The sequence below is a fragment of the Lonchura striata genome, chromosome 7 (assembly GCF_046129695.1).
Source record: "Lonchura striata isolate bLonStr1 chromosome 7, bLonStr1.mat, whole genome shotgun sequence".
Taxonomy (NCBI): domain Eukaryota; kingdom Metazoa; phylum Chordata; class Aves; order Passeriformes; family Estrildidae; genus Lonchura; species Lonchura striata.
The window spans coordinates 7691805-7818027 of record NC_134609.1 but is presented as its reverse complement, the minus strand read 5'-3'; the positions used below and the strand labels follow the sequence as shown (position 1 = coordinate 7818027).

Genomic DNA, 126223 nt, shown 5'->3' with positions numbered 1-126223 from the left:
TGTAAATCTTCACTGCATCATTAAAATCCCCAGTTAGCATTATTTCACTTGCAGCTGTAAGACTGACAGTATAAGATTTATTTTCTCATGGATTGGTTTGTAGCTCCCTTGCTGCATTTCATTCCATTTAGATGAGGTTTTAATATATCTGTTTAATTCTTATTTTTCTATACATATCTCATTTTTTAAATTTTCATTTTATTTGTAGTTAACACAGTGCCTTGCAGAAATAGCAATCTTGAATGAGTACAGAGAAGACGATGAGCATGCAAAGCCTGCCCACGTTCCAAAATATGCTGCAGTCTGATTTACTGATGCTAGAGCTCTATTGAAAAGGAAGGTCTGGAAAAACATGCTCTCATTTTTGTTTTATGTGGTGCTTTGTAATGGAATAGCAGCTTTAGGGAAACAATCATTCTGATCCAGCTGCAGATTGTGCTGCTGAGAAACTCATTTCAGCCCTTAGAGGGAGCCACAGACTTGACTATGGAAATGGAGTAAAACCAGACAGGTTTTGTTGTGCCCATCTGTGATAGAGGAGGTGGGGAAGGGATGGTTTTCAATTGGTTTTGGTTTTTTTTATAGCTTTTAATTAATAGCAATTTCAAATCAGACATAAGGCTAGTTCATGGGGAATGCCAAAGCACATTTGCTTTTGTAGTGACAGATTTGTAGGGTTTTGGAGACCTCAACCAAATGTTAATTTTATCTTTCCCTTTACATGGTCAGCTCCCTTCTGCACCATTCGGTTCCAGGTTCTACTGTTCTTCTTTTGATGCTGACACAGCAGGACTTGAAAAATTAAGATACTGCATGCTCCTTCCTCTTAAAACATGAAAAATATAAAGACAAAAACCACAAGAAATTAAGACCATGGAGTTCAGAGTCTGAAAAACATGATTGCCACTTTTTTCTTTACTGTGTTTTTTTCTTAATCATATTAAGAAAATATTTTAAATTAATATTTTCTTAATCATATTAATATTTCTTTAAGGAGAGAGATGCATTACAACCCTCTCTTCCCCTGTACTGTGTAGGTTATAGCACAATATTTTTATGTAAATTACACGACTAGAGTATATTATATGGCTGTGTCACAAAATGCAAAGCTGTTCTCCTGGCTCAGAAATAATCAGCATTGCCAGTGAGCTGTTCAGTTCAGGGAGTGGAAGATGCAAATGCTCAGAGGAAAATGGATGATGAGATTTGCAGCTCTTGGCCAATAAAGGACTTCCCCTTTTGTTAAAAAATGAAATGAAAATGGTTTTCTGTACCTTTTCCTCTCCCTCCTTCCCCTTCCCCCAGCAGATTCTAGTGGCAGTGTTGAGGAGTGCTTAGGCAGAAAGATGCTACACCAGAGGTGGGGCAGAATGTGTCTAGTCCCAGAAGATACTGTTTAAGATTAAAGAAAACTCCAAGCTTAAGCAGCTCTGGGCTCCTTGCAGAGACTGCTACTAATTAGAGCACCAAGTTGTGTGGCAATTATTGTGAGGCAGCGACTGCCAACAAAGAACTCCATTAATAGTCACTTTTATTTTGTGCATAGGCTGTTGAGTTGTAATGTTTCTGTAATGATTTTAGCTTAGCTTGGCCTGTTGAAGTAGGGGTAACCAAAGTGGTAAAGCAATGGAAAGTTCATTGTCCTCCTAAACTATTCAAAATACTTCTAAGGAAGGTTGGAAAGATGATGGATGGCCATAATCAGGAAGCAGGAATCCTTAGTATAAATTTCTCTACTCTTCTCAGTCATTACTTTATCTATATAATAATTGGTCCTGGGAAAGGAAGTGAAGAGAGAGAATAATTATTTTGCAATAAAAGTTTTATATTTTGTTTTGCCCGAGTTATTTCCTATCCCCAAGTTTTCTGACTCTACATTGTTTGGAGTTGCAAAGATTTTCACTTTACAAAATATGAGCTAATCCTAGAAATAGCAAGAGTTGTTATAGTAGGTTTGGTGTTTCTTCAAGGTTATTTTGGATCTCATAAATTTGCCTAATTTTCTGAACAATCAAGAGAGATCATGATAATTTCTTTGGTGATAATTCCATCTACGTATTTGGAACATGTGTGGAAACATGAACTGCAATGAGAATCAATGTCTAATAGGTTAAAAAATAATGGCAAAATTTATGGAGTTTGTTTCTACTTCTGTTGGATGTTGGCTTACACCAGCAGGTGAGATGTTTCTTTATCTTCCTTACTTCTCTCCAGTTTTTTATTTTGGGGTTACTGCTACCCAAAGAGAATCTACAACAAGGAAATTGATCAGATTTGCTGCTGTGATTAGATGATAAGATTTTCACATGTGACTTTTTATTTTATTAAAGAAAAAATAATTCCCACACAGATTAATTCCACTTGATCATTTGGTTACCATCCTCAAATATTTTTGGTGAATAATCTTCAGGCAATGGGTTGTTTTGTGAAATGTCATTTCATCTCTTTGCTCTTGCTGTTTTTCTTGTGTGGTTGCTCATTGAACATTACAAGCAGTTGCCTGAATATTTGTTTACATTCTGTTTTGTGTCTTGTATGTCCATCCTGATCTACTTCTGCAGCTGAATGCTGTTCAGAGATGGTGCTACTTATCATGCTCAAATACACATAATCCATGATGAAGAGTTTGTTCTCTGCACTGTGATAGCTTCTGATCAGGATTTAATTTCTGGTCTGTGAAGTCAAGCAAAATAAAATAAGAATGATGACAAATGAGTAAAACAGTGAAACTGCTTGCCCCGAAGCCTTTGCAAAGGCAAGTCTTTTTCAATTAGTGCCAAAATGTGGAGGCACAGCTCTAATATAATTGAATAGAGGCAGAGAAACAAAAGCCAACCCCCTCAGGGTCTCCCCTTTCTATACCTAAGTAAAATAGAGAAACATAACAAAATCTTTCTTACTCTAGGTTTTTTCTTGCCAAGCTGTATTTCCTTAAAAATAATAGTAATAAAAAAAGCATTTTGTTTTAGGAGACAAAATCTGTACATAAGACCAGTCCTGAATTGCAGAGTAGCATGTGGACTACACTAATTGCAGCCCATACATGATGGGTTCTGAAATCCTGTTTCAGCTGAAGGCTTCATCCCAGCATCTTTGGCATCTTGTTTCCAGGTGAATCTTGGTTTATATCAGCTTGATTTTCCACCTAAATTAGGGCAATAGTATTTTTACATTTCTCAAAAGGACATAGAGGTCCATTAGCAGGATGTTTTTGAATATGAGGTCATGGAATTCATGTAGGGCTTTGATACTCCTTATCTTTAAAGCAGGTTTCTCCTGAGGAGACATAGGCATGCTCTTTCTCTTCCTTCTTGTGTAAAAAGCAAGCAGTGGGATGTGGCTCAGCCAGCTGATGTGATCTGTGTTTAGTTGTGCCTCTGGGTGGCCACACTTTGGTTTGTCTCCCAAAGCAGCCCCCTCCCACACTGTGCCCTCCCTCCCCAGAGGAGCTGAGCCCCTGCCCAGTGAAAACAGGCTCCCAGATCCAGAAGGTTTACTTTTCAGTGTGTTGGGCTTTAGTTTGGTTTGGGCTTTTTACATAATTAAGTGGCTGTTGGCCCTAGTGCTGAAATAATATTTTTGCAGATTTTGATAAGATTGTAAAGAGTTATAATCTCCTGGAAGAGCAGCATTGTAACTTTCTCCAGTCACCAAGTGGAAAATGAATTAACATCAGGGCTTGCATAGCTTGCGTGAATTGCTGAGAACTTAGTCTTGTTTAATTCATACTGATTTATTTATAAAGTGATAACAAGATTCTTGTGGCTTTTGTAACGTCTGCTTTTAATTTTAGAAGCATTTTAGTAAATTTACTGCATGACAGTATTTGTCAACACCAGGTAACAATGACCTCTAACATGCCTACTCTGTTGAGACTGGTTAACAGGATAGACTGAGAAATAATATGCAAACTCCTCTCTTATCAGGAGAGATCAGTTCCCAAAGTGACATGGATATTGTTGGTGTAGGTGATACCTTTAACCATGACATCACTTTAAACCCCTGGGCAACGCTCACACCCTTGGGAGTGTATTGCTGCTGAAGGGAACTGCTTGACCTGAAACTCTGAGACTCTCTATGTTGGATTTTCTTCTGCTCAAGGGAGCAAAGCTGCAGGGTTCAATCAAGAATCCCTTATTTTTACTGGCTTGCAGTCAGGAGCACTCAACTGACTTTTACCTTTTTCTCCCAGCTTTTTCATTTTATGTTGTTTTTTTTTTTTTTTCCCCCTAGCCTTTTCTGTTCATTTTTCTTACATTTACTTGACACCTGTCCCTACATTTGGAGGATGAGATAAAAAAAGAACTCTGTCCCTGTCAAGACAACAAGCAGAATATGCCTGCACAAAAAGGGCCAGAGCAGGAATCAAACCTCTCCTGGGCAGGCAGGTGTGGGAGAGCTCCTTTGATGCAGTTTGCTTTCTGGAGTGCCATCAGTGGGCTTTTGTCACTGTAGTGGGTATAACTGGAAGTAGGTTTCTCTCTCTCTTTTTTTTTTTTTCCTTATCTTTTTTATTTTTATTTTTTGGAGTCATCATGCTGCAGCAAATTTTGCGTGACATGTATATTGACCCTGAGCTCCTGGCAGAGCTGAATGAAGAGCAAAAGCAGATCTTATTCTACAAGATGAGAGAAGAGCAGCTGAGGCGCTGGAGGGAAAGGGAAGAAAAAGCCCGAATGGAGGAGGCTGTGCTGAGAAAGACAGCAAGGCGCAACCAGAGTAAGATTTCTGACCTCCTTCTATACTTCAGAGCTGGGGATGGTGGGCTTGCCACCAGCTGTTGTGCAGCAGGCATCTGGAAGAGATTGCAAGGCTGAGTGCCAGCTGTCCTTATGGGCAAAATGACAGTCTGGGACTGCAAAAGCAACATGTTCCTGCTCCTTGTATCTCCAGTCTCGTCCTTTGTTCTGGGAGTATGGTAATGATGGAGTAAGGGCAATTGTTTTGAAGTGACTGGTTCTGCCAGTGGTAACTGATGTATCATGACCAAGTTTCTCCTCTACTCCTAACAATTTTTTTTTAATCACTTGAAATCCTCACTCCTCACTCTAGGTCAGACAAAAGCCTGTGCTGTTTCTTGACTTGGCATTAAATATTTCCATCTGGCTGTAGTAGGAAATAATTTTATGAATTTGAGCTTGTTATAAAGGGCTCTTTGTGAATAAATGTAATACCAAAAGAGCCATACTGTATGAGACTAAATTTCTAACTGTATGCCCACTGCATAATCTCCAAGAGATTATGTTTAGAAAATAGGATAATAGTGTGGCAAGCCAACAACAAAAACCAAAGAGAAGAAACCAGAAATGTTTCCATACAATATGTATTTAAAATATGGAGCTCCTCCCCAAGGCTGCTAATGAATGCTGAATATGGTGACTTGAAAATGAATAGGACAGTGATGGAAGAAGCATCAGAAAATAACTTCTCCAAATGTCTTTTTCAACTGGCTGGCCTTGGGTCCAAGTGGTTTTAAATAAACAGAAATACTTAATTCCTTGCTCTTTTCTCTAAGTGCCTTTCCAGCTCTTTCTCCCATTCATAGGATGAAGCTGTTAGGCTGGTGTAAGATAGAAAACCTTTTCATCTTGGAAATGTAACTACAGTGATTCCTTACTCAACAAGGAGATGTCACAGAGATACATAAATCACTCATTTCCCTGCCAAAGATCTTATCATATCTTTAAATCTATTAAATCTTGAATATTCAAAGTTTCTAATAACTTCTGCTAGCTGATTTTGAGAAAGCTCTGTAATAGGATTGCAGTCAGCATTTCAAATGTTGCTTATTTGAACACACCCACGGTAGAATGACCCAATACAGAGACAATGTTGGATTCAGTTGTCAGACTTGAAATATCTAGAGCTTCTGAGCCTTACAAAGTGCCTCTTAGACAGTTATCAATTCAAAGACTATGAAAAGTGCTTCAAAGCAAAACTATTTTCCAAGACTCACTTGAAGGACAGACTTGCATGGAATGACTGGACCAAACTACAACAGTAGCCTAAAAACAAGGGGAGAATGTCCAGAACACCCTAGTCAGCCATAGCAGGAATTGAAAATGACCCCTCAGAGATGGCAAGGTGGATGTTTAATTTTTAGTTTCTTTCATGTTGGTGCTGTCACTGTGAACGACCCTCTTGAAAGGGATAGCATCAGAACAGCTTCTCTCATACAGCACAAAAGCCTTGTTAATTTTGATTGATTTGTAGCTCAGAAAAACTTAAAAATGCAGTTCAGCTTCACATACCAAAACAACATCATATCATTGAGATAATCCATATCATGCTCATTCTTTGAGGCAGACAGATACAGAAAACTCTAACTGTAATAATATTTATCCGATGAATTGTCATAGTGTTGACACCTACATTTCCATGTATAAATGATATATTAAACCTGTTCAGCGTCCTACTACGGGAGACCATTTTCTGGGTAAGTAATTTTCTGATTAATAAGTAATTGGAGAAGGAAGAGCAGCTGAGTACCCTATAGATTATATTTGCTCTGACAAAGGTAGTCATTGAGTTAAATTTTGCAAAAACACATTTCCATTTTACCTTCTTAAATTGCCAATTAAAGGTATTGCTTAGGTTTGACTTTTGCCCACTGTTGGGAAATTTCTGCTTTCTTCAGAACTGTAGTGAAGAACTGTTGGAATCAGATTTGCAAGTCAGGTATCTGCTTCTGCTGGAAATATTGTTTTACTTTCATGAACTGGTGTTCACCAGAGTTAGAAAATATAACTTCTTTCAGATGTGCTGATCTTTAACTGTACAGGTATTTGTAATTGATTTCTATTGTGTAGTTCCACAATGTGATGCTAAATGGTCTCTCAGTGAAGATGGCTTCTTGTTTAAAACAGAAAAGATAAAAAAGCCAAGTGCAAATTATGGATATAAAATAGTAATTACTGTGCAATAGTCTTGCCTATAGACTCAAGGAGTCAGAGTAGATGCCAAGAAGACAATAGAAATAATAATTTTTTGGACCTTGAAACTGCTTCATTTTAAGTTTCCCTTAATATAGAAGTGAATTTCCAGACCATCTTCCCCTGCTACACAGTATAGAATGTAGAGTGGTTTTATTCCTGTTTTAAATTAGTGGTTACCAAGAAATGCAAAGCTACCCAAATTACATGGTCTTTATTCCCTTGAAACTGAAGGATCTGAGATTTTTCATCTGTGGGTTTTTTTTTTTTTTTGACTCTGCTGCAAGACATGTTTTATGTTTGTGCTACTTTTTTTAGGCCAAGAGTTGTTCTGAGTTTGTAGATATCATTGTAACCTGAAAGGGTGGAATAGATGTGCGGTTTCAATATCTCTAATGTGCTGAATTTCTGAAAACATGGGTGTTGTTTGTGAATACATCATAGCATTTGTATAAAATAATTTTACGCTAATTTAACTGTAATTATCTTTATAGCATTGCCTTTCAAATCCTTCTGTTTTCTTCAAAGTTTGAATAGCCATATATGAAAACTTTTCTTCCCATCTCTTTGAGATGGGATACAGTTAGATTGAACAAAAGCTGTTAATGACAATGGAGACTTTTCTAGATAAAAGTACTCTGAAAATTGCCTTCTACTTGATCTAGAGTTCTACATCCCAGCTGTTCCAATTCCCCATAGATTCAGGAGTTTAGCTACAGTGGGATGTGTGCACCCAGCAGCACAGCAAAAGCCTTGGATTTTTTCAAAACAAAGCAGTGATTGTGTGTTCAGTTTTGATTTCCTACAGTGACTAAAGGATGAAATGTTCTTGTGTTTTAAGTGTGCTGTCCTATGGAAACCACAAGTCAGAGCTGGGGGCAAAAAGATTGGCATATGCAGGTCAGAAAGGCCTTCTGCTAGAGATAAAATCATCAACAGACTTAGGGAATGCTCATTAACATGATCATTTTTTAGTTGTTTGGAAACTGACTGGCAAAGGCACCAAATCTTCATTGTTTTTTAAAGCAGTGCCTCTGCATGCAGGTTGTCCATAATGTCCTATTCAGTACTATGAAATTTGCGGTCTAGAAAACAAACAAGTCCAAACCATGAAATAAGATGTAAGCTACTGAGAGTGTTTAGCGAGCTAAATAGTGTACTCAACTGTGTAGTCTTATTCTTAATTTCTAAAGAAAATAATATTAGTCACCTGCAGTAAATGCTAAACAGTGCCAGCTTCTGTATTTAAATTGCTTGGTTCCATGTGTCTTGAGGAAAGGTTAAAACTGAAATTAGTATCAGAATGAGTCAATGTTGAAGGAATTATTTCACTTTGGGGGTGAATGAAATGTGTTCCAATTATTCAATGGTCTTAATTTCTTTGCCAGTTAAAAAACACAGATTGGTGTCTAAAGGGATGCAATGTATAAACATCACTTCAGAATTAAGTATTTCCTTTAGAAGACATTGAATAAATTGTTCCAAAATTTTTTGCTATTTGTACCTTGCCTAAAACTATTAGTAGAATTTGGGCATCATGTGGGTCTTCCAAAAATGACAGCAATGTAAAGGAAATATTTTATAGCTTTAATTGAATAACGACTGCTGGCTGGTGCTGGAATAGCATCACAGGTGAGCTGAATTCTTGGAGGTCCATCTTCAATTCACCTACAAATTGCTCCTGGGCAGATGTTTCAGGAACATGTCTTCATTGTAATAAAACAGTTTGCGTGTTCCTACTGTACTAAAGTCACTGAGAGAAATCTCTTCAAAATTTCAAGATCCCTTGGGATTTTCTGAGAATTGACTAACACGCAGCTTTGTAATTTGCACAGAATCATATTTATGTGATTAGGCAGGAGCCCTTTAGCCACTACAGCTGAGCTGGGAGGAAGTGGAGGACCCTGCCAATTTCAGTTTTGACACTGATGCAGTATCCAGTGCTGCCAGCATTCCCAAAATGAGATCTCAAAAACTACTGAGCATTAGGTAGCTGAAGGACAGTCATGTGGGAGGAGAAACAATGCTGATCTGCTGCTGTTATTTCTGCCATTTATTCATTGTGAACTGCAGCTCATAGTGCTTAGATGGGAGCTATTTGTAAACACTCTTATTTACCTGTCCTTAACAAGAGAAGCTGGGAGAAAATAGGGTAGGCTTATCACAGCATGGCTACAAAATAATTTATCCATCTAAATGGTGTTTGTGTTAGAAAGATCATTAGAGAATAGATGATGCTATTTGGAAGCAAGCATCTCAAATATACCAAGTGGATGGCTGGAGAATACATCAGTGTCAGAGGAAGGCCATTGAGTGAGCATGTGTTTCAGTGGATGGACATGCAGTGACATTTTTTCTGACTTTGAACTTGGAAATGTATTCTTTATTTATGCTCAGGCCTCTACAGACCCCGCTAATACTTAGCTAAGATTTTATCTCCTGTGGAGACAAGCTCCTGCCAGTGTTCAGTGTCTCTGTATCACTGGTTATGGATCTAACCAGGGACATCAGACCTCAATATTTCTGACATTTCTGGCATTATTTGATCTTGAATTCTGTACAGTGCTGTCTTTTGTTTCCAATTCAGATACGGATGAAAAAGTAACAAGAGAACAAGAGCAAGAACATTAAAACAGTTTTGGTTAGGGTACTGAGCCACCTAATTTGAAGTCATTGGATAAGCTTTAATGTAACACTCAAGATGTAGAGCAGCTTGAGATATGCTGCAGCTTTTTTATGTTCTGTACCTTGGGCCAGAACTGAGCTGCTCAGGGCCCGTGCTCTGGTGTGGCTGAGTGCTGAGGCAGGGTAAGGCAGCAGCTTCTGGACTCACTTCTCTGAACCTGGGGCTCTCAAGAGACCTCCAGCTGCTGGATGACCTAGGTGCGCCAGATGGAACAAATCCAGAGGGACTTCTCTCACCTCCTATGATCAGCAATAAGTCTGTGCTTTTTTATTTTGTACAGTCCTGCAGCTGATTTCTGTTTTGCAGAAAAGTGACAGGAGGGTATTGCTGCCTACCTGGAGCCTTCTCCTGCAGACATGCAATCCTCAGTGCTCCTGTTCCTGAGACATCTGGCATCAGCCACTCTCTGAGAGAGGCTGCTGGGTTAGAGGAGCCTCTGGCACAGAGGGCATCGCTGTCCCTCTGCAGTGTCGTGTTCCTCTGCCTGTCTGGACACAGCAGTGCTGGACTTTCTCCCACATACTGTGCCTCAGTAATGATATGAGGTTGTGCCTGTCTGCAAACTCATGAATACTTGATAGGGAAAGAGGGCAGAACTGTGGCCAAGGGGAGAATGGGATTTGCCCAAGCTAATTCAATATTTGCTTGCTGATTTTGCCATTTTTTTACATAAATGACTAAAACATTCAAGGACAAAGGAACTGGGTTTTGAGAACAGGATTTGGAGGGTAAAGGAAAACTCAGTGTGTTCAAGTCAGTGGTGGATTTAGCCAGACACTGCTAGCAGTTCAATAACCTTTGAGTCCCCTTGTTTGCTGTGGTGCTAAAAAGCCTCACTGGAGGGTATAGTTCTCCCTGCTTCTGTGGTCCTGTGTGCCTGACAAGAGGAGTCAGTGCAAACCTGGCACGCTGCATTAATCAGGAGAGCCTGGTGCAGAAAATGATCCATAGCTCCCTGTTCATTCTGTGACACAGAACCCTTATCCTCCTGCTTTGAGTTTCCAGCAGACCCTGAAGCAGACATGGCTTTATTTTATTCTCAAGGGGAAAACCTGAAAGCTTTGTGATAGGTCTGTGAGAGAAACCAAGCCCTCTGTATAGCTTTTACACTTTACAAGATTCAGTTTGGATGAAGAATCAGAAAATATGGTGCTATGTTCTTGAAATTTTTTAATGAAGAAGAAAAATCTCAAATGAGCAATATTGATGGGAATGATTTTAAAACCCTCACTTTTTCTCTGATACTTGCCTATATTTTTATGCTGTTTATAGTGAGAGGGTCAGCCATTAAAATGGACAGACAAGAGGCTGCCTCTAGGTTGTACAGGGAGTTAGAAGAATGACTTTAAGAAAGAGCTTTGAATATTATCTCCTGGTTGAAATTGGGCCAATTACAAAATTGTTACATGTAACAGTGTGCCTTAGCCAGGGAGCCACAAAATTGTTTGCCACATACGGGGTAAATGCAGTTTAAATGGTATTTTATTTATGTATTTATTTTTTCTTCTTCTTTTTGGTTTCTAACATGCAAACCCCTGTGTGCATATATACATACCATGTCCTAATGTAAACCCACTTACCTTTGAGTATTGTGTACAGTTATCCCTGCTACATTTGTTAATTACCAGAGTCCTACGTGAGTAACAGTTTCCTCCCTTAATATTTGCTCTCCTCAGTCAATCTTCCTTTATTTGATCCTGCAGGGGTTTATTGCAGCATAATTATTTCCATGGTAACAGGCTGTAATTCCATAAACAGAAGATTGAGTTTGTTATATGATCAGGAAGCAGCTGGAGAGCCATAAAAGGCTGATTTTTCAGCAATGCTGAAATCCTGCAACCCTTATTGATATATTAATGTAATCAGCTGAATTTCTTTCCGCCTTTGCAAATCCTCCGCTCAATAGAAAGGCACATAACACAGTATTGAAATTCAAAGGTGTGTAAATTTAAATGTTAGGAGCAGAATTTTCCCCTATTCTTCTAAGAATTGAAATGAAGGGGATTTTTGAATGTATTTTGGAAAAAGAGGGATTCTATGCTCCCATGACTATTAGCAGGGAGACAGAGCAAAAATTAATTGTAGATCTTCAGTTTATTGTGGGATGATATTTTCATTACTTTCCTCAGTATTATCTAGTTATTCTCTGTATATTTTAATGGATTTGCAGCAGTTATTATTTTGAGAAGTGCATTCTGTCCTTTGAATAGTCTCTCAAAAACATTCACAGTAATTTCCTAGGTTTTCTCCTTAGAAAGAAGTGAAATTGTTTGTGTGTTTGTAAAAAAAAAAAAAAAAAGATAATTCAATACTTATGTTGGCAAAGCTCAAGAAATTGAGAACAGCCTAAAGCTCACATCTTCATTTTCATCCTAATCAATGAGCTTCTAACACATGTCCTCTAGCTAAATGAAACTGAATGGAACCTCATCTACCCTGCAGACTAATAAAATTCAAGCCTCTACTTTAAAGAAGCCATAAAAATAATTTTCTTGGAAAGCCAAGAAATATCAAGTAAAGAACATTGTGCTTGACCAGAGTATACCAGATATTTGAATTGCAGAAGAATAAAAAACCCACAACCCTACAAGCACAGCAAACTCCATGAGCTATGGTTTAGCTCTCCATGGCAAAAGTAGATCAGGCTGATCAGATTTTAATGCACATGCAGCCTATTTCAAATGCATAATAAATTTATGAGTTTTTTTTCTAGCCCAGAGAGAGAAAATAATAGAGATGTTTCCTGTAGAGAGTCAAAAGATACTTGTGTGACTGCAAAGCTTCCCAGCGGGTGAGGAAGGACAGTCAATTGCTGCTGCAGAGATTTGTAGCTTCCAAGCAGGAGAATTATGGTGGGAAGCCCAGAGAAGCAAGGCAGTTCATGGAAATAGCAGATTGTTTAGTACAACATTTAGCAGAATTTGAATGCTGCCCTGTGGTTCTGAGATTATAAATCAGTGATCACATAATCTGAATCTGTGCTCACAATTTCTAAATTTACACCTTGTCATATTCACTCCCACAGAAAGGCAGGAGGGTGCTTGGTGCTCTCTGCTTTTGCTGGACTAAGCAGGCAGACTGGGTGATGGCACAGCTGGGAATCCTGCCACCAAATCAGGCTTCTAGCTCCTTGGAATAGCTCCTGTGTAGACACTGGGGATGGATCGCAAATGGGGCTGCTGGGGAGTCTCTAACTGTTAAAGCAATGGTGACCAAGCTTGGAGAAAGGAAGCTGACTCCAGCAGTATTCTATTTGCTCTAATTACCATTATTTCCAAAGCACTTTTATTTGGAGATGTAAAAAAAATAGGCCGAGAACGCATAAGTGATTCACCTCCTTTGCTCCAGCTGGCAGAGGCAGTGTGGGGCTCTGGTCTCCTCGGTGTTCAAAAGTTTGTCTTCTTCTGGTGCTACAAAGTTGTTTTAGGTGAAAAATGATGTCAGAGTAGGGATGGCGAAGACCTAGCAAATTATTCAGTAAGTCTTCCTGATAAAGCAGTGCTTGTTTCTAAAATACTTCCATTTCTACTTTCCAAAACAGACTAACTTTGATGTCCACTGCTTCCTTATGGTTATTATTTTCAGCATTCCACAGTCTCTCCAAAATGAAAAAAAGTACTTTTGTGGTCAAGACGCAAGACTGGGGCTCAAGAGATTTAATTTTTGTTTCTTGACTCTGCCTTAGGCTCTGTGACTGGGCTCAGAAGCCTGCTGCTGAGCAGGAAACATTAGGCTCTCTTGCCTCCTTCTCATCTACATTTCAAATTTGTTTAGTCAGGACCTGTCTCTTCCTTCTATATTTAGTTGAATTTTTATTTTTTGTGTATTTCTCTTTGATTTGGAAATAACGTGTAATAGCAAAACATCTTCTTTTGCAGAAAAAATTTAATACTTGAGAGGCATTTTAAAGCAGGAATTATTTTGTTATAATCAGCCATAAATAGTGGTAATTCTCTGCTTGCAAAGCAGACAACACTAGTTTCCTACAAGTATTAGGGAAAATAATTTTCTGGGCTTTCTTGATCTTGCCATATGCTCTGCAGTTTAAAATATCATTAGCCTAGAAGAGCTGACCCTCTCACTGTGAATATGGTTCTGAAAGCTGCAGAGACTTTTTGTATGGCAGAAATTCTGCTTTCACTGTGCCAGATTTTCTCCCTGAGGTGCTCTTTTTTTTCTGCACGCTCATTTTTAATGTTATTTTGTGCTAAGAAACTACAGAGTTTTATGATCAGATTGTACAGTAAAGCCCAGCTGCAACTTTATGGGAACAGAGGTTTAAGGGAAGGTTTGCATGGGAGTAATTTCTTGAAGTAAATTCAGTGGCTGGATGTGAAAAAACCTTCTTTTCTTCTAGAGAAAAATGTGAATTAAGGCATCTGTGCTCAAGCTGAATTATTTTAAAATTATAAAAATATGGGTGTCTATCTGTTTAATGCTGAAGGTTAAAATTGCCAGATTGTTTAATACACAAATCTTTCAGCTTTGACTATATTTGAATATGACTATAGTTGAACTTGACGTATATACAGTAGAGTTCTGTACTGTGTATAGTGCTGAACCAACAATACTGATGATTTCAAAGGAGTTTATACATCCACTGGCTGGAACTTTATAAAAACGATACATTGGTTTAAAAGAAGAAAGAACAATTTCTCAAGACATGTCTACAAATCAGCTATTTGTTTTATTGGGCTGGCTTGCAATGGTAAGTTGTGCCTCTGAGAAACACATTAATAAACCTTTGGCACAGAAAACCTTGAGAGAAGCAAAGATAAAATTTGTCTGTTTACCTGAAAAATTATATATTTTTTTCTTCCTTGTTCCTTCTGATAAGCTCATAAATGAACAAAAATAGTGAAATTGTCTCAGAACTGGAGTAGTATTTTGTATCTACCAGTTATGTTACAGATCAATTAATACAAAGTATGTTGTTTGCAATCTTTTCTTTAAAGTGCTAAATAAAAGAGAGAACTAGGATATTCAGATTCCTCACAAGAAAGAAGACATGCTGTGCTTTTAAAACAAAAACTGCTTTTGGTTTTATGGAATTAGTACTTGTGGGAATACTCATTCCATACTGCTCAAGATACTTTATCAGGAAATGCAGTAGAAGAAAACCTTGCAGGCAAGTAGTGATATGGCCAGTCAGGTCTCAGCAGATGGTATTCTAATGCTGCATCCAAAAAATACAAGTTCAAAATAAATGTTGTGTTGACAGGAACACAATGTACAGAATAAGAACCACAATGAAATACATTCACATTTATAACCTGAGATATAATCTGATAGACTGTGAAAGAGCAAATGCTTTTGAGAGTTATTGAAGGAAAACACTATTAGCTTAAATTTCCACTCCTCTTTGAAGTTAGTACCGTTAGGCCAACACCAGGGATTCGTATAAATTACATTTTCAAATTTGATATCGAATATCAGCTTTCATGACGAGATGTGATCCGTTCATTGCCTTCAGTCTGGATTGTCAACACTTGTGAGTGTGGGCTGGTGCTGACACTGCTGCTGTCAACAGCCCCACTCCACTGCCTCCTGCAGTTTTCTGCCTTCAGCCCGGGATGTCAGAAACACTTTATTGATTGTGCATTGGGAAACTTAATCCAGTTAAATGGATATGTCCTCACACAGAACAAGTGGTAGCTTTAGGTGAGAGTAGCTAAGCTGATGCTGGTAGAGAGAGATGGAGGAAAAGTGGAAGTAAATACTGCCTGTTCAAATAGGACAGGTTTCTTTTAACTCTTATGGGAACACTGGAGAAAAACTACTTAGGAAAATGGTGCTCTGTCCATTTCTTTATTTTCAAATGAGACAAGATTCCTTTTAGAAGATATGTTGTGGTGCACAATTTTCTCATATCAATGTTAGGGTGAGAGGATGAAATCTAGGGGACTATAATATACAGGGAATGATGCAAACTGCTGACCATTTATGGCCTTGTAGTCTGAATTCTTCTAAATAAATCCACTGTTAATTTGGCAATGTTCTTTGTGGCAGAATCTCCTTTTGTGGAGGACAGTTTCAAGAAACTTGCGAGAAATGAAACATAAAAATTGACGCATAAGAGGTGTTTCTACAAATTCCTTATTGTGGATCTCTAAAATGTGTATAATATTTGACAGTTGTATTTATAAAAGCAGAAGGAAAAGACCAGACCACACTAAATCAGGTAATGTAAATAACTATTAAAATGTGTTCAGGTAGGATCTAATCTAGTGGTCTTTGTAATCCTACAGTTGGTTCTTGTACTTGATGACTCACAAAATGCAGTTGGTTCTGTAAAGAGCTCTCAGGCCTTTTGTGGTGTTCTTAAAATCACTCTGTCAACACAGTAACCAAAGATTTTTGTGTAGTTTGTGTCATGAAAACTGAACCAGAAATTTAATCCCTTTCAATTGCCTATGTGAGCAGAATAGGCTTTGCAGCAGGGAGTGGTGTATTCTGGGTATGCAGACTCCCTGAAACTCCTGCTTCACACAGTGGAGGCAGGAAATTTCTGGATTCTTTGAAGGTGTTCCCATTAAGTTTCTCTACCTGTTCAACACTGGACATTCTTTGTGCACAAAGCATTTTTAGTCATATAATATCACTGGTCATTGATTTTGCCCCATCTCTTTTTCTACGCTCTTCATTCATCCCTCGTTGAGTGAAGTGAGCAAATATAGCAATTAAAAAGGGATTATAATACTGGAATTGTGGGAAATGCATGCTTGAATTAATTATTTTATTTTTGTGGTACAGTGAGTCTTTAAAGATTGGGTAGTCTGCAGCATGAAAACATTTTAGTTTCCCCCCCCCCCCCCAGTGTTTGACCTGATTTGGTCAAATCTGAAGATTTCTTTTGACCTCTGAGCAATGTTTTCTTCCAAATTGTAAACTGCAAGCTTAATATTTCCTAAATTGCAGATTTCCCATCCTTTCATGTCTGTTTTTGCAGGATTTGAGGCAGTGTTCACTCTTTGGTGTGCTCTCGGTGGCTGTTGCAGGTGACGGCAAGCGCGTGCAGTGGCTGCGGGGCAAGGACGGCGAGGTCTGGGTCTGGGTGATGGGAGAAGCCCCGGGGGACAAACCCTACGAGCAGATCTCCGAGGAGCTCATAGCAGAGCGGGCCAGGCAGCAGGCACAGAAGGAGGCAGAAGAGCTATGGTGAGGATTTAAGAATCTGAGTTCAGGGTCCATTTGGCATAATGGGAGCTATGACCTTGTAGAAAGGTGGAAGGTAATGGTGGGTAAAACTGGTAAGTATTTTTTGTGAACATTCGCTTTCATTTGTTTTGTCAGGTTTTTAGCGTGATAAAAATGTCATTTTGTTTTTATTGAATACTGAAAGCCAAAAACCCTATTTGCAAAAAAAGTGGTGCCAACTTTTTTCTCTCAGGAATTTAGCAAAACCGTTGGCCAGCCTGCAAATAAAGAAAAATGAAGCAGTCTGGTTTTGAGATTATTAAATTAGATATGTTTGTTATATCACAGTTCTGAGCCCACAATGGGGGTTTAGTACATAAAATCCTTTTTGAAATTGGTTTTATTTGCAATTTGCTTGCATTAATTTTTATTCTAGCAGTTCAAAAACTCATTATACAAAGTCCCATGCGGACTTTTCTAGCAGGGCCTTTTCCATGTTTGGGGGAGATTCAAAAGTGTATTGATGCTTGATATTAGGAATTAGGCCACCTGCCTCACACACTTCCCTATGTAGTGCAGCACTGAAAAGTGACTCTTTAATATTAGGTTGTTCTATGTCATCCTTTTTCATATGAGATTATTCTTGCTTTGAGTGCTTGCATATTTAAGCAGGGACTGAAACCTTCAACCTGTGCTCTGAATTTATTTTACATTGTCAGTACTAATAAATAATCTAGCAGAAGAATTTGGGAGACATTTGTACTACTATTTGAAAGACAATAAATTCCAACTATGTTTTGCTAGACTAATAGAAAAATATAAGGTATGACTTAAAGACATCCAAGAAGTACTTGTCTAACTTAGAAGTGCTATTTTAATTAGTAATTTATCAAAAATTGTAAATTTTCTGCTCTCTGGATGGTTTCTTCAAATATGATGGTTTGTGTTAGGTCTCTTGTTAAATAGATTTTAATTCTTTGCTTGCATCTTTCCATGAAGTCTTACACTAATTATTTATTGCAACCAGTGAGTAAGTATTGATCCTCAATTTAAGAAAATTAGTGCATAAAATATTTATTTTCACATCCTTTTCTGAAGGAGACAAAAGGAAGCTGAAATAACAAAGAAATTCCGTGATGCTATGGCCCAAGAAAAAGCCAGAATAGTGGCAGAAAAATGGAAAATAGAAATGGAGGATCGGAAAGCAGCCAAACTGGAGGAAGAAAAAATTCAGGAGGAACTGAAGGTTTGCATAGAGAAATTTAGGGTTTTTTTAATAGTGTTTTCATATAGATTCGCAGTTCTTGTCACCTTCAGTGCATGCTTATTAATAAGCTTTAAAATTCAGAGTTGTAATTTTTCATTCTGGAATATACAGATAGCTACATGGTGTTCAGCAGAACAGCTGGGTGAGTGATGAGAAAAAATTACAGGTCTCATTCAGAAGTGCCAGAACAATCAAACTGGATATTCAGCTTACACATTAAACAGAATTGTTCAGTCAGCTGTGCTGGATGAATCATCCTTGGGGAAAAAATGTACAATTGGGAAAGATCTCATTTTAAGTTAGTTTGCTTGAATGTATTCTATGTATTTTGGATGAGTTTGTTCACATAATGAACTTTAAAACTGTGTCACTACTTCCTTCAAAATAATAAGGGGTGGATCCTTCCCCTACTCAACATATGGGAAAAGTCCAGTTGGCTTTGCTGGAAGAAGTTAATTTGCTTGATTTTTTTATTGACTTCACAGTGAACTTTTTATGAGCTCAGTTGAAATATTTTAATGTTTGTTGGAAATAATATTTTTTTCACATCTTCTAGTTTAAAATAGCAATTTCAAAACAAAATAGGAAATGCCTCTGTCCACCCTTTTCATATTACTTGATAAAGATAAAAAGTGATTTAAAAATGAGAAAGCGAAATATAATGGGTTCAGTGTGCAGAGAAGTCATGATAGTCCTCTGAGGCTGGGATGTGCATGCTGGGACTGCACACGATTGGTGAGGCTGAGTTTCCATGGAGAAAGCCTGTGGAAAATCTGATTCTGAGGATCCAGTAACTTCCATCCACACTCCTCTCCCCTGCTGACAGCTCGCTGTGTCTCTTCCCTTCCTGGTGCAGTGATTTAAGGAATGGAAAGCAGGGATACACTTTTCCTATTGTCCCTTTGTGATGGGAGGAATGCTGAAAACTTAGTGTTAAGTTTATATGGTTTGATTGCAAATAGCACATTTCTTGTCACTCTGCAGACTGTGGGCCTGGGATTTGAGGTGGTTGTGGAGCCAAAGCCAGGGCAGCTCCTGCAGAGGAGGCTGCATAGAGTTGCTGATTTACCTTTACACAATTAATTTGAATTCACAGGAGAGAATGGGGCCTTTGTAATTTGATGTCAATGAGAAATGAAACTATACCTTTCTGCTTTATTAAGGTATGAATAATGAGCAGAGCAACTAATTAAATACTCTTTTCTCTGCTCTCTGGAAAGTAAAGGCCTCATGAACAAAGGCTGACAGTGTTCACTTCTGTCTATGTGGCTGACTCACAGGACACTTGTTGGGGAAAATGTCCACAAGCTCACTGTTACTGTTCTGTTTCAAAGAGACTTTTTCAAAGAGCAGAGTAAGCAATTTCTGAGACTTTCAGTGGCCAGTATTCATAACTCTATTAAGGAAAACTAGTTGTTCAGTTGTTGATACAATTAAAAGGAATGGCCCCAAATTCTGCTTATGTTCATATTGATGGAAAGGTAATGTCACAGTCATCTGAAGGTGTCCTCCATCCAGCTGGGTGACTGTTAGGAACACTGCTGGAAATGGGATGGGATTATGGTTCAGTTTCTACTTTGAATTTCAAATACCTTGGCCAGGATTTCATGTCTCTTCCTAAAGTTGCCAGTATATTTGTTCTTTCAAGGAAGTAGAAACCCTTTCTTTCCCACAAGCATTTGAAAACAGAATTTGCAAAAATTTAAATAAATGAACAAAAGTTTTCAAAACAAGATCCAGTAGAAAGGAACTCCTGACTTAAAGAATTAGTTTGGAAACTAGATATGATGCAGTGATTGTTTCTTTAAATGCCCTTTATCAAGTGTTCCCCATAATTTCCTGTATTAATCCAACAACAGAGTCTAATTCCACTTTCAGCATAGGCTCTTCAATTAAGTCTATAATCTGACATCTGCTGGGAGAGACTTGGTCTGACATAGAGTTCCAGCAGCAGAGATCCAAATGCAGGATTGATTCCTGGTACTTTGACACCACTCCTTTGCTACTCAGAGAAGCACTTTATCTGTTACTTGCTCTTGAAAGATCAGATCTTGTACATTGTGTGTGGTATCTCGACAGAGAAAGAAAGTTGTGTTTCTGACATCCACATCCAACTAGAAGGAAGGAATACAACTAAGGTACAGGAAAAAAGATGAAATAATGAATCTACTGGTGTATGATAGAAGTAATTAATAGAATGAAGAAAAGGGTATGGAATTTGATGTAGATATGCAAGCAAGCTCGCTTCAACAGATTTAAAATACGTTGTGCACTGGTAGTCATCCTTCTGTGATGATGACCAGACCACGTTTAAAGAGGTCTCCAGACTGAAGTATGGAAAATCCAGTCTCTGCTAATGCTTTGTCCTCTTGAAGCAGTTTGACTTAGGAAATTGAAACTGTCTCCTCTCTGCTGGCATGTTTAATTTCTAACCATATTGTGTCACAAAGCTCCTTTTTAAGATGCTTTTATTCCTCTTGACCTATCATGGGAGGTTAGGGCTGTCTGCACTAGATAAATGATATCTTACATATCAAAGTGAATGATGATCCCTATTTCCTTTTCCAATACTATTCCAAAAGTATTGCTTTCCTTGGTGTTTCTAAGCAGAATTTCTTTTAATTTATGACTCTAAAATATAAATGTTGACTACTCTATTTTTGCAGTTTAAGGATAGCTATTCTTTTATGCACCTATTGCAAAGGACAAATAAGAGAGACAATTACTATGATTAATCTTTTTGCTAATTCACAAAGGCTATGATCTCATAGGTATAATTTTCTATGGTTATCAGTACCTGCCATTAAGAGTCTGAACAATGTGCAGAGCTAAGGCAAATGGAAGATGTGAGTGTCATCCAGCCAGGGATGGATACCCTTCAGCTACATTTAGAAATAAAAGAGATCTCTCAGTTCAGTCTTCATGTGGTCTACATAAAGCAAGACAATATTAATAGTAAAGTACTGTCCTTATGACAACATCAGATACCTGCCAAATTTAATAATCCAAGTACAGTTGACAGCAGAGCTAGATTGCTTCTTAAAAATTCCCTGGGAGATAAAACGTCTCATCAGAGAAGATAGGTTCAGAGAACAGAACAATTAGTGCTTCTGTTCAGGAAGTATCTAATTAACCTTATGCTCAGTAGAAAGAATACACTTTCTATTGAGCTTGGATGAGCTTTCAACACATGCCTGAATGCTTTACTGTGCCCCAAAGTGCTGTGGACCTGATTCTTCAGAAGATTGCTGCCAGATGTAGAGTTTAGGAATACAGTGAACTGTCACCATTGCCATTTGGAGTACTGTGGGCTTCTTAGGATAGAGCAGCAAGCATTCTGTCTTGATCTGAAAAAAACTCTTGTCTCCAAGTAAACGTCAAGCACTAGAGTGGGACTGTTCTCTCCAAGTGCAAATAAGCTGTAAGTTCAGCTCCGTGCTTTGCTGTGCCAAGAAAACATTGAACTCTTTCCCAAAGACAGCATATTTAGAATCTAGGAATATGACAACAGCTTCTTGCTGAGGTTCAGCATCCAATTCATTCTGAAAGTGCCTTAGTTGGGTTATTTCAATGGCAATTGCAAGAATTAATTTTGTTTCCTTTTGGGTGACCACAATTCAGTAATTCTTTTTTTTCCTATGCCATTGTCTCTTGAACAATGTTGTAAATCAGGAAGCTGTTCGTTATGGTTGGAAACTGGGTCTTCAGATTTTCTCTATCCTACTTGTAACTGATATTAATTTTAAAGGAAAATATCTTCCTCGGTGCCATCAGTAATGATTGCACTTCTGAAGCCACTGTCTTCAGTCTGGATTGCTGGTAAAAACTAGCAAAACTCAGGTGTTTTCCATGGGTAAATGGGAAAATTTAGGCCACTAATAAGGGTAGCTTACATGTTGTGAATTCAAGCTGTGAAGAGTCTCTAAGGTCCAGAGAGAAGCTTTAGGTAGATAGTTACTGGAACTATGGCAAATTACTCGAGCAGAGCCTGTTCCAGCATGTGCAGTAAATGTCAGATTTCTCCCAACCAGAAACAGTCCTTTGCTTTCCAGATTATTGAACACAGGGTCCTTGTGATAGAGTAAATTGCTACCTCTTTGTATGAGATGTATGAATAACATGTCCTGGACACACCCATGTCAGAAATCTCATAGCTTCTGCATAATGCATTTCATACATTTGTCTCTGTGCAAATACATGCACAGTGAAGCAATGCAAAGCCTGTGTTCCTTTTGAGACACTGGTAGTAGAGAAAAAAAATAATGCCTCTGCAAACACTTTCTTTTCTGATGCAAGTGAGAGATTTTTCCCAGAAAAAGGCTGGGAAGGAGTTGGACATATTTCTGCCTTTACTCGGAGCTCTGTTGGTACCTGTCAGGTGAGTGGAGAGAGATCTGATCTCAGAACTCAGCTGGCTGTGTCGACCCTGCTGAGAGCAGCCTGTGCTGCAGCTGGGGACCCTGGGGTTTTCAGATTTCCTTCCTCAGAGCAGGGAGTCCCTAAGGGCTCTCAGCTGTGGTTTAGGTGGCCTGAATGTCTCCCCTGGCCCAGGTGGTTGCTGAGTGGGCTCAGGAGGTTCTCTGCAGCTGTAGTGCAGCCAGCTGGCTGCAGCTTTCAGGGCTGCCAAAGACACTTCCTGCCAGCCTGAAGCACTGAGAGAATCCCAGGCAGTATTTGCTTCAGAGAGGGCTGTTGTAACACATAATCCTTGTGGGTTTTGCCCTGAGCAGGAGGACGGTGGTCATTCAGCTGCCCTGCAACCTGTAAGACTCCCCAGAAAGACCCCAAGAGCTGTGGCAGCCAGAAGCCCAGTTTTCCTCTGTAAAAAATCCCACTGCTTTATTTTGCCTTTTCTTCAGTATATTTTAAAAATCTTTCTGCAGCAAAAACTAAATGATGACCTCCTTTCATCTGCCTTGGACTGAAACATTAAAACTTAACCGTGGCTAATATTAAATATTATTTAGAGCTACTCATAGTAAAGCTGTCAAACATCGTAAGATACACATAAACAAGTCTGTGGTAAATTCTCAACTGCCAGAGAATAGATAAGATCATTTAGCATGTTCAAATTCTCCATTGGAGTAAAGACTGGAGAGGATTACTGCTGCCTGTTGAATTGCCAGAGTGATTTGTTTCGGCAGCTTGGTGTTCCTCAACAATTTGCAACTCTCTACTGGATTGTCACTTCCTAATTATTTTGGCAGAGCTGAAAGGGTCAGGCACAGAGTACAATCTCTCTCAGCTGTCAGGCAGAAGATGGTGTTTGTAGGTATTACAGCTCTTCACTCCCAGCTCTGATGTGCAAGGTTGGAATCCTGGGGAGAAGCAGACAAACTGCTTGCTGTATTCTTCCAGTGGAGTAAATGTGAAAAGTTCAATTCTTGTTCATTTTAAATACAAAGACACACTGTTTAGTTGTACTTGACAAAAGGTTGACTGTTCCTGTGTCATACCAGCAAGGATTGTTTCTTGTCACACACAACTTGAGGGAGTAGGGCAATATACCTGCACATCTATGCATTAATTTAATAAATATAAGTTAAATCTCCTCTTTCTCCAAAAAGGAAAATTTTGTGAAAAGTTTTTGGTGAATTCAGAATCAAGTGCCTGTGTTAAGCTTTTGTTATCTCTTTGACTTACATCTCCTTTTCCATTGAAAAGGTAGGATTTTCTTAGTTGGCATTGTTGCCTTTCATTAAGAACACAAGCTGTACTTGAATTCTAGTTTTTGGTGTGTGTGGGGGTGCTTTTTGTTTGTTTTTCTTAGACCCTTTCATCTTTTTACTAGAAATGTTTCAACAACAGATACATTTAAAAACAAGCCCAAACTTACAACAAAATTTTTGTGTGATTCAGGGAAACTGCAGTGAGATTGACTTTTTTTCCCCCTTCTCTATTATAAGTTTACCTTGTGGTTTAAGATGTTGAATAGAAAATATTCTGATAACCCAGGATTGTTTCTGTGTCTATCCATCTTCCTGAAGGATAGACTGAATGTATTGAATTTTTTAGGTAGTGAAGCTAAGCGAATAAATATTCTCCTCATAAGAATAAAGAACAGTTGATCTCATATTTTTTTCAAGAAGAGAATAGAACTATTTACTTGCAGCTGAAATGTGCAATCCCTAATTCTACAGAGATATTAAAAAAGATAATTATTTTTTCAGAGGAAGCTGCTTAGCTTTGAAATGAGTGTTGTCTAGAAGTATTGACTTTCAAAAATAATGAACTGTCCAGTCAGCTCATGTTTTTAGGAGCCAGGAAATAACAATGGAAAGATGATGCTAGAAATAATCCAAGATAGTAGCATTAAAATTGACTGAAGAACAATACTAGACTTTTATTTCTTAGAAATAGTAAGAGCAGTTTAATGTATTGTTCATAGAACAATACTAAGGGCTGGACCCTTGGCTTTTGCCCTAGAAATTTCATAGAATTAACATTTTGCAATAATCTACTTGGGTTTCCTGTACTTATAATTTAGGTTGGGTAGCTAGATAGTAATTCAGGTTGATTTTACTCGGGGATTTATAAAGAAATGTTTACCTGTAAGTTTGTTACCCATAAGGGTATAGTGCTGGTTCCATTCTAAAATTAAATAAAAACTGGTTTTATTTGTAATTCAAGTTATTTCAATAACATGAATAACACTTAATGAAGTTCAGTTTTGAGTTTTTTTGTGGGCTTCAATTAAACTATATTATTTAAATCTGTTTCTTCACTACCTAAGAGATTTGGGAAAACTCATTTGAAAACAGATACAGATTCCTAATTCTGCATTAATTTGGCTCCTATGTTATTGATAATATGAGGGAGGCCAACTGCAGAAGCAATCTTTCCCAGATTTCCATCTCTTTTAAGGCTTTTTTGGAAGGGAACTTTTTTGGCATGTTACTCTTAGCTACATTTTACAAAGTGACTGTAGTGTGCTGAAGGATCTGCTTTTTCCTCCAGAATGTAGTGATCTTAATTTTTGGAAAATATTATTCCCTGTGTTGGTTATGGTGACACAGTGGACAGTTGCTAAACCAAGAACAGAAATAAAGCAGTTCCTGAATTCTAAGGTTCTGAGGATGATGTGTGTAGTGCTTGAAGGCAGCAATATCTTCAGTGGGGGTACACATGGACCTAAACCGAGCTTTGCTTACAGGCTGGAGAATAGCACAGGCTTTGGTGCTATGTGATAAAATGTTTTCTGTATAGTTTTCAGATCTTAGATGCTTACATGTTCCTCATTCCTTTGATACTGTGGTCTCAAAATGTACCCTCCTTGGGAATTCCTAAGAGGTGGAAAACTCAGGTGATGCCTGTTGTGAGTCGTAAGAAGCCCCAGGTTAGAAGAGATAGTGATTTGTCCAAGGTAATGCAGCTTCTCTGTGATAGGAAGCAACTGAAGCAGTGTCTCAACTTTTGGCACATTTTCCCTCTTTAGTCACTTCTGGCTTACTCCATTTTCTCCAGAAAAGAGAAGAAGAGGAAAGACAGAAAGGTGAGGAGCTAATCAGGCAGCAGGAAGAAATCCGGGCAAAGGAGCTGTACCTGAGCCTCAAGCAAGCTCAGCAGCACAGTCAGCACAGCGACGATGACCAGGAGTGGGAAGAACAGTGTGAGTAAAGCTGCCTTCACAGCATTCCTGTATTTCTGAAAGCAGATAGAAGGACACTTGCAGAATAGAGAAGGTGTGGCTCCTCTACCTAGAGCAATACAAAATGCCGTTATTATTTTGGTGGAAATTGCAAAAAAAAAAAAATTACAAACAGAAGTTTTGGATTTCTTTCTGAATCTGTGTCAGTGCCTTATAGAAAAGTTTTTGTGTACAATGACTGAGATAATTAAATTCTGTCTAATGTACTTAATTAAAAGTTTTGGCTTATTAATAATAACTAAGGGCACAGTTATTTTGACAGCTTGTCTTCAGCTATCTTTGAAGAGATAAAAATCTGTCTTCATCAGTATTTTAATTGCTTCCATATGGTAGTGGGGTGAAGCTATAAAATCAATGCTGAAATGTACTTAATTACAAAAGATTACAGTAAATCATACTTAGATTGTTGCTCTAATAAAATCACCTGATGATGATCTCATTCTATGGAAGTACAGTTGCTTTTTAGATAGCCTGAAATTCTTTATCAATATAATAATTGTGATTTATTTCAGGTTTTTTTGGGTGATTTTTAAAGGTATATAAGGAACAGAACAACTATATTATTATATAGATCTATACATTAATACTGTAGGTAAGTGAAGGTCCACATTATGAATAAATTTCAAAATATACAATTTGTTTATTTTATGGCTTTAGTCATCACTTCATTAATTCCTGAGGACTAATTATTGAAGAGCTATTACCTGGAAATGATCTGATAGTGAATCATTCTGTACAAGATGAATTAAGTCTTTATGATACACTGATGCCATTTTCCAAGCTCATAATAGGGTATGTTAATTTTGATCAATAAAACCTCTGCATATTACACTGTCAATAAAGATAAGGCAATTATTTTCTGGAGAATGATCTAAATCCAGGTGTACATGTTTATATGGAAAGAAAAACTAACTTTCTGTATTTTGGGTATATGAGAGTAAAATGAGGTGAGGAAAAAGTATCCATTTAGTTCTGCAGAAAATCAGCATCAGCTGGCAACCCAACATAGAAAATGGTATTATTGTACTTTAGGATTATTTTGATACTATATAAGGAAAAAAAATACATTTCAATCATAATGCTAAAATAAAAAAATAATCCAGGTTACCTTTACATTGAAATAAAACAAAATACTACAAACACTACTAAAAACAGGTATCATTTTCTTAATATTGCATTAATGAGGTAACTGATGTTTTAAATGGTTGCCTCTGTTTTCTTGAGGAATACTGTTTGTGCAGGGATAGACATCAAAAATGCAGAATAATAGAATAATTATGCGAGAAGGGAGGGAGAAAAATGAATAAGCTATGAGTTCTGTAATGGCATTTTAGGTCTGTTAAAACACTTGTGAATGCATCACTTGCTGGTGTCGATAGTCTGCCATCAATACTTTTTCTTGTGAAAGCTCTGGGGTGTTCTGAATGTTCTGGAGGAATTCTATCACCTCTGTCTGTGCCTCAGTACCTGCAGGCCTGTCCCCTCAGCCAGAGGGTGACTGAGAGGAGCTCGGGTGGCTCGGAGCTGCTGAGCCTGGTCACCAGCAGCTGGGCTGCCAAAGCAGAGCAAAAGCTCAGCACCTTCTCTGCTGCTGCTGGGTTTGCAGCCTGCTGTAAATTCTGTGCTGCCAGAGTTATGCTGTTAGCAGTAATTGATTTAGCATTAAACTAACTGCAGACTAATGACTAGAGTGCACCATATCCTTGTTTATCCTCTTATGCTTATCTCAGTGTCTCAATTTGTCCCGGTTGGTTTGAGGGCTCAGAACCGTGCTCCATTAGCAAATGGGTGTAACAACTGAAGATAGGAAGATGCAGTGTTTAGTGCCTTATCTGAGATCAGCTGTTGGCTGGTTTGGACTGTGCTATCAAACTTTGCACTGAGTTTCCTCAGGTATATTAACATCTTCAATTACCTTAACTTTACTGCAGGAGCCAAAATGTGCAGCAGATAGTAAGAAATATTTGGAAGTGGGAAATTTTGAAATTGCTATGAAATGAATTAATACTTCAGGTTCACCAGATTTTTCATTTTTTATTTCAGTTCCAGATTTTTTTCTTTTTATGGCAATCCTTCCATTTTTTCTGCAAGTATTCCTGTGGGGCACTGAGAGGAAATTTAATAAAGTTAGGCAAAGCTGTCTACGAGTCAGATTTTCTAAATAGTAAGTAAACACATGAATACATAAAGAGAATTACAAGCAGATGTAATATTTATATTTTTTGCCACTACAAATTTGCAGTAGAGACCATATTGTCTATTAGGAACAAGGCCAGGCTCCTTTGGGTCTAACCTTCTTGAAGTGAACCCTGCCCTGTTTCACAGAGCCAGGGCTCAGTGCTGCAGGGGAGCAGTAGTGCTAGAACAGGTATTGGGGAGAGGAATGTAGCAATGATGTTGATGACACTACTACTTAGCTTAGTAGATGGAATTCAAAATGTGATGGGGATTCATCTCTGCTCATCACATTATCCCTCAGCTCTTTACTGCCAAGGCAATAAGCAAAGAGGTGCTAATATTAGTTTCTGTTGTTCAGTTCAGTTTGCTTCTGCTGTTTGCCACGGAACAATAATAGCCCATAGAACTACTGTGTTAACTGAAATACTTGATTTTTAGGGCTTTTAATGTACTAAATAACAAATGTAGAATAACTTGGGAAATTGGTGCTAAAAGGGAAAAGTGATGTTGTAAAAGCAATTACATGCTGATTTAATATAAAAGATATGTATTGGGGTATTTTAGAGGGCAGTTGTAAGTTAGTAAATCGAGCAGGGATATTTGTTGGCAAGTGAAAAGATGAATAGTGGAAGACTTATTCAGAGAGTTTACTGTTCAAAATGCTGATTTTTGAAACTGAAAAACAAAACTAAACTTGGATAGCAGAGGGTATATATTCTCATTAGTTTTGGACATTTCTGTGTGCTGCCCCATTTTTAGGTTTCTAGTTTATTTATGATGTCTCTTTGAGAAAGCAAAAAAAGAATCTGTGAAATATGATAGAAAAAGCTGTAGCAAAAATATTCATCTGATTGAATATTTTAAAAGGCATTCTGTTAATACACTTACAAAGCTCTGAAAATTGCATCAGGCAGGGAAATGCTCAGATAGCATCTGACCAGCTTTATTCATCTCCAGAAAAAAATTTTTCCAGTAAAAACGAAGACAAAGAGGAGTGAGTTGATCTATTATTTTGCCTTTCCCCAAGCACGTACTTTTGGTCTCTCTTGGAAGATACCAGGCTGACTCATAGCTTCTTTTATATTTTTGTATTTTTATATTCTTCTACCAATTTGTCTATGAATTTACTTTTGCCTAACTTCATTGCGTATTTATGTTCCCCAACAATTCAAGTGTGCTTACTGGCGGGAGAATTGATAAAATGCTGAATTTTAAAGTGATGGTCCCCAGTTTAGCTATGCATTAACTAAGCAAGTGCTCAACCTTACATCTATGTGCCCTCTGAACTCCAACAGGTCTCACAGTGCATTGTTGAATAGAAATGAGATTATTCATGTGCTTCCAGATAAGACTTCTGAACTGAAGCTCTATTGCAGAGTATTTGTGGGAAGTTATATTTTCCATTTAGAAAAGGGAAAAAACACTAAGTGATTTGTATGTGCACTTCAGAAAATCTGAAGGTTGAATTTTATGTATTAGTTAGTAATTTTGAATAGCTCATAAACAAGCTTCCAAGAATTTTTAACAAGGGGAAATCTTAAAGAAAAAAAAAAAAATTATGATGGATATTCATAGCATATGTTTGGGTTTTTTTAGCTTTCACATATCTGACTGTAAATAAAAAATAAATTGATTTAGAAAATAGAGTATAGAAAATTGAGAGGTCTTACTCTTTCACAAATTATTTTATCAAGTACAGCTGCAGCACAGCAGGAATGAATCCTCATCTATATCAAAAGCTTTGATAGGACTGCTAATAGGGATTTCTCAATCCTACGAAAATATAGAAGTAAAAAGCACCTTAGGTTAGCATAGAGAAGGAATAGATTCTCCTAAACTGTTCATGAAAACAAGGTGAACCCAAGCCAACCCTTTGAGGACCCAAAGAGCCCCTGCATACCCAGATTTGTGCTTTGCTCTTTGTTGTTAAAAGGAGGTTCATGCTGCACGTCACTAAGAAATGTTTGGACTATTCATTTCTAGTAATGACAACCAGATAATGATGGCAGTATGAACCAGTCTTGGATGCATTTGCCAATTTTTCCAGGAGGGCTTGGTCACCCAGCTTTGGCTCGCTGTGCTGAGGATGCAACCACAATGGTACACACCTCTCTGAGCAGCCCAGGCATTTCTACACAAGCTCCAGTTCCAGGAGGACAGAAATGTCTTCATTTTATGAACACTGGAGGATGTACCTGTTGTTGGTACCACCAACACAAGAAGAAAAAACCAGTCTTGGAGCTGGTCTTAGAGGACCTGGCTCAACTGTAGATCTCCCATGGGCTTGGCAAATTCCTAATTTCCCCACCTTGTCAGTCCTTATATTATTCCATGATATAAAAGAAAGATCTAAAAGTATGTAAATTATTATTTGTAGTAATTCTTTATGCTAGACATGTGGATCTGTTACGGTGATTCAGAGCTTTTAGGGTTTTTTCTAGATATCTAATCTCCCCACTGAGAATACTGACTGACTACACTACTAGTGTTTTTCATAGGGGTCATGCCAGAAGTAAATTACTGTAAAAGGACAGCCAGCTAAGAAAATGTGTCTGTCTCTACTTAAGTCAGTACTAGAAGTCCTGACTACTTTTGCTTTTTTGTTATCAGAAAGGTTTTGAGATGTCTTAAAATATTTTGGCTTCTTCTATCTTAAAATATTTGTGCTAGACTTGATGCAGACATAAAGTTTTCCCTGCAAGTGAGATGGTTCAAAGCCATAAAGAAAAATATGAATAGTAATGAAATTCGATTGTAAGAAAAACCTACAAAAATTCATCCAGATTTATCTTCATATTCTAAGTGACTTTCTCAAGATAGATAAATTTGTGGGAAGTGTCAGTATGGGAAGATGGTTCATGTGGTGTATATCATTTTGTCTGGGGTGTCGTGAAAAACTGTTCTGTAGATTCCTGACTTTGATGGCTTTATCTCCAATACTATTTCTAGTCACCAAACATGGCTATTGATGCCAGTAACTTTGATTATTTGCTCCAAAAGCCCCTTGACCAATCAGAGATTAAAAGAAACTTAGTATAACTTAGGAGCACAGGTCCACAGTTGAAGCTGTACTAGACAACTTCTAAAGGTAGAGGAAAGAGGATGATGTTTTTGGGAGTAACTACAAGGATGGGGGATAGGGAGAAAATCAGGAGTCCAGTAACGAGAAAAAATTTATTAAGAGATCCTATGCATCCTTATGGTTAGTTAATTCAGTATCTCCACTGGGAAATTTTAATAAAAATTCTTCACAACGTGAAAGAGATGATTCTGTCTATAAAATCTCAATATCTGTATGCAGCCTTTCCCATCCTTATGTGTACACAGACACATACACCCATGTATGGGTATGTATATACAAATTTAAACACACATACATACATGTATACGTCTGCATAGAGAGGGCTACAGGTCATACTTTCAAAAGGTTTTCTGAATATTGATATTTAACAGTTGCAAACTATGCTACCTCAACTCATACATTTGTGATAAGAAGCACTAAAGTTTGACATAAGTTTGTGGTAAGAAGTACTAAAGTTTGGGAAAATGTAGTCTGGGTCATTGACTTCTGGTGGTACAGATTTGTTGGCTAGAAAAAATACAATAGGAATGACTGTTGAAAAGAGTGCCTATTATTGAGGAAAGAGGGGCATGAAGGGACTTGCCTATCTCATTGCCAGGCAGCCTGTACATCAGTAGAAGAGTCCCAGAAAGCTCCAGGCAGTCTGCCCTCAATCTGAATATTGTGATGGTGGCAAACAGGGGTTTCTAGATGTCTTGCAAAGTTGCATCACATTAATTGTCCTTTCAGTCTCTCCTTGTGCTGCAAATACAAAGTTCATCTTTAAAGTGACCATTACTGAGTGGCTTTATAGGGGATAAATCACAGAAATACTGGAGCCATTGAAGTGCTATATCTAAATGACATTATCTACCCTTAAAAATAATGATCTCTAAGATAAATATTGAAGTCTGTTACTTGTATTTCTTGTGCTGTGCATTTGTTCATTACTGTGTTTAGCCAAAACTGCAGGGTATGTAGTTAAGTGAAACTGAAATCCTGCCAGTTGTATACATGTGAAGCATCTATGACTCGTTTATTATGCTATTTTGATGAGCTTTTAGTCCTGCATATCTTTCTGCTTATGATAATATTATATAATTCCACGCTTAAAGGTCTTTTCCCTTTACCTCATTTGCCCACAAAGTTTTATTTCATTTCATTTGGCTTTGAGTGCTTTTATTTCTTGATTCCATTAAACCATCTTAGAATTTGGGAGTTAAATCCAGTTATATTTCTGCTTGCTTTAAATTGGGAGTGTAAACCAGAGGGATGCAAGCAGACTAATGAAATGCAGCTGTCTGGTATTTTATCATGCATTCCTAGTCACAGGTACAGTCACGGGGGAGTAGGAAATGGAGTGTTCACTTTATGAACTGCGTATGATCTAAGCCAGGATAGTCATGGTAGGATTGGTAATTGCTACTGGAGGCCATAGCTGGCTTCTTTAATATTTGCTTCACTGTGTGTTAAAGGTTTGTTTTGCACTGGAATAATTTGCCTGCCTGCAGTTATTTGTGACTCAGAAACATCATCCAAATGGGGCTTGAGGCACCAGAAAAGAGCTGATAGATGACAAATATTTACAGTTGAATTCTTGGTGCATTTAAGTTGTACCATGTCAAAGACAGAATTGTTGGAATATTAACTTTAAAATGAAGATGCTTTAGTGAAAGATGCCTGAGCCACAGTGGCTAGAGCAGCAGTCTCATTTCAGGTTACAGAAATGGGTAACTACCTGGTCAGTCAGTGCCATGGTTACCTGTGTATTAAATCTTCCAGTACAAGTTCTGGTTCTCCATATACAATTTCAGAGACTGAAGTGTGAGGCAGCCCCATCCATAGCATCAACTGTTAATTTATCCATTGTTACTGAAACCATTTTTAGACTGCAAATTTCAAGTTGGAAATGTCTGTGACTATAAGTACCATGACAAAGATAGCATATGCCTTTCAGAAAGCAAACAGCACTGACAAAGTGCAACCTGCATGTCAGTTTTTGTAATGGTAAATTTTAAGATTGACCCTTCAATTCTAGTTATGTTTATAGTGGCCAAGAACACTGTTAGACACAGACTTAATTTAAAGCAGTAATTAACATCCTTTCTTGAAACATAGAACTTGGTGCACTTCCAGGGGAAAAGATGTCCCCAAGCAGAATTTCTGTTATTACAGCCAAAAGAAGTGTCTGATTTAATCACAATATGTAGAGGCTGAGTTATTGCCAGTAGTGGTCAGATATTGATAACTTGAGTCTTCTTCTAGAAGGGGTCTGTGTGTGAAGCATCAGGGAAGACACAATGTAATGTGTCACAATTTATACATTCTTAAAATCAGCTCATGTAGGAATAAGGGCACTAAGCTGCTCTGTAAGCAGAGGGTGAAATGGCTGTTTGAATTTCTAAATCTCTCCTCCTGTTCATTCGGCCCAGTGCGCCGCTCCAAGGCTGCCGACGAGGAGAGGAGCCACAAAGCGCGCAGGGCGCGGGACGAATACCGCCGGCAGTCCCTGCGCGCCATCCAGAAGGGAAGAGTGGCTGGCCTGAGTCACCTGTTCCAGGGGACAAACCTGAGCAATGATCAGGACATCAAACCAATCAACAACAGTGCGAGTCCATTGCTGTCTCCTGCAGCGTCCAGGTTGGTTTGTGCTGGAGTGGTTTTGAAAGTTTTCTCTTGGATTGCTCCTTCTCCAATCCTTACCATTTCAACAAGCTATTCTGCAGGTTTTGGGAGTCCTCAGTCTTGCTATTTCCTGATGATCAGAAAAAAGAATGCTTAAAGGAAAAGAAAAACGCATTTAATGCCAAATAAATGTCATTTATCTTCAGGCTGATTTCTTAGAATTCACACAGAGATGACTCCTTGAGAAGACAGTGTGAGATCAGTATGTGAGGCTGAAGTCAAATGGACAAATTCTTAGGCAAGTCTTAAGCCTGAAGCCTAAAACTGCCTGCTGCTTAACAGAATTTTTTTTTTTTAACAGAGAGCAGTCCTAAGTTTCAGAGGCTTTTAGTTTTATCTGGCTTTTTTTCCGGCAAAACCAACTATGCAAAGGAAACATAAAAGTTTAAACTAAACATTCCGTCTATTGTGCTTAGTGGTTCCTGTTTGGAGACACAGTGTATTATAGCTGATACTGATTTAGAGCTTTTTGCCAGTAAAAAGGAATATACTCAAGAAAAAAGAATTGCTTGTCAGTATTTACATTGGAATAAAAAATGAGGTGGAAAAGGGAAGCTGACTGAAATGTCCATTGTGGTATATTTGTTTTTCAATTTAAGTTATGTAGGAAAATATTTAAGGTGGCATTACAAATATAAAAATCACACTACTGTGATTTCCAAAAAAGCAGAAAGTAAATTTAAGAAATTTTAAAAAGTTAAAGTTGTTCAGTGAGTTGTACTAAGCAGAAGTTATGCTAACCGTTTTGCAGCTGTATCTTTTGTAAATATGTAAAAAGAGATAATTATTTCTGCTATCCCCTGTTTTTATACACTGTTGATGCTCTGTCTTTGCATGCAGCAGCATCTGGGAGCGCCCTTCTCGGCCCTTCTCCCGAGATGTCATCATTCGCTGGTTCAAGGAGGAGCAGATCCCTCGGCGGGCAGGCTTTGAGAGGAACACCAACAGGATTGCTCAGTGGTTCCATGGTAATCCCCTGATATCTCATTTTGTGTATAGCAGAGCTGTGGGCATCTGCTCGGGACATTCATCTTTCCAGCTTCCATCCCAAAAAGCAAAGCCTACTGACACGGTGAAACCGAGTGCCTGTTAAAACAAGACTTTTGCATCTTTCCTACTATTAGTATATGGTTTTCCTGTTTTCTTTTTACTAATTAACTAGATTAATTTGGGGCTCATATCACCAAAGCTTTTTTCAGGGCTATTTTGGCCAAAATATATTTGCTGCAAATTAGCAAGTCAAGCAAGAGTAGAGGGACCAAGACAGGGTGAGAAGTACTCTAAAATTAAGTGGCAAATAGTGGCACAGTGATATGGTATGTGGATGAGTGACATTCAAGTTTTGATTTACCTGATTTGCAAGAATGACTTGAACTCATATATTTTTAATCATTGTTTTACTTTACTTTATAAACTGGGGGAGCATTTTCTATTTCTTGCTTTCTTTTGCAAACAAAAATTATTAATTTTTTTTTCCTCAAAAATAATTGAGAGGGTATAATTTCAGGCAGTTTTCCTGAAATGGGACAGATGCAGATCCAAAATTTGCTGTCTTATCTGCCAGAGTTGCTAGCATCTCTGAGACTTTTGCTTTGTATAGCATTTGCAATGCAGCTGAACCTTTGATATAAAATTCAAAGCTAAGGTGTCTTATTTTCATAGGTACTACCAATGATCTTTATATTCAGTATTCTTAGACATGACAAAAAAAGAGTTCTAGTTTAATAGCTGACATAATTGAGGGACCACCAAAATTTTAAAGTTAAATATATTTTTTTTTTCATAGCTGCTTTTGATGAGTCTATTGCTTTGTTCAAAGTGCTAAGCTGACCCTCATCTGATTCATGATTCTCTAAGGCTAAGATGAAAATGTGTGGGTGTTCTGAAGTGAGTTACGTAAGGAAGATTTCTGAATAAGTTTTCAGAATAGTGTTTCATATATTTCAGGTTTCTGTTTATGATAGACAAATGTGTTATGTGTTAAAAGACATCAACAAGCTGCTATTTTCATTGGCTTAATTGGTCTAAGACACTGAAATCAGTCTTGTAAATTCTAAATACTTTACTTTCTTATGAACAGTGCTGCAGACAGTGTTGTTTGCTTCCTTAGGGAAGACATTTGGTGTGGTTGCTTTCTGAGACACAAACTGATTAAAATTTCATTTGTGGACATTTGCCAGAAATGCTTCTAACCAGGATCTTTCTGTATGATCCAATGATATGTTTTCCCTGTGTGTGGGAAGGTCGCATCCATATAAATTCATGTAAGGAGTTACAAACATAATTTATGCTTAAAGTTAAGGAGATATCTGGGCTTGAGCCAATGCATGTGCAGTCTTTTTACTAATTTTAGTGGCTTTTGGATCAGTTAGTCACTGAAAGAATTGCGACATTCATGATCATTCATTAATTTCCCAGGCCATGCTCTTCATATCTTGAGAAAACTGAATGCAATGACTTATGAAAGTGAGCAAACTACCTAATTTTTCCTTCTCTCACTCAAAGAGCTGAAAAAGACAATCAAGTTACATTCCCAGCCTAAAGCTCAGTAGTTTCCTTTGCAGGGACTCTTGAGTGAGTGCTGTTTTGGTACCTATTTGCTGCATGAGTTGTTTTGGTTTTTGCAGCTCTGGTCAGATTAATTGTTACAATTGTAAATTGTGAACAACTCAGCTGCCTTGTAACTCTTCTGCAGTGGTGGAATCTAAACAGTTTATTACAGGTGCAAAAATTAGTGCTTGGTAGTGTTATCTGGTGTCTGTGTTATGGGCACAAACTCTGAGGAAAACCAAACAAACAGAATCACAGATTATGCTGAGTTGGAAGGGACCCACAAGGATTATTGAGTCTGACTCCTGGGCCTCCTGTTATTTTGTATTGTATGCAGGGAACCAGGATACATTATGAATTATTTTTGTCTATGAACAAATATACTGTAGAATATATTTGACTTGTATAAGAAATTGGCAGTACAAATGAAAGCCATTCTGCAAAGCCCAGAATTACAGCTGACAACTCGAGCCACAGGGTCACCTCAAGCATCTCTCACAACGGGTATAATCAGGTCCTTCACATCCTTGAGCAACTTCTCTATTTTACAATGTCTCAGTTTTGGACCATAAAATGGGAGTTTAATATTCTGCCTCACGTTAAGGGTTTTTTGAATGCAATGCACTAAGAGAGCTATTGCAGCACTACTGAAAAAGTAGATACCAGTTTATTACAGAATTACATGTTTTTACCAGGGTCAGTAGAGCTTGGCTTGCCTGCTTTGACTGTCAGGCTGTTCAGCTTTTTAGCTGAAGTTAAGCATTAGTTGATTCACTGTCTTCAAATTGTACTGTGGACATATAACTTATTCTAGTTATGCAGAGATGAAGCTTTGAGACAGATGTGTGTAGCTAAAGTAGCAAAGTACAAATCATAATGCAAATGTCTTTATCCTCATATATTTGGCTTATTTTCCCCTTTAAGTCATTAAAACAATCTGGATTCCATTTAAAAAAATACACATTGTCTGGGGCATTTTCACGGTACATGAAACACGGTAACATATGGCATGTTTAATGTACCTGAAGTTTTCCTTTTGTCTTCATTTGAAGAATCACTACAAAATGTTTCATTTGAAGAAGGGTAGTAAAATCTGTAGTAACAAAGGATCTTTCAAATCAGAACATTTTTTTCTTTATACACAAAAAAGTTTATTCTTAAATAAATATCAACTTCATCCATCTGTATTTGTCTCTTGAAATTATCATCAGTTATCTAAATTCCAGCAGATGTTTTTAGGTCATTTAAAATAGGCTTTACTATTTTCTTCATTAAAAAAATTGACATGTTAAGAATACAAATTATAACATACAGCTGAATTCTGGATGCAAATTCAACTGTTTTTTGCTCTGTTTGAATAATAGATCCCTGCCAAAACCCAATTCTTTTACCTTCCAATCTAGAATGATTTTCTTAAGTTTGCAAAGAAGAAAAATACATATCTATTTTCAAATGTTTTATGTAAATTAAACTCAACTTTAATTCTGTCCTAAATCATAAAATTATGATATGATCTTTACTTCATTTGGGTTGTGAAGCAATGAACTTTTTTTTTTAAAGCAGCTTATGCCCACTTTGTGGCCACAGTTCTCAATGCTCAATTCTCAAATTATTAAAATGAAGAAGAATCAGAGCCAGTGATTAAGCTATCACCAGGACTATCCTGGGATTTAATGTAATCAGAGTCTATTTCTTTTGTATTGTGTAATATTTGCCTTAGGTTTGAGTGAAAAGAAATATTATTTAATTCTTTTGACTATGAAAACTAAGAAATTGATCTAAATTTAATTAAAGGTAAATTCTCTACAGTGTGATAACCAGAAAGTTAATAATTGTATTCTGATTTCCTACCTGCTAACTGATAAGTATAAGCATATGAATCAAACCTTTTTGGGCATCCTAATGTTGTTTCAAGTTGTATGACAGGTTTAGGTTAATTTGAATTAAGAGGATTCTTTGCCACAATCCCAGTTGCAGATATGCTTTGATAGCAGGAAAGTAAATTGGTGTTTAGGATGGGAGAGCTGTCTCTCAGACAGAAAAGGTCCCTGTAGGACCCTTGCCAAGTAAAGGAAAGTTAGCAGTGTTCCCTATAGGCTGAAGAGTTCTGCCAAGCTATCACAGGCATTAGCAAATTGTAGTTTTCAGTTTTTTGCAGGCATAAGACACATATGGATATAATTCCTTATGGCAGCAAAACTAAAGACCCTTCCTCCCCTAAGTATTTAATAAAATGTTACTGGTGGCTGAAATATATATTATTTCCATTTTTGCTCTTTCATTTGTCCTTTAACCTTTCTAATCTTTCTTTTGTGCTTGCAATCTGTTTCAGCACTTTTTCCCCCCATTCCAATTACTTTGTCAGCTGTCATTTTTAATAGTTTTGATATTTTTAACTTCAGATGTTAGACTGTTTACCCTTACATACTTTGATCTACATTTGGTTATTTGCTATTCAGAATATAGGGATGTTGGTCTTTGCAGAGGGTGTTGATCTTGAAATATTTAGTTGGGAGCAATGTTTTATGATTGTTTCTGTTTATACACAATATAACAGGGATTTCTCAGGTGTGCAGTGACCATAATACAGAATTTATACACTGCCTGTCTGTGGGTGGCTGTGAGCTTCTTTGCCAAGCATCTGCTGCAGCACTATCAGATCTCCACTTGCCTTCAGGTTGAAAGGAAAGTTCAGAGTCTGATATCACAGGTCTGGAAACATGACGCAGTTGTCCTAAAGGCTGTACCTTTCAAAAGTAATTGCAGGAGCATGGGTGCTATTGTGGAGAACCATTTCACCAGGGAGAGTCAGAGGGGTGGAGCAGTTAAGGGAGTGGGGAGCTGTGGAGGAGCTGATCAGAGCAGATCTAAGGATGGATTGAAAGAATTCTGAGAGATGCAGGAGTTGAATAATCTCTAAGGTCAAGGGAGCTAGGGAAGAAAATTTTCAGTTTATCAGGAAAGTGTGGCAAACGTGTTTACAGATCAAGGTTTAACCTCAGATGGCTAATGCTGTTGTCAGGAAGAAACTTGTTTTCAAGAGGAAAATCTAGCACACCAAAAGAGTGATAATGGTTCTGCAAATCAGATGTTCTCAGTAAAGGAGATATTTTTGAAAGTCTATTCGTTATGAGTCCTTGAACAACAGCAAGGGCACTGGGCACATTCATATAGATGAACTGTGGGAAATATAACATATAGCTTGTGTTGCAATACTTTTAAAGGACACAGAAATGGCAGTGGTTTGTTTGAAAAACATCTAACAGTGAACAAAGTTCGCTGCTTTGAGCACAAAAGCATTCTTTTTCTTCTGCTCTTGAAGTTTTCTTCTGCTCTTCCAGTTTTCCAATACATGCATTTTAGGAGGATGTAAAGCAAGCGTTATAAATCTAGAAGAAGTACAGTCTTCTTGATATTAATGATCTATTTCCTAATTCACTGCTTTATCATTATCTAGGTTTTACATCTACTTGAAAAAGTGTGCATATAGACTATTTGCTTAAGTAAACTGAGTCCTAGGGATCTGAGATTTTTTTCTCTTCTAGAATGGTAGCTGATGATAGAAAGATACAAAGTTTTTTAAACATCTGAATTTACTGAGAGGTTTTCACTGTCTTCCACGAGACTAAAGGATGCAAAAAAAAAAACCAACAAAAAACTATATGCAAGGCGTGGTTTCTAAAATGTTCTGTGGCTGGGAAACATCTGTAATGGCATCAGAGAATTCATGACTCAAATGAAAATTGTGAATATCAATGTACCTGTTGCACACATTTGCAGGATAGATCCACTTCTCTAATTATGCAAATAATTAAGAAGGAGAAGTGAGATTTAAAAAAGGGGTTACAGAAAATAAAAATTTATTTTGAACAATTGTCTGAGAAAGATTAAAGATAAAAGATACTTTCAAGATGATAGATTTAGAAGAGATTATGTCTTACTTCCTTTATTAAAAAGGTAGAGTTTTCTGTTCTCTGCCAGTCAGTTCTCAGAGAGGATGGACACAGTTGTGATCAGCAGTTCAAATATCTGTAGGCTTTGTGGCTTGTGGCTGCTGCAGGGATACAGCCAGGTCAACACAGGCTGCCAGATATTGCCACCTGGTTGGTTTTGTGCAAAACAAGTCATACCACAGTCAATTAGTATCAATCAGCATCCCCAGTCTGTGTGGTTTTCTCAGAAAACTTAGGTAGGAATTGAAGTTACTTTTGTTGGGAATCTTGGCAGGAAGAACAGATATGGAATAAATTTGGACACCAAATTACATTCTCATCATATAAGGCTACATTAGAAAATGTGTTGAGAAGTCCAATTAGGCCTGAGTGGGAAGGCATGCTCAGCTGGCACCTCTGCTGTCCCCATCCTGTGGTTACACAGAGCACAGGAGTTTCCAGGGCTGTTTAGTCCTGTGCTTTCCCCCACTGCTGAACTGAGGCACAGAATCTCAGTGGTGCTGCAGGATGAATGAGAGCCCTCTGCTGTATGATACAGAGGGGTTGCTAAACCCTCTGTGAGGCTGGAAAATCTGTCTTGCATTTGAAGGACTGAGGATTGGCTCACGTTGAGTTTATACCATTGCCTTTAAACAGTAACACTATTGTAATTTTACTTCACAATTATTACAAAGTGGTAATTTTTATAACCTACATGCACAGGTTTTAATGCAGCACCAGTTCATCCTTGCAGTTTTATATATATTCTTTATATGGGTGGATGATATGAGCATGAGAGCTGTTATTAGAGTCATGATAATCTCTTTTAATTCCTGTGAGATGGAATATTCTTCTTTCTGTATTTTTGAACATACTCTTATCAAATATTTACTGGATATTCTGATAGTATTTTTCAAAGATCACACAAGTATTTGGAGTTAAGTGTTGAGGTCCTGTGGTGGATTCTGGTACTTGATTATTTTTCTCCTAAGTCAGGCCCATAACATGAAAAAACCCAAACTCTTCCTCAGCTTCAATTCAGCTCTCAGCTTCTTTTTTAAGAAATGAGAGGTGTTTCTCTGTTATCTGAGAAATAAGATGATCCTTTACACACTAATTCATTCCACTTAGGTCATAATGATTGTTTCAGTCTGTTAGTTCTTTTGAAGGCCTTGGAATTGTTTTTCTTACACCATTAGAGTTCCAAAGTGTCTATGCAGACAGGTTATTAGCAAACAAAATAAATGTTTTAGATTCATGGCTCCTCTTGGAAAGGAGCAAAGTATCAAAGTGGGGTAATGTGAGCTGTAACACGTTGCAAGGAGAAAGGAAGCACAAAAGAACAGCAGGGAAATTGTAGAATGAGGCAGTTTAATAATTAATGTAAATAGGCTAATTGCTAATGTGAAATGAGTTTTCTTATTCTTTTACAATACATTGTCCTTCTTGACTGCTTTTTAACTGGAAGCTATATTCTAAAGATTTGGCACATTCTGAAGATAGTGGGGAGCAATTTTTCTTAGTAGGTATGGTAGACACTTAAAATGAGAGGTAATAAGGAACATGTGAGCACAAAGGGGAAACAGGTGTGGTGTGCTAACAGTTTCACTGACACAAACAGGTCAGGTACAGAGCCCAGACAGTGCAGGGTTAGTTGAAAATAATATTTTTTAAAAAGTGGCTTTTCAAGTTTGTATCAGGCAGTTCTTTGCATAAGTGAAGAATATTGAGAAACTTTTTAAGAGAGTTTACTCCCAGGTGAATTTACTGAAAAAATATTGAAAATCAAATTTCTTTATATTTTGAAGATACCTTCCCCTTTCACTTAAAACACTTTTAAAATTTTCTTCTCCATCTGCTACTGTTAGAACATGCCATTGTGAGCAATTATGATTTTGCTTAGTAAGCCATCATGGTAGCTTACAGTATTTACCTGTATTTTTTCCCTACAGTTCTGTCTCCATTTTGAGCTGGTTTGAGTGTGAGTACATTTCTCTGTTACTGCAGCTACTTCAGGCTTTATCACATTACATAAAACAAAGAGAGGTGTGTCTGGACAGAAAGCTCTGCTGTTAGTGCTTAGATATGAAGAATCATTTATAAAAACCATGTGATATAAGAGCAAGGCTTATTTGGAAGAAATCATATGTAAAGACATAAAAGTCACAGTTTACACAACATAATGAGTGTTACACACAAATAAAAAGCCCAGACATTTACAGAGGTTGCTTATAGTAAGACTGGAAGGGATTATGATTATTTGATGATGAGCACAGCAAATGCAGAAGGCCTTATTCATCTGCCCAGAAGCCTGAATCTGAGCAGTGGTACCCTTTTACAGGTATTGTGGTCTGGTCCTTAGCTGCTGGACCATGCTTTCTCCTTCCAGTGGCATTGTGGATGTGTCAGCTGGAGTTTATCCATGCACAAGGCTCTTTTGTGCTGGTAGTGATTGATATCTAAAACATTCAGCTCATACTGTGCACCTTTATAATGCTGTGTCTGTTTGTTTCCTGATCATTCCCTCTAGCATACCACAGGTATCCTGTGCAGAACCTTGTTAGTCCTGGATGAATTGCTCATATCCTGCTTATTGTTAGTCTATATCTAAGTGTTTATCAGCCATGCCTGCAGCTCTTGTTCCTTTGCCTGCACACTTACAAGAATGTGCTTTCTCTTTCACAGGCTTCTCTATATTTTTTCATCAGCTTACAACAGACTGAGTTGTATTTATTATTTTATCTATTTAAAGCCCAGCAAACACTTGCAGACCTGAGGTCAGTAAATTTCCCTGATTTCCCAGAACTGGATGCCTTATTGGTCCTTCTTCTAGCTCTGCTAAGCATTGAACCTGCAGTCCTATTGATCCAGCCTCAAGGGAAAAGATTACAAGTTATTATTTTTTCAGCTCCTCTGAAGTAATACTATTTTCCTGCTAAGCAAAGACAACTCTCTCAAACAGGGCACCAGCAGGTATTGTGTGTAGTCATGCAGGGGGAAAAGTGTGGGGCTGAGTGAAAATATGTTGCTGGTTTAGCTTAATTCCAGTTCACCCAGTTAGAAGATCATGACCTCACTTTGATACTTGAACTGCTTTCCCTGCAGGAGGTAAACAGTAGGAGATGGTAGAGAAAGAAAGGGAAGAGATTTCTGTGACTGCAGCCAACTAACCTCTGTGTGTCATTGCACTGTGTGCTGCTGGCATGGAGGCAGAATGGGGTAGAGTGAGGGAGACAGAAATTTGCCTTTCCCTTGCAAACATTAAGGGAATGACAGCTTCCTTCCCTTTTCAATTTCAGAAAGGTCAGTTCTTCCTTCTTCTCCTGGCCTTTCAGTGAATGGGATTGTCAAATCACAAACTCATAACTCTTTTGAACAGGAAAAACTCCAAAAGAGCCATGCAGGTTGGCACACTGATTGGCACTGGCTCTGATGGCTTCAGACCCTAGCTCTCTATCCAAGATTAACATCTATAATAAAATACACAAGAGTTCTTAATCCACAGTGGAGAGGACTCAGATCTAAATTATATGTAATTCCATGGGCCATTGTGCCATGGCTGCTACCACTGCTTTTCACAAACACAGCATGGACCTTTCACGAGTGCATGTGGCTATTATAAATTCATTGCAATATGCTTGAAAAAAGGAATCTTTTTGACTTAAAGTGTGCTATAAACATTTATAGGTATTCAATCCAAAGTACAAGAAAGTAGTAGTTCATTACTCATGGGACAGAATTCCCTCTCCTATTTTTTCTCTTAACCATGCTACTGTTTACAGGGTGGTGACAGAAGCTTTAAGAACCTAGATGGTGGGAGGAACAAATTATTCTGCACAGTTGCTGTATGAGTTCAAGTCCTTTTATTATGTTTCATTTATGAAATTTAGTGTAAATGAAAGACACTTAATTCCAGACTTTTTATTCAAAAATTAAGTCAAAATTTGTGCTTGCTTCTGTTTATAACTTTTTCAGTACTTGAGATGAAGTTGGTTCCTCCATTGAAGTAATTTCTGTTTCTGAGTAGTGGCTTCAAGCCCCTCATTCAGATTACCCTGCTGTGAGTTTGAGCCTAGCTACTAACTCACACACCTTAGCTCTACTGCTGGTAGGAAATGAGGCAATTTAGTGCCTGGTTTTTGGTGGCTTAACTGAGAACTGTGTCAGACCCCAGGGGATGTCCAGAACTGGGTCACTGTCAGAGATGCACATGGCTACTACACTGCCACTCGTTAGGTGTGAAGTTTTTACTATCCCAATGTTATTCTCATTTGACTTTCAACAGTGCTTCAGTATCTGGTTCACTTTATTGAGTGATTAAAGGTAGCTTTTCCCCCTGAGCAACACTACAAGAAATCAATGTTCAAGAATGCTGCAAGCAGCTAGAAAGCACTGTAATTAACAAAGTTAGCCTAAGGTTCCCAAGTCTAGCCAAGTGTGAGAAGAAAAATTAGTTATCAATATTATGCCTAGATTTACTTTGAGCTAAAGAAGTACAGTTTCTTAAGCAGTTACAGAAAATGCTTTGTAGAAATCTATCTGGACCTGCTGTTTTAATTTGAATATGGGAAATTACTCCAGATATACCATGATTTAAATTTGTACTCCTTTTAGCAATAAAAATTCTAATAATTACTTGATTAAAAAAACATGTAGAATGATTTGAGATCAGTGATGTCATCTGGAAGCTTCTCACTAAAAATAGATTTCAGATTGCTAATGCACCTAACAAATAAATGCGTTCTTAAACTTTACGCAAGGGGAATACATTTAAGGAAAAAACCATTTTCCTTCACCTGAGAGAAAAGCATGTAAAGCAAAGAACACAGTATATTTTTCTGCCTAGTTATCTGTGGAAACATTTAGCTGTAAAATTTGAATTTTCTAGGGCTCCATATCAACTGTGGCTTTTGTTTTTCTCCTCCTTTTGAGTGAGCGCTGCTGACACTGTGATTTACTAGTACACTTGTCATTTAGGTTTATGGAAAATGTGTCTTGACAGCTTCTTCAACACCCTTGAGATTACAGCATTCTAGGTGAGCTGTAAGATATATGTGCTTTTAAAGACCATTATGAGCATGTGTATGTGGTTATATGATCAGGGTTTTGTACTTTTTGGCTCTATTAATTTAATTATCGAAAGGAGAAGAGTTCATCAGTAGTTTTTCATTGTGGGCTGTATTTTTTGTTAAAAACTGAAGGTAAAAGCAAACTGAGAATGCATTCCACTGCTTTTCTTCTGTCTTAATTCATGGCCAAGAACACTATGAGTAAATCTTCCTTGCTTTGTACCCATGCATTGCTGTGGTAGCACCATGTGACTGCCTTTATCAGCTGGTATCTCCTCAGGGTATTCATGAGAGGCTATAAACTGGGCCAAATCTGTGTCTCTTCTGTAGGGTCTTCCTGAATTTAAGAGTTTCACCTGGGAGCATGCAGCAACCCTCAGCTGTGTCATGAGGCATATGGAAGCACAACACATTGAGAAAGGGCCCCAGGATCTAAAAGCCAATCCTTGCTGCTTGAAGTCAAACTAGAGGTCTAAAGAATCTTGTTGGATGCAAGCAGAATCCAAACGTAACTTCCATGTAGTCAGATAAAAAGCATAGATATGTCAATACAAATCAGTATCAATATGTGAAGGCCAGTGGAAAACATTAGCAACACTAGCAAGTTAGCAGCTTCTCAGAGGCTGTAGTGTAATATTTTTTTTACTACCATGTAAGTCAATTATGTTCTAGACATTTCACTGTCTGTTCATTGGGCAAAGGCTTTTACAGTGAGGCCACTGAATTAATGAAGTTTTATTCATTATGCATTCCCTGTGTACTGAATAGCAAATCAATATTAGCATAAATAAAGCCATTTAACCTAGCAATGTAGCAGCAAGGCTCCCAAAGAAGGCTCTGAACATTCAAAATGCTCAAAAACATGACCATCCTGGGTATCACCTCTCTGTTAGTGACCAGTAGAATTACAAAACCTTTCCTACCCACGTGTATATTGTATTGCACTATTCAAGACATCTGTTCACAGCAATTTGACATTTGACATGTGACTAAGCCTTACTAAGCATGGGTGTCTGTGGAGAGCTTTGGGTTCCAGTTTACATACAAGCAGATTTTGAATATCTAAGAGTCATTACTCATGTCAACATTTTATTTCACTCTTATTGAAGTCATTGTGAAGCTTTGTTTTAGGTAGCACTGCAGATTAATTGCCTTTGTTTATGGAAAGTAATTGAAGTATTCATTCAGAGATGCATCATAAAGAAAATTATTTGAATCTATCTGCTAGTCTAAAGCCAATGCAGTTGTCTTCCTCTTTATAAACACTAACATGATAAATTTTCTTCTGTGTTATAAAATGTACTTTCATTCAATACATCTCATTTATTTTTTTAAGATTTTTCCTAAACAGGACTAAGATATATATCCTGTTTGCCTGAAGCCATAGTCTATATTATAGTTGTGTTGTTACATCCAAGTAAAAAATGTGAAAACTCTAATAAAGAGAGTAAGTTCAGTTTCTAAGTCCAAATTTGAAGCATTGGGATTTATCCTAATTCAACAAATTCATGAAAAACTGGAATATGTATTGAAAATGTTCTTAAATATTCTTTGTTTTTATAATGAAAATATTCTATTGCTTTTATACAAGACATATTGAAAAATTTTATAACAATGTGAAGAAGGAAAGAATGCCTAGGAATTACATTTTTCTAAAATTATTTTCCTATTTTTCTAGAGATGTGCTTGAGGAAATGGCACTGTTGTTTTTCCCTGAGTTTTAACCACTAAGAATTGCAGGCTTTTTATAATCTGACTCATGACTGAATGCACTGTTTTTCCCTCCAGTTTTTGGCTGTTGGTTTTTTGGTTTTACTTTTTCTGTGTGTTTGTGTGGGTGGGTTTTTGTTTTGTTTTGGTGGGTTTTTTTAATGCTTTATGGATATGATCTGATAAAGGTAGGGATACTCATAAAATGTAGTGTTATAGACACATCTGCTTTGTTTTTGTTTGCCTTTTTACAGTTTGTGTCATGTGGCAGCCATGATTTCAGAATATTCTTGTCCATTTTTCTGCTTTTCATTTGACTTGATGAAATTTGCCAGTAGCTTCCTATTTCCCAAGCAATTAATTCCTTTTCTGCATTTAGTAAATACAGTTACTCTCCTTCCTACCCATTTACAGCTATGGCAATAGTGGCACAGGGAACTGCACTAGGACTTAATGTTGCTGTCTTGTTAATTTGGATAGAAAATCAGAGCATGTTACAATTCTAAGTAATTTATTGCTATTATTATTAGAATGTTTTTTGGCAGCTGATTATCTCAGTCCAGTCTGTGTGGACATAGGCCTGATTTTTTAATTCTTCTTTATTTTTTGTACTTAATTACATGATGGAAAAATGGGTATAATGGGTCAAAACCTGCCTGAGAATAAATGGTTGCACAGCACACAAGGTGAAGTCTAATCAGGCCCTAGCTGTTTTGCCAGAGTTTATGCTGATTTATTATATGATTTATTCAGGATAATATCAACCACAGTGTAAATATTATGAAATCCACTGGTGCTGAATTAAACCCTGTTTTCCTCTACAAGTGGTATACTCATAATAGAACATGCAGATGGTGGGGTAATGTCCTGCTTTTGGCTGGGATGGAGTTCATTTTTTCTTAGCTCACAGCAGCCTTTTTAAATGAATGCTCATTATTTACTGTCTCTTTTATATATTTGTAAATGTGGCCATGTTTTAGCACAGGTTACACAAAGGAGCCAGTCTGCATTGCAAACTTAAATGTTTGTGTGCCTAAGCAGCCAAGTATTCACAATTCACAAGTATCCAAACTAACTTATGCATCAATACTGAAAGACTGTTAATAACAAAATATATATTTGCTGTTAGTATATAGTATTTTTCTTATGTCAAAGTTATTTGAAGGGAAAAAGAAGCATCTCACTAAGAAACTTCAATATATTAAATGTGTAGTGCAGAAGCAGAACCTGGTGCTAACATAAGTAAATATATCTGTATATCTATTAACATTTTAATTTTTTAAAAAGTGATTATGGATTTACATGTCCTGTAAAGTAACTTCAGTCAGTAATGCTTATTTCAGAGATAGGAAAATATGTAGCTGTTTTAAAAGGCTGCACAGTTGAAGTTTTGTGCTTGAATTGTCTTTCTTGTTGAGATTAAACACCTATAGATTTGCAAGTACAAGTATTTCTTCTGACACTGTTTTTAAAAGAAAATCCTGGTGGTTTAAGTGTGCCTGTAGGCTTGAGAGAAGGAGGGTGCTACAAGTAAATAAAAATCTAAGGAGGTGTGTTTTTTTCCAAAACAATCCCCGAGACTGACAGCAGTTTTAACACTTGCAGTTTTCCACCCTTGTCTTCCACTTGCAGGCAGTGGGAAATGGTAACATTTCCATGCACTGAGTGAGCAGTGGGTCGAGTTCCAAATGCAGCTTGCACAGCAAGCCAGGGAACTGGCACTCGCTTCTCATTGTGATGCCTTCAGTGGGTGAAGTGTTCAGCCACTGCTGATTTTGAATTGCAAATCATTTCTGCTTTTATATATTTCTTCAAATTATTTTTTACAGGAGCCTTTGATTCCAGAAAGAATTACCCCCAGCTTCACAAACTTTCCTCAGTCTCTGTGTGTTCAGAACTGTGCCCCCATGCTGCCTGCATCAGCCAGTGCTGGGCTCTGAGCTCTGCAGGAAGGTCATCCCAGCCAAGGGCACTTAGCAGCAGCACTGCTCTATGCACTGTTCTTGCCTTTGGTCCATGTGCTCTCCCTGGAATGTCAGCAGGCAGTGCTGCCTTGGAATGACTCATAAAAAGCCAGGAAGGTTCTACTAAGAGACTACTTTAATTCTTCTACTTTGCCTTTTTGCAGAAATCCAAAGTAAACAAGAATCCCACTGTGGGATTTCTTGTGTTTTGTGCAATTGGTTTGGTAAAAGCTCAGTCTTTCATGCTCATGTCTGTGTTTCCCTCAGAAGTATTTAGGAGAAACAAGAGCCTAATGATGGCTAGAGTTATGAAAACATAAATAGGTCCCAAGAGGCCTTTTCCTCTTCCTCTTCTTGCACATATCAGTTTTCTCATCTTTTTTCCTTGATTTAGATCTAATTTGCATACTAGAAGGTTTTTCTCTCTCATTTTCAAATTCTCAAGTAAACTTCGAGAATTTAGATGAGCAGTAACAAGGTGAGTAATGTAAACAAGTGAAATGCTTGCAAACGATGCCTACAAACTAGAATTTCCCATTTCTTGCTTGCAAGGCCAAGACTGAATGAATTCAAACATTTTGTCTGCCTGGAGAAAGGATGATGAATACTGCCCACTAACCTTTTAAAAAACCTGCCACACTCTTCAGTTTGCATACAAAACACAGTATCAGTGACTATTGTACCAAGACAGAGATGTTTCAGTTTGCTGAGCTAGGATCAGAGCATAAATTTGTTTCTTTGCTCTGTGTTTATTACTCCACAAGACAATTTCTAGCCCTGTCAGGTTTTAGTGAGATATTTGTCTTCTTTACTGATTAAGGAAATTTCCATGTTTCAGAAGATACAGCAAAGTCTTGATAGCCACTGCATGTGTCACATCATGGACCCATCACAGAAGTTTATTGATGGTCTGTATAGCTTGCTATAGCTTTTTTGTACATAATAGAAATAAAAACTCAATCTTATCTGTATTGTAAGGTGGTGAATGCATCCTACAGGAATAATATTTGTAACAAAATTTCCTACTTGGATTAGTGTACTGATATTTTCTCAAGTTTGAAGACATCCTCATGCATATATTTATTTTCCATGCTACTTGCAGGAAATATCAGGTATCTATAACAGAGTCAAAAATGTTTATATAGGACTGGAAGTATTTACTGATTTAAAACCCAACCAACAAGAGCAAAACCAATCCCCCAGCCTTCTGTTATTGATCTTCCATTGAGTTCACTAGAACATGGAGGATTCTGATTTTGAAATGCAACAGTGTTCCAACAGCGAAAACAGTTCAAAATGAAATATTCTTGACCCATAATTTCTGACAATTTACTGATCATACATAGTAAACTACTCACAGGGTTTTAGTTCAAGAAGCCGCTGAAAAGGGAATGGTTAACTGTTCCATCTTTTAGCATAAACTTCTTTTTAGAAGCTATTCAGAAAAGAAGGGAAAACTTACAAAAATTAAAGGGTGGTAGCAGAGATTTAATGCAGGGACTTCAGGTCAGAAGAGCCTCTATCTAAAGCAAAAAAAAAAAGATAAAAGCTTAAAGGCATTTTATGCTGTATTTTTTCTTTTGATACATGAAAATAATGCAAAGGGAAGAGAGAGATTAAATTGCTTTCCTCTCAGTTAATTATTCTATAGGCTGTTCTGGAATGAAGGAAGACAATAAACCAACATGAGACTTTGAGGAGATATTAACAGAAGAATTTAAGGCTCTATTATACAGTGGTATATTCAGACAAGTAATGCCAACACTTGTCTTTTATGTGCTGCACTGCTTGCTACTGAATAAGGTGTAAATGTTTTGACAGTGGGTATAAAGGATTTTTGCAATATTTGATCGTTGGATGTAGAATGAACTCTGAAGGAGACAATTAAGAGGTATATTTTCTGCAGAGTGCATAGGGAATTAACTGTGAGCTGCACTGGCAACAATGGATGTAACACACCTGATTTTCTGTAAACCTGAAGAAAAATACCCTTTATTACTGCATTATTCATTTAGATGGGATTTTTTAAAGATTCTCAGGGGAGTAATACATCCATTCCTTTCAGGATTTCAGTAGGTTTTTAATTTCTTTAGAGAATCTTATTCTTAGGGAATTAAGAAATCTTCTGAGGACTGAGTTTGCTTTATTCTGAGAGCTGTTGTACCTTGACAAAACAGAGAGCTGAATCCACATTTAGAAAAAAAAAAACAACAGACCAACAAATAAAAAAAAAAACAGTATAAAAAAACCATTTAAAAACTCCACCCAAACAAAACCAGTGCTACATATTTTTACCTGTGATACTTTTCCTTGAACTTCTCCTGTATATAGAGACTCAAGATAGTCTTACACATCAAATAAGTCTTCAAGGAGAGTTCATTTAGGACATGATGGATTATCAAGGGGCCTCATCCTTGCCTAAAGGGATCTCTTGCCTTCAGAAATACATTATTCCTCTGGGCCTTGGTTTGCCATACATGTCTATGCATAGACCAGCTCATAGTTCCTATACTGAGCAAGGCACACTGGAGAGATTCAGATGGCTGAATCTCACTGAGGTGTTGCTTCCCAATTCTGCATATGCCTGAATTGTGCCAGGATGGTTACAAAGGAGAGAAATGGTGAAGAATGGCTGATAGGCTCCTGCTCACCTTTCCCCAGCACAGATTTATCTCCATCTGAGGTATGTTACTGCATGCTCAACTCCTGAAATTGTGCAGAAGATGTAGAGAGTGTGGAACAAATAAAACTTTCTCCAGAGGCTCCTTAAACAGTCTCACTTTGATTTTAGCTCAGAGAAGGCTGGACCCATACTGGCCCCTGAGTACTGACATAACTCATCTGTGAGTATATTTCAAATGTGTGTTTCACCTGTTGATTTCTACATACTCAGCTTTCTCTCCCAGTGCAGTTCCATGGAGGCTAGAAGGTTTTATTTACACATATTTTAGGTTTTGCTTTTTGTGACCTATTGTGTGTATTTTCTTTATTATCAGTATCCATGAATATTACTAGTTACTAGGATCTAGATTCTCAACCTGCAGCACAGCATGAAATAGCTACATTCTTACTAACTGTAAATAGCAAAAGCATTACATAGGAATTCAGGAGCCCTTGGCTCTTCGGCCCTTGCCATGACACTTCAAGCCAGAGTTTGGAAAACAAACAAAACAACAAAAAACCACAATTCTCCCCCAAACCTCAGCAAACCTACCAGTCATTGTGCTGGTTTTTGGTTTGGGTTTTTATTGAATTTTTGTTTTATCATTTCTTGGTTTTTTTAGTAAGTGTGGCCATTTATTTCAATGTCTAAATGGAAACAGAACTCTTTGGAAGATCTAGTCCCATATGAGTTTGTTCTGCCTTAACAGCAGATGGTGAATAGCTTCAACAGCTTTGTTTCTATTACCAGAAGTCTTTGATTTACTCCCTTGCTTTGCTTTCTGGCCTTTATTGCTCCTATTCTGAAATAGCAGAGGCAGAGCTATTGTTACCTCTCAGCTATAGCTTTACTCACACAATACTATTGATCCCTTCTTGTGGCGTTATTCAAAAAAGCATTGTGATTAAAAGAAAGGAGAGGGTGAAACCTCTGATCCTATTGCTGCAAATATTTGTGCATGTATTTAATTGTGCATGCTACTCCTGCTGGAATCACCAGAGAAGTGACAATGTAGGAGTACTATTTATATATATTTATTGTTACAGTCTGAATTATCTTTTTATATAGACATGACTGTTATATGTGGCAGTTTAGACCCTTTGTTATTTTTTGACTATTTCAGTGGCAGCATAAACCACTGTATGGTAACAATATTCTTTAAGTTCTGTGTGACATTGGCAGTCTCAAGGATGACATAAAGTATTCAGTCTAGACATCACCGTGCTGTAGATTAATTGTGTCCTTCCCAATGAACAACCAGAACTATATTCAGTCAGTTGCAGAGTCCATATATAGACTTGCACCTATGGGAGAGAATTGGAAAAGTCAGCCTGAGGAAACTTGCTTTGAGTGATGCTTTTCTTTGAGAGTATAAACCATAGCTGCTCTAGTTTTTCCACTGCAGGATAGTCATTATTTGGGAAGTCTGCTTTTTCATTACAGGGAAGCCTGCTTTTATGCTTTTGGTCTTTCTGAGTGGCTGAAGGAGCTGGGTTTTTCACCTTATCTCAGACCAGAGATGGTTGCTAGTGTCATTTGAGTGTTTGTTTCAAGCCTTTACTATCCAACCCTATTGTGACCTCAAAATGGTCAGATCTATTCAAAATTTTCATTCCCCAGCTTCACTTGGATCAATCCCTTCTGAATTTCTGTGTACTTGTCTGATTATTTCTTTCAAAACTGATTGCCTTTATTCAGATCTTGGCCTCAGTCAAGTTTGATCTTTACTTCCAACTGCATGATTTTTTAAAAATCGTAATGAAGTAAGGAGAAAAAACTGTGATGTATTTTTCTCTCACCAAACCACAACTTTTGATTCAAAATGCCCAAGACCATAAAATATGTTCTATTCAAAGTATTGTCAGGCTTCTATAGTGGTTTTCCCCCCTGAATTTACTTCAGCTTTTTTGTTTTTCTTTCATTATGAGGTGTATTCCAACTTTTGACTTTCAAATTAAGTCTTGAAAAGAAGTTGATTTGGAAATTTTTGGAAAATTTGCTGTTTTGCCATTGGGAACTATTTTACTCTAAATGCTATATTTAGAGTAGTATGTCTGCCAATCTCAGTTTTTCAGTTTAAAAAAATGTAAGGATTTGGCTGATGCTTGGCAAACTGCTCCTTCCCTCTTATGGCTATTTTATCACTATCTTTCAAAGTCCTGATTAGATCTGCCTGTATAATTGAACAAATATAGTCTTTCTATTCAGGAGTTATCTGCTAATTCCTCAGAATTCCTTGTCTGTGTCTATTTATTTATTAATTATTTGTTATTTATTATTTATTTGTTTTTGTGTATTTGTTTATTGTTGTAAATTTATGTATTTATTGTTTACACTTGCTCTCAGTGTCATGTGCTTTTATGACCTTTAGCATGTGAATTATTCATGTAATGATTGCCAGGCATATTTGTATTCATCTAGGCTTTGATCTAATCCTATTGAAAACAAAGGAGATGCTGGTATTGGCTTCTCTCTGTTTTGGATACTGATAAGTGACCTACATCACCCTGATTAGATGTCTTAAGTTGTACAAACAGGATGGTCTGTTTCTTCTGCGTTTATTATGTGTGAATATTCATAATTGCTCATCAAATCAATTTTGCACAAGATAGAAGGCTTTTCATAATGGTTGTGAAAGCACTTTGGCCATGAATTCTTTCATTACATTGCTCTCATTTATTCATGCCAATATTTGTAGCACCTTTTCTGAGTAAGACCTCATGCAATGGAGTGTTTGAGATCAAGCTAATGGAGAAAATATGAAAAGAGCATATATCAGCTGAGCAAATAGCTTATATTGCAGAATGGTAAATGAAGGCATCTGGACTGTGTTTTTACCTGCTGTCCCTCTAACCTTAGCTGGCCTCTTGGCATATACAAATATACAATGTACAAATATATTATAATATACATGTATTATATATAATATTTATTACATATATATGTGTGTGTGTGTATGTATGTGTACTAAAAAGATACTGACCATTAAAGGTTGAATTATCATTTTATATAGACATGACTATTACATGTGGTACTTCAGACCCTTGGTAGGTTACAACAAAGGACATGATGTAACTTTATGTGTATAATGGTGAAGAAATAATTCAAGACTTCTAGTACATAGTCTGCCTTGCTGGCAAAATTTATCAGCCTTGGATTCATGCTTGGTGTGGCATTCTTGTAACAAATATATATATACGTCATCTTGAGTTCCACTCAAGGATGTATGTAGGATAACCCTAAAAGTAGAGTGGGAAGCTGAGATGTCATTGCAGAATATTGCAGAATAGCACTTTCTGCTGTTGAGACTCCTGTAAACTTGGAAGGCAGCATTAGGCTTTCTTAGCTGGGCTCACTAAATTAATAATGAACTCACCACTTCTCACATGAGCTTAATACACCCTAAATATTAGGATGTTCTTTTTCTGTTTGAAAGATTGGTGGCAATAAACAGAACATAATTACAACAAAAATGTTAAGACTTGTCTATCATCACTTAAAAATTGTCCTGTATTTTAAAAATGAAGCTGTTAGTTAGGAACATGTCAGTTGATGATGAATGTTCTATGATTTGAAATAACTGTCTTAAAAAATCTTATTCTCTTGCTAAGAATCCAAGCTGTTAATATCTATAAGCATTGCAAAACTGGACTGGTTTTTTTTCCCTTTAAAAAAAAATTTTAAGAGATTAGCAAGAATAAGAGTGAGGGGAAATTAGTTTTTAAAGTATCAGTGGTTTCTATTCAATATAATAGTTATCAATAATATTCTGACTAGCACAAACAAGAGCATCTGTGATTCTGTACCTCTTAATGGAACCTTTGGAAAACAGTTCTTAATACTAGTCAAAACAATTTTAAATGTAGGGGTTTCACAGATGCCTATCTTTCTACAGGCATCTCAGGAGTGAACAGTGCCACTCTTTTTCCAATTGTCTTGAGAACAGGATAATGTTTTTTAAAGGTTATTCATTGCTGTAATAACCACCCTCTGAAGAATTGAACCAGAGAAAAATAGAATAACTGGGAGGCAAGGAGAGAGAGAAGATGGTTTGAAGAGATGGTTTCTTGTGAGATTTTAACAGAATCAGGAGAGTAAAAGGGGAGAGTGTGGCTCACTGATAATTTATTACACCATCTTTAGCAGAAAAGAGAATTAAAACAAAAAAAGAACTTGGCTGTGAATGATGTAGCATTTCTCATCTACTCAATGATATGAAGTGCCCAGAACAAAACTGGGAAAGAAGATGGCATTGTGTGTTTTAGCTGCACTGGTGGGAGTTGAGAGTAGGTGAACAAATTGTTTGCCATTAAACTTATCAATACTAAATGAATTTCATATTATATGCCTGATAGTGATTCAAACCCTAGAAATATCCTAATAATGTTCACTTTATAATACAACCACTATATTTTACAACTCTCTTTGTTTTAGAAATCCTCTATATTAATAGAGGCTGAATTGTCTAGTCTACCTCATTCCTTGTCAGGGTTGCATAACAGTTCTGGCATTGTTTGGAGAAGAGGTAGTTATAACAACACCAGTTCCTATCTCAAAAGTTATCAGTGTGCCTTCAATCTAGAACTACAGTATAAATACTGATTTATAGTAATTAATGTAGTATTTGCTGGTGATGGCACTGTTTATCCTTTAATCCTGTCATTAAATATTCTGAGATTGGTAGTGTGGCTCATCTACATTTATTTCCAGCAGAGATTTGTCAAGGAAGTAGCCATCATAATCACTAATAAAACATTTCATGCATATTTAAATTAAGCCAGTTTGGAAGAAGATTGGATTAACAGATACTGTGACTTCAGAATTATGTTTTGTGTAAATCTTGGGTACCTGGTATTGGGATGTGGTGGTGCAGCTTCCCATAATATGCTGTATCATATAGATTCATATTGGCACTGTCTTTTTATTTGAACAGAGTTCAAAAATTTTTAATAATTCATCTTAGAATATCTCCACTAAAAGTATTTTCAATTTTGAAAAGTGCATAAATTGACACTGTTGCTGAGCAGTTACCTGCTGTTTCTAAACTAATGCTTGTTTGCACTGCCTATTTTTCATGTCTGATGCAAAGATGATGCAATATCCTTCATAAAAGAGAAATGTGTGTCATTCAGCAGACTATATTATGTGTATGTTTCTCCTTAGCACTGAGGGTATTCTCAAGGGCACCTCTGGCCCCTATTGAGATTGAACCCTTTGTCACTGCACAAAGTAAAATGGTAAAAGAAATTCATATTCTCAAAGTAGAAAAAAAAAAAGTAGATGTTTTTCTATCTTTCCTAATATCACACAGTGCTTGCTTTTAGTGCCCAGACCTCCTTAGTCTCTTCCTATGTCTCCCAGATGCATAATTTTCCTTAAAGACTTAATTAGAGCATTCAAAACTTTCAGGTAAACCCTTCTCTGTGCAAACTGATAATCCCTGAACTATGTTTATTATTACACTAAAACAATGTGGCTTTTCAGTACTTGGACTCCATGGAACTCTCACTAGGACATGTATAGGATTCTATGATGACAAGTGGTTCCATTAAATATTACATGCATTGTTTGGAAAAAGTTATCCCCACAGAGAGTAACTTTGGAACATGTACATACATTATTTACTGATGTATGTGCCATGTTCACATTCAGAATGGCCTAATTCAACATCTGCTCCTGATGAGAGTGAGCATCTGGTGTTTCACAGATAATTGAGACATGATCTGACTGTCCTCTAGGCCAACCAGACAGACTAGAACCAGGCTCTCTGGGTGGATGGTAAGACCTGGTTCATGCCAGGTGCAATTCTGTTCACACGTTTACTGTGGGTTGGGATCAGAATAGGTTTTCATTGTTATAACTTCTATGCAAGCAGAAGTACTTCAGTGCTTCACAACTTCAGTGTTGTGCCCCAGGATCAAAAGGAATAAGAGAGATGAAGATTTTTCCAACACAAAAGAATACAATGGGAAAATTCTTGAAACTCTATTTCTGTAATACCTTTTCCTCCAATTTACCTGTATGCATCTACGCATGTGTATGTTTGTGGATGTACAAAAGCAGGGAAATGATTTTTCTCCTGGCACTTGCTTTACATTCTTTCTGTAGGACCTTTGAAGCAGTTATAAGACAAGAGTCTGCAGAACTGCAATACAATTGCAAATATCTGCATTGCAACTTCAAGCTGCAATGTTGAGCTGTGCTAGTTTGCTTAAACAATGGCTTGTCCAGAATTTGCTGGTTTGATAGGCCAGTTGCATTTATGCACTTCCTTTGAAAAAGAAGGATAGGAAAAAGCAAGTCTTAATCATCAAATTAAAAAGCATATCCCACCAGACTCCATCAAAATCCTTACAGCTATCCATCAGAAGCAAACAGCATAAACATTGTCTCCATCTCCTCCTAGAAAAATTCCAGTCTCCAGAAGTTACACCGATGTGATTTCACTTCTATTCAGTGTTTGCTGCATTTCATTTCCTCTGGCAGACCTGTTTCCTCCATAACCATGGGGTTTTTTCTGCCAGGCATTATCAGCCGTCAGGAAGCAGAGGAGCTGTTGATGAATAAATCTGAAGGCGCGTTCCTGGTGCGAGTCAGTGAGAAAATCTGGGGCTACGCCTTGTCCTATCGCCAGCAGAACGGCTTCAAGCACTTCCTGGTTGATGCTTCGGGGGAGTTCTACAGCTTCCTGGGGGTAGATCCAAACCGACACCCAACGCTCACAGATCTGATTGATTTTCATAAGGTAACGCTTGCTAGGTGGAGATCAATAGCTGAGTGGAATGGATTAATAATTTAATGAGGAGCCATGTAGTTTGAAACCACACTGGAAAATAGGAATGACCATAGTGGGAAAGAGTATTGTACACTAAGCCCAACTGTAACATTCATACTTCTGTTGCAGTGAATCAGAAGGCTTTTCCCCTTCTTTCAAATGCTCCTGTATGTACTTGTGTCCCCTTATAAAGTGTGTACTCTCCTTGGCTACAAATGGCCTAATAAGGGCTGACAGATGTAACGCTTTCTGAGCCTTTTTGCTGTGGAAAATTGGATTGGAAATACCATAGAAAGGTCTTTCAATGAAATTTCAACATTTTTCTACCTTTGATGTGAGGGCTGTAATGTGCAATAGCAAGAGAACGTGACCCTGCACTAAAGAAAGGAATATGGAGGGGCTCTCTTTTAGGGATGTATTAAGGGTCACTCCTTATTACCCAAGACAATCTTGCAAGAAGAATTTACTATTCGACTTTAGATGGGTTTGAATTACTTTACCTCTAGGTTCCGTTACTTGTTGCCAGACTGTAACTAAATAGTAGCACTGTTTCTGAAAGCATAAACTGTTTTCATCTTGCATCTCTCCCTATCTTCATCAGTTTTTATTCTGTTTTTTTCTTAGCCACACGTATAATTCCTTTCCACTCTTTCTTTTCTAGCTCCCCTTCCCATTTTATCATTTTCCCACTCTTGTCTCAGAGTAATTCTACAAATATTTTACTCCTTCTTTTCTTCAGAGCTTTTAATTTTTAAGTATTCATTCTCAGTTATTTTTCTTATAAGTTCCCTGTTTTTTAAATCTTGCTTTTATCTCACTTGTTTTGCAGCATCTGTTTAGTGTTGCCTTAGTGTTCCCTCAGAGATCATTAGAATATGAAATATCCACAAGCTGTATTTCCACATGGGGAGATGGTAGGTGTCACATTTGACTAAAATATATGTCCTCCCCTAATTTAAATAAGACCTTTCTCAGTGGCCATTCTGGAAGCTCAAATCCCTGACACCCTTCTTGTACAGAATACCCTGTTGGCCAATTTGGATTAACCAGCTGGGCTGTGTCCCCTCCTAGTTCTTCCTTAGTCTCAGCCTACTCTGCCAGCAGGGCCTGAGTAGGAGAAAGAGAAAGCCTTTGTGCTGTGCAAACACTGATCAGCAGTAGCCAAAACTGTAGTGTGTTATCAACACTGTTTTAGCCACAAGTTCGAAACACAATGTCACAACGGAGCAGCTGTGAAGTTCCATCCCAGCCAGCCAGCCCCAGTGCATCTGGAAAGAGTCTAACCAGGGTTTTGTCAGGGAAGGAAAAGCAGACATACAACCTCAAATGCAGATTATCAGGTGTTGAATGTGGAACCTCTGGCTAATGTAGTTTCCCCTCTGCTCATTTTCATGTTTTCATCACAGCTCACGTTAGGCAATCACTGTATTAGGAACACATCTATTTACAGACAGAAGTAGAACACTTGTCAGAAGCAGAATGGCTTTTAGTTCCTGACATTTAAAAAAAGGAAAAAAGCTTGCTTAGGTGTCCCATGATAAAAGCTAATAGCTACCCCTGTGGTAAACCTATCAGGCAAACCAGTTCAGCTTTAATGGCAACACACAATTCTATTTTCCCTGTCTAGCTTATGGCTGTATTAAAACTGGTACCTTTGGCAATTGCCTCAGGAGGCATTTTATCCTGTCACAGGGTTTTCTTAGAGGCTTTTCTGCCTGCCCTCTCTGGTGAAGTACACTGTCAATTGTTCCAAAGCCTCCTGGTAACCCCAAGCAATCTGTATGTGACTGGTTGTGCTGTGGGCACATTTTCCCTTGCAGCTATTGCTATATGTTTTGGAAAAGGTGCTGCTTTCCTCATGACTATTTTTAGCAGGAGTATACTTCCCCACCCCAAAGGTTGTGTGGACTTTTTTTAAGGGCCTGAGGAAGGCTGACATAACTAATTTTTTACTTGCTTATACTGATTGACTTCATTTTGTTTCATTTTGATTAAAAAACTGAGAGGTCACTCAAGCAATTCAGCTGGCAGACACAAGGGGGTGGTAACCATTAATTGGAAGAACAAACCTTATATGGTGTGAGTGTGCATCTGTGCATAGGTGCTGTGAGAACAGACTGCCTTTATGTCTTTGACCTTGTTGTCATCAGTCAGAAAGCTGTTACTGTTGTATGTGAACTCTCAACATTGAGCTCCTGCTCAGTCTGCCTGGGGGTAGCAGCATGGTAAGACTGGCATCTGTCTGTTCAATTAACCCATGAGAACACCCTTTATAAGTATCTGACTTCCTAAGTAGTGCAGCAACTTAGAAGTAGTACAAATCAGAGTTTCTTGTGTGCATTGATTTCACTGTTTGATAGTAGCACAAGTTGCTACCAGCATAAATAAGAGATAAACAAAGCATGAAGAAACCTATTAATTGATAAGATCCTTTTGCTGGCCTGTAATTATTTTGTCAGGTGTTTATTGCCAGTTACAGAGGAGTGATGGCCTTGATTGCTATTCTTAGAAGGTAGGTGTGGTTTAGATCTTTGATATTTAAATTTGTTTTATCATTCCAGGAAGAAATTATCACATCCTCAGGTGGGGAGCTACTCCTGGAGCCATGTGGACAGCAGAAGAATCCACCAGACTACAGTCCTTTATTTGAATGATCCAGGACCAACAGGAATCCATTCTGGATAGCTGTAGTAATAGATAGTTACAAAAGTAAACAGTGGAAGTAGTTAACCCACTTTCAAAGCCACTAGTCTTGTGGCCAAAAAGTATCCTCATTAGGAGGCCTAAAATATTTCTGGTTTGCATCTGGATTATCATCATCATTATTCATATTGCTAGCACTTGAAAGGTGATAAATTACCAGCAAATTGCAGAAGAGGACTACTTCAAAAAATTTTCAAGGGGTTGTAGCCAATTGCACAGAATGCTAAGTTCCTGTCCTAATTTTCTCATGTTTTATGCTGCAAGAAGCATGGGTAGGAGCCATTCACAGAGTACTGTATAAAGTATCAGTGTTGGTGAACAGATTCTGTGTTCCAAAGCAAGGTTTGACAGTTTCTGTTGACAATTTCATTACTCAGTGGTGCACTTTGATGACAAGAGAAGAATCAAACATCCCTGTGAAGTTTGTGATTGAGTATGTAATTAGGTGTAGCTTGAAAATTGCCATTATGCTTTTGAATTCAGGCCTACAAAGTTCCCCACAGCAGAGACAGAATGAAGTCATACACATTTTATTTACATTTTCATGAAGCCCAAAAGCCTTGGAAGGAACTTGACTCCTGTACAGTAAGTGGTCAGTTTATTCTAAAGGAAACGGATTTGCTGCAATTCTATCACTAGCCTTGTCATGCTTTCCACTTTTAGATGTGCAAGAGACACAGTAGATATTGCTAGCTTTACTTTGCTATAAGACTGGGTATTTTCCTTTTCTGAGTTATGAGAGGGTGGGGCTAGTGTATTTATACATAGAAAAGGTACAGCTAATTACATTATCATAGTGCTATTTTATGTGTAAAACCAAGATGCACACAAAGTGTTCCTGCTCTATTTACTATAAATATTAACCCCATGAAAATAAACCAGAAGCCTAGATCTGTGGAGCTTAGTGCTTGGACTAGAAAAATGATAAAATCTCATCACAGTACACATAGGAAAGGCACAATGAGCACATTTCTATAAACTACTCCTTTGGGCAATCTCTGAGCCCTGTGGAGTTCTGTTCAAAATCCAGGTGTAGACCCCTCCTGAAACTCCTGTAAAATTTTTTCCCCTCAGTCATTTGACTCTTGACTCATTGTTACCTTCTGTACTCTGTCTGATCTAGATGGTAAAATCAACTAGGAAAAGAAACTTGTCTTATCCAAGCCAATAAAGCACATTAAACATTTCAGGTGCTACAACAGTAAATATTTTTGGTAGTAATAACAGTATTTTTTATAATTAATCTTATGGCTAGCTCATATTAAAGTACAGATTTTTGTACACAAGCTTCATTCTTAGTCAGGAACCTTTTCTTCTGTTCACATTGGGTTTTGTGTGATTTAATCCATCAATGTTTGTGGCCCATGAAAATAAAATTCTATTGAACTTCCCACAGAGGCAGCTGGGCAGTTTCTGTACTAGTCGCTTGGCACATTGGCTCAGGAGGTTTTAAATAGTTACTGTCAGTGCTTCAGAACAAAGCAAGTCAGGACAGAGCAAATAAGCAAAAAAGATCTGCTTTTTCTGAGAAACCAGCTCTACACTTTCTCCCTCTTTCAGAGGCATCTCAAGAACCACCTCAGCCTCAGGTTATTCGCAGCTGCACAGTTTTTTCATGAAACAGCTTGACCTCTACTTGAAGGAGAATGGAAAGAGACCTTTGAAATAATAAAAAATATAGGTATGCATAGACTTACCTCTGAACTCAGAAAACAGTAGGTGACTGTGCAGGATTAGACACCTAGGCATTTTTTCAGACCAGTCTTTTGCCTTTATGCATTGAAGAAAACCCCCCAAAAGCCGAGAACAATAATAAAAACCCCCATGAAATGCTACCTGTTCTCTGGAAAAAGTGCTAGGTGTGCTAGAAGACATGCAAATTCCAGTTTTTGGAAGATTACTCAACACAGTGCTGTGAATATACACAGAATATTGAAGAACTTGTTCCACATACAATTCACATTGAGAAGCTGATAATAATACAGCTATGTATTACTAGTGACACAGTTCCCAGCAACTGCTTGTGTTTTGTTTAGCATTAAGGAGGCCTGGAAAAAATTGCTCTTTAGCTTATGTGTCCTCTTGCAATGTAACTAACATTATTTTTCACTTCAGAGCACATTTCCTAATTAAAATTTTCTAATTTTTTGCCTGAATTCCATCAATTTCTCACTCTAAGTTTTACTTAGCTTTAAAATAAAGCCCTTGTAAGTTCCCCTGCAAATGATATTACTTGGAATACTGCAATTTCTTCTGAGAGTTTTACTATCCTAATAAATGGCAGAATTCACAAGCAAAGGAATTGCTTGTTTTTTCTCCCTTGAGCCCCACAGAAATAATGAAAAGTAGCCAGCCAATTCATAGAGCTACCAAGAAAGAAATCTAAACAATATATAACCAGAAGCAGCTGCAATTAAATATGGTGCACTTGGCTGAAGGTAAGTTTTGAAGGAAGCAAAAGGAGATCATAGCTAGCAGAAACTAAAAACAGAAGCTTTCCTTGGTAGAGATGTGCAGCTGTTGCCAATATACTTGAGTGAAATACAAGTGTGGAGATGTTTTCTAACTTAACAGGTGCTTCTTGTTGCCTAAGGGGGCAAAAAGACAATAAAGGGACTATGAAAAGGTAGCCCAGTTAGTAGGAAGAATAAAAGATAAAGCAATGAGGAGTAAATATGGAAAATTAAGAAAATAAGAAAGGGCAAAATATGCTTATTCTGTTGTTTTGAAAGAATGTTGGATTTTTATTGGTCTGGGAGGAAGATCAGGCACTGCTACCTCTTTTTCTCTCCACAAGTCTGGAAGATTTCAGCTTTGAGCTAAATCTACCTTGGAGGTAGATGTGACACCTTTGAATCTGTAAGAGCTGGGCTGGTCTGTGCTGCAGCCTTGAATGCTTCCCTCTGTCTGCCTCTCCATGTAGTGCTGGCTGCAGCTGCTCATTGTGGGCTGAAAAAATGGTCATGGTGCTGCCAGGGGTAGCTTTAGCTCATTCCCCTGGAACCTTCCAGTCTTGCATCCTGACCTGTTTTTCTAGTGGCAACTATTGGTGAGTCGTAAGAGGGGCATGTTATGGGATTTCCTTATAATATTCTCTGCCAATATTTCTTGCTGATGAGAGCACCAGGAGCTCACTGGGAGGTCTGCTATGGTAATTGTGTTTCATAAACAAAAATGCCACAGCAGCAAAGTAAACTTTTAAACTTCAAAAGGAATTAACTTTTCTCATATCTGTTTCACGCCAACAAAATATGGCACACAAGGTCCCAAGCTTGTTTGCAGGTATCTTTCAAAAAAGTATCTCTTGAGGATTTATTCTTGCTTCTTCATAGATCCACAGATCCATCTGTTCTTTTGAATTTTGTTTTAATCTGTTATTGTACACAGACATCTCCATTTTAATACTGCCCTCTTCTCTAAAAAAGAACAAAAAGGAAGCAAAGAAATTGACAGCAATCATTGGATGAGATTTCTAAGGCTACTGTAGATCCCAGCTTAAGTCTTGTAATTAATGGAATAATGATGCAGTATGAGTTTTTGTGTATGTGTTTTTGCATATTAGTTTTATAATAGATGTCATGGATTGTTCTTTTAATTACTAAATCCCTATTATTCGGAACAAATGCTAAGCTAAATAAAATAACACCTCCCTCAAGAAAGAGATACCTAAAAATTGTTTTTAGGATGGAGATGCATTTTCAGACTGAGTAAAACTATTTCCAAAAACCAGATTCAGAAGGAGACTTTCTTCTAGATTTCAGTTACCTTAACTCAGGTGAAACAAACTTATTTCTTAGCTGAGGTGAGGCAGTATTAATACACTGACTACAATAAAAATGTAGTAAAATTCTTTAGTTTTATGTGAATTAGGAATCCACTTCTGCTCACCAGAAACCTGAATATTGAGCATTAAAGGAGTTACACCACATTTCACTGCAGTCTAAATTCTTCCATTTACCACAACACAAACCTGGTCTCAGGTTGACTGTGGTAGTTCACAGTGGGAGAAGCTTTTCTCTTTCTATGAATACATTTGTTTCCATATAATTTACAGGTCAGAGGTTATTTTTCAATGATTTTCAAGGACTGGCTTTCTTTTCTGTCTTATTGTGGCTTTGCTTTAAGATTCATTGTTGCCTTCCCAAGAGGATGGGGTAAGTGACCTCTGTGAAGTGTGTCCATGGCCAGGCTATCAATTGCAGAAGGTGGTGTTTGCACTGGACCAGATGCTTGCTTTATGTTTCCTGAGATCAATCTCCTGGATACATACTGTCGGATGATAATGATGCATAATTGATTTTTATAGCTAATTTCTTGCCATGCAAGTGCTGTGTGGAAGCATCTCTTCAAATATTTGTTTACTGCTAGTGATTAATCCTGTAGCTTGTATATTTACATGATGGCCTGTAGCTAATGCAAATTTTCTACTAGGCTGAAGCCTTCAATGGGTTTAGTTTTTTCTCTCTTGGAATTTCTATAAGTATTTTTAAATTAAGGTAACATTTTATGGTATCTTTATTATAAAACAATAAGTGAATTTTCTTATGGAAGAGAAATAACTTCAAAACAGAATGGAAATTTAGTTTGGTCCTATTTGTGTCCTCATGATGTATGTACAAAGAAAACACTTGGCATGTTAATGTCTCCTTTAAAGTTTAGCTGCTCTTTCTCCCCTGTTCTCAGTTTTAATGAGAACTGTGGGTGGGAGAAGATCATAAGCTCACAAGCCATTGAGGGAAAAGAGAGGAGGCAGGACTGGTTTATTCCATACAAATTTCCATATAACAGCAGGCAAAGCTTGGGTTAAGTACTTCCTGAGATGCACTGATTTTCTTGCTTGCCATTCAAAGTTGTGTGATCACTACTTTTCCCTCACACAACAGCAACAGGAAGAAATTCCTAGGGGGTGAGAAAAAAGCCCAGAAGCTGTTCAGTAACGATAATTACAGTGCCCCTGGAATGATACAGAAGGAGTGTGGCTCAGGAACACAGTAAAGACATATTTTGTGTATGGGTGTGTAGACTGGGAGTGATTACAAATTCTTGTTTGGTAGGAGTTAATTCTTTTACTTACATGATTGTTGTCATTTAATGGTTAATGCATGTGAAGATGTGGCCAACTGTAATGCACCTTCTATTCCACAAGCTAGTAGAGCATGGGCTGCCTGAAAGGAAAATCAGATATAGTTGCCTTGGACAAAAGTTACTAAGTATTCTTACAGTTTATTTGGGGCAGAAAATTGTAAAATGTATAATTCATATCAGGATTTACAATGCTTACCACGTGAAGTATGATGAGTTTCAGTGTAATTTTTACAGCACTTAAAAACTCGGTGAAGAATAAAGGTATCCCTGGTTATTCTACTCTCCTGTAGGAAATGTCAGCATTGTAAACAAGAAAGTATCTTCCCATCCAGGAATTTAATCTTAATAATGGGCTACAGCAAGTCATTCTGAGAGCTGCACAGTGTACAGTGCACTGCAATTAGTAAGACAGCTGGCCTGATGCTCTTATGTCTGTTCATGATTCTCAGAGGCTTTTTGCTCATGATAGCCAGATGCTAATGTGAAATACATTTTTAGGAAGTCATTCAAATCCAATGTAATGAAGAAGTGTTAAGGTATATGTTTCATTATCATTTTTGCTGTTGACATTTTCTCTCAAGGAATCCCAGAAAAAAATAAAATTCTAACAGTTCTGGTCTGCCTTCTAGACAATATTTTGTTACCTATTATGTGCTGTACTCACATAATGCTACTTCATTTATTTTGAATTTCAGTAGTCTATATGCTATATTGGAATCTATCTAATATTTTTAATAAGAAAGTTGTAGAGACAGATGTAGGCAAGTAAACCATTCTGTGGGACAAAAAGTCACTGAATTCCAATTCTGAGCTCCCACAACATTTGCTGGAGTTCATGTGGCAATCCTTAGTTGATAAATATGAACATTTTTATCAGGCCTGCCTGTTGAAATCACATTTCACTTTCCCCAGAGCTGCTCTAAAATCTTACATTGGCACCATTTAATGGAGAAATGTTCTGTTTTCAAAATGCCAAGCATCATAAAATTGTGTCAATTCCTTAGAGTAAAAAATAAAAAATAATAAAATTATTTAAGGGCATTTTTAATTGCAGAAAATATGAAAAATGTGCTCAAATCTAACACAGAAAATGGTCATATTTTTATTAATCACTGAAAGAAAATGTGCTATATTATGCTCCAAATTCAATGCAGATATTCAATGTTTTTGACATTTCATTAGGTATCCATTCTCTCCCTTAATGCTAGTTTCCTTTTAAGGGAGAATGAAAATACCCAGGGAGCAGTTACTCAAAATGTCAAACCCATTAAATATCTGATTTGATTATTGAAATAAATTTGTGAAGGTTTAAATAAGAACCCAGATAATTTTCTCCAGAAAAAAATCAAGCCAGGAAAGTGAGTTCAGAGAAAAAGAATGGATGCATCTTGTCCACAGCTTTGAGTATATTGTGTTACATGCTTGGATCCTTAGAGTATGATTTACATTTATACACTACTAAAAAGTCTGAGCATCAAAAAGTAATTGATGAAAATGGAATAATAAATAACATAAAGATCTACTGTTCCAGATTCTCTGAAAAAGGCTAATTCTATTAATGGTTATGTAAAAGACCAAGTCTATTCATGAACTTTTGTAGAAAAAAGAAATCTAATTTTCCGAGTTGTCATTGTGATCAATCACAATAGAAATCTCCTGGATGAAGGTTTGTGATTAAGAAATACGAAGTACAGACTACACATTCAAATACCAAATGGAAACCTTTGCAATGTACCAGCTCCTTGCAAAGGTGAAACATCCCACAGAACAGCTGTTGTGGTGTAGCAAGAATGAGTAGCTTGGATTCCCTCAGGCTGGACTAGAGACAGGCACTTCAGAGTTCCAGGTCAGAGCCGTATCAGCTCCTCCTGCCAAAGACCACTGGTTATTTGAGAAGGCAGGATCAGGAGAGAGTGAGAAAACTTGGGAAACCTTGAAATATTACTATGAAAGGCTAAAAAAACCCAAAAAACAAAAAACAAACCCACATCCCCTTCCTCACCCTAGATAAGAATGAGTTTGTAATGGGGAAACAAGGAGGCATTGTGGAGCTAGCAGACAATATTTCCTGTTGGGGAGGAGACATGTACACAATTTGTTGAAGTCAATGAGATGGAAGTAGGGAATAAGGATTTCACAGCCGGGTCATTTTTTATTCATTCTGTTCTACAGCAGTGCACATACAGCTATGAAGTGCTTGGAGTGCTAACCCATCTGTTCTCAGGAGCAGCTCACATCCAGTGGGATAAAAATACTCGGTCTGCCAAGGAGACAGTCAAGGTACTTTGAGAAGTCTTGGATGCTTTTACTTTGGGCCACAGAAAAAGGTGATAAATTAGGAGGTATTGGGGTTCTTTTTTTAAATCTCTCTTCCTCCCCCGAACCTATTAATAATGAAGCAAGTTCAAAACAATGAAGGAGAAAAGTGGCTGCTGGCTAAGACTGTGTTTGTAATCCTGGGTCTGCACCTGCCCACAGTGCTAAAGTTCAATTCAAGTTGCACTTCAGTAATTGATGATCACTTGTCATATCCCTTTATAAAGCTTTTTCATCAATGTCTCTTGTGGTTCATTTTCTATCAGCAGCAAATCAATGACATTTTAATGGAATAGAGAGCCTTCTTGAGACTGAATTATGTTGCTTTACCTGTTTTAATTCCAGGTGAAGTTCTCAAAGGCTCGGCAGATAATAGTTTTTCAGATATTTTTTCTTTGATAACTTTGTTTCTGCAGAATGGTGGCATCTTTCTAATCAGCTCTAATAAAGATTGAAGGCATTAATGAACTTGGTTTTATTGTGCTGTTAGAGACAATGGGAAAATGTGGGGCTTGAAGCTGATAGCCAGATCATTATAAATACTGCAGCAGCGTTAGTAGGGAATGCATTTAACTCCTGGATCTGGTGATTCAGGGAGAATCTGAAATAGTTTAAGAATCTCCAGGGTAATGCAGTAATTAACCAGGCACAGGGAAGTACAAGGTCACGAATTGAATTCCCTCCTTGAAAGCTGCAGTGGGAGCTGTACCGTCGGAACAGTCCCACTCAGAGCTGCCCCGAGCCGGGGCTGTGGGCAGGGATGGGCAGCCCTGGGGCCGCCCGGCAGAGAATATTCCAGACAAGTATCAGCCAAACGGCACGTCTCGCTTTTCCTGGGGTAAAATTCACTGATCTGAGCCCACTTGAGCCGGTCAGATTCCTCGCCGGCTTTGCCGCACGTCGCGGCTCGGGCGCGCTCCGCCCTTGCCCCGCTGCCCGGGCGCTGCGGCAGCCCGGCCCGGCCCGCCTGGGCGTGAGGGGCTGCGGGGCGTCCCTCAGCCGGCACAGCCCGCAGCCCGCCGGGTGTCCTCCCGTGCCCTGCGGCCCTTCCAGCCTGCGCCGTGCCACGGCCCGGCCCGGCCCGGCCCGCTCGCGGGGCTGCGCCGCAGGAGCAGCCCGGAGAAGGAGGCTGCGGATGGAGCGCTCCCACAGGGACCCACAGCTCGCGGCCGAGGGCGCAGCCTCGCAGCTCGGCTCCAGGAAACTTTCCCAGCACCTTTCCTCAGCCCCTTTAAAGCCTCCTGTTTCCCGAGCCCTACCCAACACCAGCTCCCGAAATACAGGCGTGATAAAGTCGTGCCGAACAGAGCAGATAATTTACAAATCGACAGAATGAAACTGGCAGGAAATGCCAAACTGTCCTGGTTTAAAGGCTCTTCACCTGCTGAAGAATGGGAAGCTCCAGGGAAGGGAGCTGCCCTTTTGTCCTTAAAGACAAGGAAGGAACCCTCTTCTCCAGTAATACTTATGTAATGGGGGCACACCAATAGGTAAGATGCATTTGTTTGTTCTAGTGTGGCTTAGCTTCCCTGAATTGCCAGTGTAACAGGGGTGGAATGCAGGAAAGGTACCAGCTGGTTGTTGAAGCAGGAAAATCACCCACAGTGATCGCTAAGGAGGTGCGTGTTCATTGCTCTGATTTGTTAACCAAGTCCAAAGTTTGAGTCTGATGTAGAACAAATCTAAAAGGAAAAAATTTCCAACAGATTTGGATCCCCATGAACCACTGCACACAAATCACATATTAGTTAAGTATCAAGGATGTTTGCAAAAATGTGAATGTTTTCCAATTATTCCAATGGGTCTTGGGTCAAGCCTTGAACGCAACAGAAAATAAACCAGCCTTCTCATCTTCACAGTCACAGCTGGGGCACAAATTATCAGGTCAGTTTGTGTTTCCCTTAATGGAACTGTTTCTATTTGATGAAGTGTATAATTCTCTGAAATTGCAAATTTAAATATTGCTACCACCTTGCTCGAGACAGCACTAAACACAATTTCAGATACAGGAGAGGGAAAACTGTCTGAAGACTTGGAAATGTCAAAATAAGGAACATCCAAAATAGGATTGTGCTAGAGAGTAGAGTGGCAAAGAGCTATGTTCTGGTTTGATTTGATGTGCTTTGATACAGTCCATAAACTTCCAAAAACTATTTAACACATACTGAAATAATGCTCAGAAATGTAATGCAGTAAAGCTTTTGTGTAAAAAGGAGTGTAAATGGCTATCAAGAATGCAATGTTGCCTGGTTTTCACAATGAAATTATTCTGTTTTGATTTCTTTGTCTAAAGTAATCTCTGTACATCCTTTTACTGCAGAACAAGCTAGAGAACATCTAAAAGTTAATGCTTCCTCAAGAAGTTAAATTGAAATGTTTACGCTTATTTACTATTTTGTGAGTATTTTTCATGGTGGTTTAATTTTTAACAAACCAAGAAGTCCAATAGAGAGAATAAAATGTGGACTTATGGCACTGTAATTGTATTTTATGAGAAGAAGCAAATAAAAGGTGAAGAATCTCCTGATTCATTCTACACAGCACAAAATTCAGGTAAAGAATTCTTTTGTGATGCAAAAGAAAGGAAGATGATTTTGACTCAGTGTGGATGAATTGTGGCATTGTAGAATAATTCGGGGCTTTACGGGCCTTTGGAATTCATGTTTGTACTAAAATTTTAGGATGGTGTCTCCTGGATTTTCATGGAATTAACTTAATTTTCTTTAATCTTCAGCATCTGGACTTTCATTTTTTTCCTTGTCACTGCACCCTCTGGAGGACCATAGCTGTCTAATTTATTGGTCCAACTAACAGATCTGCCCATTTATTTTTATGAATGTCTTTCAGGCTGTCATTCCTGGAGCTCATTGTTCAGTGGAGCTTTCGCTGTACACCCTCTTTTTTAAAAAAAACCTTTAGTTTTAAACTACAGTTTAGATGCTCGACTTTGTTATGTGTGAGTATGGGCAAAAAGTTCCATTGAAAAGGCTGAAAAATATTTTACATACCCCAACTGGAAATTCTTGCCCATCTTTTATTTTTGCACAATTAAAATTCTTTATGTATAGTCATAGAGTAAGAGGAGAGTTGTTGATTTTGTTGTTTTGTTGAGGGTGTTATAATTGATTTTGGTTTTGCTTAATTTAAAAAAAAAGTGATGTTGTAGTGTTCATGAAATTTCTTCTTTAAGCCTGATATTTTACAGTGACTGTTTTTGTTGCATGTCTAATAAAATGCCTTTGCTTTGAGTTCTGTAATAGCTATGGACATGACTGAGGTGTTGGGAGGTATATAATAAAAAGAAAAAGTAGCCCATTTCTACCAAAGAATGCAAGAAAATAATAAATATTGCAATAAATACATGTATAGACAATGAATTTGTAACCAGCATCTGAGTGATGTCCTGTCTCAGGAAGGCAGGCAGACCAGGGTTATTAACTTCCTTTATGGCGAGCTTTCCTTTCAGGCAGGGAATTTGTGGTAGAAATCAACAACTTGGTTATTGGTTTTCTTGTACTCTTTCTCTTTCCAAAGTGCTTTGCATATTATTACACAACACTATGTTAAAAAAAAAAAAAAACAAAAAACCCAAAACCAAAGGGCTTAGTTGCCTGTCCAGAGCTAGGCTCCAAAATTCACAATTTGGCACCACAATAGAAATGGACAAACTGAGAAGTCTCAAATATTTTACGTAGCTGTACATATGTACAACATATGTTTAACCTACTGGGAAAATTGTGATTCAGTATAGTCATAAAAAAATAAATCTTGAGCTATGCTGAGGCATAGAAATCTCTAGCAGCTCCTGTCAATATATGAAGACACAGATTATGACTTTTTTATCAATATTAATCATTAGGCTATAAGAGGAATGGATCATGTCTTCTAGGACAATTTACAGCTAATAATTGTAGCACAACTCAGCCTGTGAACTGCCTCACTATTTCTTCATTATTTTTACTTCATTTTTCTTGTTGCTCAGTTTTACAGATTCAGGATTTTCTGCCATTTTGCTTCTTTCAGAAACATAGACATCTTCCCCTTCTTGATTCCAACTTCCTGCCTTTTCTCCTATTTTTTTTTTTTTTTTGTTTGTTTGTTTCTTACACTCTAGTGTTTGCCAGTAAGTTGTCACTGCAGTGCACCATTAAACTGTGCATAACACATTCCTTTGGCAAAGGTGCCAGAAGAGTTATTGTAGAAATAGAAGAGAAGAAAACCTTGGATAAACCATTTAGTTAAAGAAAACAAAACCATTTCAGGCAAACTGAATTAATTTGGGTTTTATAGGTAATCATAACAGAACTCTCTTGAAGTTTAAGAACAGTTCAGTGCCTCTACTTCCAGTCTCCCTTTAGGGCCTCTTAAAGTTCCTGGTTCTTACTAGTTTTGAGCTGAGTGCAATAAGAATGTTCTGTGAGTTTCTGCCTGATCCAAAAGTCCTGAAATTCCATGCAAGTTTGCCTTTATCTTCCTTTTACAAGTTGTTAAATGTTACAAGAAGCTGTATAAAGAATGGGAAGTCTCAAAAGACCACCTTGATGCATCCCAAAGACCTCAATTCTATGAAGCACTTTAAGATGAGAGTCTGAACTCTGAACTTTTTGAGAAGAGCTAATCTCTAATGAAAATGTCCCAGTGTATTTTTTAATCTATTCTGCTATTTTGGATGCTAAGTCCTTTAAAAACTCTTCAGAATACATCAAAATGTCATCTTGTGCCGAACACTTACTTTTTTACCTCTGGATCCTAGCTTAAAAATGAATGCTGTAGAATAGGAGATCATTTTGGATTACAGAATAACTTCTCAAAATGTCAGTTGTAAATAGTCAGCAAATCCCTCATTATCAATAAAATGACATTGATACGGAGTTAAAAAGTAATTTGTAATACTTCAAATCCATATCCTCACAAGCCATTTATCTTGTAGCATTCCTACCAGCACCAAGCAAAATACTATTTATTGCAAGAGGGATCTTTGGGGGCTTTGCATGCCTAATGAACTAAAGGTTTTAGAAACTTCTGCTGGACAAAGGACTTTGAGTTTAATAGTGTTTTAAATGAAACCACTGAATATTGTTTTTAAGTCATTATCTCTCATCACTGTAATAGATATAAAATCCTTCAGTATGTGTTGAGATACATTCATTTTCTGGATAAGAGTCATTATTTATGAAACTGCACTGCTCACAATACAAGTTTGAATGTTACTTAACTAATCTGTTTGAGGTTTTTGATCTCTGACTTGTGTTTAGTTACTTTATCCGTTCACTCATATTCCTTTATCATGTGTGAAGTGAAAAAAACACCTCTCTAGTGTTACTTGCGTGGAAATTGTAACTCAATAGGCCTAAAGCCAGTATTTCTTTGATGTAGGTCAACTTTAAAAATCCCATTGACTTAATTGGCAGAAGAGTTAATCCTGCATAAGAAGCAGAGAAAAAAAACAAGTCAGTGGAAAAATAGTATGAAAATTTTATACTGTCAGAAAAAATGTGGTGCTGTTGAAGGCAGAAGGTGTGAGCACAGTGATAGGCATTGGTGTTGGATTGCAGAGTGCAAGCTCATTTAACCGCAGTGCTGGGTGTTCAGCATCGTGTTACTGCAAATTCGTCTTGTTTCTGTAGATTTTTATGGCTGAAATTTTACTCTGTATTTTTGACTTGCCTGCTGAGATTTTCTGACTGCTATTTAGGTAGCTGTTTACCCATTAATGTAACACAGCTCATCTTACATTAACATCTGTAAGTGAGCAGCCTGAACTGAGTTGTCCTTGAATAAATGACTCCCAAGGGCAAATCCAGGTATCTGGTTGCAAGTTGCTGGCCAGTCAAATATGTGTAAAGTATTAGGAAGCTTGTAAAATATAACTCATTAATAAAAAAAAAAAGTTTTCCAGGAGATAAATAGATCTATAACATTTTTGCTAAAAGAATAACAAGGAAAATAATCTTGTAAAATGCATCTGTTACATATGGTTGCCTACCAGCAAATATGCTTTCAGTGACATGCAGTACAAGGTCTCCAAATATAGATGCTTTTGAAAGGAAAATATTCTCAAGTCTTTGAATAAAAATTGGCTAGATTTGACTTCCAGAAATAATCCAGTCTGAATAAAATAGTGCCACAAATGTGTGTGAGAAGATGTTTTTCTCAAAATACAAAATCAATTTAGAATCAAATTCATGAATAGTAGCTAAGTTTCAAACACATACATTTGTTTTTAAAACATGGTACTCATGTGCTCATTAGAAAAGTTTGTAGACCTCTGGCTGTCTTCTCTAAAGCCTGAACAGCCTGCACAGCTTTTCTTGTGGTTCCTGAAAGTATTTTACAAGTCTTTCTCCACCTTCTTTTTTCTTCTCATCTCTCAATGATGGTTCTTAATAGAGCAGTCAGCAATGCTGACAATGGACTGTGTACATGAATCTCAAAATGCTTTCTGCCAGGAGTCCAGACTAGATTATTGCAGTGGTATCCCTCATCTAACACTTGAGCTGGAAACAACTAAGGCTGAACTTACTTGATTATCTCCTTCCAAAAGGATGGAACATGCAAGTTCCAGCGGATAATCTGAACAGAATTCAAGATGTGGAAAGTAGAGCTTTTAGATGTAAAAATGGAGCTCTAAGGTTTGGTGATCATCACAACCGGTCCTCTGAGGTAAAAGTAAGTAAATGCCTTTTCCATAGTCTAGTCTATACTTTGGGTGTTTTGATTTTAGAGACTCTAATCCTCAGCTTCAATTCATTCCCCACATGGGAATGATGTTTTAGATGATTTTCTCCCCTTCATATTGCCTAGTCCTCTTGTCCTACCAGAGGAAAATTCAGCCCCATTCAGAACACCAGCACACATCCAATGCACATATCTTTTGAAGCTTCCAGTCAGCTGTGTAGGGTGATTTGGTATCCTGGGAAAATTCTAAAGTTGCCTTGCCATGAATGCAGTGTTTCCACAACCTGTAGAACAAGGCAGTTGGATGTGGGCTGGAGACATAACTGGAAAGATTTTCTGCTACATGATGGGCTGAATTCCATTGGAAAACCACCATAGCAATAAGGTAATGATGGAAAAATTCCAAGTCAAACACTAAATACTTTCATGCAAAATGTTAGGTACCAAGTATTTGCTTGCTGGGAGGATATATTTAATGATACACAAACAGTTTGTGAAAAGGTATGTGCTGCCTAAGGAAGAAAGGTGAAATTAAAACCTCATTAAAACTGTTCTAAAGGGGAAGGGCTTTGTAAAACTGACTCTCTCAGAGGTTCATAATAACTAGTTTCTTTCCTTTTGAACCTAGAGTACAGAATCTGAGAATGAGAATATAGTCTAAATACTGTTATTCACACAGATGTGAATGAAATTTTTTACTTTGCATATTCCTGCTGCAAGCAGATGTGGAAGTGTTCTTGTGCTCAGAGATCTGAAGTCAGTGAGCACAGTGTTGAGGCAAGCTGCAAACCCTGAAGAAGTGAGTGTATATTAACTCAGCTCTGACAGTTAAACCCAGCTCGTAAGTTTGGGGGCTCCACTGGATGATCATCTGTAACTCATTGTGCTGGAGTCAGGAAACTCCTGATGGGCCAAAGTTGAAGGAAGAAAGCCAGATCAATTTCTTTCCCATTTGTTCTAGATATAATAGGAGATCTTTGAATAACTGGTGTCACCCCCTCATATTGGCTTTAAACATATATGTTTGGTATATATTTATACTAGAATAAAACCTTTCTTCATATAAGATGGGGAACCTCCTGCTGCAATATTCTGCCAGGATTTGACAAGGGTTCATAACTCATAATTTTTTTGCAATGACAGGCATGGAGTCAAGTAGATTGCATTCTGTTTCCTTCTGGACATTCACAATTAAACCTTTCTCAGGATTTGGCAGACACAAGCAATTTAAAATGTTTCAGATCATAGTAAAATTGGAACAGGCATAAAATCCTCTTTAACTAGTGTGTTCCTGTCACTGCAAGGCCCGAGTTCTGAAATGCCAGTGAATTCACTTTCTCATCACTCTTCTATTTAAGAGACAAGCAGACAGCACCTTCTATAAAAATAAATATTTTAATAGCATTTGATTCTTTGGCTTGCATATGGAGTTATTCCTTTAAAATTAAAGCCAGAGAGCAAGACAAAAATTGACTTGTTTTGTAGAAACAAAACCATTTATGGACCATGATGATTGTATGCCCTTCCAAGAAATGTACAGGAGAGTTGATAATTTTGGCAGCACTCTGCAGTTCATATATTTGTATCTCTGTTTCAAGCACAATCTTGATTGGGAACATATCACAGCCCAACTTTTCCAACATGATGAATAATTTTGCATTGTCTTGTTATTTTAAAGACATTTTATAAGGTTTTAAATTTGCTAGTGCTCTGCAGAACAAGTCTTTCCAAATGAACTTGGGAAAAAAATTGAGGCATCCAAAATCAGTAATTTTTTAGCAATCTTTCTTTCAATGTTGATAAAATCCTTCTCAACAGTTCTTGATTAGAGATTCCAAGAACATGAAGGGTCCGAATATGGTTATCAACATGAATGCTCAATTGCCAAATTTTAATGTGTGTTAAATATAGTACACTAGTGCAATGCTGCAACCCAGGCTAATTAAGAGAGTGTAGGTACTATGTATGATGGTACTAGGTACTACACCACCATCTTTTTGAGAAGATGTCAGGATGTGTTGCCAAAACACAAAATGCTGCTCCTGATCTGGTGAGGTGTAGAGGAGTTTGTTTCTGCAGGAACAGAAATGACTTTGCCCTCAAAGGAGAGGCCTGCTAAGAAATACTTCAGCCCTTTTGGCTGACTCAACCCCAGGTGAATTTGGAGCAGCTGGAGGACAGCAGCTGCCCCTGGTCCTCAAGTGAGAGTGATGAGAAGTGAGTGCTCTCTTGCCCTACCAGTCCATTGGGATCTCCATGGGTTCATGTAAACTTAGGAGATCCCCTCATTCTCTTTTTTCTTTGATGGGAATGCATAGGAAACTTCAGTGAAAGGTAAAAAACCTCATAGACTGAAATGAAATTAAATGAAAAGAAAATCAACCCCTGCTAGCAAGTGTTAATCTAGGAATCAGGCTGTCCTTTTTTGATTTGTTGTCTTCTACATTATCATTGCAAAGAGTTGCCCTTCTAACTATGTGAGCTCTCAAGGTCTCCAAGTAAGTGCTATTAGGAAACTTCTGTTGTTTTTTTGCATGACTTACACGATGGACTAAAACTATGATTTTTCTTTTGATATCTCAAATTAAATGTGGTATTTTAAAATTTTACTAAAAGTGTGAAAGAAGTTTACCCAGAGTTTCACAGCTGTGATGACTATAAAAATATTTATATCCATGGATACCACTGAGAGCCAGCTTAAAACAAGAACTTGAATATCAGTCTCTTACATCAGGTTGCTGCTTAAATAATTTTCTGGCTTTTGATTGTCTTGTCTCTGTTCATCCCTTCCTTTTCTTTACTTCAGCATTAAGAGAAACTGAATTTGTGTAACCAATTTATCTTCTTAGTATAACTTGCAGCCTTCTGGCTGTGCCACCAACACTGGAGGAAGACACCAGGAATAGATTTGTTGTTTGAGCAGGAGGAGTGTGTCTGTGGGGAGGTCCTCAGGTTTTGGTGCGTTCTCCTGAGCTTTTTTCTCCCACAACTTGAGCAAGTCGAGGAAAACTTGGGTCATGAAGTTGGTCATGGTAGTATGTAGAGGGTGGAGGCTGATGGAAGTGACTCAGCAAGCAGTCAGGAGAAGGCAGGTAAATGTCTGCCTGCTTCTTTGTACAGCTTAAGCAGATACTTACAGAGACAGTAAGATTGTTAAGGAGTCCTAAATTTTGGGAATATGCTTGTAATACACCGAGAACTGCCAAGGCTAAATTGCAGACATAATGGCTTGAAGAACACAGCATTATTAGTCACATTTACTAATTAAAAAAATTGCACTGTTCCCCCCAAATATCATTAGAGAGAAATTATACAGTATTGACATTTCCCTGAGAAATCAGCACTAAAAACAGCGTTGTTGTCCTCATAAAGCAAGTAATTAGATAAGGGAAAAAACAGCACCAGCACATATTCCATGGGCTTCAGACATGATGACAACAGGTGCTGTGACCTGGGATTTAAAAAAGGACATGCCTACTGTGAATACTTCATATCTCTTTTACACAGTTTGTCTACAAAACACTAGGCAGATTTAAAATATTTGTTTTGAATAGCAGAAAATAGCTTAGCTGTTACTTGAACTCTTTCAGTGACTTAAAAATAAGCTTAAAAAATAAACAAGCTACTAATAATAAAATTTTTTGTTTGGGGTGGCATATACACAAACCTGGGAAAAGTTACTATTACCTATCATTGTTGCTGTAAAGCTGCATGAATGTGTACAGTGCTCACAGCTTGAATGTGCAAAAGAATGTACTATGCAGAACAGGTGATGATCAATGCAATTTAAGCACTTCAGGGACCATCTGGGCTTTCAGTTATTTTAAGATGGAGAAAAAACAGCTTGACATGTTTACTGTGAAGCCGCAAATACCAGCACTGTACAATATTTTTCAGTATTTTGTTTTGTGTCTTTTAGCAAAAGATGCTTACAAATCTTAGAAGTGCAGCACTAGAAAGGGATTTTTTTAAATCCAGCTTGTCTCCTCTCAGTGAGATAGCATTAATGACAGGTATTTTGTCCCTTACTATCTAAGCAGTGACACAGCTTTGCTGGACACTAAGGATAGACACAGAAACACTGTGAATTTAGAAATTTCTTTTCCAGTCTCCATCTCAAATCTCTTCAGCAGACAAAGTTTATTTCTCTTTTTCCTCCTCCCCTGAGCCTGGAGAACAATGTATCGCTATAGCACTTTTACCAGCTCTCATATTATAGAACTGTTGTCATATTAGCTGTAAGATCCCTCTTCTCTAACCCTGCTGAATTCATGGCAGCCTTTCCTTTTAGTTCACATTTTTAGACCTTTGACTCTTAATGTTGTCCTCAGGATTTGGTAATTTGCTTTTTTCTGCCTTAAGCAGACAGGCCAAACTACAGTCAGGGTTCTAGCTGGGCTCTCACTGGGATCATGAAAAGTAGAGCAATTTTCTCAATTTCAGATTTACAATATTCCTATTAATACAGGTCAGAATAAGTTGACTCTTATTCAGATTTAATCTTAATGAGAATTTCCCCTGGTATAATCTGATGTTTTTTTTTCCCCTTCTTTGTATTTACACTCTTTATTTCTTTTTACTATGTGCTTTGCTCTGGTCCTAATTGAATTTATCTTGCTGTCTCTAAACCATTTTTCTGGCTTACCAGGATTATTCTAAATCTTAGTATTTTCCTTCAATATGCTTTTAAATTATCCCAGTAAAATGTGATATGTGAATTTTCTGTATTGTTTAATTACACAAATAATTTATAGGTATTATGGTTTGAATAGTTAAAAAAGTAATCACAGGGCAGACTTCTGAAAGATCTCAAAGTCTCCTAGTCTGATAAGTCAAAAATTGCTATTTTTTGAGATTATTTCACTGGCTACCTCTAAATATTTCCGGTTTATTGTAATGCCGGTCACAAAATCTGAGAGATGGCCCATCTATTGCTTAACCTTGTTCATTAAGCCAGCTAGAAGGAAATTCACTTGCTCTAGTTTTGTTTACATCATGGAGGAGATTATTTTGTTTACTTATCGCTGCAAGTCTTCCAGGATCTTCCCAAATATCTAATTCACCTGTGTGATCTGTAATTCTCAGATACCTCTTACACTTTTAAAAATAGGTTTGCTTTTCTCCCTCTGCTTTTTCAATCTCAGTCATACTTTTCCTTCCACATCAGGATCAGTTTCTGATCTCAGAACACAAGTATAGGCACTTTGTTTCTGGGGGAGCTCCTTCCAGCTGTGATTTTATTAATCTAGCAGGCTCGCTGCATTTCCTTGCTGTCACTCTCTGCATGCATGCATGTATTCAGGCACTCCCAGAAGTCTTTGTATGAAAGAACTGAGTTCAAAAAAAGCAGGCTAGAGCCCACAGAGCAATAGGGGTTTTTCAAAACCTATCTCACAATATCACTGTTAGGATTAAAATATACATAAAGGAATGTTTTCAAAGATAGAAATTAGCTTGTATGCTGTAAAATGGGTGTGGAACTTGCCAAGGTTTCACATAGATATACGTAAAAAGTACTGAACATTGGATAATTATTTTCTTTATTTCCACATCCTAAATTTATGAAGGAAATTAACAGAAGTGTCTCAGAAAATTGTGACTTATGGCTCTGACTACCAGATAGGCAGTGCTCCTTCTCTGAATTAGGGCATGGAGACAATATTGAAAGGTGTTAGGAAAACCATAGTCCCAGCCTGAATTCTAGAAGGGTTTGTTTATTATTTAGTGAAACTAAGCCAGTTTGTATAAATGAATTTGGAATGGCAAAGGTACCCAATAATCACCACAAAATCAAAAGATTTGCCTGTTCCATAATGGAGGAGTAGGGAGAGGGCAAGGGCACAGGTGTGCCTGTATTTTTATTAGTTATTTAACATTGTAAATGCATGTACTTTGATTGTAAATTACAATGCAGTGGTTAAATTATGATGTTTTTAGTGAAATACATGTTGCAGGAAATCCCCAATTGAATGAGATGGTAGAAAATGGTAGCCAAATAATAACGTATGAATTATGTAAGTTGCAAAAGCTGTCTTTGCTCCATAATTTTCAGTTTAACAATGGACCAACACTGTTGCATGGGTGGTTATTTGCTAGTATTTATTTAAGAATTGAAACAAAAGTGCCTGCACTGTTAGAGCCTGGATGTTGTCACTGAACATATGCAAGCAAATAAAGTGAGAGCAAAGGTATAAGAAAAACCCCATTCAGTGTATTTTAGCCTGCTGAAATTGTTTGGAGAAATTGATTAGAGTATATGTAAGTCCTCAGGGTTTGTCAGGGCTAAGCTAAGTGTATGGCATTGGTACAGGAAGCACATCTCTGAATTCTGTGCAAGGACACTTCAGAATAGAGATCCTGCGTAGGAATTCAGGGAAGCAATACGCTGGGTGGAGAAGGCAGCCCTGGCTGAAAGGTGTCAAAGTGCTGCTCTTGAGGTTTTTCTGTGTGCTGATGAAGTTTAACTTAGTAACCAGTTGGATTTAGCAGCTTTTTGTTTAATGTACTCAAATTATAAAGAGCACTATTAGGTTAGAATGGTGAGAATGTGTGCCCTTGATGAGGTCTGGTGATAAACCTGTGGCTTGAATTTTGCAGGTGAAACATGTTGGTTTATAAGGGAATGGAGCAGACCTTTGTCCATGTGGAGTTTTTTCTGAGATATTCCTGGGAACTGCCTCACTTTCAGTGAGAATCTTTGTTGGAGGCTGAGGCTGCTGGGGGGTTAGCAAAAATACTCTTCAAGCAGGATTTATTTTGAGGTAAATCTAAATGACTAATTAGTCATTGATTAACAGCTTAGAGAAAGGCAGCTAGAAGTAGTCAATACTCTCTTCTGAACTGGACTTTATCTTACAACAGAACAGAGTTTTGCAAATTCTCATAATCAAATATCAACCCTTCAGTGCAGGTTGCCCAGGTTCCATAGGATCAGCTGAACTGTAGCCATGTATGCCAGCTGAGATTTTCTCCCATGGAGCTGTAGCAACAGAAGCATCAACACTAAGATAAAATTGGCATGTCAGGTTTCCTTTTTGGAAGCTGCAGTTTATCTGGGAGCTAAGTTCTAGCATTGCAGGGGAGAAAAAGTCTTTTAAACATGAAAATAATTAATGAACATTAAGCAGCAACTAAGGCAAACTTAGAAGTGTGTAATCATGCCTTTCAGTAGTAGTTCAGATACAGTGTTGTTATTTTTCTTTCAGAAAAATGTCAAAAGGATGGAATTAAGGAAAGTAAGATAATTATTTTAATTGTAAATACAGATTTCTACATCAAAGACTCAATTTCTGCTTTTAATAGTGAGTAGTGAATGTATTGGGGATTTAATATCTTTTTCCTAAGCCTGTGTTTTTTCAACTCCCTCACCAAAACTGATTCCACTCGACTAATATGTGGTCTTTCATCACACTGTTAACTCTGAGAAAGTCTTTCCAACATTTCAGAAATTCTTTAATAGAATAAATGCCTACAGTTGTAATAACTGTTTCTTCTGACCCATGGGGGTTCGTGTGTCTGATGGCTGAGAAGCAAACATCTTTTTATGTGTTGAAAGGGAAGAATGACACATTCAAGCTGTGATACATTTTATTGCCTGGGACTTCATCATGTGCATTAGGCCTTGAAATTAAAGCTTCTTGTTAACTGAATGTGCTTCTACTAAGATTTGCCTCGATAAAAACAAGAGTTGTAGTGAAGACAAAACGACTTTGTTTGTTTGCTTTGTTTTAGGAACATGGAGAGTTACAAGTGGCATATGTTCATTTTTTCAGTTAAGTCAAAAGCTGCTGTTTAATAAATATTGACACAGCTTTAGTGGTAGTAGATCAACATGCTAATAATTTCCCCATGTTCTCTAAAGGACCTCCCTCACATTGGAGATGTGGGACAGAAAGGCTTGTATATGAATCCTTTATGGCTTCTACTGGTTCCAAGTTCCTACTGGAACTTCGTGACTTCAATTTTGCAGCATGACTTGTTTCTTCCTCATAAGAATGTGGAGAGTGAGAGCTGAAAATTTCTGATTTTTGACAATATCTATGTCTGAATCAGCCAAATTCTCAATAATCCTTTCATTAATCCTATCAGTGTGTTTTAAGGCCTGATTTGATGGCCTTGGACTATAAAAGCATGTAAAAAATGCTTAATGATATAATTGTAAGTGCTGTTACTTTTATGAAGATTTGAAGTATTCATTCATTTTCCATGATTATGAATCCATCTATCCCTAAATGAATATTGGTGCCCTGTGTCCTCAAAGGTATTTCAACAAAAGCTTTGTGGGCTGATGTTTTTTAATTAAAAATTGCTTTTGATTTTTATAAGTAGATGAGATGAAGGTAAAAAAAAAGGAGAAATTTAAAAGAAGTGATATAAAATTTTCCATCTTATAGCAAATTGTCTACAGATTTTCCATTAAAGCAAAATAACTTTTTCCTCTTGCTGTAATTTTGAATTGCTTTAAGAAGTAGTAGCTTAAAAAGGAGTAACATTATGGCAGAGAGGACCCTATTGAGTACATTTAACTAAATAAATAAACATTGTATCTCTAGTGATTTGATGCAGCACCAAGATTTTCAGTTACCACCTTTTCTTTTTTTTATTTCTAGACATATGCACACATATACTTGCACAACATGTTTTTAAATATATATATATATATATATATATAATCAGCAGTGACAACCATGGTATGTGTTTGAGACACGCATGTGGAATTATTAATCCTGTTTGTTCTCATTCTGAGGTCTCTAATATCCTAAAAGAGGAAGGTACATTATATAAGCTCCAAAGTGAAACTGCTGTCTCTTAATCACAAAATCAAACAGGGGAGAATGTCCAAAAAAGGTGTTAGTAGCTAATACAGAAAGGAAATAGTGTATGTGCAACAGTCACCATAGTAATAAGATAGAAGTTCCTTACTTTAAATTAGTCCAACAAGACTAGATAATTTCCTTATACCTTGCTAAACATTTATTCAGAATGAGCCAAACAAATAATCATTCTGAAGGATACCTATAGATTAATAACATTCAAGAACTCTTTGGTTAATTTTTTGGTTGGCAAATTGCGAAGTTGCAGAGATGTACCATGAAACTACTGAAAAGAAATAAATCATGCTGGCTCAGTTGACATTAAAACCTGGAATGAAACTGTACGTGACTTAGAAGGATACCTTAAGGAATCACCCTCTTTTTTGTTATATACTAAAGTCATTATGAGTTGTAACTTCCCAGGAAGTTCCTAGTGCCATACAGTTGTTGATATTTGAAATAGGTGCAGTGGAACCTGGGTGTTTATGTTCCCCTGCTTTTGGAGCACATGCTTACAAGTAACTATTACAAAGTTCATGGTACACTGTCAGTTGCCATGTAGAGAGAGAGCTTCATGCTGCTTCTGCTGTGACTAGAGCTTGAGTGGAGTAATAAAGCTGGCTTTTGCTGTTTCATCTGGCTCTGGTACCCCATGGTTAAGGGTCAAGACCCTTAATCAATTCTCTGGGAGTCCTGTGTTTCTGATTTCACACTGCCCTGAGCCCTTCCATAGAGAATTCTTGCAATCTCTTGCCTGCTTCTGTTACCATAGAGAATTTCTGTTTGCACCCCGCAAAATGAGGTCAGGAGAAATGACAGCAAATCAGGTAAATTTTGGTGTATTTTAGGTAATCAGTGCTGTACTTCAGTAGATATTTTGTAGGCACACAGAAAAATCCAATCTGAAGAGCAGTAAAACAAGGCTGTTTATTTTAGCAATACAACAAGAACAAAATGGCAATCTTAAAAGAAAAAAGGCAGAAAATTAAAATACATACCCATACATGGGGGAAAAGCCTAAACCTTCATGATAGTTTGAATCCAAAGTTAAAAAAAAAAAAAATCTTTCCAAAGAAAAGATTTTTTTCTGATGGTATTTGTGATTTTTTTCTGTTTGTTTTTTACCATGATGACCATCAGTCTTCTGATGGAAGACTGATGGTCTATAGTAAGACAGCATGGGAAAACTCAAAAAAGAAGAAAATAATAAAGGAGAAATCCCAAATGCAGACTCATCAATAGCTTGCAAGATGACACCTCGTACTGTATCAGATGTCTCTGATATATTGAACTTTTTCTCACATCTGGCTATATGAAGGACAATCCACTTTGTAATGGTGACCTTTGGTCCTTGTGTCCATGCCTGCACAGGTGTCACAGTCTGTAGTTGTAGTTGTCTGTAATTTCAAACTGTTTCCAGTTCCTTTCCAGTCTTTGCAGGAGTTCCATAATTTTCTGCTTTGGTGCAACGTGGCATAACAGTGGTAGGGTCAGTGTCTCCTTTATGTGATGCCAGAGCAGTTGTAAGGCAAAGTTGTTGAGCAATGACTCCTGTTGGACAAATCACAAGTTTGGGCAAAGTGCAGGTTTGTCAAAAGAATAGATCGCACAGGGGGAATTAATGGAAACAGGGTTGATGGGAATCAGATTATAGCAGAAGTACTTGACTGGGAAGTGCTTGTGTGTTGAATGCATGTGAAATTCCTAGTGGGTGACCATATTCCTGGTCAGGTTCTTTGGAAGATCCTGACCTAGAAAGACATGAACTGTTTGTCCTGTTGGTAGAAATGCATGAATAAATGCACGAGTCATCTTGGCTACAGACCATGGTGCTCTTATCCTGGCTTATCATTCTCCACATCTTTACTACTATTCATGCCAATTTTCTAGGCACAGTGTGTAGGCTCCCATCTTTAATGCACTCCTCTGAGAGCATTCTGCCTTTTTCCAGTCAAATTTCAATTTCCTTTATCCAACATGATTTTAAAAGTTATTTTCTAGTCTAATGTTATTCAGGAAATTTTCCTGTGACAGTCTTGCAACACTGATTGTGATGTAACAAACACAGCAGTAAGACTAGTGCCTGAGGTCTTAGAGAAAATTTATTAAGATTCATATAGAATTTTACAAGAATTAATGTTTCAGATAAAATCCCAAGGACAAGGCAAACAGCATTTTAATAGAAAAACAGGTTTCTATTGAAGTTCTACAGGGAAACCTCACATTTGAAAGCTCTTATTGCCAAAGAAAATGAGTATTCTTACTATGTAGTCATATATTACAGGGCTGTTTGCTTTTCTTTGCACAGGCATTGTGTGAGAACTGAGGTGATGAAACCTATCTGGAATCTAATTTAGTAAGGTCAGCCTTATCAAAGGTCTGGTACCTCTGTGAGATTACCTGGGTTCTGTAGCTTGGCTCTGTTTGTAGAGTGGGAATAATGCTACCAGGTGACAGCACATGCTGTGGAAGGCTGAGGAAGGTGATAGTGAGTGTGCTCTAGGTGCTCACCCCTGCACAGTCCTGGCTGCTGCTGTGACTGGGAATGCTGTTCTGCATTAGAACATTATCTACTTTTCACTGTAATGTTGTTCTGTGAATAGCCCTGGCATCCCCTGACTGTGCATCAGGCTGCTTACATGCCTCACCAAGACAGAGCACTGAAATTCCTTAGAGAGAAGCTTTTCATTCCCTCTGCCAGCACCATCCAGAGGCAGAAAAAAGTTATCTTGAAAAATGAGTGAGGTTTTTCTGTGCAAAATTTTGCATAAATTCCCCTCAGCAGAAACATTTTTTTCCAAAACCAAGAGATTTAAAACATTCGCTCTGATATTGTTGTGGCAATTAATGAGATCTGAAGTTATAATGAATTTTAACTCTAACAAATTGATATTGTCCCCTTTAGAAGTATGAAGGAAAACAAGGTCACGAATAAAAAAGATTAAGGAGTTATTTTATATGATTATCTGTTTGAGGTTATTCTGTCCATCCTCATTGTTTTGGATATGACTCCCTTTTCCCTTTCCTTCATTTCTGGCTGAATAATACTATGATAAAAATAACACTGACTTGAAGTGTAGGATTTGAGGATTTTTTTGGGTTTTTTTTAGGTAGAATGTATGTCAGGAAACTTTAACAAATTCTAGCATGCTTTTATGTATTAAATATCGAGGAAATGGCTTCTTCCTTTACCTTCCCACCACACAATTTATGCAGGATAAAATTCACTAGCTTGTTCTAGTTGCCTCTTGTGAAACTGAATTGATATATTGGTTTATTATTTAAGATAACATCTTACAGAAGTTACTCCACTAACATTAGTGATTATCTGCCTAGCTGGTCACTTTGATACATATGTTCCATACGTACTTGTACATTCACTTTTACATAATCAAAATTAAAGTCACCTGACACTGTCATCCTGCTTATAACTGTAAGCAGATTTCCTCATCATTTGAAACTAAAGGGAAAATTGTATTTTGACAGAATAATCATCAGGGTAGAATTAGTGCAGATTGAAACACGTCTAGGAAAAGTAAATTCACATGACAAATACATTCATCTTTCTCTAAAACAGCATTGCATTTTGTAGTATATGATGAAAGAAATCAAGAAAGCTGTGGTAAAACAGGACCTTTTTCTTCTTTGGAAGATTTTGCTTGTAGAACAGGATGTCTTGTATGGCCTACTATAGACAATAAAATTCAAAATACTGATGAAAATAGTTCTGCATGTCACACGTGCTAGCTTTCACATACATGTGTTCCTTTGTGTACCCTGAAAGTCCATGTCACAGTTACACAAAGGAATAAAAATGAAAAGAACACTGGGATAACACTGATTCTCAATGGTATTCTGCCTGTGAGTTGATATAAATAGTTCACACACTGTTGTTATTTGCTATTCAGACTGTAATTCATTTTTCATCATAGCAAAAAAGAGAACTCCCTCTCTTCCTTCCCCCCTCTCCTCCCTCCCCCGGAAGATTTTAAAAAGTGAAGGGATGGCCAAGTCTAGAGCACCCTCTTATAGCTAAGTCATGTAGGAACTTGTAATCTCATGCATCAGCAATGGACATCACTTCTACTTCAGAACTGAATATTTATGTGAAAGAACTCCTTTGGATGGAGGAGTAAAAGTGGTGGGCAAAGGAGACCAAGGTTTGGTGATACGATTTCTTGGAACACAGCATTTGAAAGAAAAAAACACCACAACTACACAGAAATGCCTTAATGAGAAAGCTTGGTGCAGTGTTCAGTTTTCATTTACTCATGGATCTTGAGGATTAGAACAGAAAATTCAGATAAAACAAAATATAGTGGATCAAACCGCTTAATTTTGTAGTTTTATGATTATTTAAAATTATGACAGATTTCTTTCATGGGGTCCAATTAATATCCTTTGTGATGAAATATGAGTGAGCCTAAATCATCAGAATTTTCTCTCTCTCTTCCTGCCCTTCATTTTGTTTTCAATTACCTACAAAGACTCCCAGGAGAACCCTTAGCTCTGATATACTGGCTTCAGTGCAGTGGAAACTGGGTGCTTTCTATGGGTGTGTTTTACATCATAGGTCTTGGCACTTGACTGAGTTTATCAGTTTCACTTGAAAATGTGTGCATCAAGATATCCTTCTTTGCGGTACCTCTGGAGGCTGTGCCCTACAAACTCTGAGAGCTGCACTTGATTTTTCTCTTCAGAACACTCCCTGAATTAGACTTGCTAACAGGTGTTTCATGTAGACTTCACTTCCACACTAGGAAACACAGGTCACCAACCATGAAACAGATCACTCTGTAGCCTTTTCCTTCTTGATGCTTCCATTACTTTGGAAGATGATGTGTGGTTTGTGGTTTTCCCCCTCATTTTACTTTGCCATGAGATGTTGCAGGGAGGAAAAAGCAAACTCAATGTGCTCCAGTTTCCTGAATTTTCCCTGTTTCAGGACTTGTATGTGAATGGTAATGCTGACTATATGCATAGGGGGATAGCCTTACAAACAGTAGTCCAAGTCTCCTAGAGGTGCGAGATTTCTGTTGCTTGGACTCCTTGCAGGTGCTTGAGGATATCTCCACCCTCCCATTTCTGAGTGCTATGCCACTATGGTGAAATAAATCCAGTCCCAAAGACGCTTTCTCACCTCAGTATTTGCCCTTTGTCAGTACTTGACCCTGTTTGTAAGAATTTTGTTTTGAGTTTTAATAGGAAGGTTGTGTTACCTGATGTAGAAGCTGAACAGTGTTGACACAGAATGAGATTTTAATGAGAAAATACAAGTATTCATTTACAGAAGACCTATAGTTTCTTCAGTTTTATGAGCTTGACACTAGAAACTATGTTTTGTCTGCTTCCTTTCCTTCCTTCATACACAGTGTGGTTCTACCTCTCGGAAATAGCTTGTCTCGGCTGTAAAAAAGGAAAAGAACTCCTATTGCATAAACTACTAGCATTTATTAATACAGGATTACAAAAGTCTGATTAAGCTAAGGAAAGAGACCATATTAAGAATAAATATGGAAAGTTTTGAAGATGGATGCCTTAAACCCAGTGTTGTAATCTGAGGAAGAGACAGATGGGTAACTCACCTTCTAAATCCGCAGCTCGTTTGCACTTCGGTCTCGGCAGGCGGCGCTCTTGAGCCGGTCAGCCCGGCACCGCTGGGTTCCTCCCTCCCCCTCCTTTCTGAATGAATTATTTTCTTTTAATATCATGGTGATGCTTTCCGCATGTGTCTCAAACTGCAAGTCATAACAGGGCGGTGCTGTACCACTTTAAATGCGGAGGGCAGCGAAAACCCTGCACAGGAACAAGGTTTTGCGCTGTGTTCCTGCTGAAAGTCCATTTCTTTCTGCACCTGTTCTGATCCTGAGTAGTGCCTACTTGTATCATGTTTTTAAAGACTATTATTTTTCCTTGGTTGCAAGAAATTCCATGCATATTGACAAAATATATAATGGGACAGCAAACAGCTATGGACAGAATTTAGGAGGGTTCAGTCCTCCCGGCATCCTGACCTGTGCACCAGATAAAAATTAATCCTGTGGGGGGATCTTTACGAAAGCTGGCCCCAGCCTTGTAGGGAATTGCCTACCAAGCCTCCTATTGCTAATACTGCCAGTGTCATCCTGCACAAGTACTAATGCGTGAAATACTTTTAAGAATAGGAATATTGTGGTTACTGTAGCTGCATTTTTAAATTTCCCTGCACCTCTCAAACCAGTTTCCAATGGTTGAATGCTTACATTTCACCCCTGCTGCTTCTCAAGCTATGAGATCTTAGGACTGTCATTGATGTAAAACTGAACATAATGAAGGTCTAATATGCTAAAGTTGATTTGTATTACAGCAAGGTTTGGGTTTAAAGAAGATAACAATTCCTGATTCATTCTTGTATAGCTGCTGTCTGAATTACATTCTTCCATTTAAATGTATGCTAATTTAGAGCTGTGTACTTTTTTTTTACTTCAAAAGAGCAGCACCAATGACAGAAAATGAATAAGAAGAATCAGGAATAACAGCTAAGAATAAATACCACTGCAAACCCTTCCTCAGTGTGGTTTGTAGGAGATATTCTACATTGATGCAAGAGGAAAAATAAAGAAGACAGACTGTGACTAAAAAATGCTTACAACTGGAATGTTAGTATTCTTAGCAGGTAAATAATAGCATCCTTCATACTCCCTCATTTATGTGTTGACAGCTGACAAGTCAAAAATAAATTCAACAACACAATTAAATGTGTCCATGTAACACGCCAAGGGGTTATTTCCACTCTGTTTTTGTGTTGATCACATCTAGTCTGGGATAAACACTCCCTTAACACAGCAAAACACAGATATGTTCAAGTTATTCCTGTGTATGATGTGTTCTTTGCCTCACTCTTTAAAAGCACGAGCATTTGTTCCTTGGATGCTCAGCCCCCTGAGCCGGAAGACAGGGGTAGAGAGCAGAATGAAGCCCCATGATCCAGGGGAAATGGTCAGCACCCTGCTGAACCCCTTGGACACCATACACCTCTATGGGTGCAGGTGAGATCTATCCAAGGGTACCGAGGGAGCTGGTGGAAGTGCTCACTGAGACATTTTCTGCTATTTGCCAGCAGTCCTGGCTAACCAGGGAAGCCCCAGTCGGCTGGAGGTCAGGAATGTGATGCCCATCTGCAAAAAGGGTTGGAAGGAGAATCCAGGGACCTGACCTCAGCCTGACCAGGAATATCATGGAGTAGTAGATTCTCCTGAGTGCCATCATGTGGCATGTGCAGGACACCCAGGGGATCACACCCAGCTAACTTGGTTTTAAGAAAGGCAGGTCTTGCTACAACAAGATGACATGATTAGTGGTTGAGAGAACAACTGTGGATGTTGTCTGCCTGGACTTCAGTATGGCTTTTGACACTGTTTCCCACAGCATTTTCCTGGACAAACTGGCTACTTGTGGCTTGGATATGTTCTAATACCAATCTAAACCTTCTATTATGCAACTCGAGGTCATTTCCTCATCCTGTCACTTGATACTTTGGAGAAGAGACTGATTCCCATCTTACCACAAATCCCTTTCAAGAAGTTGTAGACAGCAATAAGGTGCAGCCCTGAATCACTTTATCTCCAGGCTAAACACACCCAGCTCCCTCAGCTACTCCTCACTGCTTGTGTGCTCCAGACCTTTGACCAGCTTCATTGCTCTTCTCTGCACCTGCTCCAGCACCTCTATGTTGTTCTTGTAGTGAGGGACCCAAATCTGAACACTGTTCTCAAGGTGTGGCCTCATCAGTGCCAAGAACAGGGGGACAATCACTGTGCTGGTCCTGCTGGCCACACTATTCCTCACACAGACCAGGTGGCATTGGCCCTTGATGTGGCAAGGTGAGGGTCAATTTCCTACCAGGTATCAAGGGACATGATGGGAGGAAATGGCCTCAAGTTGCAGGAGGGAAGGTTTAGATTGGACAATAGAAAAAATTTCTTCACTGAAAGAGTGACCAACTACAAGAACAGGCTGCCCAGGGAAGTGATTGTGTCACCAACCTTTAAAGTATTTGAAAGACATGTAGATGTGGTACTTAAGGACATGATTTAGGGATGGATGTGGCAGTGCTGGGTTAACAGTTGGACTCAAGGGCCTTCAAGGTCTTTTTCATTGTCAACAATTCCATGGTTCTCTATATTGAGATGTCTTAGTCATTATTTTTAATATCTTTTTATAAAAAGAAATCAGCTGTTTTCCTATACACAATTATATGGAGCAAGAACACATTGTATACTCTGTGTTCAGATTTCTCAACTTTATACAGGCAAGAAAGAAGTGAAAAGTGACTGAGGGATGGTCTGTGCAATTCTAACTGTGGTCTGTCTTTAGCTGCTCTAAAACTTGGTTGTGGCCATGATACATTAAAAATGTATTATGAACAGTTAGAATAACTGGCTGCTTTTAGCAAGGTTCTTGATATTTTTTTCAGATACCATGCAGAAACCAGATACTGCCTAAGTTTTACACTCAATGAAAAAGAGTGTGTTTCTTTACTCATCACTTCTGAGACACTAGCAGCTTTCCAGGCAGGTATTCCATCTAACTGGAGATTCAAAAGGCATTTTAGAGCAGATGTTTCTGCAACATCTGATATGACTCATCACGGGTGAGATGCTAGTAGAATACCGGAATTTATCCTCTCTTAAGACCAATAAGAAATAATCAAACTGCAGAGACGGTGCCCAGAGGTATGAAACATGACATGTTTCAGGGATGTGTCTCCAAACCTTTGTTGCTCAAAGGACATATGATGCCTCCAGACAAAATTGTTTCCCAACACAGCATAGAACAACATCAGCACTCTCATAATGCACAGCTGTGTGTCTTGTACCCTGTGGAGCTTAGTTTCTGCTCTGGAGAATTGCTTACATGACATTGCCATCTGGATGCATGCAAATTATTTTGTTCTTATTTTATAAAAACATTAGCCTTGCTGCTGAGGGGAGGTCAATCAGGGTGTCTTTATCTACATGTACATAAACACATCTTCCGTGCCCAGACAAGCTTACTGTGTATAGTTGAAAGGACATAAGAATTTTGTGATGCTATAGGCATGTAAAGAATGTAGTGGTTTGCTTACTTTATTCTCCTAGTGGAGACTGTCATTGCAGCAAGACTCTTCTAGTTGTCTTTCCCTTGTTGCAAACTACATGTGATCTGTGGCAAGCCCATCTTGCTGAATGTGGGATGAAAATATCTCAAACTGTATGTTTTGATCATCTTGTGCTCTTACTTGCCTCCTGCTGACCTTGCAATTGCAAGACATCCTCCTTGTAACCGTTGTGCTTGATTAATCACAATTCCCCTTCAGCCAGGCTTCCAGCAGAGTAGCTGCCCTGCTTATGCTTTTTCAGAGCTGTGTTTGCTCTCTGATTTTGAGGAGTCCTGAGCAAATAGTGCCCTTTTATTGTCATCCTTATTTTGGCTGCATGTGAATTAGCAAATGGACTGTAGAAAGTATAAGTGGAATTCAAAACTAATGGTATTGTCCATTTGTTTTGTCAGTTGTTTTATTTTTTGGAGAAGAGTAACTTATTTAACCTTCTTTTAAGAAATGTCTTTAATGAAATAATATGCTAGGACATGTTTGTATGGGCGACACTTCAGGAATTTGAAATTTCAGGTTGTATGTACATGCTGAGAAGTTTGCCAGCCTCAGAAAAGGAATTGCTTTCTTAAAGTTGTTCTTAAAATAAGTTCTCTTAGAAAAAGAGAGGATGTGGAAGAATATTTCTCAGGTTGCTGTCATGCTTCGGTCACTTTAACCTCTATACTTTATGCACTGTGTATGAAATCTATTTCCCTGCTGGGTCCTCTGGTTCATAGTACCTAACTAGTGAGGTCTGCTTAAACATTAAGTGATTTCACCAGGACTCAAATTAAGGTTTAAGTTCTTGAAACTCTGACACCAACATGTGATAGGTTATGAAGCTGCAAGATGAGCTATGCTTCTTTTTTTAAAAGACATTAAGAGATGTGACAAATTTGGAGCATCCATGTTACCTTTTAGATGGACCGCTGAAACTTTCTTGCTGTTTTACTTTTTAGAATACAGAACAAAATAAATATGTACAAAAATATAGTTGATGTTGCTTTTTAGTCTCTCATAATTTTCTGGATTATTTCAGCAAACCAATGAATTATGGTATTAATATATGGTATTAATTTTCCTCTTTGTTCTACAGGAAATAAATAAACCATCCAAGTGGTTTTCTTCACCCATGTGAGTTCTCTTTAGTAGGATAGCATTTCTGCTCAGTACAACCCAATTCTCATTTCTTTATGTAGAAACTACTAAATTCTATTTTGGCCAGAAATGATGAAAAAGGAAATCACATAAGCAGAGGTTTAAGTAGGAAAGATTTCTTTGGCAGCCTCATGACAAAGCATTTCCTTAATTTCTCCCTGTCCCTGACATATTAACATGTTGACTTTTGTAAAACATGACTGCCAAGAGTATTTTATGATGCTGAGGAGAAATTATTGGAGATTATTAAGAGCTTTTAACTTCTGTCCTTTTATTTGTAATCACCTAAATTACTGTCCCTGATCAGAAGAATTATTTGATCAGTTTATAAGGTGTGGATATTGACTAGTAAAACTCTATATGAGTCTTTCTATTTTCTCTAAAGTGGTGTGTTGTACAAGAAACACAGATTTCAGGGTGGATAAACAAAAATGAGCTTTCAAGAAAAAGCTATTGAAAGAGGTTTAAGGGAGTCCTTGGCTGTTTACAGTGGAGATTGGTGAGAAGGGAAGGACTTTCATCTCTCTTCACCACAGGTAAGAGTGATACTGAAATTCTGTGTGAAGTTGCAGTACTCATGCTCTTCAAAAGATGGTTGAAAATCTGACAGTGCAAAAAAGAAAAAACATCACTGTGTGAATGAATTTGAGTCTATTATTTATAGAGAGACTAAAGAGGTCCTCCTGATTAGTTGACCACAAGGCAAATGTTTCCATCAGTTAACTCTTTTTTTGTATAATTGAGAAAATTATATATTTCTATCTGACCCTAATGATCAGTGACTTTGTATAGCCTACACTCATTTCAGCCTACACTGTAATTCAGTAAAGTTAAAATATCAATAGTTTGGGATTTGGAGGGAATGAATGCTGCCTTCCTGGTCTGTGCATGGAAACTGAAGCAAGGTTTCTGTGTCTCAGTCAGAGGACAATGACAGACATTCTTTATTAGTCTGAAGATAATACAGGGTCATCAGACTCTGCCGTGACAGCAGATATGAAAATATGAAGAAAAAGAAGGCACACTTATTTAGCATTTTAATACAATAAGATATTTCTTTTTACGTGACTGTCTTCTCCTGTGACTACCAACACTGCATAGTAAATCACCTAAATTATATCTAGGGAGTCTCACTGTTCTATAACTGCTGCAATGAAGGTGTTTTGCATGCTCTGATTGCTTTCCTCTATGCTTCTTTCACTTGGAAGACATTGAACCTCTTCCACAAACAAATTTCCTTCCTGGACTGTGTTTCATGGGCTGCACAGTAAATAATACCTTAAAAAGAGTGGGGTCAGAAGAGGGAAACTGAATGAAAAAGTCAATACTGAGAAGCATCTAAATACTTTGTTGCACCAAGGGTAAAGCAGTTACAATCTGAACAACAGCTGAGGCTTCTTATGATGATTTCTTTCCTTTCTTTCTTTGAATTCTAGACCAGCATGCAAGGTGAAAGCTTAACTGCAGTGCTTTACTTCAGAGATGCTCATAGGCAGTGGAGCGTGCCAGACTTTATTGGAATTTGAAACTGCAGTCAATGGCATTTTCTGCTGTTCTGTTGCTCATCCTATTCAAACAGTAAATTTACTATCTAACCACAAGTTGCATTGTCAGTCTAAACAGAGTAAAGCAAGGCTTCAAGGCATAAGGTAATCCAACAAGAATGACAGCCAGTGGAATTACTCTTGTGTTTGCTTTTTCATTATGGAGGAAGCCTTTGAACTTCCAAAATTAGTGGCCTTATATTATTTGGGGCTTCCCAGGTGTGTGAGTCCAAGTCGAACATGGTAATCAGACAGCTGGTCAATTACTACTTTCTAAGGCTAAGTAGTGCAATTGGACATTGATGAAAAGCAAAATGAAATATTGTGAGCACCCTGTAATTGACTCATCAGAGGCAATAGGGCTTTAGCTTTGGGCACGAGCACAGGATCTGTAATTCACCCAGGAAAAGAGTTCATGGCCCATGACCCAGCGAGTATTCCCTACTCACTGTGCCCATTGAAACATTTTGTATCCTCTCAGCTCAAATTAAGGCTGGCATAGACACTTAACAGCCCTGGAGAATCAGACTGATGGTGTTGCTGGGAAGCCATTATTGACCTTTTAATCTTGTGCATTATGCACCCTCGGGGACACCCTCAGGTTAATGGCATTTTAGAATAACATCAATATTTTGACATGACAACCTTGCAAGGATTGTAACCAGATTTAAGTCAGGTTTTACAAACAATTCATGTACAGCCAGATGCAGAAGGGGTGTGCTTAGTCTTGGAGGCCACATACCATTCTGCATATGATTCTTTATGCATGCTTGGTCTCAAATTTAATGTTGCTGAAGTAACTTATAAAGTGCACTTCTAATGATTCATGCACATATTTAGAGGTAACAGTAAACCCAATAGGTAATACCTAATTTTGCTGAAAAATGTAGCTTAACTTATCCATTTCTCCCTCATACATGTGATCTGATATTGGTACCTCAGGGTAAGATGTACTTATCTAGATGTTGAATAAGATGACTTAACATACTAGACACCTGAAATTATAGTGTCTAGAAGTGTATTCAGTTAACTGGAATTAAGAATTTGGCTTTGTTTTCCTATTTCTGACACAGCCTTGCCTGGTAACTTCACTTAAATAATTTAATCTTGTATGGTATTTTTGTACTAGAGATGTAATAACTTCATCACAGAGAAATGGACTAGAAATTAATTTTTTCATGTCTTGTGCATTTTTCATGATGGGAGTTTTCTAGGTATGCCCCAAAAATGCACATTTTAGAGATCAGCAGTCTCCCTTCTTGGGGGCACAGGTTTCCCTAGCAGAATGCCATGCAGAAGTTGCTGTCTGAACCACTGCAAGTCAGGATATCCAACACTGCATGAGAACAAGACACAATTGGTCCAAGAACAATTAGACTTACAAGACCAGGGTTCTCTGTGGTTCCATTTCAAGCCCACCACATTTAGGGAGATTATACTTCCATTCTTTATGCTACACCTGCCCTGAGATATCTGAAGAATTCATGTTCTAGAGCAATTCATCTGGCAGTTCTCACCCAGGAACAGACTCCTGGAAGCCAAACACCAGTGCTCCCACCATCAGGTTTGCCTGCCTCCAGCCCTTGGGAAGTGGGCCTTGCTTCTGCTCCTGTTAAGCTGAGCTAAGTGAAGTTTTAGACTGATTGCAACTGCTGGATGCTGCTGCCAATTACAGGAGCATCAGTCACCAGCAATCTTTGCTTTTGAGATATTCTGCTGCTGCCTCCAAGGGCTCAGTGAAACCCAGCCTTTTTTTATCCATTTCTTATCCCTCATCCATGGGGTAGACACATTCAGTGTTACCTTCAAGTTTCCTTCCAACCTTTTTTTTTAGTTTAATCTGAGGTCTTTAAAGCAACGCAGAAAAAACCTATGAATTATTGGAGAATATAATTATGTATCTATTTAAGATGTTAATGCAATACAGACCTAGGGTTATTTGGGCCTTTACCGGCCTGAATTTTAGAAAATTGCATACCAAACTAAAGCTATTTTTTTAAGAATCCATTAACTTTTAATGCAATGACAGGTTTCTTTCTCTTATGTGAAATAAATCAAGGCTTTAACAAAGGCTGACACATCCTACAAGACTAATGTTTGCATGACAAGTATCAGGAACAATGACAAAAATAAACATCACTGGAAAACTGATTTATGAGTCTTGTTTTTTAATCTACCCAAATCGTATTAGTCTGGACCTTTTACTCAAAAGCTATTACCTCAGTCTGTTACCCTAAAGGAAACTGAAGAGAAGAACAAATATTTGAATACCAGGCTATAGCCAGTTATATTGATGTGCTTAAGTACAGCACAAGGTTTTGATTTATTTGACAGAAAAATAAGCTCATTATTTAGGAAGAGGGGTCTAGTGGTTTAAACCAAATATATATATTTATACTCTTCCTAATTGGTTAGGTGGCACTTCAAAGCAATAACCCATCCAGTAGAGAAATGACATGAAAGATCTAAATTTAGACCAAAAAAAAAAAAAAAAAAAAAAAAAAAAGGCAAGGCAAGCAATCTATGCATTTGTCATTTAGAAGATAACATCTAGCAATATAAATCACTTCATGTTTTTTTTTCTCCTCTAAATTCCTCTTAATTTAAAAAACTGCATGCAATTTGAAGTCATTGTCCTTTGTGCCATTAATGCTTAAATGCCCAAAATTTCAAGAAGACTAGGACTAATATTTGTCTCGTTTACTGTTATAGTGCTTTGGACAACTTTTATTCAAGATTATTGGAGAGTTTGTGCTGACAAAACCAACTTTGCTGTCTGTCCCTTGGGAACAAAGTTGATCTAAATACACTTTTTCAAGTGAATTTTTTGATGGCTAAAGTTAAAAAATGTAAGCTATTATGACTTAACATTTTTCTTCCACTGAAAAGGTAAAAATTAATGGTTTTTATATATTTGTTACTAGATGGTATAAAGTTTATTGTATGAAATATTATTGCACTGTAGGAACTGTGTTTGGGAAAACAGATGTCTTCCTAGTGCTGTTCTTCATGACCTGTGTCTCTGGTGATCAACCACAGCTTCCCCTCAGATTAAACAGAAGGATGTTTCACAAGGGTCATGGATTTGTCTCAAATTTGTGATTTCTTGACTTACTTGTGTGACAAAAGAGGAGCTTTATTTAAGCATAAATTGAGGTGCAGAGTTTTAAATGATTACACAGAGATGTTGTAATGCTAGTAATCTACCAGTACAGGTGTGAAAGGCAGAATTTGATTTCATAACAGAGAATGCCAAGTGACAGCTGAAGTAACATATAAGAAATGCACAAATATTAAGCTCCTTCATTAGAATACAGTGACAGGATCCAGACATTAACTTTCCTTTGTTGTTGTTGTGGTTTTTATTCATCTAATAATAACATCAATTACATTAATATAAAACTGCCTTGAGTATGTGGGGGAAGTCTCCTCAAAAGTTCCTGGTTGCTTTGTTTATGGAGAAGCAAAGAAACCATGCAGTATTTCGTAGCCTGGAATGAGTGATGTTAAAGGCTGGCTTTTACCTATTAGGCAGTTTAGGTTTCCTGTTACTGTGTCAGATTCCTACAAATTGATTCTCTGCCCATCCTCAGTGGCTTAAGGGTCAAAATAACTCCTTTAACTGGCAACAGAATATTGAAGTTTCTCACTGTAATATCGTGCCTTATGCCATTTAAGCAACCAAACCTCTAATGGGTGACAAACTGACCACCTGCCAGCTTCTCTTTGCTTTGTAGTGGAGCACATAATGTGTAATATTGTCAGGTCTTTAAGGCCTTTAATGCCTTTCTTCATTTGCCCTTTTTACTGTAGCAAGAAGGGACATGCTTTGAAAGCTCATCCACCTCTAAGTGAATTCTGTAGCAAAGGAAGTTCAGCAGTGCCAGCCTCTAGATAGGGTGATGACTCATGTTAATTATTTATAGATTAATTGTGTGGAAAAGAAGATGATATCACTGGTAAAAAGCTGTATTTCACAACCTCCCATCCTACTCAGATTAAGTGGCATTGACATCTGTGCAGTAGAGCTATTGGACTAAATAGTATAAAAGATATTTCTTCCTAATTAGTACTTGTTACTTTTAGTCAAGGATACAGAAAACTAAAGGAGTGACAGGCTGAAAAAAAAAAAAAAAAAAAAAAAGCTCAAGGAATATAAGAATATAGATGAGAGCTGGTAAAATTTCAGGATTTAGTGATGTGTTTTCACCTGTCCAGGTGCTCTCTGCTTCCTCTTCTCTTTACTGGTGTAAATCAGCTTGAGATACTTAAGTAATAGAAGACCAGACCACCTATTTTCTATGGAATCACTGCAGTAATTTCAACACTATCAAACTCTTCAGGTATTCAATTAAATACAACGCGGAGTTCCACTGCAATTATGTGTAAGCTGTCAAAAATCATAAATGTGCACCTATATCCTTAAAAAGTGTTATAAAGGGATTTTCTTATCTTCAGGTGCCATCATGACTCTTGAGGACAGTAGCTCTAGAAGACCATTAACACCAGCATTTAACTTGTGTGGGATCATTTGAAGAAAAAAATTATTTCTACTGCATAGCTGTGCAATCATTTGTTTGTTTGCTGCTAAATCATGAACAATTATTGCTACCCTGTAGTATCAGGTAAAGGAAACATTTCCCAACAAGAAACAAAAAACAACCCTGAAAGAACCTCACACAGCTTTGTATTTCTCACTTTCAAGAACAAAAAGTACTATATTAAATTCCTTGAAGCCAGAGTGCATAGTCTATGTTATATGTCTTTGTTAAGGGATTGAGGAGCAATAACTCACTTCCTTATTTCTGTGTGACAGCTAACAATATTTATGGAATATCTGTAGAGCTGCTGCTGTTCCCCTAGATAAATCATAGTAGGCCCAAAAATAAATCCACATTTCTATTTATTTTGTTCATATTTTAAAATCTTTTAGTATTTTAGAGAGTTCTCTGTCACCCTGAAGCCTAATTTTATTTTTTTTAATTGACGTTATTACATGCTCCAAAGATGAAGTACTTTCAAGGCAAACAAACCATTGCAGGATCTGGATATGGGTCTGACACAAGAATGCAGGAGGGACTGGGCCAAACCTGGCATTCCTCTCTGACATCAAGCAAAGCAGGCACTAGGAAAAGTCATGTTACATTAGGTCTGTACAGCACCACCCTTCAAAGGCAAGGAGGCAGACCCTGACTGTCACTGTTCATTTCTCAGTTTCTTCTCTCAAAATGCTGAATCCACACAGAGGATGTGCAGAAAATGAAACAGCAGCTCAGTTTGTCCATCATAACTTCAGAGAGTTATGAAAATAATCTTCCTTGAAAAGTGACCATTTCGTTGAGGAAGGAAAGACATGGCACACTTGCATGTGTGAGAAAGTGAGAAAAAAGTAGATTTTTGAGGAATCTCTTAAATTTCCCACTGAAGTTTGTAAAATTTCCAGTGCTCTGTGGCATTGCTGTGCATGTTTGTCAGATGGGAAATATCAGAAATATACAGAACTAGCACAGATTTGATTATTTGACTTTTTAATGTATGGGTGTTTATGTGAGCACTTCTTTGTTGAGAAGAAACTGTGGAAACTGAATGTTTTGCTTAACCTGTCAGTACTTGTTTTGAGAAAGGTGTTCTTAGCAACTATTTCTTTTCTCCCCAGGACTGACACAAAGTAGGTTTCTAGGGTCCAGATCCTGCTGGTTTTTTCTGTCTCTGTTTCTTTGTAGGTATGCTAATTTTTCTATGCCAGGATATATCCATGGGAAAGCCTAGAGACAGATTTTTCAAATTATTCAGGACCTAATTTTCTTTATATTATAGATTTTTAAAAATTATTGATCTGGAGATTTTTTTTTAGCAATTTTTTTTTCCAGAGAATTCAGATTTTAAGCTCACTTCTATCCCACCTCAGCCTCCTGAGAATAACTGTTTCTGAATTAATTCAGCTGAAAAAAAACCCAAACCAAATAATTTTTGCTGCCATGGAGTGGCTTCCAGCAAGCTATGAGGGATTAATTTCAGGTTAGCTGCCAAGATATTCTTGGGAGTTGATCTCCTGATAATTGTATCCTCTGTGTAACTGTCTCACAAATGTTGTTTCTGTGAGTATTTTATTTCTGCTGTTGGTTCCCACTGCATATGAAGCATCTCACTCAGGATCAGGATTTCTCCTGGGGGTTCAGGGGCTGCCCTTCTGCAGAGCCCCTTGTGGAGCTGCTGCCTGTGGGTGCATGGCAGGGCTGGCTGTGACACCTGGGGTCACTGGGGCAGTGGGACAGGTTCTCACCAGGCTGGCTGTGACACTCAGGGTCACTGGGGCAGTGGGACAGGTTCTCACCAGGCTGGCTGTGACACCTGGGGTCACTGGGGCAGTGGGACAGGTTCTCACCAGGCTGGCTGTGACACCTGGGGTCACTGGGGCAGTGGGACAGGTTCTTACTGGGCTGGCTGTGATGCTCAGGGTCACTGGGGCAGTGGGACAGGTTCTCACCAGGCTGGCTGTGACACCTGGGGTCACTGGGGCAGTGGGACAGGTTCTCACCAGGCTGGCTGTGACACTCAGGGTCACTGGGGCAGTGGGACAGGTTCTTACTGGTCTGGCTGTGATGCTCAGGGTCACTGGGGCAGTGGGACAGGTTCTCACCAGGCTGGCTGTGACACCTGGGGTCACTGGGGCAGTGGGACAGGTTCTCACCAGGCAGGCTGTGCAGGTATGTGTGACGCAGTGGGAGCTGAGAGGTGCCTGGGAGTGCCTGGCACCGTGGAGTGCTGCAGTGGGAGCTTTGGATGTAGGGGTGTGGAGATGCAATTAGAGCCTCTGAATTGCTTTGAACTGCTTGCCCAACAACCTGCTCCATTTATGAGGTGGATAAGTGGGCTCCTACCTTCCATCAGACTCTTATGTGTGAATAGAAATTTTCAGTCTCATGAGGGAGAGAGTATTGTCCTCAATAGTTCTGGAGACCTTGTGCTAATTTATGTTTATAGTGTAAATTTAAACACATACATTTATGAACTTATATAATTGTGTGCCTAGAACTTTAATGTTTGCCCATAATAAATTAAATCCTTTTCTAAGAATACGATGAGATATGGAGTCACAATAAAGGACTTCCTGCTTCTGAAGATGAAGTTATTGACAATATTCAAAATTTAATTCTCTAATCTCCCAAAGCATTCTAAATTAAATTTTCTGAACTCCCTTTCAGTTGGCACATTTTTTCCAAGTTAGAAGGCAAGTACCTTAACATTAGGATGAAAGGCTTGTGCAATATAGAATAATTGACCAGGTGATAAAAATTAATCTTTTTAACATGAGATGAATAAATATCCCAAGTCTGATTTGAGCTTCAGCGTTGCTGACACACCTTATGTTAAGCCCATGTCAAATAAAGCTCTGTATGTGGCTATCACTTTAACCTACAAAAGCACTGTGGAATGGATGTCTAACATATTCAGGCCCTTTGCCTACTAGCAGTAGCAGCATATAGAGGAGCAGGACATAAGAATCATATACTGTGACAAAGAACTAAAGAAGGCACAGCTTTCCTATGGTTTAAAGTGCTGAGCACTTTGGAAATGAGTTGTCTGTGAAATGTTCAAAGGGTGGACTTGAAATATGTAAACATGGAGAGACAAAGGAATTCCCATTCTGCCCTCAGCCTCACTTTCACCTCACATTTCAATCTTCCATTCATAAATAAAAATTAATTATAATTGCTAAAAACTAATTTCATTAACCAGATAAAATCTTGGACTAAGATGATTTAAGATATTTTTACTTGGAAAGGTGAAATCAATAATTGTACCACATTCTGGGAGACTAGTGGGTAGTCTGCATTCTTCCTTATCTCAGTTTACCTGGAAATATCTTTCCTGTCTCAAAACCATTATTATCACCATTAGAGAAATAACATAATACCTTGTGGTGGTTATCTCATCCCTCACTAGTTGGAAAATGCAAAGTGATACAAAGTATTAGTATTCATTTTTGTATTAATTTTAAATGTTTAAACATGAAGACCTGGGAGGAGGAAGAAGAGCTTCAAATCCTCAGCTAAAATCAAGTCTTTCTTAACTTATGGCTGATCAAGAGGGCTGAGATTTAATTTGCAGTGATGATGTATTTACAGTACTTTAGATGAAATCTTACTGCATTCAGGGAAATGTTTGCTGGCTGGTTCTGCCTCATGAGAGTTGGTTGATAGAGGTTTTAGTAGATTAGCCAACACTTTATTGGCCTTCAACTCAATACTAGCATTACTACAATGAGTTTAGTAGATGTATGAAATCCTTACTCAATACTTAGGAGTCAAATAGGGTGGAATGAATTTCAGAATTTTTCAGAAAACTCAATGAAAGAAACAGTGCACTTACTTATGCCTTTTACAGCCATGGGACATTCATATTAACAGAATATTCATCCATAGCTCAGAGCAGACAAAAAGATCTCTCCATAGACAAGGGAGAGGATATGAGAGGATCCATGAAGTCTCAGATGGCTTCCTGCTTTCAGAGAGTATCAACAGCAAGAGGACTGTGTTGGGTAAAATAACAGGATGTTACTGAAGAAAAGGATTATCATCTTTCTGAAGTAGCACAGAATTAACATTATTACTGTTTCATAGTAATAGTATTGCATTACCAGTCATTGTTTTTTGTCATTGTCTGTTCTTATTGTTCTTATTAACACATGTGAAGCTAAGTTCACATGTGTCACTTCTCATCTATTTCCAGGTACTTGGACACAAAGGAATGCCATTCAAAATTTGCCATGTGTTTGGGCCATAAAAGATATCCCAAAACTTAAAATTTTGTTGCATTCTATCATTTAATCACTTGTTCTTTTCTTCCTGCATAAAATTCTAACATAACACTGGTGAAGAATTAGTAGAGTAGGCATTCAGTAAAATGATGTATTTGTTTTAAAAGAAAAAGTCCTGTTTCTGACTTCATTCTTTGATATAGAAATTGGATTTCAGGGAATGAAAAACAATTTTTTTAAGAGCAGCTAATAACACACTCTTTGTATATCCATGGAAAAAGCTAAATTTTTTTACCCCACTTTTATATTAGATGACATATTTTGCTCTCACTGTTTCTTCATATTAGGAGCTTTTTATCCTTTCTTATGATTCAGTTTTGAGGTTTTGGAAACATCAGAGAACCCAGAGCATTAGAAGATCCAAGATGCTGTCTGAAATGGGCTGCAGAAATACTGCATTGTGTTTGCATGTCTTCATACTTTATTCTTTTTTGAGTCACTCAACTTCTATTTATATTTAAGCATATTTCCCACTTTGAGTGTCCTAGCCTGTGCTGTAATCTATTTCACTCTTTGACAGTTGCTACACTTCCATTTCGCGTGATATGAATGACTTTTCCTTGGATCCACAAAAAATACCTTGAACTTCTTTTATGTGGTAACATCTCTGAATTAACTCAAGGGCCAAGAGGGCAAAAGGCTTCCTAATTAATTATTGTGTCTCGTGCTGAAACATTGACTAGAAAATGTCTGCTTATCAATCTGCTAAATGCTGGGAAATTGCATTTTTATGTGCTGTTAGTATGTAACCTTTTCACTGCTTCCCTGTGCTTTACATTCCTGATGTCTTTTTCAGATGTTCTGAAAATGTCATAGATGAAACCTTTCAGTAAAGATGTAATATGGAACAAACCTGACTTGTTATGACCTCAACTCCTGATTTGTTTGAACTGCATTATTTGTGTTTACAGGATATGGCTTCCTAATCTGCATAGGGCAATATTTTTGTGTTTTGGTTTTGTTCTTTATTTTGCTTCCCTGTGTTTGAATTTAGCATAAAAATTCTTCTACCTAGTAGAAAGAACACTTCTTGCATAAAGATCAATCTTCTTAAATAGGGAATGAGTGTCAAGTATGGACCCACCTTACCCTAACACGGAAATACCTTCCTCTACTCCCTCTGGTTACATTTATACTCAGAAAACTTCACAGGAAGGAAAGAAGTTTGTAATTGATTTGTGTATTTACATTTTACCAATTACTCTGGCAGACCACTGAAAAGGCTTCCTCTCAGAATCCTGTTTTCAAATCAGCCAAATTGAATTTCAAACAAGCTCTTTTACCAACTGCATCAATAATTAAGAGATTAAGATTAAAGAGAGCAGATTTTAGCGAAAGGATTAATCCTGTCAGTGGCATGAGCAGCATCACTCTTGCTTGTTTGGGTTTGACACTCAGATACTTGAGCCTTGACTGTAGATTCTAAGAGGAAAGCTTGGACACAGAGGGAAAGCTATGTTTGGACTGAGGCACTTCAGTTAATGTAGTTTAATTGGTTTCATTGATTTTTCCTCTTTTTTTACCATTGTAGCACAATAATTGCAAAGCACATTCTAGATATTGTCCTCAGTTGTCATAACTGTCACTTCCCTAGAGAAAAGTGCCATTGTAAGCATAAACATTCACATTGCAAAATGAAAAAAATAAGTATTGTTTGTTATACTGTGCAGTATCTATGAAAAGCAAGAATTGTTTTTACATTATTCATCTGTTTATAAAGCGCAGCTGGTCTGCTTCTACTTCTAAATCCTCTAACGTGCCTTAAGAATGTTAGACTCAGATTCTGCTGTAAGAACTCTTATTGCAAAATTAATTCTTTATACTTACCTATGCAGACACTTGTAAAGATGGTGACAAAAATGTCTCTTACCAAGCACAAATTAGAAGGGAAGTCTTTTGAGTCCTTTTCCAGAACCAACCTTTTCCAACTGCAAAGTTTTGCTTTGGAAAACTTTGCACCAGGGTGGTTGTCTTCTAGCTGGAACCCAGGCTGTACACTTTAATCTGCTTCCTGGTCATGGAAAGGACTTGGTTTTGCTGATGGAAGTTCTGACGGTTAAAATGCCCACTGTGAAATTGTGATAGCCACTAATCCAGACTAATTTTTTCCTTAGAAGCCAAAAATATCTTTGCAAGATATGATATATGTGCAGAAGCAAAAGCAACCCACAACTGCTCTCCAGCTCCTCTACCACAGTACCAAAGCAGAAGGGTGTCGTGGCAGGATCCTGGGAGCGAGTGATCCCTGCCCCAGGAGAAAAGGAATTGGAGTCCCTGATGCTTCTCCCTGGCTGAAGCTGTGCCCTTATGAACATCTGACCTTTATGTAGTTTGTGAGAGGTGCCCACTGGGATTTCTGGGCATTCATGGATCACATGTTACAGAGGTTTACCTTGAAACCTCCCTCGGCTCATGGTCCAGAGTTGCTGAATTTACCAGATTCGACCTGTAGTACATAATTCAAAATTCTGATTAAGCCATGAAGAAATCTGTTAGTACAATCCTTTGCATTGCAGTCTGCTTTTTAAAACCCCTTTCTCTGGGAGGGGTTACGAGTTTTCTGTTTGAGACAGCTGAGGGAATATAAAAAGCATATTTTTCCCCTCAAGCAAATTCTACTCTACTAGTATTTGGGTGGAAATAATTAATTTGGATTTAATCACAGTAAATTTTGCCTATACAGCTATAAGCATTGTGGCAGTCAATTACAAAATCACTCAAGTAGTTGTTACTGAAGGAACATAGTATGGGGGAAAAGTATTAGTGTAGTAACACAAAATTAAATTAGCCTGCAGGAAGAAAAATATCACAAAAACTCTCCTGAAAAAAACTCGTTCACTTTTTCAAGAACTTATTCTTTTCACTCTTTCCCTAGTACTGTCAAAAAGTTTTCTAAACAACTCTTTTCCTCCAGAAGTGTAATTGAAAGGGACATCTCATTTGCAGATGAACTATGTCTCTGAATACATTAGTAAAAATAAACAGCAGCTAAATCAGCAAAGGAGCATGTATAATGAAGAGATTGTCATCAGGTTCTAGAGTGATATCTGTTTGTAAATTCATGTGTTTCAAGTTTTGAAAAATGAACAAATCTCCATGTCAGTCAAACCCCTGGTACCTGTTTGATTTCTAATGTATTTTTGAGGTCCACTGAGACCATAAAAGAACTTTCTATGTAGGTAGTCATTTCCCAGCCAAGCCAAAAAGGGTGACAAGGGGTTGAATGTGTTGACATAATTTTCATTTTACAAAATTTATAAATCTTTGTTTCCTTAGAGTATCCTAAAGTGTGGATGTATGAATATACCAAACTTAACTAGTCATTCTAACTCTGATTCTTCCGATGCCTTTTTTTATCCAAAAGGAAAGAAAAATTACACACTCTGAGTAGTATGAAAAAACTGGGCATAGGCATCATTGAAAGGGTGCAATGCAGTTAATTTCCTTTTAAATAATCAGATTTCATTGCTGAGAAGGAGGAAAATAAACATTGCTGGGGTAATTAAGTGTTAGGTAAGAGAATGTGGCAAGTGGCATAAACAAAACAAAACCAATGTTCATTTAGTGTGCAAAAGAAAACACTGATTCTAATTTATCACACCATTTAGGAAAGGACATTCATTAGCTCAAAATATGCAATTTTTTTTTATCCTAGAGTGGCAACACGTGCCTACTTGTGGAGAAATAACACCTGCTCCCCTCTCAAAATTCAGGTGGTGACAGGAGGCTCACTGGCACATATGTCCTGCCAACCTCCTTCACGTCTGCAGCAGCAGCACCAAGGGCAGGCACAGACAGAGCTCTGCTGCCTTCAGGTCAGTGTGGATACACCTTGTCACTGGCTACTAACATGCTTCTATCCAATTTGGGGATGAATAAAGAGCTTTGATCATTGGGTTGGGACTCCTGAAATGGCAGCAGCCAGGTCTCAGGGTGTGTGACACATCCTGAACGGTGTTTTGTGTACAGAATTCGATGTTGGATAAGAATTTAGGTCTATCAATGTATGTGTGGTCTAATAAGGAATAATGGCTTCCTTGTATCAGCTTAATCCTTGCTCACCACAATGCCATGTCTGGTTTTCAGTGGTAAAGGTGTTGATATGAAAAGCCTTTTGTTTCAAATAAGTATGAGTGATACATAGAAAAAGCCAAAAGCATCACACTTCTTAATACTGCACTAAAATTTAAGAAGTTTATTGTTTATTTTCCTAGACTAAACCAGATTTTTTCTCAAGTCAGATATTTATACAATAAAAATAATTTTTGAGAATGAAATGTTTATGTAGAGGAAGAAAGCCATTAAAATAATTACTGGCAGAATATTTGTAGCTGCAATGAGACTGATGTACAGTGGAAATTCTCAGGGAGGTGTGATTTTCATTTACAGACTATAATGAACTTCAGGTGGGATTTTAAAAGGTATTTGGTGCTTGGCAATCCTTTTGGTGGTAATCCTTTGGAAAAAGTATGAAGTGAATACAGGGGTTTTACAAATGGAATTTATGTTCAAAGAATCAATGTATTACCTATGTATGAAAAAATCTTATTCCTTCCTTTCCTTTTGCCTTGATGTGTATTGATGGAGCCCCAAAGCAGCAGAAGTATATTTCAAATTTGGGTAGCTGTGGCAGACAATGCAGTGAGCTGGTGCAAGGTGTCAGGATGATGAAGCAGCAATTCACTGTGCTTCATTTGCAGAGCAGGAAGAAAGGAGGAATGCTGGAATGAGCTATAAGTGGGGGCAAAGGATCCCTGTAGTCATAGATCATCAGCCAAATGCAATGTCATGGGATGAATACCACCCTGAGTCCTCAGCAGTATCACTTATGTGCCTGTCCTTTGTGAGCTGTGGGAACATTCCACTATGTTCAGTAACCTTGCAAAAATCCCATTTAAATAGAAATTGCAGAAGGGACCAGTAGGACACTAAGTTAATATATGTCTAAAAATCTGTATGTTATAGTAACTATGATACTGGTATCAGGTGGCAATCCTTACATAGTTTAGAATACTCCTTGAGATCATAATGTCTTCCACTGCCATAATTATTACATACAAAACAGGAAGGAAGAAAAGTTTAATTTTTATTTGCTTTCTCTGCCAGTAAGGACAAGTATGGGTCTTAACAGTTTAGGTTTAAATCAGTTATTGTCCATTTTCTGGTGAAGACACAGAGTGAGTCAGTGGTTGATAATTTGAAGTGACCAAGTAGCAGATATTGTTTATTCTCTAAGACATTGCTGAAGAGCTGAATTACTAATATCTGAATTACAGATAGACTTGCCCCTGTCCAATGTAAGAGTTTTTTCATTCAAACTTATTTTTTACATTATTTTATGATATTTTAACATTGTACATTTTTGCACACCTGATTCATAATTTTCTTCAGTAAAGACAGTAGGTTTTGAAAAAAGGTTGAGTTTTCAGATGCATAATGTGCATTGCTTTCACTCTTTGATTTGAATGGTGAGGGTTTCATCTGTTGCTGAAACTTCTGGGCTATGTCATAAACTGCAAGGCATAGAATGGATTAGAACTAAGACCAGTGGTGTTTCAAATTTGTTGTGTCTACTTTTAGCTATTGTATAACTTAGATCTAAAATTATGTTCTGCTTGAATACTAAATACTCAGAGCAGTGGGATATACAAAGTGTGGCTAAAAACCTCAAAAAAGTTTCTGTTGCTTCCTCTGCCAAAAGAAAACAACACAGAAAAAAACTCCCACCCCCCCAACCAAAAAAACACACCAAAAAAACCCCCCACAAAAACCAAACCAAAACAAACAAAACCACTCCAATGCAGACATCCCCCTACCCCACCCCATTATTTAGACTCCTCATTTTGTTTCCAGAAGTGAGTACTGTAAACTTCAGTTCCTAACAATATTGTGCTTGATCTCTCTGCTGCAGTCTTGGTCAAACTCAGTTTTAGCTCACAAAATGTAGACTGCAAATTGCGTTGAAGTCCACACTAGAATGTGTTAGAGTCAGAAAATAAAAATTTCTAGGCTTTGTTTTCAAAACTTGCTTGGGTGAGTTTGACTACGAATACTGCACATTGTTTGAGCCTGTTGATACCCAGTTAATGGACCTCCCAGACTGAGGGAACCACAAGGCTTCCTTCTCAGCACTGCATTGCAGAGCTGTGAGAATAAATACTTGTGGATGGTGACTTGCAGGGGCTATTAAGCAGATATATTCTACACTACAATTGCCATGCACTTCTAAACTACCTTAGATACACGATACCTGTTCTATTAATTTTATATTCATCTTGGAAACACTGTCTTCTGAAAGCTCTCCTGGAAGAATGGGATCAGCATAAACAGGTCTGCACTAATAGCTGGGACTGAGCAATTGCACAAAGCTATTTAGGTTTCCAGGCCCTCCCTCTGCTTTGTTTAAGGAAGGTAGACACAGGAGACTTCTGTGTGATCTGTCTCAGCCTTCACCCCTGACAACTGTGTGAAAATTTTGTCAGTGTGAGAGATAATTCATGAGAAGCACACTGACCTTATCAAACTTGTTATAATTAAGCCTCTCCTGTCCTCAGTGATAATCAAATGTGATATTTTGTGTTGTAATTGTAGGATTAAGAAGTATGCTTTTGAATGTGTGGGAAAATCCTAGTTGTAAATCCCATTTTGATTTCATGAGAATTGTATTAAAAGATGTTGTGTGAGAAGCAAGTACAACTGATGACTCACCATAAATGGAATAATTTTCAGCTTTGAAAATACACTGTTTTAGTAGTAGTATGTGTTAGGTGTATTTAGTGTGTAGTATATTACTGCAATTAAAATAATCATCTGATTAGATATGTAGTATAAAAAAACCCACAAAGGGCCAGCATATGACAAATCTAGAAGTGATGAATAAATAACCTGAAGGAAACTAGAAATAAATTCTATTAATTTGAAATTAAATAATTAATTAAAAATAAGTGGCTCTAGAAATACTTGAAGTTTTCATGCACTTACATTGTTATTGCAATAACAGTTGCAAAAGGTGCAAGTCACATAATAAAAGAAGATTGATGTAGCAGCTCCTACCCCTCTGTGTCAGAAGCAGAATGAACTGAACTGTTTGGGTTTTTCTACAACAAGCAAAAGTTGAAATTACAGTCTTAGAGCCCAGGGTATTGAGGTAAACCAAGACTACCCTCTGGGTTTCTGTAATACATCAGGCTGTAATTTGTGGTTATTCAGCCACTGCCACAAAAATAGTTGCACTTCCCTATAGTCAGCTGGAGCAGGACTGCAGGATTGCCATCTCAATGCAAGCTATCCTTAGTCATGAATCCGAGCCCTGGATATTTTCAAAAGCTAGGATTTAGCCAATTATCCCCATTACTCTTCTCTCTTGACTAGTTTTAAAAAGTTCTGCAAATTTATTAATCTGCTCAGTTATTAAATGAGGGAAGCAGCAGACTCATGGGCTGCTCTGGATTGAAGAAGACAGCTAAAGGGTGCTACCTTTGGGGCTGAGGATAAACAAGTGTTCCTGCATCCTCCTCAGTGGGGAGGAAACTGAAATCATGGAAGTTAAATTAGTTCACAGAAATCCCTAAAATTGTACTGGGATAGACTTTTCTCAGAAAGATTAGACAGTGTGCCTCCAGAACTAGTTCCCATTCAAGAACCTGGAATAGTCTTCACATAAATGCTCTGAGTTGTCCCCTGTAAATAGGGTTAGTAACTTGAGGAATACATTTGGTGTGGGCAGCTCAGGACGCAGCTGCAATGGGAGCTGCAGGTTGAGCTCTGGGTGGTGGGAGCCTGAGTCAGGAGTCCATGAACTGCTGATCCTTTGCATGACAAAGGGCTTGGGGACCTGGTGAAGGACACAGGGACACAGCAGGAGCTGAGGACCCCAGACTTTTGCACACTTAGACTGTGAGAGGATAAAAAATCAGGGATTCCTTTTTTGGTGTCCTTTCTTGGAGACACCAGCTCAAGCTGTTATTTTGTTAGTTATTCCACCAAGATGAAACCATTTGAAGGATCTGGATGTCTGAGACTGCTGTGGGAAACCTGGAGTAAGGAAACCTGGTTTGACTGTGTGAGCGTGGGGGTACAGCTGCAAAGGGCCTTCAGTCCCAGCTCAGACTGTGGGAGTGGGACTGAAAGAGTGGCTCCTGGATGGTCAGAGAGGGAGATTTCCTTAACACTACTGATATTTAACTTTCCCTGGAAGTGTTTTGAGTAATAGCTAAATAATTTTAATGGAATTGTAAAAAAGTGTGAAGTTAGTCTGTAACAGAGGGAAGGGAATTTAGGGATTGCTTGTTCTCAGGTTTCAAAGTAGTCTTGTGAAGTGTATGGTATCATATACACAAAAAATGCCATTATCACCTGAAAAATTTTGACCTGAAAAATTATCAGCTGAAAAATTTTGACCTGAATTTCTTCTTTTTTTTCTTTTTACTGGTAGGAGTTAATATGTCATATAAACTTTGTCCAGCTGATACGTCAGGGAGAAAAGAAGTAAAATATTGAGATATGTGAAACTATAGTTCACAGATCTCAGATCACATATTCTAAACCAAAACCAGGATCAAATCACTTTATTGAAGACTTAACAACATGTAATTAACAATAAGTGAACTATATATTAAGAATCAATATCAGATAATCCACAAAAATAGACACTTACAAAATGTTAACAAATGCCCACAAATTTCTAAACACCCTTTGTACCTAATCCTTCGCTTAGTGATGGGCTCAGATGCCCTTCACCCACGAGCTCCCCACCCACCCTGAGTGATGTGCAGCCCCTCCAGGTCTGGATGCCTACTTGGTGCACCCCAAGGTCTCATTCTCCTGGTTGGATTGTGACTGCTTATCATGTCTGATGATGAAGATGCTCTTGGCAGAGGCTGAGCCACTTGCGTGACAACTTGTGGTACCATCAAAACACATTTTAACCACCTCTGTGTCAACCTCCAGGTCCCACTCTTACAAGTGTGCTTCAATAATGCTTTTCAGGCTTGCTTCTTTGTTTCAGAAGTCTCTGTAATTCCTCAGTTATTTAATCCAGCTGATGATTCTCTTTCACTTTTATATGAACTATATGGGGCAAATGTCCTCCCAGAGAGTTTTGTGTAATATGAGCCACTCACACTATTTACTCTTGCTTTTCTGTCATTGCAAGTGTTATTCAGGACATTTGCCAAAGGTGGACCATGGGAGCACTCACATATTATGCGGTTGAAAATAAATATTTACAGCAAGTGTTTTGAAAGCTTTTGGTTAGTTCTCAGCTGTGGGTGGATGGAAACATCGCTGTTGAAAATAGCAATTGAGATGTTAAAACACAAATGTGAATGCTTTGGAAATTTTCACCCTGTCATAGTTTTGTCATGCAGTTGCCCATGCTTTTCTGTCTGTTAGCACAGTTCATCTTTCTGCCCTTAATAGAACAGAACCATATTGAAAAATGAAGGGTGGATGGATCTAAGTAGTTTTGTGTGTCCTTGATAATAAATACATATCTATGACTCCCTTCATATCTATTATGCTGTTATGTAACATAGCTCCCAGTTCAGTCTTTATATTAATTTATATTTTGCAGTGTGTTAGGGTACTTCAAGTCTTACATTATGCTCATATAATAAACTGTTGATAAGATGAATTATGCTCCATTCTTTTACTTATATGGATTAACGAACATTGTGTTTTCTGTTGGAAAGGACATTTGCTCTCTGTTCTATCTTTTCTGTGTCTGCTTTGTAGTGATATTTTGTAAAAGCTTCAAAACTGAATCTTACTTGTGTTCAGACATATGCGTTATGGTGATATCAAAGGGTTTTTTTTTTACCTCTAAGTTACCTCTTAAATCACCTTTGGCTTTGCAGAAGTACACAATAGTATTTAAATGCTTGGTCAAACTTTTGTTTTGAAAGTTTGTTTATATGCAAAAGTTAAATGCTAAACAGGAAAGATCAAGTAGAAATTATGAGAACATTGCTTTCTTCCTAGCTTACCTGAAGTGAACACTTTAAAGAATATACACAGATGAACAGAGATTACATTTCTGTGTTTTTTTTTTTTTTTTAATCTCCAAGCCTTTCCTGCACTACCTAGAGTAGAATTTAGGTGTTATGTACAGTGTCAGTAGTCTGTAGGAGTGAATAAACTTCTCATGTTTAGCATGGGGCTAAGTACATTCAACACTCACGACAATGTTATAGCTAAAATTATTACAAAACTTGATGAAAGTAATTTGCAGTGTTTTGGATGAAGACTGAAAAATTGCACCTGCAAAGACATAGGCTTCAAATTGTGGAGAGCAAAGCATAGGCATGGTCTCTACAATCCAGGACAGCAATCCTTTCTTTTCTCTATAGCCAAAGAAGCAGAAAATAAGAGGAATGTATTTGAGCTGCAAAAGTAATGGAAGTACCTTGGTATTAAAGAAAACTGCTCTCTCCAGTCCTGTCAGAAGAGGGAATATTGAACCTTGCTACAACAAGGTAAGTACATTTTCCTTTTCCTTCATGGCTGGCATTTTGCAGCAGCGTGTATATCATTGGCAGAGACTTGATTACGGTACCAAAGAAGATTCACACATTCTAGCAGGGATGATAACTTTCTGGCTTCTAGAAGCCAGTCACTATTATTGCTGTGTATTTCTTGTTTTACTTTGGGTAAAGCTGCTGATATCTTTCTTCCTCTTTCTTACTCCGTAAAATAGATTTTACAGTATGTCCTTTGTCTTTTTCTATTACAAACTTGTATACATGTACAGGTGGGCTGTTTGGTTTGGCTTCTGATCTTTATTTTAGTATAAATTAACAATCCAGGAGGAAAGGAACAATCTTTATTAATTTTATTTAGATTTTTATTTTAATACAGCAAATCTGTGGGGACCAAAGGCCATCTTAATCAACTTCCAGAAAATTTAGTGGAGTGGGTCTTTATGCATCACTGCTCAACACTGGTCTCATTATAAAGTCTTTTCTATACAAAATAGCTTATCTTTAACAAGTAAATCCACTTGAGTTCACAGAGTATATACATGATTGTAGCAGGAGTTACAGTAGGCATTAAACAAGATAGTAAGTCTAAGAATGGTAATGACAAGACATAGCTCAAAACTTGATTGCAACCCTCATACTGCAATTGCAGTTGATAGAGGAAGAACTTACCCTTTGTCACAGCAACAAAAACTGACAAAGATACAATTGTCCAAATTTTCTTCTTTTGTCACAATGACAGCTAACTATCACAGCTGCAAAAGCTTCCATGAGCTACAGCATCTCCTCAGACATTATGGAGAAGAGTAAATATAGTCAATAGTAATCTGAGCAGGACATAGGTAACTGAGAACAGCGTCTTTTAAGCGTTGCATGGACCAAGGGGATGTTACACAGTTTTCACTATTGTATGTACATTTGCAATCCAGTACAGCATTCTATGTAACTACAATTATTGTCCAGAATCTCTACAATCATGGATTCATAGAATTCTTTGGGTTGGAAGGGACCTTTTGAGATGATTATCTTCTACCACACATACAGTAATTGATTGACTTACACATGTTCCTTTTGCTAAAAGCCATGTAAAGAGAAAAGCATGTGACAAAATAATTTAATTTAGTTTTAGATTAACACTTCTAGCCCTTCAGCCAAACTATGTGGAAAGTCTTGGTGAGGGCAGTATTTCATCACCAATACAAAAAAAAAAAAGAAATCTAACCCAAAGCTGATTTTGTTATACATTTTGCTTAGGACTTAGGATGAATACTTGAATGTTCAAACAACATCAAAATTCTCTACTTTAACATTTTGAAATGTATTTTTATGTACTTCATGTTTGCTATTAGATATTAACAACCCCCTGTAAACACAGGCGTTTTTATTGCTTCAAGTATTCTGAAGACTTCAGTCTTCACTTGCAGTTTGAATGAATATGTGTTTTTAAATCTCACTTTTTTAGTGAAACTGCCTTTTTGCCCTCTGTACATTTCTAGTTATGCTCTTCTCGAGGTTATAAAGTGCAGAGTGGTTCTTGATTATACTATTGGAAACAGTGCTTAATTTGTATACAGAGATCTGTAAATGTAGCAGTTTCAGCCCCAGTAACTACTGAAATGAAACAATTCCTTTCTTCTTGTAAGTGATCCTCCTGGTTTTTGATCATTGCTTTTTCCATGACCATGCGGTAGCTTTTTCTGTACTTCTAGATTGTATTATAACCATGGCAATTTGCTCCAGAGTAAACAGAACATGTAAAAGCAATTTATATTTTGTAGGCACTGAAATTCAAGGCCAGTCCAAAGACAATGTCAAATGTGAACAATGTATTCAAGACAAAACTGTGAATCATTGGAACTAGAGGAATGGCCCATTTTCAGAGCTCACCACTCTTTTCTTCCCTGCTATTATTGCTCTGGAGATGTGGGACATATTTTGGATGATGTTTATTCAAAAGCCTCATCTCTCTGTTCAGGATGAAGTCTGAATTTCAATTCTGATACACAGCTGACACTAGAAACAGATGGCTGTGAAGCCACTGGAGTAAAATATCTGCTGAGAGAAGTTAGCTGAGTTTGTGTCTTGTGTTTTGAAAACAGAAATGTCAAGAGCCAAGGAGATTTATATCTGTTTCTCAAACTAAAAGTATTGCTTATTTTGATCACAATCTACATTTTAAAGTCATTTAGACAATTCCTTCTAGTGGTATTTCTCTAAGTAACAGTCTGGAAGAGGTGAAAAACTGATGCCTTGTGTCTTATGACAATAAATACATCCTCAGGCTTTTCAGAGTGGTTTCAAGCTAAAAGCTCTGACTTAAATCTAATTTGTATCAGAAAAATGAATGTGATGTCATTTCAACATAGATAGTGATAAACATTGGTTTTCAGCAATATAAATAATAGAGCAACTAAACTAGACGTCAGGGACTCAAAAAACTTAATTTATACCATAAATCTTTGTAAACTCTTGCTGGGAAATGTTTCTACCATCAATATTTATTTATTTATTTATTTAATAATTTGTTGTTAAAAGGAACAAGGATGCCTTTGAAACAGTGCAAAGCTAATTTCCTGGTACTAACTGGTAGTGGGAATTTATACCAGGGCAGTAAGTATTTTTCAGAACTATCTGTAGGCCCACCTACTATGAATATTTCAGAACCTAAGGAAAAAAGTGTAAGAAGAAGGAGGCTCTCCCTTAAAAAATGCATGTCCTACAGAAACATAGATAGCCCAGTTAGGATACTACAATGTCAATATTAGTCTCCCATGGAAGCAAAGCAGTTCCCATCCCATAGGAGACCTAGCTAGCTAAGGAACTTGCAGCTAATGGTCTTGCCAGTCAGCACAATTTAATTAACAACAGAGTGGATTATATAAAGGCAGAAGATTCTTTGTAAATGGATGTGATGTCTGGATGTTTTCAATTGCTCATATAAGTGATCAGATTTGGCTTATCTGGCTGAATTTTGGTGAAGGAGTTAATCTAGAGGTAAATAAATTCTGCAACTGCCCCATTTTGGCAGAGTTCTGTCACTCTGTTGTCCAGTGTTCTTTCCTACAGCTATATTGATAAGCTGCTTGTTTTCTGACCTGATCTTAATTGTAGCTCTAGTTATTTTTTCATGACATCACAATGAACAAAAAAGTTAGACTGTGTCTCAGTGAAAATTCATTGAGGTTCTTCCTGTTTTATTATTTGCCTCTGTTGCAATGATTATGCAAACTGGATTAAAATGAAGTTCCAAAAATGTCTTGGATGTGCTCACAAGTACCTGCAAATCTCCATTGTTCACTGCTGGCTACAAAGGCCCAGTGAGCCTTTACAGCCAGAGTTCAAATAATACTCCTGGCCTGGTTATTTCCTTCTTGCTGGTATGTGCTTACCGAACTTATGTTGCTGTATATTAAATAAATGTAGCCCTCCAAAACATTGAAATGGAAATAGAAATTGTTAAAACCAAAATGAACAGTGGTTTAAATATAAAAGAATTCAGCAGCTACTGTATTGATTCCCAAGCTAAATACTGTGTTTCTACAAGTCGTAATTACAGTCAAATAGTGGTAAATGCACAACCTTGTTTCATACAGTCATGCGTTTAACAAGGTTATTCCTCTCCTTTATCTTTATTTAACAGAGCCTATTGTGTTATCATGTATGGTTTGATGCAAAACCAATGCACTCTTTAATAGCTTTTGAAGGAAATTTCTTTAACAGGTATCCACAGAAACACTTGTAGAATCAACATATTTGCATTTCAATACAACTCTGTTTAACTGGCTCAAAATGAGGTCGACTATCCCACAGTTTGTATCTCTGTAGAAAGGCTATTTTTAATTGCTTCTCTCTGCAATTCTTTCTACTTTGCAGTACATGAAAATGTTCTTACAGCCTGACCCCTGGTTGTGTATACATGGTATTATTAATTTTATGAGGCAAGTGGACATTAGTGGGAAGCAGAGGATGATGAAAACAGTCGTGTATGGCTCTGAAAATATTTTATTCTTTTTAAAGACTGTTTTGATTCAGAAAAACTTAAAAGCTATAATTTTCATAAAGGCATTAGAATGCTTTATTATTTCTTCTCTCACATGTGCACACATGCACACCACACAGAAATTGCATAGAGTGATATCAATAGCAGCAGTGGCCTCACATCACTAGTACCTGCTTTAGTGCTGGCAGAAGGAGAAGAAAATGTAAGGTTTGCAGGAGCAAGGACTGATGATACCAGAATATCTTGTCAGCCTTAGGCAAAGGCTTATTTCTCTTAGAACTAGACACAGCAAAAACCAGACAGTGCTGCAATGCTGCTTAGTGGGTATTTACCTCCTCTGACCATTTTTTAGATGGTAGATTTTGTCTAGATTTGCTCTATTAGATATGCAGGCAGTCTTACCACTAGCATTGGGTGGTTTCGGTTTTTTTTCTGAAGTATTTTTTGGGGGAGTGTTTTTGGTTGGTTGATTTTTGTTGTTGTTTGTTTTTTTCTTTTTTTAATCTATGTCTATTGCTGAGTTTAGAAATTCAGAAAATACTCTCTGTCCCTTCCAGAATTTTTTTTTAGTTGTGAAAGCACTCCATGTCTGGTATAAGAAATCAATGAAACATTACTTTACTTTAATCACACAGGGAAACAACAATGGGGATTTGAAACCCTAACAGTAGAAACAACTAAATAATTCTTGCAGAAGTGAAAATTACTCAATAGCTTTGTACTACATTTAGAAGGACTTCATCCTCTTAGGCCCTGATTTGATTTAAACACATTTGATTTAAAGTTACTGCATTTCAACTTTTGTTTTATAGAAAGCTTATAGTCTAGGCATGGCTTAAATGATGATAGGTAGATAAAGGGACACCTTTGTTGATGTTCTTACATAAAAAATACACCTGAAAAGGAATGTGAGCTGACAAATCAAAGCTAAAGAAAAAAATTAGCATCAGATTGGTATTGGACAAAAAGAAAAACACAAGCTGTAAATAGAATGGCATAGAGATATGTATGTGTTTGAACCTTGAACAACAGGTTTTAGCAGATTAAAGAGAAAGATCAAAAGGAATTAAGAGAAAAAGTAGGCAACTTGAACAGAATGCTGAGTGCTTTGTCTATTTATAGTTTGTAATGCTGGAGAGATCATTGCAATTGCCCAGTCTAACTACTTGTGCAACTTCTAGTTTGAAGCCTTGTAAGTAGAAGGAATTGTTCCAGACTTGACAGACTGTAAGTTGCCCCTTCCTGGGACTAGCAGGGCTCTCACTCATTTGCTGTTCCACTGAACAGGGCAGGGTGTACAGGGACCTCTCCACTTGAGTACATCAGCATCGCCCATCTGCCCATTCCCTGTTGTGACAGGCAGCTGAGCTCATGTTTATTCAATCCAAAAAAACTTTTACCTGATTTAAAAAGTGCTGTCCAGAGAAACCAGAAACATTTGAAAATGAGTTTCTTTTTGTTTATAACAGATAGGTGTGTTTAATTTATCTTTAATTTAATTTAATTTATATGCATACATATGGACACAAATCAGAAATAGTAACTCAGCTGGTCAGAACATGGTGTTAATAATACCAATAATACTCTAGGTAGCTTTACTTTTTATCTCAGCCTAAAATTGTATAGATGCATGGTTCAACCCTTTTCAAGTTTCATGGAATTTTAAAGGAAAATATCTTATTGGATATTTAAAAATAGCTTTTTTCTTTGAAAATCTTTCCTTACTATTGAATTTGCATAGCATCTAGGCATCTCAATGTACATCATTAGAATGAAGATGAATAAACTTTTCAAAATATGAAAATTAAATTGTTTCAAATAAAAATATGATCAATATGCACTTCAGGAGTTGTCTAATGAAGTGTACTTGTGTCACTGGGTAAGAATTCTTATTGTATTCTTAGCTGAGCTAAAGATTGGCACTGCTGCCATCACTGGGAATTCTGCTGATGGCCTGATTGGGAGCAAGACTCTCCTTCCCTCCTTGCATCCTGTGATGTGTTGCAGATCACATCCTCTGTGCAGACAGCAGCACATTTTCTCTGACTGCAGAGATTGCCTCTATTCTGCTCCAGGGAGACAATAATTTGCAGATTAAAATGCCCAAAATTTGAAGATTAAAATGACCAAAATTGCACTTGTACTTGCACTGATCTTCTTATCAGTGATAGGAAGATCAGCACATCCAATCTAAAGCCAGCAAAATTTTTGTGCTGTTTTGAGAATTACTGTGATATGTGGCAAAGCATAGACCAGAAAGTTTGTGCTGTTCTACAGCCTCTAATTATGGCCCTATTTTTAATGATCACTTTCAGAAAACAGTTTATTTGAAGAAATCAGAAGGCATGACTCAAGGTTTCCCTCCTAGAAAGAGCTCTCTAACCCCTGCCCTGGCTTTGTTAACTCTCCTGGCCTCCTTAATGTAGGCCTCATCTTCTGTCTGTGTCTTATAAAATAGAGGGAGAAATTTACTTTCAGCATAGGATTCTATATTCTGATTCTGTGTTGGAAGATATGTCCTCTCTCAGCCCTCATTTAGGCTTTATCTATGGCTTCACTTGAGAATTTGCAATGAAATAAGTAGGAAAAAGGTAAATTTGTTTTATGATCACTATATGTATAGATCTTTACCCTTCTGAGGCAGAGACCCATTCATTTGTTCCTTTTTAAAACAAGAGGCTGTGCTATGCTTTCCATGGAAGTTCAGTGTGGTTCAGTGATAATGCAGGAGGAAATCCCTTCTGAAATATCATACTTCTCCCCCATAATAAGATGCAAGTCTGCTGTTTAGTTTTAGCTGAGTAAACTAGTAGAGAAATTTACATATAGTAGGCAAGAAAAAACTATTTAACTTTAAAAGTTTCCCTTTAAGGTCTAGTTTCCTAAAAAATACTACACTGGGGATTTGTTTTTAAAGTATTCTATCTTGAGTTATTGTAATCTATATTTTCCTTGTGTGTGTATAAGGGAAAATACAACTGAGTATCTTTCAGACACCCATTAGAAGTAGCAATCACTTATTTAACCTTTGACAGTTAAAGCTGTGGGATTTCATCTCAGATGTAGGCTTTAGAACAATAAAGGTTAATAAAACCTTATTGTCAAGGCTATATTATTTTCTGTGAAAATCATTGGAACTTGAAAATTGAGTTCTACAACAGAAGAAAAGTAAGGGAGGGAGAAAAACATTACATCCAGATGAAACATAATTCAAAGGCAAGAGAATTTTATAAAGTCATACCCAGTTGAGCTGTCCTAGCCTATTTATTGATTTATTAAGCAGAATACTTAACTGGGAAAGGGTTATAGAAGATGTAATTTTTACAGATATTCTCAGTCATGGAAAAACATTTTTTATGTTCAGATCTCAAAAGCCAAATCTGTAATACAATGCAAAGATTCTGAGGAAGAGGAATGTTAGTATTTAATATATTTAGCAGAACAACTCAGAGCTTTTGTATTTTATGTGTGTTTATGTGAATATGCAAACCAATATTAACACTTTGTAAGTTGTGTTGTGTAATACAAAACCTGTTTGGTCACAAAGTCACTAATTATAGGGAAAGCTGAAAGCCCTAAGGGGTGAACGAAATGATATAAATGAGACACTTGAAGTAGATCAACCAATTGCCATGGCAAAGATTGCTCCACCCTTAAATTTGCAGTAATATAGCACAGTGCTACAGCTCCTGAACAGGGTTACATTCTGACTGTATTAATGTTGGAGCTGTGTTGTGACAATGATTCCTGTAAAACTGTACAGAGGCTAGACAAACATGAAAGTTTGAACCATCAGATTAGACAGTGTATATTTCCATAGAGAAATGAAATACGTTACTAGAGTTCTTGGGATGTTTTGTTACAAAATCATCATTCATTGCATGTATTTATGGAGTGTTCCATGTATCCATACATGTCTTTTTGATGATAGCCTGAGACTGGAATGCCAGGGGTTTGATTAATGAGATAACCTTTGCTGTGAGTAGCAGCAGTGAAATCTTTTTATGTAAATTCAGGATGGTATTTTTATAAATATATTTGCAAGCACAGAACAAATGTATGCAGTTTTTGTCGAGATCTTTGTGCAGGGAGTACTGCAATTTCACCTACCCCATTTTCTTAACCATCCTTGCAAGATTTTCTGTTTCCTTTCTTTTGTCCCTCCATTCATTCAAGCGATGTTTTAATTTTTTTTTCTCCTTATTACATGCCTGCTAATCATGAAGACTATGTAAATAAGACACAATTAATATTCAGACCCACTCTATGAGCTAAATTAACCTATTTTGTTTGGAAGATGAAATTGATTATCTTTTAGCAATGGTTAAAGTCAAGGTTAGGTAATTAAGAGTTTCCCGTAGGCTCAGGAAATGATTTTAGTAAAACCCTCCTGAAAGGGTCCCCCGAGTGAAGGAAGCTGGAGATAAAAATGCAGACAACCTGAAGATGATTACTGCATCACTAATACTGCAGCTTGTTTTTCAAGTCTTCATTAAAATATATACTCTGATGGTTCAACTACACACCACAGTCAGTGATCCACTAGAACTGATATTTATTTCCTTATTTTAGGTCCATTTTAAAAGCTAGCTAACATTGGTTAAAACAGACAATTTACAGTTGTAGTGAATCTGATCTTTTTGGTACTGTACAGGAATAAGGAATAAACTGAAGTACCTGCAGATAGCTTGTAATTGGAAGTTGTTTCCTACAAGAAGAGAATAATTGTCCTTCTATTTTTTCTTCCCTAAGAAAACCACTCTCTTTAAAAAAAAAAACCTATTTTTTTTGTCCCCTACCCCTTTACCCCCTTTTATAATTTTCTTTATACTTTTTTTTTTTCCTGAAAGGGATCCTCAGATCCTTAATAGGTAAATTAAAAAAACTCCTAAAGCTGTGGTGAACTTTTAATATTGGAGGAGATAGGACCCATACAGCTCTGAAGTGTAAATAGGATTAATCACCAGAATAACATGGTGTTACTTCAGTATAGGGTTTATATTCTTTTTTATGGTGATTATCACAATTTTAGCAAACATTTTGGTTCATATTTCTGGAATCAAGTGTTTTTGAAAGCGCAAGAAAAGTCTTGATTCTCAGAAACCTTCTGAAGATCATAGTGCAACTAGTTGTACACTAAAAAATGGAAATTTCTTTCTAATAACAAAAGGAAAACCACCAGTTTTCCCAGATTAAGATACCCAATTTTGGTTGTGTTAAAATGCAAGGTAAACAAAGCATTCCATTACAGGTTTTTGTATGCATGATGGAGATTATACTGTGCCTCTTTCTTAAAATAAATATGATGTCTTAAGACAGCAAAAATGTGGGCAGCTCCTATGGGTAACACAGGTGAAAATAATGTTAAATTTTTTACATCCCAAAAGTGCTCCAGTGACATGGGATCATTTAGTATCACTTCCTATGAGTTAATTAGACCTCCAGTTAGAGAAATATTCTGCAGTTCTGTGTTAATTAGCCTGACAATTGCAAATGAATGCTTACAGTTTATGCACTGTTTAATCCCAGAGCTATGGAACTGTAGGAGAATGAGGAAGGTCCTCCTGCCTTTATGTGTTCAGAACTTTGGTAGAAAAACAGCATTGAAAGAATATTGATGCAGCAATAACAGAAGTTGCCAAATCTTGTTTTTCTGCAGTGAATGTGGTTGCTTGCTTTATGGACATTTAATGCAACTTTTTATTTATTTTGTACAAGATAAATATATGTGAATGCTCTCACTTCTAGGCTATTTTCCTGATAAATGAGGTAGCTTTCTTCCTTTCAGGAGTGAACCTATATTTTGGATCCAAACAGAGCAAAAGTGTAAGTTTTGAAAAATTGATCCTGCATTTGGGGAAGTGTATTGGGATTTGAAGTGACCAAAAGTCCCATCTGAGTTCAGTCACACCTGACCACATATTGTGATCTTGAGAATAGACATTTCAGTCTCCTTCAGTTGAAAATGCAAGAATATTTAGTTTCAATACTTAAATGAGTCAAGCCATTATTTTTTCAGCTGAATTTCTCGCTGACTAAATAAGGACTGCCTTAGTTCCTATCTCATGTGCAGGGAGGTCAGTTCAGTAATGATTATTGGATTCAATTAAGTCATGTCGTTGTCTGAGAAAAACTAAAGTTAGTTTGTACTGCAGCAGTGGAAAAAATATTGTTCAAGGGCATTGACACAATGAAGGTCAGCACATTGCAGGCTGTCAGACATGCCAAGTGTAATATTTTGACAGAGCAGGTGACAGCATCTCTGAATGGGTTTTTGCCTGGGAGTTCATAAAATATAATGGTGGTGAGCAGATGTCAGAAGCATATAGGCTTTTCTGAGAAAGGAAAAAGGAACACTAGGAGAAATAAGGAATATATGAGAACAGGTGATCACCAAATTAGAATGTCTGCAGGCTGTCAGCCACAGGAACAGATGGAAACCTTGTTCAGACTGAAGTTGAAGGGAAATACAGGAAAAGCACAGATTGTCTGAGAGTATAGTGCACATATGATCTGCTGTACTATAGATGTGTAGGTGTGAATGCAAAAATAAAAGGCACAACCATACTCTATACATATGAATAAACCTGTGGACTTAAATGTTGCAGAACTCTACAATGCTAAAGTACATTAGCCCAATTCTTACCTGTTTCTCACTTTTCAAAGTGGACCCAAAACATTACTACACTGCTTTGGTCTGATGCCTTAAACTCTAGTTTTCATATTTTCCAGATTCTGTACTGCATTAGTATGTAACTCTGAACTTCATATAAAGTGTTAACAAGTTCTCTTCACACTTTCCTTTAACAAAGCAATCCTTTTCCAGCCTGAGAACCAAGGACACCATTGCACTTTCAGGCCCAGAAATATAAGGAATTGAGGGAACAGGGAATTGAGGAGAGCAGTCTGAAAGGATGAGGCTTCATAACCTGAAGCTGTAATTGGATAATTAACTCCAATATAGAAATGGAGCAAAACTTGTAAAAGTGTGACAACTCATGACTTTGCATCCATCTTGTATGGAGCCTTGGCCAGGCTTTTGTACTGCCCATGGTGTATCCTTCGAAGGCCTTTTTAGTAAATACCTGCTTTATTCCTTTAACACTGTCTAACCTCTGTTCCAGGTAGTCAGGTATCTCAGGGCATCAGGTCCATTTAAAAATTACTTCTGAAAGGGCAAATAATGGAGTAATAAAAAAAATCCTCAAAATATTAACATTCATGAGATTTGCATAATTGGAGTTTTGTTCAGTATC

The 126223-nt window shown here is 37.5% G+C and overlaps 1 protein-coding gene across 1 annotated transcript; it reads left to right on the top strand.

Moving 5' to 3' along the window:
- The first annotated feature begins 4535 nt into the window (after positions 1–4535).
- SH2D4B (SH2 domain containing 4B) lies at positions 4536–60910 on the top strand. The gene is made up of 8 exons (XM_021537202.2): positions 4536–4719; positions 16617–16776; positions 17854–18001; positions 25487–25631; positions 33342–33549; positions 34435–34562; positions 58006–58226; positions 60818–60910. The coding sequence occupies exons 1-8, from the start codon at positions 4536–4538 to the stop codon at positions 60908–60910; spliced, it is 1287 nt and encodes a 428-aa protein (XP_021392877.1).
- The last annotated feature ends 65313 nt before the right edge of the window (positions 60911–126223 follow it).

What these genes read in the sequence shown, in the direction of transcription:
- SH2D4B (XM_021537202.2), top strand. Translation starts at nt 4,536, where the DNA reads ATGCTGCAGCAAATTTTGCGTGACATGTATATTGACCCTGAGCTCCTG. An exon ending in AAGGAGGCAGAAGAGCTATG is followed by an intron (nt 16,777 to 17,853) that starts GTGAGGATTTAA and finishes CCTTTTCTGAAG; the next exon opens with GAGACAAAAGGAAGCTGAAA. An exon ending in CCAGGAGTGGGAAGAACAGT is followed by an intron (nt 25,632 to 33,341) that starts GTGAGTAAAGCT and finishes CATTCGGCCCAG; the next exon opens with TGCGCCGCTCCAAGGCTGCC.